At 55.5% G+C, this 139,778-nt stretch overlaps 7 protein-coding genes and 1 long non-coding RNA gene across 10 annotated transcripts in view; 5 read left to right on the top strand and 3 right to left on the bottom strand.

Moving 5' to 3' along the window:
- Positions 1–12,128: 12,128 nt before the first annotated feature.
- LOC119107706 (uncharacterized) lies at positions 12,129–17,497 on the top strand. The gene is made up of 5 exons (XR_005095259.1): positions 12,129–12,295; positions 13,710–13,846; positions 15,219–15,294; positions 15,669–16,195; positions 17,090–17,497. It is a non-coding gene; the product is annotated as an uncharacterized LOC119107706 (long non-coding RNA).
- A 6,837-nt stretch (positions 17,498–24,334) lies between these two features.
- On the top strand, positions 24,335–28,543 carry mus312 (mutagen-sensitive 312). Its single transcript, XM_037232221.1, has 3 exons — positions 24,335–24,514; positions 26,940–27,112; positions 28,193–28,543. Exons 2-3 carry the CDS (start codon positions 26,966–26,968, stop codon positions 28,313–28,315), a joined length of 270 nt encoding a protein of 89 aa, XP_037088116.1. The 5' UTR covers positions 24,335–24,514; positions 26,940–26,965; the 3' UTR covers positions 28,316–28,543.
- A 1,496-nt stretch (positions 28,544–30,039) lies between these two features.
- LOC119108154 (DENN domain-containing protein 2D) lies at positions 30,040–50,549 on the top strand. The gene is made up of 14 exons (XM_037231733.1): positions 30,040–30,108; positions 31,477–32,192; positions 32,403–32,493; positions 33,189–33,308; positions 38,267–38,278; positions 38,348–38,440; positions 39,284–39,415; positions 39,993–40,244; positions 40,528–40,710; positions 41,437–41,585; positions 43,808–43,985; positions 44,630–44,881; positions 49,405–49,528; positions 50,018–50,549. The coding sequence occupies exons 2-14, from the start codon at positions 31,795–31,797 to the stop codon at positions 50,146–50,148; spliced, it is 2,115 nt and encodes a 704-aa protein (XP_037087628.1). The 5' UTR covers positions 30,040–30,108; positions 31,477–31,794; the 3' UTR covers positions 50,149–50,549.
- An 812-nt stretch (positions 50,550–51,361) lies between these two features.
- On the bottom strand, positions 51,362–55,686 carry LOC119107173 (D-arabinitol dehydrogenase 1). 2 transcript variants are annotated; one of them, XM_037230558.1, is made up of 3 exons: positions 55,417–55,686; positions 54,674–54,798; positions 51,362–52,532 (listed from the first exon to the last, which is right to left on the bottom strand). In XM_037230558.1, the coding sequence occupies exons 1-3, from the start codon at positions 55,525–55,527 to the stop codon at positions 51,737–51,739; spliced, it is 1,032 nt and encodes a 343-aa protein (XP_037086453.1). In that variant the 5' UTR covers positions 55,528–55,686; the 3' UTR covers positions 51,362–51,736. The 2 variants fall into 2 exon arrangements, with proteins under 2 accessions (XP_037086453.1, XP_037086451.1); XM_037230556.1 differs by having other exon boundaries at positions 55,268–55,511.
- A 2,837-nt stretch (positions 55,687–58,523) lies between these two features.
- Positions 58,524–66,004, bottom strand: LOC119108156 (uncharacterized). Its single transcript, XM_037231734.1, has 9 exons — positions 65,769–66,004; positions 62,313–62,603; positions 61,533–61,718; positions 60,989–61,139; positions 60,444–60,602; positions 59,710–59,946; positions 59,091–59,168; positions 58,732–58,736; positions 58,524–58,631 (listed from the first exon to the last, which is right to left on the bottom strand). The coding sequence occupies exons 2-9, from the start codon at positions 62,550–62,552 to the stop codon at positions 58,524–58,526; spliced, it is 1,164 nt and encodes a 387-aa protein (XP_037087629.1). The 5' UTR covers positions 62,553–62,603; positions 65,769–66,004.
- Positions 66,005–66,504: 500 nt separating this feature from the next.
- On the top strand, positions 66,505–103,564 carry Nadsyn (NAD synthetase). Of its 2 annotated transcripts, none has more exons than XM_037230516.1 (16): positions 66,505–66,554; positions 69,391–69,543; positions 70,169–70,339; positions 70,884–70,968; positions 76,026–76,171; positions 76,459–76,708; positions 77,384–77,551; positions 78,272–78,452; positions 78,832–79,000; positions 79,440–79,575; positions 80,260–80,448; positions 80,829–80,958; positions 81,534–81,652; positions 100,277–100,453; positions 100,852–100,996; positions 101,377–103,564. In XM_037230516.1, the coding sequence occupies exons 2-16, from the start codon at positions 69,398–69,400 to the stop codon at positions 101,508–101,510; spliced, it is 2,346 nt and encodes a 781-aa protein (XP_037086411.1). In that variant the 5' UTR covers positions 66,505–66,554; positions 69,391–69,397; the 3' UTR covers positions 101,511–103,564. The 2 variants fall into 2 exon arrangements, with proteins under 2 accessions (XP_037086411.1, XP_037086412.1); XM_037230517.1 differs by having other exon boundaries at positions 66,524–66,563.
- A 16,148-nt stretch (positions 103,565–119,712) lies between these two features.
- LOC119108572 (vitellogenin-1) lies at positions 119,713–128,126 on the top strand. The gene is made up of 3 exons (XM_037232163.1): positions 119,713–119,804; positions 122,900–126,744; positions 127,022–128,126. The coding sequence occupies exons 1-3, from the start codon at positions 119,774–119,776 to the stop codon at positions 127,952–127,954; spliced, it is 4,809 nt and encodes a 1,602-aa protein (XP_037088058.1). The 5' UTR covers positions 119,713–119,773; the 3' UTR covers positions 127,955–128,126.
- A 5,156-nt stretch (positions 128,127–133,282) lies between these two features.
- Positions 133,283–139,778, bottom strand: part of LOC119108157 (breast cancer type 2 susceptibility protein homolog) — a 14,226-nt gene continuing 7,730 nt past the window's right edge. Inside the window, exons 6-11 of the mRNA XM_037231735.1 lie at positions 138,869–139,019; positions 137,319–137,489; positions 136,264–136,471; positions 135,694–135,932; positions 135,148–135,291; positions 133,283–133,432 (exon numbers count right to left, since the gene is read on the bottom strand). Of these exons, the coding sequence (XP_037087630.1) occupies positions 133,283–133,432; positions 135,148–135,291; positions 135,694–135,932; positions 136,264–136,471; positions 137,319–137,489; positions 138,869–139,019 (1,063 nt within the window). The remainder of the gene's footprint in view (positions 133,433–135,147; positions 135,292–135,693; positions 135,933–136,263; positions 136,472–137,318; positions 137,490–138,868; positions 139,020–139,778) is intronic.

Consider the following 139,778-nt stretch of genomic DNA (forward strand, 5'->3'; position numbering starts at 1 on the left):
TAGGCGACGAAGCCCGGTAATGCGATGCCAGCTCGCGGCTTCGCTGGCGGCCGGAGCGTCCGAACACCTCCCAATGCCGGCTATCGCTCAGCAGGCGCCTGGAGCAGGCGCCAGGGAGCTCCCCAGGCCGTCAGCGACTCACCTTCGGCGTCTGGAACTGTTGGCTGCATATGGCGCACTTCAGCGCGTAAGCGTCGGGCACGTCAGCGGGCGGCAGCGCGCGCTCGTTGCTCTGGCCAGCACCCTTCTCCGCCGCTCTGTTCGGGTCGGGGACGCCGTTCCCCACTGCACTACCCCGCACTGACCCACCGACCACGGTTGACCTGTCCCTTGTCGGATAGTTACTCATCGGCGTCTCGCACAGGACGGCGTTGCTCTTCCTCGCCAGCTTGCTCGGTGCAAGGTCACACTTCAGCTCGAGTTTGTCGGGCGTCATGCTGCCGTTGCCCGCTGGCCTGTCCGGCATTCTGTCCGGCCCGGCCGCGGGCCTGTCCGGAGCCGAGTCGCCGCTGTCCGGCGCAGGCCCGGCGACGCCCCGCTGTCCGCTGTCCGGACCGGCCGGCGCTCCGTTCTCCCAGGGACGGCCGCCGCGGACGTCTCGCGTTTCTCCCGGTTCCATCTGCGGAGAAAACGCCGCTGGTGTCACGCTGGACACTCACGATGCGGCGCGGGCGGCGCGCCGTCTGGCCGGCCGGCAGGCGGCGGCGGCCGAGCGTGGCCCGCCGGTGCCGGCAGCCCGCGGTGCAGGGGTCGCAATCGACCCGTGACGTGCACTGCACCGCCGGCGCCGAGCGTCTCGCCACGCGCGCCGCGACGGCGGCTCCGCGTCACGCGGCCGTGACGTCCGGCACCGCGTCACGCGCACTGAGACACGCGGCCGGCCACTCCAGCGGGCGGCGCCGCGCGGTCCGCGCCGCGATCGATTTTCCGATCGGCTGAGACCGAGCTGGCAGCGCGGCGGGGCGGGCGGCGGCGGGGAGCGGGGAGTGGCCCTCCCGCCGCCGCCTGGACCCCGGCCCCAGGTCGCTCTGTTGCCGGCGTCGGCCGCCTCTGCGTGCAGACGTGTCGACGGCCCGTTGCACGCCACGCATGTGTCGCGGCGGCAAAAAGACGGCTAAAAAGCGTCGCGCGGGTGAGGCGTGTAATGAGCGAAAGGCGGCGGGCACAATACGGCCGCACGGCGCGTTCCCATACGTCCGTGACGCTGTGTTTCCGGTGCCGGGAAGTGGCTAGCCGCTCCGCCAGTGCCGGCATGATGCGGCCAAGTGAAACATGGCGGCGGGCTGTCGCCACCGGCCAGTGGCAAGGCGTCGCTGCTGGTGGCGAAATCGTGCATGGCGAAACGAAGAACGGCAGTGTTGTGACAGGTAAAAATGATAGCGTGGCACGGTGGCGAAAAGCTAAATGGTTGCAAAGACGGGCAGCGGAAGGGACGAAAGGGCTAACGTTTGTATCTAGCGATACGTGTGAATCAGAGCTGGCGTGATGATGGTAGCGATGATCCAAGCTTACTCCTTCGCTGTACCACAAACCAGATGGGACTGCAGACGCGAACTTTAAAGGCTGATGCATTATTATGTCACGCCTTTCTGTTCTCCATCACTGCAGTGGAGAGAGTGCAACGGTTAGTGCAATGACAGCTCATACGCCTCCAGACATCTCCAGAAAGAGAGCCACCTGACTGGGGACGCGCCCAACACGTCCCGCGGCGCCCTGACGGAATGACGACCCCATCGGCGTTGAGACAAACGGACGTCGGCCGGTCGGGTTCGTGGGCGTGGCAGACTGGCCGGTCGGGGTCGGGGGCGTGGCAGACCGACCGGCCGGCCGGCGGCGATCGCTACCTAGCACGCCCCCGACCGTCACCGGGGAAGGCGCCCCGCACGTCGACAGGGCCGCCGCTGGATACATAACGACACGCAGACACGTCGACAAAGTGGGTCTCGCTCAGAGGACGTACAGCCCGTCACGTGGCCAACACTAAACTAGGGACTGCTGGGCCGCCACTGGCTGTGAAGACCAATTAAACGGCTCTCGAATGACGGCTGGGGAGGACCCTCATGTGCAAACCAGTGTCTTCAGTACCGCTCTCAATGTGTGATTCACAATTACGTCGTGACGATCAATGCGACGAATTAACGTAGCCGACCACGCCTCGGCCGGCCGAAGAGCCCTCGGGAGGGACTACGGTCGGGAGGAGGACTGCGGCGAGGAGGACGTGTGAGGTCAGGAGGAAGACTGCGGTCAGTAGAATGGGTGAGGCCGGAAGGATGGGTGAGGTCAGTAGGAGGACTGCAGTCAGGAGGATGGGTGAGGTTTGGAGGATGGGTGAGGTCTGGAGGATGGGTGAGGTCAGGAGGAGGACTGCGGTCAGTAGGATGGGTGAGGTCGGAAGGATGGGTGAGGACAAGAAGACGAGTGAGGTCAGGAGGGCTGAACGGGTGCACCGCGGCGGATCGACACCCGGATCGAAATCACATCCGGCTTCGACCGCGGATCGAGACCGCACCGCGCCGGAGTCCTGGTACGGACCGCGCCCGGTCACAGCTCCGAAGCGGCGTAGCACGCCGACCCGGAGCCAGTGGTGCCCCCCAGCCACCGTGTCACCACCTGTCACCGCCGCCGGCCTGTCAGCTGACCCCCGTTATCCACGGAGCGCGCCGCGACCTACCGACGCACCGCGCCAGCGAGCGGCGCGCCGCAGCGGCATCTGATGCCCGGCCGGGCACGGCGCCGGATGTTTGTCGGCGCCGGGGGTCGGCGCCGACGTCTGCGTGTGACCGATGTCGTGGGGCCGCGGCGCGCGGGTCGTCCGCAGCGGTCTCTCACCTGGCGCGCCGGTCCACCCCTGCTCCCGTCCGCTCGTCACGCCGAGCCGGCGGCGCCGGCGCACGCTCTGACACTGGCGGCGCCGCGAGCGGCCGGCCGGCGACTGCCACCCATGGCCAGTCACGTGTGGTGCCGGCCGGCCGCGCGCTGGTCCGGCCAGCACCGTTAGCGCGTCGGCGTCGGCCGGCGCGCTTCCTCCTGGGACGGCACAGGACGTCCCGGGTCATCACAGGACGTCTCAGGTTACCACAGGATGTCTCAGGTCAGCACAGGACGTTCCGGGTCATCTCAGGACGTATCGGGTAAGCACAGGACGTCCTGGGTCAGTGCAAGACCTCCCAGGTAATCACAGGACGTCTCAGGTCACCACAGCACGTCCCCGGGTCAGCGCAAGACGTTTCAGGTTAGCACAGGACGTCCCGGCTCATTCCAGGACGTCTTAGGTCAGTATCGACTGTCTCAAGTCAGTACAGGACGTCCTAAGTGAACAAAGGACGTCTCAGGTCAGCATCGTTTGTCTTATTTCAGTGTCGGATGTTCAGTGTCAGCACATGACGTCCCAGGTCAGCATGCACCGTCTCAGGTCAGCATTAAACCCCCATGTCAGCATCGATTATTCCACGTAAGTAAAGGACGTCCCAGGTCAACGCAGGACGTCTCAGATCAGTGAAGGGTGTCCCAGGTCAACACAGGACGTCTTAAGTCTGCACAGACCTCCGAGGTCACCACCGTAGGTTCCAGGCAAACCTGGGCTTCTCAGGTCATTACATGGCGGCTACAGACGCGCTGGCGTGCTCCACCTTGAGCAGTGATCGCTAGCCATCACAAGACATTCAGGTCAGCTAAGCACGTTCCAGGCCAACATACGTCATCACATTTGGTCAGCACGTTGAGCAAGATCATTACAGGCGGTTCCGCTATCACTTCGTTTGGATTAGAGCATCGCAGGCCGTTCAATAGTTCCATACGACATCTCAGGAGCCGAAGGTCTGCACATATCGGGGCGTTCGCAGTCAATCGGACATGGCTGGGTGCGATACTTCCGCGCGTGATGCTTAAGGAGAGGACGCAAACGTCTTGCCCCCCCCCCCCTCCCCCCTCCCCCCCCCCCCACCTCTCACCGGGAAAGAAACGTCTCAGAAACTAGGGTGCCAAAACAATTTTGAAGAAGATTGTTTTGATACGTCGCCATGGAGATAACACGCGCTCGGGTAGGGTGGCGGCAATTTGACCTACTCTAAAGGGCTTCCAAAATAAGTTCCGAGTTATGCAGTCTAGCCGGGCTAGATTTGATCTAGAAGAGAAATTTGGGATTACGGCTAGTAATATTGAACTTGGGTCAGGTAGGAAAGGCAGATAGAGGTCAAAACCAAATCGCTGTTTTCATAGAAAACTTGTCTAATCGTCTAGTTGTTGATATTGTTTTCGCATTCTTGATCACAGGGAAGTCAATAAACATCTTGTTTGAGCTTCACAGAGGCCAGAGGATGTCACTGGCCTGGGCGATAACTACTCCCTTCCCGACCAGCTTTTTTATTTTAGAGACTTACCTCCCTTAACTGCTTAGTTAAATTCAACACCAAAACAGTTTTAAAGGTCTGTGGTAGCAGTCACCTTCTGAGGGTCGACTAAGGTAAATGACCGGAAACAAACACTAGCGACCTTTTTCTTAGAAAAGGTGATCAGGTTAAAGGTGCCTGCATGAGGAGATGTGAGCGTACTTCGATTATCGATTTCGAGTTTTAGCCTTCTTTGGCCTTATTTGACCCAAAAGTCATGAACGACAGACCTCAAATTTTGAAAAAGTAGGTTCATTTACAGGCCCGCCTCCCCTGTCAATTTCGTGTCACTATCTGTCTCGGTTTTTATATCTTGGTGGTCAAATTGACCACCTCACCCGAGTGCGTTGCATTTAACCGACAACTCGGACGCGTCGCTAATGCTCAGCGTTTTCGAAAAGTGGGGTGTCATGGCACTCAAGTGCCACCGTTCCTAGGCCTATCGTCAGCGCAGTTGTGTTATGAACTCGGTGTCCATTGAAAATATGCTTATTTTACCAGACGTTGGCGAATTCTTGCAAAAGCAACAGCATATCTAAAAACAAAGATCAACAGCTGATATCGCTGATACGCTTTTGATCATGATATCGGTGTTACCCTGCAGTACCTGCTGATGAATCCCCGGCCGTATGTTCAGTCGCGCTTACGCCGAAGACGATTCACCTAGCGTGACGTGCATCGGTGCCGTCCTTAGGCTGGTGCCTTTAAGCAGCGCATGTGGTGGCCTAAACCAGTGCATGTGGTGGCCTAAACCAGTGCATCTTGTGTACTGGCTTAAGATGCAAATTAACTGAGCTAGGTCGTTTTGAACCTAAAAGGGAAATGCCATCTGGCTGTCAGCTAAGCAGCAGGTGTCTGAACCGTGGCATGCATGCAGACATGCGTTTGCGTGGCCACAGGATTGCTTTGATAAACGGGCACTGCCACAACCCTGGAGGGTTCCAGAACGTCGCTTGTACAACTATGTGTAACCTGGCACAAAGCGGCAAGGTTATTAGCAGGTTTGCCCGTGACTAAACTATTCGTCCTCCAACCCGTCTGGCTTGAGGAACTCGGCGCAGAATGTTGTTGATATTGCAACCGCACGCTTTGGGAGGTTGAATGCTAGATGCGTGCACCAAGCTCTGGGTCCTATACAGTTAGTATGCCCTTGGAACGCCAGGCCACTCGTGCAAATCATAAAAACAACTCCACAAAATGGTTTGAATGCTCGCCACAGCCAAGACAATTGTTCTCTTTCCTGAACCGCATACCATCGACACGCGTGTCGAGTTCGCGCTAGTCTTCTGCTTCCTACCAAGTGGTAAGCTCTTCGTATTTACCATCGGTCCTATAGCGACGTCACCAACTCGTACCGCGAATCCGAACAGCTGTTTTTGGCAAACTGGTCTCGAGAACATATCTATATAAATGGCTGACTGTTTTCCTTCCCAATGTTTCTTTTAAGATGAGATAATTTGCGAATCGGCCCCGAAAGAAACCGATAAATTGGCTGACAACTCTTACATGCCACATTTTGCATGGATTATCACCGCGAAAACAAATAGCCTTGAACTGCATAACGTTTTTCGAATGCCTGTTGAACGCGCTTACGAAGCATCGTTTGCTTAACTTTTCCCCCAGTATTATTTATTTTTCTCTCCGACCTGCCCTGTGCCCACTCGGATCTGCGGAATCTAAATGACTGTGGAAATCCCTGGGCACAGTCGCACGTTCTGTCAATTGGAATTTAAATGTCCCCGCTTTGTCCTGTGCGGAGTATGAAACTCTTGACGCTAGGGGTCACACCACAACCCTCACCGCCATCAGCCCCCACGGATAAAAACATCGAATGGTTATGACAGTAAACATTTTGTTTTCTCAAAATTGCATGGAGTGGTTTTTATATGGATTTAAAGGTTTCCGTCTGTGTTATTATATTTGTGTGCATGTTTGTTAGATAACGTGAGCAATGCGTATTGTTTTGTGTTTTCACGTGTACATAGCTATGGGGACTCGCTGTCATTATTTGAATTAGACATTGTAGAAGACGCGGCGTGGTTTATGCCGAAATTCACGCCCGAAATGATCACGTTGCTTAAAGATTTATGGCCTGCGAAATGTTGTAGAAAACTCTCCGCTCTAAGGCTCTATATAAGTGAAACTAACGGAGAGGATGGAAGATCTTTCCTCAAAACACAAGTTCCAGCCCCTTGAGTTTCAAATATTTGGTGGCAACTTAAGGTTTAAATTCAAACTTTAGAGCTGACAATAGAGAGCATGAGCCCCCAGGACGTCCCGCCCTGCCATTAAGGGTTCGCTTTAGTCCCGTGTGACCGGTAGTCGCGGATCACAAGAAGCCGGCCCGTGAGGCGGCTGGCGGCTGGGGCTCGTCTTCAGACTGGCACCGGCCCTATTACCAGCACCAGTCATCAGAGGCCTCAGCTGCCCGATTACAGAGACCAAGGAGCCGAAAAGTAGCCCTAATCGCATCGGCTGACAGCCCGCTCAAAAAGGAGATTCACCGGCCGTCCGAGTGGAGGCGCCTGGGATCTGGCAGCGTAAAAAGAGCGAGAATTTTCCCACCATCTCCTGACGAGTGACAACAGCTAATTTCTAGCCGGCTTTTGCTGCACATTTCCACGCTGCAGATGGTCAGCCGGTCAGGCAGTTTGTCATCACATCTGCAGGCATCTTAAACGCGTGAGGGTGAGCTTAGCTATCGGCTATGTGCTCTAACGGAACGATGTGGTGATCATAGCATCCATATTGACATCGAACTGCAATTATATAAAAAAACCGTCTCGCTCGCGAAGCTAACATGCTTTAGCTTGAATCTCTGTCACTTTTGGAATAGCGCTTGGGTGCATTTTGTTGTTGTCGTATAACGCTTCGGATTTAGAGCACACCATTTGTGGAAGAGTGGTTTCCGAATCAGCCTGCCGTGATTTGTTTGACGTGCGGTACGACCGCGTTTGATTGGATCTGCGTTTACTTTGGCGAGAATTCTCACGTAGTCAAATCACCATTTGCCGTTGACTGGGACCGTGGATTCCTATCCGAAGTTGTGCGTGCCAGGCTGTGGGTCCGTTGTTGGCGCCAAATCACAAATCACACGGAACTAACCAAATCCTTCAGCCTAAGGTAAGCAAACGTTTGGAAGAACAAACTTTTGTCGCTTGTGTGCGACTGTAAAAGTTCGGAATTTGTAGCTTAGGGGGTATGACGTTAGTAATAGTGCATACAAAACAGAACGGCGCGAGGCGTGTAGACATTGATTAAGACTCGACTGCGTTTGGTTCTGGCGGTTTGTTCTGATTTGCTAATAGCACCATGCGTGTAGTAGTGGTCCTCATGGCTCTTCGTTCGTGCCCATGGGTCCTTAGCCCGGCATTGACTGGGGGTGGGATCAGATTTGCCCACCTGTGCAATATTCACGGTAATTTAAAAACGCTTTCAGATTTCACCGCGAAGCTTTTAATAGATGTCAATTGACAAGTTCCGCGCCTCGCGCCAGCATAACGACTATGAGACAATAATTGATTGGACGTGAGTGACGTCAGAGTGACGGCATGATCGTCGATTTTTGACAAAATTGCATATTCGTAGACAAATTGACAGCGGAGTCGAACGAAATAATATGTTTGACATCCGCGAACTGGAAATGTGAGTCGACTGATGAATGATGAATGATGAATACATCATTCATAGATTTTGTCGTTACGTTTTCTTCTCAATACAGCACATTGAAATATCTGCATGTTTCATAAAAAGTTCGCTTCACATTTTTGGACCTCAGACTCCAAATGATGTAAACATGGGAAGGGGTGTTCTAGATACGATTATGAAGGATACATGTTCCAAGTTTCAAGCAATTATCTGCAACGATGGCTGAGCTGCGTCTTGAAATGTATCGCAGCACATAATGCCCGTGTCCAGGTGAGCCCGGGCCCGTAGATCAAGGGGTCGCTGCGCGGCCTGCGTAATGGAGCCGATTGGCCAGCCCGACTGCAAGCGCTCCAACAGTCGGCCGTCAAAGAAGAAGGCATGCTGCCAGTATGCCAAGTATGTCTGTGACCGGCATAACATCGCTGCCCCCACGTGTGCCGCTTGTGCAAGCGACTGCGACCGGCTGTTAGCGCATGGCACTCGATGTGTTATTTGAGATGAGTCACGTGGCTAAAGTCACAGTTGAGTTTAGTTTGGTATGTTTTGTATATTCAGGTAATGGCGTGCAATCGTATCTACATATCTGCGTAAAAAGTGGTCAAGAGATATATTGTGATCGCTTTTATTGCAGCTGGTACGTGTACGCGTTACCAGAGCTGTCGAACGCCATTCTAGGCATTGAAATCGGTCACGACTTGAGTTATTCATCTTGATTAAGCTGACCTGACGTCGTCTCGGTCCTCCAGCCCCTTCACTTTGCCAGGTCACGCCTGCAAATGAAATTGCTTTCCATCGCACAGTTGAATGATGCGGGGCCGCCCAAGTGTATAGTCTGGCTCTTCATTACGAACCACGCTATGACCACGCATCCAACATATTATTCAGCACGGAGGTCTTCCATATGACCTTGACCTTAGAGGGTTTGTGAGTGAGTAACAGCTTTTGCTCACGTCTCTCATGTCTATAACGGCGGCTAAGCTCTCCCCCTTCGTGTTTAGGTAGTTCAAATATGACGGAAACAAATAGACCAACATAGCCCACGGTTTCAGCTGTCCTTCGCACGGCACGTGACGTTGGATCTAGGCCTGGTGCAGCGCGCGTAAAATTGAATGTTTTCCTGTGTAGCATATTTGATCAGGACTCGGTGAGGTCATCACGTGAAATGTGTTCTGAATTTGGCCCCAACGTTTTTAAGATAAGCAGGAGGTTAAATCTACCCCTCCGGTCACTGGTGTGCCCCTGAAGAGCCCAGTCATTGCCGGTTTAAGTGACTAGAGTGCCCTTGGTGGATAGGATGGGCCTACTGAACGGTAAGTGGGTCATGGTCAGACATATGCCTAGTTCTCAACGATAGAACTAGGATCCCATGGGACTCCTTGTTAATGGGATTCTGGGATCTTTTCAGGTTGCAGGCAAATGTCTACTTCGGAGTGGCAGATGTGGTATATTGGGCAGCCAGAATGATGCCATGGACTAGCATTGTCTGACATTGTATTCTGGCAAACAATGCCTTTGTTGTAACCGTCCTCATTCAGTGTGGTCCTTTCTCCGCGCTGCGCACATTAAAAACAACTATCCCATGGGCCCTTGCCCCCCCCCCCCCGTGCATCTTATATGTTTAGTTTATCGGAGCGCGGAGGGTCTGGACCTGGCCCAGAAATCCCACGGTAACTTGGGTCATGCGTAACCATGTTTTGTGTTGTGAAACAAACTCAAGCACCAAGGTACTTTTCGGTGAGATTGTTGCTAGGTGAGAAGGCAGTGAACGCTCTGACCCCGCTCCCTCACCCCCCCCCCCCCCCCTCCCGGCAGACCCAAGCCAAGAATGCCTGACGCAGTGCATTGCAAGACGCCATTACGAGCTGGTTTAAGGGAACAGTTTATTTGGGGGGGGGGGGGGGGGTACTCACTCTGACGGGCCCAGCAGCAGCTAAAGAGCCCTGCAGTTATTGGCTGGATGCGCCCTTGAATACACCATTCAGTGTGCCCTCATGACCGGAACTATGTCCAGCTCGTGTAAATTCATTTTGTCTTGAGCTATTGAGCGTTTGGAGGAATGCTGACCGGCAATATATTTTTGTTTTTGTTTCCATTCTATGGCAGATATAAATGAAAAAATCCAAGTAAGACAGGGACGCCAATTCAGGTATGTTATCTAAAACTGGACATCATGAACGAAATACAATAATCTTACATCCTTCTCTCACTTCTTTGCACCAACGAAGGCAAATATCTGAAAACTGATCCTCTGCGGAAAGACGTTTGCAAATGGGTTATCTTAACCAGAGAATAAATTTGTTTACCTGTTGTGGGAACTGCTCAACTTTTATAGTAAGAATATCATCACAACTAGAGAAGTTAGTGTCTTTGAATGTATACAACCTGGCCAAGTTGAGCCTCCTGTTCTCGGCATGCCATGCCGTCGTATGCGGGGTGCGGCGTGTGAGCGTGGATCTTTGAGGTCCTGGGAACGAGAGGGTGCCGCTGGATGATAATTTGAGCGTTGGGCGATTGAGTCCGATGAATGTTGAGACCCTGTCGTCAAGCTTGGAGGAAAAGAATGACGAGGTGAGTTCTTAGGATGACTCTGGGCCTGACAACACCACGTGGACATAACACCGGGCACCGGATAGCACCGAATAGCAAGTCACAGAGCATGCCCATGCCTGGATGGGACCGACGAGGTTGAACGGCACCGGATGTGACCGAGCGGAGCCGAACGGAACGTACGACACCTGGCGGAAAGAGACGGAATCGAACGATATTATACGGGACCGAATTTGACCTGACAGCTCTGGCCGGGATTATGCAGGACTGGGGGGGGGGGGGGGGGACCAGACGCGACCGAACGGCACCTGACAGGACCGGCCAGGGCCGGATGGAAACGAACGTAACATAACACAAACATGGCTGACCAGTCGTGACCAGAACAGGCCCGAGACTGGGACCGGGACTGAGACTGGTCTGGGCTGGGCTGGGCTAGGCTGGGTTGAGCTGGGCTAGGCTGGGCTTAGTTGTGCGGGACCGGGCCGAATACCATCTGATCCTATCCAGTCCCGCCCGGTTCCGTCCGGTTCCGACCGCTTCGTCCGGTTCCACCTCTAACTTATCCGCCCCGTCTGGCTCCTTCCGGTCACGCCTGTTGCCGTTTGGTTCCGTCCGGTACCCTCCGACCCCGTCTGATCCCGTTCCTTTATGGCTGATCCTGTATGGTCTCACCTGGTCCCGCCGGGCTCCACCGGGACCTGTCCGAACCCGTCTTGTCCCGTCCGGTCTCGTCTGGTTTGATCTCGTTCCACCCGGTCCTGTCCAGTCACATCAGGTCCCGTCCGTTAACATCCGATCTTATCTGGTCCCATTTCGGACCCGATTCCGCGCGTTTCCGTCCGGCCCCGCCTCTCCCCCCTCACACACACCCAGCCCGGATTCCGTCCGGTCCCGTCCAACCTCGTTCGGTTCCGTCCGGTTCTGTTTGGTTCTGTACGGCAGTCCAGCTTCATACCGTCCTACTCATCCCAACCGGCCTCGTCTAGTCTCGACCACAATTTAATATTTTGAAAGCTCCTTAGCGATAACTCATACAAAGTTTCTTGTCAATGCTTCGACGTCATGCAACGTCATGCAACGCCTTGCGTGGCATGATGTTGAGATGTCTCGCATGATCCAATAATGTGATAGATCTGGCCGGTTTGATGTCATTTTGCGCTTTTAAAGAAGTGTGCACGCATACACATTTTGCATTTTGTTCGTTTCGTCAATTCATTTTGTCCGATAGACTAATATTGGTACTCAAAGGTAGGTTTTTGGCCTAAAAATGTACGATCAACCCCGTTTGGTGCATGGCGGCTGGTAAGCATATGGTGATAGGCCGAAAGATTGCATTTGGAGGCAAACATTAATACAAATTAATTCTAAAATTATTAGAAAGCCCAAAACAATGTTAACTCTTTGTCTGTGCATTTATTTCCTTTGTATCGTAGTATTTCCTTTATTGTCTATACTCTGAGCTTTTCTTTAGAACATGGCTACTCCCATTGCGCCATTTCTCTGCCTGCGTCGCATTTGCTTCTACCGAATCTGCCGCCAAAAACAAGCCTAACGAAATTTTATGGTCTTGGGGCCGAGGCAGCAAGGGGCCGCTCGTGGCAGAGCCTCCAGCCTTCCCTAGGTTTGAATGCTTATGTGACGTGCATCGAGAAGCAAATAAATGATGAACAAGGTTTTCAGCGAAGTTTTCCTGCATAACAAGCACTGAAAAGGTCAAGTTCAGTTGCGTGCTGATAAGTAATGGGCGATGAGGCCGGGGCGAAATAACCTGTTATTGAGCAAATTATTAAATGAGTAGTGGGTTCAGCGCCTTGGGAGCAATATATCCTTTGTTGGAATGATGCCGAATCATTGCTCAAACCGTATTTTGTAACTTGAATAAGTTTTGTTGATGAGCAGTATAAAACAGTTGCCTTTAACTTGAGCATTTCATGGTTACCCCAATTATCTATGAAGTTCATTGTTAATGGTATGCATTGTTATGATCTAGGCAGGTTAAGGATTGTGAGCGCCAGGTGCAGCATAACCCCTTGCCATTGATGCACCTCAAAACCCAAATTATTCCATAGTGGGTGTAATACCACTAGGTGCCCAGTCTGCGAAGAATCCTATCAACTGTGCCAGACACCTATGCAGCGTGGCATGCTCAACCTCACACTCATATGCAATCAACCCAGGCTGGCCCAAATTGTTCTGATTTTCTACATAGTTTTGGGGAAGATGTTTTTTTGATATTTTGTTAGAAACTGCTTTTGCCTTATCACAATTACTGAAAATATGGGCTAAAATTGGTGCTCACACTGAACTAAGTGCCTTAATGCATGATGCAGTTGTGTGAAACTTGGAACATTTTTCAGTAAAAGCAGGCCAGCCCCACTCAAATGTTGTGCTTTCTAGAAGCCAGCTTGTGCAACCACTGATTGAAGACCCAAACAGTTTTCAGCAGCATCAACCACACTATTAAACCATGCCATGCCTGGAGTTTTTAAATATATACCTTAAAATGTTTAAATTGCTTGATTTCTGGTTACTTCTGTCTCATTTGCTGCAATGGCTTAAACGGATGGCTTTTAGCTTCAGAACACTATCTAATGGAAGCCTATGCATGCTCCCACAACCAACCACTAAAGTTATGCTGCACATCCAATTTTAACATATCTCCTCTCAGCCATTTCAACAGACAGGACTGCATGGCTATTTGTGTCACATGATGCTGAAGCATAAGCACCTTGGAGTAGATGGAACCTTCTTTGACATCTGCCAGCTTGCCTTTCCTTGGCAGTAGGGCCAAATAATATGCTGACGGTGCTATTGTCCCCATGTCTAGTGCCGCTGGGTAAGAAATCTAGCAGCTTTCCCCTAGACCATGGGTGTGGCTATGAGGATTGTGAATGCTTCATGTGGTAGCCAACTATGATGATACCACAGGGTCAACTGTGAAACTTATTGTTGCACATCCTTAACCCAGCCCTAAGGCCTAACATGTTGCATTTCTATCCTTAGTATGTGTGTGTATGTGTGTAGAAGGATACCAGTGCTCAAGTTGAATTGGCAGATCATACCAATCTAATTCAGCCTCAAAGCATACCTAAACCCTCATTTTGAATACATCTTTCCTTGTTTCAGGTAATTTGTGAATAATCTGTGGACATGCCTGAATGGAAGAGAAAGCCTAAAACTATAGCTGGAACTCCACTTGCTAGACTGTCAACCCAAGTGGCTTTTGGAGCAGTGGTATCTTCAGTATTGATGGGATTTGCTTTGTAAGTATGGACTTTTCATGTGTATTTATGCCAGTAACCCTGATAAAAGTCCTCACAGGACATATTTCCAGCTAATACAATTCCTGTGTGCTTAGCATTTCACTTGAGTCACAGTGAGATTTTACATGTGTGTATATTGTTGTACATGACCTGATTTCTAGCAGCCATGGGTGGGGATAGGCAGGCTTCTGGTTGTGAAGCCAATTTAGAGGCCAAGGCATGTAGTCAAAATTGAGATCAAAGCCAAAGCTGGAGGCTATCAAGCCTGGAAAATTGAAGCAAGCCAAGGCCAGTGGCTGGGTGTTTTAAAATGCAAAGCTGGAGGCGCAGTCAACTGCTTTGGGTTACGAAATTCGAGGTTGAGCAAAAGCTGTTGGTTTAATATCATGAAGCTGAGGTCCAAGGTAAGTGTTGCTGGTAACATTGTTTTTTGAAGCTAACACCATTTCTGTATCTGCTAAAACTATTGAATCAGAAAGCATGTTTATAGTTTTGTGGAGGGATTGAAATGAGGTGGCAGCATTACATACTGATGGTTGGGTTATTCAGACTGATATCATCAGATCTTGTGTGTTAGAGCTTACCACATTTCAGACAGGTTCTCTGGCTGTGGTCAGGTAAACTGGCTAGTGTTGGGCTTTCAGCAATGTGTGATTGGCAGTCTCAAAAACGTTTTTAGTATATTAGGACGACGGGACATGCACGAGTGTCATATCATATCACATCATATCATGGCCGACCTTTGTAAGCACTTCCCTGTTTTAGACATGTGAGTGGGGTGGCCGCCTACCAGCTATAGGAGCTTTTTGTTTGGCTATTTTGATGAAATTCATGGTGCCAATGAGCCATAGGTACTTGTCTCGCGACTCCCAGGCATTGTCAGTTTAGTGGGTTGTCTCGCAACAACCCACTGATCTCACGCTCAAGCGTATGGGACCAGAGGCAGGCCAGTGCCGATGTTTTGTTTTGTACACAAGGCCAGATGCCTGGCCTAAGGCCAAAGGCCTTGGCAAAGTTGTGACGCTTCCAACTCTCAGGGCTCAGAGGAGAAACTATAATGTTGTTTTTGACTGCGCCGAGTGTGTTTTGTGCCCGAGTGCAAGTGCCTGGTGTTTTTACGGTGTTGTCGCATGTAGCCGGAGGCGACATTGGGAGCAACGTGTTTTACATAGCGTAGTATCTTCGTCATCATATCGGGCATACCATACATGCAATGATCACATCATGCATTTGAAATATTTCACTGCATGTAGGTATCCATTGATAATTTATTGCACATTCAACAGTTGGGCATAAGATTGTCTGAGCGTGGCATTTAAGATGATCTTTTTTCAAATAAAACCGTCAATGTTAACATTGTACACATTTGCAGTTATCAGGCATATGGAACAAGAGCAACTGAAAAATTTCATCTAAACGAACCTGGTCTTACTGACGAGGAAAGACAGGTATGGACAACAGGTAGTGCTTTTGTCAAGCACTCACACAGTTTGAATTTACTTCTTGTGACAATAGAGCATCGTCATTGCAGTGGTAGCTATGTTTTATGGTTAGGATTAAACTATGATTATTGTGAATGTATTTGTTGTTGCTGTTTGTACAGGACACAGAACAGCAACATCACTTCGATGGCAAGAAAAGATGGCATGTCAGCTATTAGAAGTACTTGCAGTATTCTCAGCATTTTGTGTAAATTCCATTGCGTGTTTATATCAGATGTGTGCTTCAAAGCCAGTCGGTGTTTTTTTTTTGTCGTACAAAGTTATTCATGTTGTGTGTTGTCCAGTTTTTTACAACCAGTACTGTATGTGATTCCTTTCAGGTATACCAAGACATCAAGCTGAAGAAAATGATTCCATACCTGACCCGGAAAGAGGTGGAAGAGCGCGAACAAAAGTACCGCGAAACGAGAACAAATATGTAATGGAAACCACGAGGAAGTCCCTTCAAAATTACCATAATTGTTTTGCCGTGTGTGCTTGGAACAGTCGAGACGACTCAGTTCGGATGAGGCAGGCCGTGCCGTGCGACGATTGGTCGTGAGCCGTGACGACAGTGTCGGGCGATGCGGGTGCCGCTCGACCCACACGCGGGACGACGGTGCAATGCAGCGCGGTGATACGGTGGCTGACCACAGCGGCAGAAGCAGCCACCGCGCGACCGGTGCCTGGGAGACCGAGTGACGGTGCTCCAGGCGAGTCGGACTCGAGTCATGTCGCAAAGTCAGCGCGCCAACAAGCTGAGTCGGCGGGCGGGCGGCGGCGCCCGGCGCGACGCCGGCCCGCCGCCGCCCGCCCGCCCGGACTTGGACAACAGCGACGACTTCACGGACAGCGTCTGCTTTACCAGGTACAGGTGGACAAGAGTGCCGCGAGAGGTACGGGTGTCAGGGGTCGGCGCTGCCCTGCTTAAGCGGGCCCGGTTGTAGCTGCACTAGGTGGTGAAGTCGCTGGTTTTGCCATTTTGGTTTGATCTAGTAAGTGAAGATCTGATTTTGGTCGCAAAGTGAACCAAGCAGTAGGCGCGCCCTTCAGCGTAAAGGAATAACAAACTAAGACCTAATGGCGCCAGGTATTGCCGCTCAGCACGTAGATTAGTGGTGTGGCGACTACGCGACATTTGTTGGCGTTAATACGGAGCAGTTCTTAGTGGGTGCCAGTTGGCAGTAGAAGTTGGTTGTTGTTGGTGGTTACAGGATTATGTCCACCAATTTTTTATGTTGTGCAGAATGGTGTGAGCTCTTCTCCCGACTTGTACGCTGTAATTCTTTCTGCCGGCGCTTGGCACGTTGGTCTGCAATCATCTTGCAAAGGTTTGGTGTTAACGGGCCCTATGGGAGACCGTTGTGCTAATTGGGCCAACATGTGAAGGCCATATGGGCCATTAGATGCTTTGTGCAGAAACAGAAGCGTGGAAATGACAGCATACGTTGCTGTCTGGTGATGGCGACTCAATTTTGCGTGAAATCCGCATTTTGGAGCTAGAGTTCCCAAATTATGTATGGAAGTTGCGTTTTGGAAAAACAACACCATAGCCATCGAAGAACAACCATATTGGACAACTTTCTTGGCATCAGTCCCTGTAGTAATTACTGTACGGAACAACTTCTTCGGTATGTCTAATCTCATCAGCAATTGCTGCACGGGTTGTTCCGCGTGCTGGTGGACGCAGCATGTGTTCAATGTCCGCTCCGTGGGCAGGAGTGAAAGAGACGCCGCCTCACACTGAGGCCTTGTGTCACAGGTCTCGGACGAGGGTATGCCTGTCACAATCCTCCAGCAGTGTGCCTTCGACCACCATCGGGCAGTCGCGGTCCTCCGTCAACGTGACCGAGGCGGTCCGGCAGCAGTCACAGTCCTTCGCGGCGGCCGGCGCAGCGCGACCGTCTTCGCCCGCCCGTCGGACGCGGTCTACCAAACTGCACGCTCCATCGGGCGCGCCTAAACCCAACCCTCCGCCATACCCCCCAAAAGCCAGCGCCTCGTCGGGCGTATCGGGATCCGTCCCTTCGTCAAAGTCCTCAAAAGCTACCCCTCCGCCAAAGCTGTCCACGTCTGTCCATCCGTCCCCGTGCCCAGACGCCGCGCTGCCGTCCGACTCCTCAGCCGCCAGCGGGGCGTCGGAGCTCGCGAGGTGTCGGCCGCCGCCGGACCCGGCCAGGGTCGAGCCGGCATCAGCGTCGCCGGCCGCGGGGCCCGACTCGCCGGCCAGCGACGCCATGGTGCCGGACTGCCCTGTGTGCCTGCAGCCGCTGCGCTCGGCAGCGGCGCGCGCCGCCCACCTCAGGCTGTGCAGCGAGCGGCGCGGGCTCAGCGCCGCCCAGCTGCTGGCTGCCGTGCAGCTGCAGGAGCGACAGGCGGGTGAGCGCGCCGCCGCCGGCCTGCCGGCCACGAGGACCGCCCGGCCGGCCCGCACCGCCACCACCGTCGCCGCTGGGGTATGCACCGGCGCCTCTCTGCCAGGGAGGAGTAGCTAGGTCAAACGCTGCAGGCAGGTCGCGGCACGGTGGAGGCACCGTGGTGCCGAGAAGGGATCCAGGATCTCGTGGAGTTCTAGGGTAGTGGATATTTTTGGGAGTGAGGGTCTTGGGGGGGGGGGGGGGGCTTTAGACATCTGCAGTTAGTTTACGCTAGCCTTGGGCTGTTTTGTAGCGGCCTCCTCACCGGCCTGTTCTCTACGTGGCGCCAGTCTCGCTGATGCAGATATTTTGAAAGTAAAAGGTTTGTGTGTTCACATTGTAGCAGAAGTGGGTCGTAAAACCTAACACTTAATCAGCGACGATCGCAAATCAGTGTCATGATAAGTCAGTTCTAAAAGTCGGTATCGTTTAATCGGGCTGACGCAAATCCAGGTAATCGATGCTAATTTTGTTTGGAATGGTGTGGAGAGGTTTCATATTTTCTCCTGGTGGAAGGCTTCTTCCTACTCCCCGCGTCTGGTTGGCTGGCACTCCTCACCTCTGACGTCTGATCGCCTGCTATAGACCGTGATTCACGTCATCACCGGTGATTGGCCGTTGTCTGCCGTAGTTCTCCCGCTCCGTCTCTGATTGGCTGCTGCTGCCGGCAGGGCCGGCGGCGGGCGGCCGCGCCCGCTGTGACTGCCGACGCCGAGCTGCAGCTGGCGCTGGCCGTGTCGGCCTCGCTGCGGGACGAGGAGGAGCGGCGCCGCCGGCTGGCCGAGACCCAGCTGCTTGAGCTCGGGCTCGGACACGAGGTGGAGGCGCAGCGCGACACGACGGTCCTGCCGCCCGAGCCCGCGCCACTGCTGCCGCCCACCGCCGCCCGTGAGCGCGGGGTCCCGGGCATGTCGTGAGGCGCGGCCTGCGGGAGCCGGGTGGTGTGCGGGGAGGAGGAGAGGGCATTGGTCCCAGCTGCCGCCCGTGAGCGCGGGGTTCCCAGGCACGTTGCGAGGCGCGGCCTGTGGCAGGCGGGTGGTGTGCAGGGAGGATATGGCAGTGGTCAGGTGGAGGACGTTGGTGGGGTAATGAGTTGACATGAGTTCATGCCGTTGCAGTTAATCACCATTAGATGAGCGCTGTTGTGTTTCTGATGACGCCGTGACCGCCGTGTCCGGCCGACAGCCCTACGTTTGATGCGGACACCCTCTGTACACCGACTATTACGTGACTAATTACGCCGTCCCGCTGCAGCGGAGCAAGCGGCCGGCCGGCGGAGGCGGGCCGGCCGGAGGGGACCGGCAGCGCCCCCCGCCCTCACCCTGGTGTCGGCCGAGGAGCGCGACCGCCGGCTCTGTGAGAAGGTAGCGGAGCTGCTCGCCTGGGTTAGTGCGGACCACCGCCGTCTCGTTCACTTGCCGTGTGAGAGGCGGCACGGTGCTCCCAAGTTCGTCACTCAAACAGCCATTCTTCAAGTACACGTCATCCATCGACCGGGCACAACGTGAATGTCGCGCTTTGCAACCGAGTATCTACGAGACTGAGCTTTCGGTGTGGTATCGGACACCGCGAGGCTTCTTGTTGGTCACCATCAGGAAAACAATGTACCACTGACTGAAGCAGTAGCGGTAGTGGATGTGGTACCACGCCCGGGCGGTGGATGGGTGGCCTCGCCCGGTGTGAATCGACGCCTCCGTCCACAGGCGGTCACTCTGTTGATATCTGTCAGTGGAATGCGCTGGTTAATCTTACAGCTAACGTAAGTTACCATGCATGCAGGACGCGTCCATTGCGTAAGATCCATGTGTGCGCGTGCGTGCGGGCGTGCGCGCGTGCGTGGCTCAGTCCTCTAGTCCGTCTTCACCCGACCCCGTGCTGCAGGAGGAGGAGGTGCCGACGGACAGGCGGCTACCGAGGCGCCGTCAGCGAACAGCCGACGCCACCCCCCTCTGGGACAAGGCAGCCCAGCTGGACCAGGGCAAGGTCAGCGGTCAGGGGCGCCACCGGCGGGGGGGGGAGGGGGCTGAATCGAGCCAGGCAGTGGGTGGGTGTCGGCACCGCGTGGATTTCGCCGGGCGGCCGAGCTTGTTGACGCATTGTTATCTTGGTGCTGGTCATTCGCTCAGTCTGCGATGGAATCTTGTCCTCCCTGCGATGTGAAATTCTGACCCTTGGTGCTCTGGGTCATGGCTATCTGTGAGAAGTATAAGTTCAACCTTTGTGTGCTATCATAAAGCGACAAAACATGGTTAAGTAATATACGCTGGGCGTGGTGATGTTGTTTGCTTTGTCCAACGTCCTCGAAGTGTCGTAATTTCGTGAAGGGAACAGTTGTACCATACTGCGCTTGGCGTCGCGTCCAACCAGTCACATGGGAAGCGGTGGCTGGGTGGGCGCATTGGGTCACCAGCCGGGGGCCTGATGCCGCTCAGGCTCTGGAACTAGGCCGTTTTATACCTTAGTAAGGCTCTGATTGCGGCAATCTTATGGAGTGCAATTTAAATGCTTCGGTTCGGATTCGCACGCACAAACGCTGTGGCCAAATTCCGAGTGCTGACCGCAGGTAAGCTCACAGTCGCACTCCAGCCTTAGCACATGGCGCCACACCCACAGGGAGACTACTACGTGCCGGAGCTGGTGGGCCTGGTGGAGCCGTGCTCTGCGCCGATCACCAGCCTGCTGCGGGACGTGGCGCTCGTGCCGGGCCGGCTCAGCCTGACGCAGGTGAGCCGGGTTCAGCGCCGATCACCAGCCTGCTGCGGGACGTGGCGCTCGTGCCGGGCCAGCTCAGTCTGACGCAGGTGAGCCGGGCTCAGCGCCGATCACCAGCCTGCTGCGAGACGTGGCGCTCGTGCCGGGCCAGCTCAGTCTGACGCAGGTGAGCCGAGCTCAGCGCCGATCACCAGCCTGCTGCGGGACGTGGCGCTCGTGCCGGGCCAGCTCAGTCTGCCGCAGGTGAGCCGAGCTCAGCGCCGATCACCAGCCTGCTGCGGGACGTGGCGCTCGTGCCGGGCCAGCTCAGTCTGACGCAGGTGAGCCGGGCTCAGCGCCGATCACCAGCCTGCTGCGGGACGTGGCGCTCGTGCCGGGCCAGCTCAGTCTGACGCAGGTGAGCCGAGCTCAGCGTTGAGCCATCCCACGCGTGGCTGTGCTTGAGTCGCAGGTGAGCCAGGCTCGGCGCCCAGCCCCCACGCGCGGGTTGGGTGGTGTCGTAGGTGAGCCAGGCTCGGCGCCCAGCCCCCACGCGCGGCTTGGGTGGAGTCGGCGGCGATGAGTTGGTAGTCGACGTCGGCGCTTAAGGGGATTTGGTACTCTTCTGAGTATTACTCGCGTGTGTGAGTGATAGCCCCCCCCCCCCTTTATCATTCACACGGTGCGATTGCAGTTTCCGTCCTCTGCCCTGTGCTGGCATCAGGGTGCTGATCTGAGACGAAAACAATTGCTACTTCAGGAATGAGTTTTTGGAGGATTATGTAACCAGCGTGTGGCAGTGTTCACCCGAACTCGGCATGGCGTTTCGTACAGTTGTATTTAAGTTTTCCCGCCCTGCTCTCACAGCGAGGTGGCGTCGCCGGATCGGCGGAGTCGGAAGAGGAGGAGGACGAGGACCCTGCGTCGTCCACGCAGGCAGCCCTGCTGCTGCTGGCGGCCGGCGCGGCCGACACCACGGCAGACGCCGGCCGACCGCAGACGCCCGGGAGAGGCGCGACGCCGCTGCCGGGACCGGCGGGGAGGGAGGAACCGGTCCCAACCAGGGCCGGCTGGCTCGCGACGGGAGATACACCGAAGACGGAGTCGCCAGGAAAACCGGGAATTGGGTCTCAGCAAGGCGATGTAACAGTGGAAGCGGAAGGCCTTTCGTTTACTGGAACAGTGGAGATAAATTTAACCCCGAACTCGTCGCCTATGAGGCTTTCATCAGAAGCAGGCTGTAGTCGAGAAATGTGTAAGTTATCATTGAATAGTCCCCCGGGAGGTGCCTTGTCGCCCCCGGATGAGTTCCGTGAAGAGGAGAACGAGACAACCATGCACCGCTCACAAACAACCCCGAAGAGGATTGCTGCGCCTACCTCAAACTCTCCGCGAGACGTCGACGTTTCTCGGCAGAGCCACGTTCCACCCGCCGTTCCACTGGCTGTCCCTGCATCAGACTCTGAGGACGAGGACGGCGCCGCAACGTCCGAGCCAGTGGATGGCGGCTCAGTGTCCGTCAGCGACGTCGCCCCGCCCCTCATGTGGGGAGTTCTCCCCTGAGGACACCACCTCCGCCCCTCCCAGCACCACGTCCGCCCCTCCCAACACCACGTCCGCCCCTCCCAGCACCACCTCCGCCCCTCCCAGCACCACGTCCGCCCCTCCCGACACCACGTCCGCCTCTCCCAACACCACCTCCGCCCCTCCCGACGAGTGCCGCCTGGCTCGCGCCGCTCCGCCGCCCCACTCCACGCGGAGCCCCGCTGACGACTCTGACGGCTCGCCGTGCTTCCGCGGCCGGGCCGGCGACCTGGGCGCCGAACTGCTGGCGCTGCTGCGGTCGGGCGACGGGCCGCCGGTGGTGGTGCTGCTCTGCGCCGACGGCGAGGTGTCCGCGCACGCCGCCGTGCTGGCTGTCCGCTGCCCGGCGCTGTACCGCGCGGCGACGGCCGCCGGCGGCCGGCTGCAGCTGCCGGGCGTGAGCCGCCGCGCCGCCACCGTCCTCGTCCGGCTGCTGTACTTGGGCGAGGCGGACTGCGGCGCCGGCGCCAAGCCTCTGCCGCAGCTGCTGCTGCTGGCGCGCCGCTACGGGCTGCGAGAGCTGGCGCGGCACATCGAGGACCGGCACGGCGTCAGCGAGGCAGCGGAGGAGACCGTGCGGTCGTCCCCGCCGCCGCCGCCACGCAGTCCCGAGCTGTTCGACCTGACCGCCTCTGACGACGACGGTGATCCCGGCGCCGGCGCCAGCTCGCCGACCGCGGCTGACGAGATGGTCCCCGTCCAGGCAAGCCCAGAACGCCACACGGTTCCGGCTCCTAACGGCGCACCTGGCCTGACCTGGGATGTTGACGGAGTTCTGGCTATTGACCGCTCTCCTGTCGGCCAGCGGAAACGGCCCAGTGTCGCCCTGCGCGGCGAATCGGCCGATGCTTGCGAGGCGGCGGCGGCGGCGCCGGCGTCTAAGCGGCCCCGCACTGGATCGAGCCCGGGTGATGGCAGGGAGGACGGCACGGCCAACGGTCCGGTTGGCGGTGTGCCTCGCGGCGGTTCGCTGACTCCGGATTGCTGGCCGGCGGCCGGCATGTCCCCGGCGGCCAGCACGACGCCGCGGCCGGCCTCGGCCGACTCGGACGTGCAGATCCTGGAGTCGCCGCCGTCGGCGCCCTCCCAGCGAGCGGCGGGCTTGCGGTCTCCCAGCCCGCGGCGGCGCACCGCGCAGGACAGCGTCCCGTCGTCGCCGGTGGAGGCCGCGTCGCAGCCGCCCGACGCACCTGGCTCGCCGTCCGAAGCCCCTCTGGGCGACGTCTGGGAGGGGTTCGACGACGGCGGCTACATCGAGCTCATGGAACCGCCACCGCCGCTGCCGCCGGTCACGCCGGTCCGCGCGCCGCCAGCGGCCGCTCGCTCGTCCCCTGCCGACACCGGCCCCGACGCCTGCTCAGGCAGCGGCCGGCGGGACAGCTCCGACTTGTGGCGAGACGACAGCCTTCTGGCCGGTGCGGTGACGCCGGCCGCTGCGCAGCCCGCGGCCACCCCGGCCCGGCGGCGCGCCCCAGCCGCCGCCGAGCCGCCGGTCACGCCGGCCGCCGCGCAGCCCGCGGCCACCCCGGCCCGGCGGTGCGCCCCGGCCGCCGCCGAGCCGCCGGACACGCCGGCTGCCGGGCACGACAGAGCCGGCCCGCCGCTGCGTACGCCAGTCAACCCGTACCGCGTAGTGCTGCGCGACTCTACCACGCCGATGCCCAACTATGTGCTCATGCTCACGCCGGACCTCAAGGTCAGCACGGGCGTCTGGAAGCGAGAGTAGTCCCCGGCCCGCTTTGTTGAGGAGGCAGACATAAATTTGATCCGTCTTAATGGTATGGGAGCCGTGAAGTTTTGTGCCATTTGACAACTTAATGTCCTTCTGTGTTTTTACCTGATATTGGTTGTTCCGTTTTGAAGTATCCCTGACCTAGTTTGGCTGGGCACTTTAGTGACACACGATTGATTGTGTGATCGTTGCCGAGACGTGACACGTTGTGCTTGCACATGACGTCACCCGTTCCCGGCGATCGTCTCACCTGCGTCCGTCCCGTTCTCGCAGCGGGAGCTGGCCAGGATCGGTGTTAAGCCGATCGCCCGCCGCAAGGCCGTGGCGCTGCTGTCGCACATCTACGAGGAGACTCACCCGCCGGCCCGCGGTATCCCATCGGTCGGGGACGACCCACCGACCGGTGGCGGCTCCTGCAGGGACCCACCGGTCGGGGACGGCCCCCGCGGGGACGGCCCCCGCGGGGACACACCGGTCGGGGACGACCCTGCCGGCCTGCTGCCGCCGGCACGGAGCCGGGACCGTGCTGCGTTGTCGTCCCGGGACGGCGGCGGTGCCGTCCCGCTGGCTGCCGACCGGGACAGCTCGGCGCCGTCCTCCCAGGAGCGGGGCAGTCCCGTGTCGGCCGTGTCGGGCCCGGCTCGGCGCCGCTCCCGCTCGGGCTCGGAGTCGTCCGGCTCGGAGGGCGCCGCCGCCCGGCTGGCGCAGGCGTTTGGCCTGCTGGACGACGATGAGGACGAGGACATCACGCCATCGCAGGCCGGTGAGGCGCGCCTCCTCCCGGCAGAGCGGCCGGCGGAGATCGGGTGGTCTCTAGGGTCACCTTCTTGCGTTATACCCGTGCGCAGCCGTCCAAAGGCAAAATGCGTTTTTCGAAGCTCACGATTTGGTTAAATGAGTGCATCCTGCCGTCGGACGGTAGATTAAGTGGCAACAGTGGAGTTGATAGGTCAGCGTTCAAGCACTAGAACAAACTTACCGGGCTGGGAACCTGATGCCAGCCCTGTCCACGTAATGGATCCATTCATTTATGCAATGTATGTATGCATGGAGATTGGGCGTCTATATTGTTCGGACATATATATATATATATATATATATATATATATATATATATATATATATACATATATTGATGGACGTTGGAATAACTTTAAACAAGTGAAAACATATTTGCAGCGATGTATTGGTTTTCAAGAACAATCTTATCACATTGAGATTGAATTAACTCAAAAATACGCCGATTAGTGTCATGATAATTTGCTAAATCCAGCGTTTTAACTGATTTAGCCGCTGTTCGATACATTGCAGAAATTTAACCACCTTGGTGGACAACCAGCAGCGCTCTTAGCCTGGGGGAACACGCTTGTGTCGTTTCCGCGATACTTTTGTTACCCAGAGTATCCCACCTTTTGTGGCATATTTCAGAAGCATACTCAAGTGAAACCTCAGTTCTAAGTACGTTTGGTGAGAGCACTGGCTACGGCCATTGCAGCACCGTCAATGCGTAATAAATATATTTAATTTTTTAAGTTTTAATTATTTTCGAATCCAAATTACGCTGTCAACGCTTCTTAACAGCACTACGCTTCTTTTCCACAGTCGTGACGACCATCGTTATGACAACGACCGTGCGCACATCTTCTGGTGCGAATAAAACAACGTTTGTGATTGCCCCAGCGGACAAGGGTCTGTTAGCGAGAAGTTGGTGGGTTGAAGTTTGAACCAGTGTGTCACACGGGTGATGTGATACTCCCGTTCCCAAAACCAAAGTGCACCTCGATAAGGCCCGCTGTGGCGAACGCCGTAGGCGAGAAATCAAAACGATCGTATAACGTTTTGTTGAATTCGCGAGATGATAGCTTCATGTTTGCATACATTTTTGTCTAAGCGGAGTGTTTCAAGCTTTCGTAGCATTTGCTATAATTCCATTAAGAGCAATTTTGACACATAAGTGTGTTGCAAACATTACAGACCACAAACGTTGGAAAAAGCAAGACAAATAAGTGTGTTACTTTCATAGCGATCAGCTAGGAGTCAAATAAGATTTCTCCCACGGAGTCGGCCACCCCAAATAAAAATTCTGAGCTTTTCAGAAGAATTTCGAGGAAGCCGGTACTACTGATAAAATCGTCTGCGTCTAATGTAACGATAAGTGAAGAGTACAGAAAAGATGGGATGCTCCCTGTAAGCACTGTTTACTTTAAACAAGCAGGCTGTCTGACGTTCTAGTCCCACAAAATTTCACTTTTGTATGAAAGTTATTATTACGATATGTGTACAGTATGAAAACTTTTTTGATCTTTTACCACAACAATGTATCGCCCCTGTCTTGTGTTACTGAAAGCCTGGTAACAGTGGCTTATGTTTCAAATCGCCGTTGAAAAGGCATCACTTATCTTCCCGAGAGCATGTAAATGTTTCTTGAAACATTTAAAACCTTCTTCCTTATCAGAAGGTTCCGCTCTGCCCATGTCCACCGTGAATGCAGGCCGGACGGGCAGAAGGAGGGGGGGGGGGGGAGGGGGAGGGGGATCTCCCGTTGTTTGGCGGTCAGCCGGGCGTCGGCCGTGACTGCCGACAGCTGCGGTATGCCCGACGCCAGGGGCAGGCGGCGACAGGTGGGCTGCAGAGGGCGGCAGGTGGGCGGCGGCCGCCAGCCGGCCGGGCAGCCCGCAGGGAGGCGACCCTGCTGCAGCGGCAGCACGCCTGTTGCAGCCTGCTGTGGTTCTGGAGTGGGCTAGCGTGGGCGGATGGGCCGCGTGACATGATGCGGGCTATAGCTGAATCCACGAGGAAAGGATTCTCGGAGATATGTTCGGTATTGCTTTTTCGGACTGCTTGAATCATTTCGATTAGCGTTTGCAACGTGAGAGTCCATGACATTACGCCCGGCCTTGCCACGCGATGTCCGAAGCACTGTCGGGCCTTGTTTCAGGACCTTTATCATCACATTGCGGCGTGTGCTTGAGTGGCTATCGGCACACGTTGCCGATGCCTCCACATGATGCATAACATAGCCCCACGGGTGCGCTCATACTCCACAACATCCGGAGGGTCATACTTGTCTGGCACTATCCTTGACGTCACACCGCGTCCAGCGGTACAGTATTCATCGCGTCACACATTGTCGTTGGCGTCACGTGACGCCGCCCATAACGCCAAGCGCTCGTCGCCCTGCGCCGCAGTGTCGGGCCCGGACGTGCCGGCCGTCATGCTGTCGTTCTTCCGCTCCCGGCCGGAGCTGCACCGCCAGATCCTCACGTATGAGCCCGTCTGGCTGGAGAAGCTGCACCAGCAGCTGAAGGCAGCCGGCGTCAAACTCAAGCTCGCACAGCTGATGGACTACCTGGACGAGCAGGTGGGACCGGCGCTCAGGGTGCCGGGCCGGGCAGACACGCTGTGTTTGGATGGAGGCAGGTGGTGTCATGGGGTGGTCAGTGGATCAGAAATAATAGAGCCTCATGGTACATGACCTAGTGGTGTACTGACGTGGCATTAGCCAGAAGGAGAGAGGGTAGGGGGTGGGGCTGAGGGCAGGGATCCAGTCTCGTGAGTCTCAGATCATATTCGGTGACGGCATGACTGCCTTGAGAAGGCTCGAACAAGTGTGGTTTGTTTAATGAGCTAGACAAAAGTTAAGACAGGTACGGCTTGTCACACAAGGTTCAAAGGCATATGGCGAATCTAAAATAATGCTGTAGTCTAACAAAGCAAAGCCAATAAACGAAAAATGGGACAATTTGTCGAAAGTTGAGGTGTATGCGAATTGATCTGGTGCCTTTGTTTTTGCCGCGACTTCAGTCTTCGCGCGGCAACAATTCTGCAAAATTGTGGTGTGCGCACGTTTGCATGGAAAGCAAGCACTTGACATTGATTCAGTCATGGCAGTGCTATTTGCTAGTGTTACAGTCAGATGAAAACAAGTCGAAAACAATAACAGTCGAAGACAAACGTTTTTGGCACATTCGCGTTGTCCGGCGTCTTTTAATGCCTCAAAAGCTGGTTTTCTGTATTAATGTATTTCTGCTCGTTCCATGAAAAGACACTTTTACCGCCCGTACGGCAGGCCAAATCCTTTCAATTGCGGTAATCAGCGTTGGGCGCCGTTCTTTTGAGCGTGTCTTACCGGTTGGCTGATTGCCATGCTGTCAATCTCACGACCTAGTTATCAAACTTCCGGTGGCTTGAACACCGGAAGCCGGCCAATCCCTAAGCGTTATCTATGATTGATATCATGCGGCATGTGTGCTACGGCCGGTGTTGTCTGTTTATCGGGGCGAGGCTGGTTTGAATGGTGACGAATTGTGATTGCCACGTGCGGGTATATGTAGGTATGCAAATCTGCTGCGTGTTGTAGACGGTCTAGCTACCTTTTGTTGTTGCTTGTCATAGCCAGTGACTGGGGTTTCAATTATGAACGATGTTCTTATTGTTTCAGTGCGTGACATTTCGAACAGAGAGCAGCGGTGCCCGACGGAAGAGGAGATCCCCGAAGAAAGCGTCGCCTAAAAAGCGGGCGCCCACTCAGAAGAAAAAATCACCAAAGAAAACGGCCAATTAGATCGAGAAACTGCCGTTTTCGTAACAGTGATACCTTACAGAGTCAGTAGTTTGTAGAGGAAGTCACGGTTGTCGCTTGAGCTGTCACCATGACCGTGTGCGGTGTCTCCTGCTTCCTCTCGTATGCATATGTCACGTTGTCCCCTGCCTTGGTGTGTGCGGGCGTGTGTGTGAGCGTGCGTGTGTGCTCAAGTGACTTAATTGACGATAATACAGAGCGTGAACCGCCTGTGGTGTTTGCTGCTCGTGCATCACGTGAGCCTGGCCGGATGGTGCACGTGTCTGGGGGGGGGGGGGGGGGGGGACCTGCTGACCGAGCGCCGCGGCGGGCCGGGCCGCAGTGCCGCAGTGAGCCGGCCGCGGTGCGGAGCGGGGCCGCACGCCACCGGGGTAACCTGAGTGCCCGCGACCACCGCGCTTCCAGGTGACTGGCCGCCATGGCTCGCCCATAAGTCGAGATCGCGTGCTACACCGATGCGCGATGGTGTTTGGGTGATTAGGTGTGAGTATGGGGGCGTGCGTATGCCGGTGTGCCGCAACTTCTAAACTGCCAATGAGACCGTTCTTGTGGTTTGGATTGCTGCCAGGTGCGCGTTGAGGTAGTATCATCCGCTCTAGCCGTGACTACGAGTCGACCGCTTAGAGCGTTGCAAGCGCGAAGAAGCCACATCGCCGACGTTCTCATTGATGTGCGTTGGGCTGTGTGTTGTCTGCATGGTGCTGGAATGTGGTTAATGCTATGGGCTGAATTCAGGAGACGTCTACTGTTGTACCACTTCTAACGGTCTGGACCAGCGGAGTAGTGCTGGGTCGTCGCCGTCACGTTTGACGTGTGATATATTATATTCGATTGTTGTGTGTGTCGTGTTTCCGCAGTTGCAAACTAAACCCCGGGCTTCATGTGGGCGTTACCCCGGGAAGAATGTCCTCGTCACTGTAACCTTAAATCTTGTCTTGGGGGCAAAAGGCGGTGGCCTGTGCTCCACAGGCTTGTCCAATGTATGCTTGCAGAGACAAAATCGAGGTGTCAAGGCACGGGAGGGCCAAAAAATTTGTTCTGTCACTATCCCCCTATGTTTGTTTCAATATTTTAATGTCAATGTGATGCTCGAATAGCCCTTAAAGTCGCTTGTAAAGGACCAAGAATAACAAAAGGCTTTTGCTCATGCGTTGCAAGAAAATCTCGTCGCCAAAACGAATTTGGTAGAACTTTGAGTTTTCGTGCCACGGTAACTAACCACCAACGTACTGCAGCGAAACTGAACCGGGGGGATATGATGGCGTCCGCGCTCCCCACTGCAAAACGCCATCCACAAGTTGCAACCTATGACGTCACAGGTATGTGCGTCACAACAGTTCTGCCGTCCAAAGGTACAACTCAGTATGTTAATTTTTGGCCGTTTTGCGCTTTTTATGTCATCTGATTCGTCTACTCATGCCGACGTTGTGATTAAAGCCAACAGTTCAAGGTTTCACAGGCTCTTAGCCCGTTCTCTTAGCCAAAAACTTGTACAAATTTCAACTATTGGTTTACATGTCTGAATTCATGCATAAGACGAATCAGATGGCATAAAAAGCGCAATGACCAGAAATAAACATATGGGGTTTTACCTTTGGAAGGCAGAATTTCTACGCTGCAGTCGCTGATGTGACGTAGGCTTTTATGACGTCATAGCAGTCGTTTGTTTACGACCCTGCGCAATTAACTCGTTTACAGACGGCGCGGCGGAATCTTGTGTTGTGTGCGGGGGCGCGGTGCTTCGCGGGGGAGGGGCAAAACCACAGGAGTTGGAGGTAGGGGTGTGTTTTGGTCCTAGATTGGAGGCTATATACAGCAATTAAAAATTATTGTGATGTTCATACTTTCAGAGGTTAGCAGAAACATAAGGACTGAAGAAAAGTAGGAGTGGGGAGTCTCGTTATCTTCTATTTCACTCCAGAGTAAAATGTTTTCGACTCTGTCCCTGGCATAAACATTAAACAATGGAACTATGCATGTAGCTGTGTTATGGTAATTGGATCGCTGATTTTGAGTGTGAGGTCATTTTTGGCCTGGTATTGATACAACATGTGGGACTATAAAAGGCTCTTACTTTTGAATTTATTTCAAGATAAATTGGGTTGTAGAAGGATGAAGCATTGACTGCCATTATTGCTATATGAATACAATACAAAATTGCTCTGTCACAGTTTGTGTGGATCAGGACGCTTTTCCATGTCATCACGTCTGTCCCAGGTGAAGTTGATAAACCTTGGGAGATCAGCCTGAGTGATTTGTTCAGGCCCATCATGTGTGTACCATTAACTATACATTCCCATAACAAACCCACCTACTTTAAATTGAATATCTTAACCTTCCTGCACTTTTTACTATTAAACTATTTCTGCCCAAGTAATTGTGGAAGTTTTGTTTTGCTTGTGAAAGCATTATCCTTAGTTGTGGTCCATAGGCTCTGCCTGCTGTTAATAATCAAACCCATTTTCAGCTTCTGTCTGTCCATTGCATGGTGTTAGGCCCATTTGGATAGTGTTTGCCTGATGTTGCATAAGTTAAGTCATCTCTGACTCCACCTGCAGTGCTCCAGGCTGATTTTGATGCTTGCTTCAAACAACAAAGAACCATTTTAAACTGGCTGATGCACACCCAAGCAGATCTGAACCAGTTCCAAACTTGGTTCTGAGGAAGGTGTTGCGAGTGGGGATAGTTTGATAGATAAATGTTCTTGTCATTTCATGAAAGCATAGCATGATGTAGGGTTTTGACAGTAAGACAAAGGCATATGTGGAGTCACACATGTGGAACATATAACAATTGTCAGGATATGGATAGCTTTAATGTACTGCACTTCCAACTGAAAAACCGATGGTTTATTTGAGCCCATCTGGTTGGCCAAGCTCTCAAGCTTGTAGACATTCTAGAAAAAAATATTACACCTTCACTAATTTACATTATTTTCTATGCTGCACTCATTTCCAATTTCACCAGAAGTGAAGTGTAAGTCTGACATGTATGGTGCATCCCCGGAGTTACCTTGATATTGAGCATTATGCTTGTGCATTGTTTTGTTTTGAACTGGCTTAAAAATCTTATTTTCCCATTTGTCTTTACTGTCCTTGGCCCTATCTGGTCAATTGAGGACTCACATTCACCTTTTGTTCTAGCTCCAGATGTCTCAAGAGCACTATGGGTGGCTGAGCATCACAAAAGCATGACGAGCGTGCAGGAGATGACAAAACGGTTCGAGGAGACGAGTCTGGCGGCGGCGGCGGTCCGGCCCCGTGCTCAGGTGGCACGTCGCACTGCCAGCTTCCGAACCAGCGCGCCACTCAAGCTGCGCCACCACAGCAGCGAGAGGTCGCATCGGGCTGCGCCGCTCGCGCCCCGTCAGCGCCCACGTCAGCCCGCTGCTGCGCGAGCGACCGGCTGTGCTCAAGCGCAACGCCGCGCTCAAGGCACGCGTCAGCGACCGCGTCAGCGGCATGGAGCGACGCGCGCCAGCCGACGGCGCCGAAGAAGTGACCGTTGTGGAGGAGACGGCCGCCGAGCCGGCGCGCGCGGGCGGCGAGGCATCGCCGCCGGGGTCGAGGCAGGCGGCGGCCGGGCCGCCCCACCGACCGCTGGTGCGCGAGATGGCCGCCGTCCACGACAACAACAACGAGCCGTCGAAGCCGGTCGTGCCGCGGCGGCCGGAGGTAGCGGCGCTGCCGCTGCCGGCCGGACCGCCGCCGCGCAAGCCGCCGCGCACCTTCGAGCACGATGCGTACGTGGTGGCGCGAGAGGCGCGCGCCACCACCGTGGCGATCCGGCGCGGCGGCTCCGGGCCGCGGCCAGCACTGGCGCGCAAGCCCAGCGACCTCGACACGCGCCGCCGTGGCTGGCTGGAGTCGTTCCAGCCGCGCCCCGCCGCCGCCGCCGCTGGCGGCCCGGCCGGCCCGACCGAGCACGTGTACGAGGTGCCGTCGCTGTGCGCGCGTGAGCTGCCGCCGCCTCCAGCGCTGCCGCCGCCGCCGCCGGCGGGCCGGCGCACGGCTGCGGCCGGTCCGGTGGCGCCGTACGCTGTGTCTCGGCCCCTGCGTCGCTCGGCCAGCGACGAGACCCTCTACGGCACGCTCAGCCGCGAGCACGTGTACGAGCGTCTGCCGGACGCCAAGCGGCCCGTCTCGGTCACCAGCTCGGCGGTGAGTTGGTTGGACTGTGCAGGGCAGGGGACAGGGCACGCTCCTGTCCTCGGCTGGCACGGAAGACGACTGGGAAGCGGTGACGGAGCGGTGGTTTGACGCTTAGTGTGTTGATGTGAATTGTAAGGCTTATCGGCCGCTCGCTTATCTGCGCCTGGGGCGTCTCCTTCGAAGATGGGCGTCAAGCATTGTGTGACATGTATGTGTTTTAATTTTAAGAACTGTTATAATTGGATATTTGGTTTAGGGGGAAGCCAAAACAGGCCCTGCTCCTTGGATTCTAGCTCCTATCACCCTATGAGCGCTTTCCTGTATTCGGGGAGTCTGCAATGGTAGCAGATACTGTGATAAAGAATGAAGACGATTGGCTACGGCCACCCCCGTTCAGGTGCCTTCGAGGGTGTGCTAGAAATATATAGATGCTGGTATGACTGGAAAGTGGAAAGTGCCTCGGAGGATGCAAGGAGTGCATTGGCCTGAGTTGTTTCGCTCCAGGTTTGTGCTGGATGTGCACTGGCAGGGACTGTCCTCGAGTCAGGGCTGTATGTCGGGCTGCAAGATATGCGGATGTGCGGCTTACACGAACAATTTTCTGATACGCATTTTCCCCGTCTGTTTTTTTTTTTTGTCTTTCTCGCTGGGGTGCGCACGTCGCGTGCTGTGATTCCAGCGGTGCCCTCTCTCTCTCACTCCAGGGCTCGCCGCCGGGTCTGCGTCGCAACGGCGCCTTCAAGCGGCTGGAACGGCCGTCGCTGCGGTGCTGGGACGCCTCCAGCCGGGCTCCGCCGCCGCCGGCACCCCGCAGCCGTCACCAGGTGAGCCCCCGCCGCGTGGCACGGTGCCGGAGGCCCCACGGTCAGAGCGTACTCTAGCCGTGGTCTGGACCGACCTCGCCTCAGGGTTTTATGTCGGTTTGTGAGAGGTACACAAAAATGCTACCGATACCTTTATTCCCCGTCTCGTATTCTCCCGATCCGACGGTGCGTGCATCGCGTACTGACTGGTTTTCTGGGCGGCTGACGCTGCACCGCGCTAGATAGCGCCCCCCCCCCCCCCCCCTCCGCCGCCTCCGCCTTCGCCCCCGCTCCCGTCCCCGCTGAGTCCACCACCCCCGGTGGAAGTAAAGCCTGCCGGTAATGAACGCATGTGCGATATTCTTGTTTGCTTCGGCGAGTGGGGCTGCGGTAGCTGGGAGGTCCTGGAATTATAGTGCTTTAACCATTCAAAAAAGATGCTACGAGAAGCCCGCGGAAATGTAGGCTGTGTTTCCTTAACATGGCATCTTTTTTGTCAGCGCGTTGCTCTATTTATGCGACATTTTAGCTTAGCATGACATTTTATCATGCTGTGTAGTTTTCATAGCGGCCTTGAGCCAAATAATTCGTTGACTGTTGACAGTAAAAGTTTTGTGTTGGTCTGTGGGTATTGGAGCAGAGGTTGTTCTGCAAGCTTGTCCTCTTTCTGGAACCCATGTTGGCTGGAAACGTTTGTTACCATATCACTCCCTTTGTATATTTCGTTTATACAAATCAGCAGCCTTAACTTTTCAATGGTCCGTTGGCCATACTATCGCGCGTAAAATGACCCGGGGGCAGTTTTATATCGGGTCTCGAAAATGAACGTGGTCTAGCTTGATACACATTCACGGCCTACTGTGTGACTGGAACCCTTGTGTGCCACTATTCCTCTTTACTTCCTCTGTGCGAGAGGCTCTGCCTCGTGGCGGGCTGGGCCCTGACCACCCGGACGACCGTCCAGAGGAGGGCATCCCGCCACATCCGACCACCGCTCAGTGTTTGCCTCCGACCGACGCAAAATTGCAGTAGGCCATGATGGCCTTTTCCGAGATAGCCTGCCGGAACGAGGCGGTATTTTCCCGAGGTAGTCCGCAGGAACGAGGCGGTGGAAGCCGGGCACCTGTGTGTGCAGTTGGCGCTCTGTGGCCGTGTTGTCCACAGTGAAGCGGCCGCGTTCTGCGGTCGCTCCGGTGATGTCACGGCCCACGGTAAGCTGAGAGCCCGCCTGACCGGTCTCCGTCCACTCATCTCCGCTCCGTGGCGCGTAACTGCACCGCCGCAACCTGGCGTGGACCCCTGAGCGTCCCCTCCTCCCCTCCAGTGACCCCTGGGCGACGAGCACTCTGCGGCCGGCGCCGTGCGGCCGCGGAGCCCGCCCGGGTCACCGCAGTCACTGCTGAGGCGGCGGTGAGCGGGCCGCGCTCTGGGAGCCGGCCCACCTGGTACCCTTGCGTCGCGTGGCCGCCGCTGAGCGGCCCCCGCATTCCACCCGCCTGCAGCTCCGCTTACCGGGTCGGCGCAGTCAGGTGCCCGCGCCGCCCGTGTCCGCTGGTTCTATCGTGGCCTGCTGGCGTTTGAGTTGTGGTCTAACTGGGCGTCTGTTTCAAGCGGCATGGAGGCATCAGAATCAGTAAGTACGCGCTGGCAGGAGAGGAGAGGACTTATGCCTCGTTAACCCGCACTGAATACCTTGTCCCGTGCCGGCCTGCGGCGGGCCTTCGCCTGGCCTGGGACTGTAAACCTTTGTCGTGCCGGCCCGGGACCAGCACTTCCGCACATGCCGAGATGAGCGCGCCGCATGTTGCGAGCCCGACATTCCGTGCACCCGCTGCGCCACGTGGCCGGACGCGGACGTGGCGCGCGGCCGCACGCGGCGTCCGGCCGGCCGGTACGCGACGCGGGACTGGGCGGTCGGCGGGATCTGGCGACGCCGACTGCCGGCCGGTTCCGCGAGCGGGCCCGGCGCCGGCGTCCGCTCTTCGGGGTGGCCGCGGCGGTCCAACGCGCACAGGAGGACGACAGGCAGGGTTCGCGTTATCTCGCTGAGGACTGCAGTCAGCAGTAGCAGCGCATCTTACGGCGGATGATAGCTGTGTGGGTGACAAGGATCAGGATGTAGACCAGGCGACGGGCGAAATATTGCGACACATATTTACCAACGTGTACGTATTGGGCAGCTTGTATGAATGTATGCATGCGAGTTGTATCTCATGCACGTCCATCTAGAAAGTAGGAATGCTTGATGGATCCATGTCAAGGGACAGGGCGAGTCTGCAAATAACCGGTCGTGGTCGGGTCACGTCTGAGCAGTAGGGATGGTGACAAGGTAGTGCATTTCTGAAGAGTATAAGCGCGTAGTGCGTGCGTTTGCGAGCTTAGCGGCGCGTGCACGCACGCACGTGCAGCGACGTTCATTGGCCGAAACGCCAGCCCGTTAAACGTCGGGCGTCAGCGGCTATCGCCGGAAGCGTCCCTGCCTGAGATGTTGACGTGTAACAGTGACGTGTGGCGGTGACGTGTGACCGGTGGCGAGCGACGGTGACGAGTGACCGGTGGCGAGTAACGGTGACGTGTGGCGGTGACGTGTGACGTGTGACAGTGACGTGTGACGGTGACGTGTGACCGGTGGCGAGCGACGGAGACGAGTGGCCGGTGGCGAGTAACGGTGACGTGTGACGTGTGACAGTGACGTGTGACGATGGCGTGTGTCGGTGGCGAGCGACGGAGACGAGTGGCCGGTGGCGAGTAATGGTGACGTGTGACGTGTGACCGGTGGCGAGCGACGGAGACGAGTGGCCGGTGGCGAGTAATGGTGACGTGTGACGTGTGGCGGTGACGTGTGACAGTGACGTGTGACGATGATGTATGTCGGTGTCGGTCGACCGCGGCGTGTCGCGGTTTCTGACGGTGTGCAAGGCCGGGAGATCGCTTCCTGCTTTTGGCGCAGTTCTCCGTCCGAATTTTGCAGCACGGTAAAGTGGGTGAGCAAGCCACTAACTCCGCATTGTTCTAGCGGCGCAAAGCTCTGGGAAGGGTTTCATCTTAGTGAGGAGCAGCCGAAGTCTGTGTTGAGCGTGCGAAGAAGACGTCATCTGTTTGTCTCTCCGTGGACGTGAGCACCGCTAAGAGCGACAGACTCCGCTCTTGGCAGACACGGAGCGAACGCCTTTTTGCTGTTGGCTCGGCTGCGGTTTTGTGTAGATACCCCATAAGTAGGGCGCCTGGTGTTGAGGTAACCCAGCCACCTCTGCGTTTTGCTTACATGACGCAAACGTACCGCGCGCTGTTCTGGTTTTCCCGGAATGGATGCCTTTGTTTGCGCCCCCTTCAATCGCTGTCAGCGCCGTGCCGCTGGCTGTCAAGCGGGCGCTTCCGTCGCTCACCTATGGGGACGTGAGCCGCCCCGCGCGAACCGACTTACGCTCGCTATGAGTCAGCTTTCCCAGTTTTAGCGAGGCCAGGTCCCGTCCTGCCCTCGCCGTTCGTTCACCGACGTAACGGTGGGAGCGCATCCTTTGTTCGGCGTCTGCGGCCGGCTGCCGCCTGCCGTCGCTGGTCCGGTCAGACCGATGGCGTTGTCTTCGTCACGATGCCGTGACGGCGGCCTTGGACTGGCTCTGGTTGAAGGACGGCGACGGAGTCACGGCCCGGCCCGGCTCAACGCTCAGTGCACTTGGCTGGACCGTGGGGTGCACCTGGCTGGACCGTGGGGTGGGCCAGACCGGACCGCGAAGTGCACCAGACCGGACAGCGGGGTATACGGACGGGGTCGCGTGGTCACTGGACCCCAGGCGTCCTGACCAGGACGGCCGCACACACGTCACGGACCGCCCGTCCGTCACGTGCTGTATGTTCTGAATGGTGTGCCGCGGCGATAGCTGCGACGTGTGTCGCTGTCAATAGGCGCTCGTGGCGTCACAGCGGGCCGGTGAGTGGCGCCGACTGGGGTTTGGGCGATGCCGGGGGGGGGGGGGGGCTGCTGGCACGCGCTTTCGGTATCGTCGCTAGTGCGGAACATCCCTGGTGTCCCGTTGTCACAGTGACCGGTTTGGGCGGTTGGGAAAGAGGTGCAGCTGCTTTCGTTACGTAGTGTGCAGTCCGCCTTCTTGTACGTCATTGTTATCATTTCTGGACTGAAATGTTCTCCTGGATTGTGAGTGGTTCGCTGGAACATCGACATCCGGACTGTGCATGGCTTGTTTAGGTATTGGCCCGCCGCAGGAGTGCTTTTAGATGGACATGGCCGTTTTGCAACAGACACTGGGCCGTACAACGCCGCGAACTGTTTAATGTGTGGTCCCACGATATTGTGGGCCTTGGTAGAGGGTTCTCCTCGTCAGAAAAACACAAAAAGTTGGGATGGACTTTGAACCCACGCAGGTTCAGTGAACCCGTAGCGCACCATGCGTGCCCCACGCTGTGTGAACGAGCCCGACACTTGAAACACCGTACCACCCATACTGTTAGTGCTGCGCATATTGTTTGTTCGTATGGACGCCATATGACCTCGGCAGCCAGCGCGCTTAAGCCCAACTCACAATCGCCATCATTGTTTGTGCTTGCGGCCGTTAGTTGTCCAGGCTCACGATACGCGTCGCTCGCTGGGACTATTTCTGTATGGTGAGGGGATGTCATGGCTTTGCTTAGTAATGTGGTTATGCCCCACGGAGTCGACGACGTGATGCGAACTGGAGGGAGTACGTAGACTGTCATGTGATGGTCAGCCGACCGTCCTTGTCTTCCGTTACAGGCTGGGCGTGAGGTGCCAAATGACTCCGCTGCACACCAAAGGTTTGAACGGGGTAGAACCTGCTGTCTGTATGCCATTTCTGTTCAAGATTACGGGCTGAGCAGGAGATAGATCATCAGCTGACTGACCCCGTCCCGCCCGCAGGCCGTGCAGGGGATGGGTTCTCAGCTGGCTCTGTCCGACCGTTGATGGACCATCAGCTGACTGCCCCCGTCCCGCCCCGCAGGTCGTGCAGGCGGTGGGCCTCAGCTTGCTCTGTCCGGCCGTTGATGGACCATCAGCTGACTGACCCCGTCCCGCCCCGCAGGTCGTGCAGGCGATGGGCCTCGGCTGGCTCTGTCCGGCCGTTGACGGATCATCAGCTGACTATCCCCGTCCCTCTCCGCAGGTCGTGCAGGCGGTGGGCTCTCAGCTGGCTCTGTCCGACCGTTGATGGACCATCAGCTGACTATCCCCGTCCCTCCCCGCAGGCCGTGCAGGCGATGGGCTCTCAGCTGGCGTCGGCGTCCGGTGACCCCGCCGCCGAGGCCGGCGGCTGCCAGCTGCGTAAGCGCGCCAGCGCGCTGGTGCTGCGTCGGCGCCACTACCTGCGCCGGGTCAGCAGCCAGGTGAGGGACCGGCCCATGGCCGCCGGGCGTCGCGGGCGCTGCAGGGCTGGAAAGCCCGCCGGGTGCCCCTTGGGGAGGGGGGGGGGGGGCGTCTGTGAGCGAACCGGTCGGGCGGAGCGGGCCGTGGCATGTTCCTCAGGTAACGTGCCGAGTGAGGATGTTGGTCGCTCCTCCCATATCCGGCGGGTGAACATTGACATCCTCCTCCGATGACGTGCTGGAGGAGGATGTCGGTAACTCCTCCCATATCCGGCGGGCGGGCGGTGACATCCTCCTCCGATGACGTGCTGCAGGAGGATGTCGGTAACTCCTCCATTACGCGGCGGAAGAGCCCGCCAGCTGCGTCTGGCCCGCGCTGGTGTGGTATTGGTACAATCTCTCTCTGGTGTCGGGCCATTCGGCCGTTGCGGGGCGCGCTTGGATGTTGTCCATCCGTGTGCGTCATCCGAGAGTATCCACACACGCGACGGACTCTGTGACGGCCTCCCGCTGCTGAAGCCCGCTATTGGACGGTGATCGTGCCGCACCGATGCTGTGTGCTGTCTGGCGCCATCGTGCGTGGTCTGGTCTGGTGGGACCGGTGCAAGCTGTCGTCGTCCGTCGTCGCCCCACCTGACCGGCGTGACCTGCTCCAGATGGGCGGCGCCCGTCCGCGGCCCGGCGTCGGTCCGGCCGACCGGCTGTTCGACGCCCTGCTGGTGGTGGCGCTCTCGGCCGAAGCCGACGGCAGTCTGGAGCCCTGCATCATCAGCAGATACCCGCCCGATGTGAGGCTGCCGCACACCGCGCGCGCGCGCACGCCCGGGACACCGCCGCACGCCGCGCGTGCGCGCACGCCCGGGGCGCCGCCGCACACCGCGCGCTCGCGTACGCCCGGAGCGCCGCCGCACACCGCGCACGCGCGCACGCCCGGGGCGCAGCTGCCTCGTTGTTGGGAAGCCTTGTCGTGTGGGGGCAGTACGCAGTGTCGGCCGTCAGCAGAAACACGACAGATGCAGGCCGCGGAGTCTTGCAGTGTTTTTCACGGAGTAGACATCGGCTGAAGGAGCGCGCGAGAGGCGAGGCGGTCTTGTCTCCTGGTTTGACTGTGGAGTAGGGGCATCGAGACCGCGCTATCGGCCCCAATTTTGCTGCACGCCATGGCCGTTCGCATGACAAATTGGCCGACTGTTTAGTCTCTTTTGAGAAAAAGTGTGAAACTGGAGGTTCCTGCCGTTACCCTTCTTGCAGTGGCCCGCTGTTTTCGTTCCGTCCCCTCGGCTGCCCTGACCCGTCGTCCTCACAGTGACCTGCGGAAGGCCCACTTCTCCCCTCCCCTGACCCGGCCGCCGGACGCGCTGGCAGGTGGCGCCAGAGGCGGACGTGGCGCCTTTCTGTTTCCCGGACGCCGACCGGTGGCAGCGCGCGCCGGATGAGTGGGGCCGCTCGGCGGCCGACGGTGGCGCCGCCTACACGCTGGTGGTGACGGACGAGCGCGGCGGCCGCTCGTACGGCTACTGCCGCCGGCTGACGGCCGACACCGGCGGCGAGCCCGTCACGCTGCCGATCGCCTACTGCCTGCTGTCGCGACACGACGCCGGCGCCTTCTACTCGCAGGTGCGCCGGTCGGCGGGGCCGCTCTTGAGCGGGCGTCGGCGCAGGGGCGGCGCGGTGCCCATCCCGGTCAGAGGGGGTGATGCATTGCAGCTTGAACACGTTGTTCTTGTGGCGAATGCTCGCTTCAAGGCTAGCCTAGCCGTGTGGAGCACTCTGCAGCCGACTGACTGATGGAGCAGACATTGGCTTAAGCATGCGGCGTGCGTCAGGTTGTGGCACACCAGCCTTGTTTGGCTTCCGTCGCGTCGCCGGGCATTGCTGACGTGCTGTCCCCGCCGTGCAGCTGCTCTCTGCCATTCTGGAACACCACGGCACGTCAGAGCAGCACCGACTCTCCGTGCTGGAGGAGCTGTATAACCAGCCGTTCCCGGCGCCGGGCGGCTCGGTCTCCGTGCTGCCCGTGCCCGCCGCCTGTCCCGCGGGCGAGGCGATGGAGCCAGCCAGTGCCGGTCCGGTGACGCTGGAGGTACGGCTGTGTACTCCCCCTCTCTGGCGGGGGTATGTTCACTGGGCCGCTCATGGGGCTATGTATGTAATGCCCCCAGATCGAACCGAGGCTGCTTATGTGGCCTTCTCTCGATCGCTGCTTGATGTTCACCGAGTCGCCCCGTTAGGCCGTTGTGTGCGGTGACCGCAGGGTTCACGTCCATTCTCTCGGGTGTCGGAATTCGCGGCTCTCCCCTCGGTCACCGCTGGCCTCACTGTTGCCCTTCACTGGTCTCCTTTATGTGTGCCCAGCCAATCAATAGCGACTGTCATTGATTGGCTGTGCTCCAAAATTCATCCAGTTGGCTGTCCAGGACGTAAATATAACTTCTCGCCACCGGTACGGTGGGCCCCTGCGGCCCTCACTGACCTGCCAGGCCGATCGACTGTGCCTGCGGCGTCTACATGCTGGGTTGACCGTCGTCCGGCTCGCCGCTGATTGGCCGATGTTGAGCGTGGGGAGCAACAAAGGGCAGCGAACCCCTGGCGCGGCCGTGATAGCATGACAAAACATTGGCATCTCCGCCGCCCAAGTGTCTGAATGCCACCACGCTGCTCTCAGAGCGCCGGGTGGCTGCCCCGCCCCGCGCGCTAGCGGTCCGTTGCCGCCCGTATCGCCGCCTTCCCAGTAGCGTGCCGGTCAGTCGCTGACCCGGCCGTGACCCGACCCTACCCAACCGTGACGGCCTGGGTGTGCCGCCGACAGCCGTCGTTGGTGCGCCGTCCGCTGGACCCGCGGCTGGATGACGGCGGCCTGTACCAGCTGGTGCGGCGGCTCGGGGTCGACCTGTTCATCAAGCTGTTCAGCTCGGCGCTGCTCGAGCGCAAGCTGGTGCTCTGCAGCTCCCACCTCGGGTCAGTGCGGCGGCTGGACGCGCGCCGGCCGGGGAGACGCCGTCCTGGGGCGTGGCGTCCTCCAGGTCGAGGGACAAGTGGGGGGGGGGGGGGGTCGAACTTGGACTGGTCTCTGGCCGGACCGGGACGCTGTTCCCGGCCCTGCTTTGACCTGTATGGCTGCTCTGTCTGGGCAGATACTGTTACCATGGGGCCGGGCAGTGGTATGCTACCTTTAACGTTGCTTATCGAGCTCGCCGTGTCACGGCTTGGCCCGTTGGGAAGCCTCGTTTTTCACTGTCAACGATTGTTTTGGCGAGGGACATTCTATGGGACAGCGTGAAAGGTATCTGCCTAGTTCATCATGCTAGTAGAGGATTCTGGACAGGTATGATAGCTATGATGCGATTGGGAATTGTACAACTGATTTACCAAAGATGTGGTGAACTTTCATGGCGTCACCGAACTGCCTCAATGTCCCTTTGCAATCGCACGTTAGACGAGTGTTCTGTGGCGAGGAGACGCGAGATCATTGAGCACTGACCACTGGTGAGGACGGCATTCACTGACCACTCACCGATCGTTCCGATTGAGACCGCGGGACGCGTACGGTCACGCGGCGCTCTGCCGGCGCTCGCGGTGGAAATAGCCGGGAGCGGGACGGTCCTGCTTGGCTTGGCACGGCCCGTCCGCACCACCAGAGGCGCTGTCGTCACGCTTCGTGACCCGTGCAGGAAGTGAACGAGGTCCCGGGGACGAGAGAGAGAGAGAGAGAGAGAGAGAGAGAGAGAGAGAGAGAGAGAGAGGGGAGAGGAGAGGGAGAGGGAGAGGAGAGGGAGAGGGAGAGGGAGAGGGAGAGGGAGGAGAGAGAGAGAGGAGGGAGAGGGAGAAGAGGGAGAGGGGGAGAGAGGGAGAGGGAGAGGGAGAGGGAGAGGGAGAAGGAGAGGGAGAGGGAGAGGGAGAGGGAGAGGGAGAAGGGGAGAGGGAGGAGGGAGAGGGAGAGAGAGAGAGGAGAGAGAGAGAGAGAGAGAGAGACGCACGGTAGGCAGCTGTCAGAGATTCGGCGCTGTCAGCTGTCAGAGAAACGGACGAGCTGACTGGAGGGGGGGGGGGGGGGGAAAGACGCATCAGTCTCACACGTCCTGGCGCTTGGTTAGCTGAGCCGATCCGGAGAGGGTAGGGTAGCGCGGGAGAGTGGGCACGTGCTCCCCGTGCCGCCACGTGCCACGTTACTGGTTAAGCGGACTCGGGTCGACCTCCATAGGCACAGCTTGCTAGATCTCTTGGCGAACGGTCGATAGTTTACTGGTATAATAGCTGTGGTGACCCCTATTTTACAGACATTATAGGAAGCGGCGTACTCGTAACCCACTGACCTTGCCGAACAGACAACATAGTACAGGAGCCTGCCTACCTTGGTATGCAGCGGTTTACGGTAGCGCGAGCAGCTGCAGGCGGTGGCTTCAAAGACCTTGACGTGGCTATCCGAAACCACGTCGAGTGGCGACACGTGGGTGCTGATGTGCTATCTTGTCCTTCAACAGTCCCTTATCTGTGACGCCCGGTGCACGCTGCGCATTGGCCGAGTTGGAACAGCTTTTGGTGTTCCCGATTTTCTGAAACGTCGGCGTGAATGTTTGGTTCAAGTCCGTGAGCGGCGGTTGACGAATAGCTGTCTGTGGGACGGCCGTTACGGCTGATGTGGATAGCAGACGTGAAGTGATGGAACATGAAGGAGTGACCGAGTGTTCAGCATCTTCGGCTCCCACTTGTGGGTCCGGGCTCGAATACCGGTAGAGTTATGTTCCCAGAGCGCGAATATGAGCCCTGTAGACGCTCCATGAAAGGATGTGCAATGAATTCAGTCGCGTTCCCTTCCCAAAAATAAGACAACAAAGCCACCTGCACGCTGCGTGTGCACTGGCGGGGCACTTCCGATATGCGTTGAAGTGTGCTGTATGATTGTGGCGGTGTTCTCTGCACGTGCTTTGCAAATGACCTCCATGCCGGGCGACCTCGGCACGTTACGCCGTTACTGGGTCCACTGGGGTTGCTCTGTTTGTTTGATTTGTTGCGACCGCAAGTGTTACACCCGTCCCGGTGGCGTCTTGGCCTGCTCCTGATCCCCTCGCCCCGGTGCCCGCCAGCGGAGAACTAACCCACACCAGCTCCCACGACGGCTCTCTGTGGCGGCAATATCCCGCAACGGGTCCTTTCTGACGGCGCGCCCGCCGTGCCCGCAGCGTGCTTTCCTCGAGCGTGGCGGCGGTGCAGGCGGCGCTGTGCCCGTTCGTCTGGCAGCACTGCCTGGTGCCGGTGGTGCCCAGCCAGCTGGCCGAGCTGCTGGCCGTGCCGAGCCCGCTCATCATGGGCGCGCTGCCGGAGGCGCGGCCCCTCGACCACCTCGCCGGTCAGGAGGATGTGAGTCAGCGCCGCTGCCGCGCGCCGACGCTGACGCTGTGTCGGTGGACGCTGTGTGGACCGGGCGTCGTTCACGGGATGCGCTGGCGTGTACCGAATACTGTATGCTGTATACGCTAGCGTACGCCGAACAGTGGGGTGCGTACATTGGCGTGCCCCGACGCCGCGCACCGCGTACACAGCCGTATACCGAGCACGGATCACCGCGTGCACCGCTTACACTTGAGTAAACCGGTGATCGTAGAGGCTGCATACACTGCTGCGAACCGAACACTGCACCGCATGCTTTTGGACATAGGTTTACATGCTTCGGACACTGCTGCGAACCGAACACTACACCGCGTGCACTTGGACATAGGGTTATATGCTTCGGACACTGCGCGTTGTCGGCCTGCGTGGTAGTGCGTGCCACAACTCCGGCAACGGATAGGATGGGCACCGACGGAACGCAATGGCAGAACTCTCGCAGGTCGAGTCTGTCTGGATTTGGGGGCTCCGTCTGCTGTGGTAAACGCCAGGTGTCGGATGGTGCGCGCTGAGCACAGTCGCAGGATATCCGCGGGTGACGTGTGTGGGCCTGGGGCACCACCGCCGGACCGTCGGGTCAGCGACGGTCGCCGACCCACCCCTCTGGTCCCTCCCAGGTGATCTGCGTGGACCTGGACACGGCGTCGCTGGTGCAGTGCGTCGGCGACGAGTCGACGATCCTGCCGCGCCGGCTGGGCCGGGCGCTGGTCGAGGCGCTGCGGCTGGCCGCTTGGCTGCCCGGCCCCGAGCCCGACTCGGCCAGCGCCGCCGTGCTGCTGGCGGAGACGCTGCTGCGCCTTTTCGTCGAGGTGTGCGGACACTACCGCGCCCACTTCGTCACGCAGCAGGACGGACAGCGGCTCTTGCAGGTAACGGCGGCGGGCGGCCGCGCGCGCGCTCAGTGTTGGTGCGGACACTGTGGACGACCAGCTCCGTGGTCGATACAGGGGCCGCCCACCGCTTGGGGCCCTGGGCGCGACTTGTAGCCACGTGGCGTATGTTAACTGTTCTGGAACCCCATGCCTGTGACACGTCTGTCACCCTGCATGGGAGGGTCTCGACAGCCTGGGGAGAAGCGCTGCGTTTACTAAACACGCCGACGCCCACGCCACCCGCTTTAATATGGTTTCCCCTGTTGATAAACGAACTTCACGTCATCGGCCTCTGGCCGCCGAGTGATATGACACAGACGTCAACGCGTGTCCTCGGTAAATCACGCATGACGGCTGGACGTGGTCCCGGCCCCGGCTGGTGACGTCAGACCGTCGCACTGGCCGGCCAGGCCGACACGGGGCCGGCGCGGTCCCGCCGCTCCGCCATGTTGCCAGCGACGGCCCAGCCCGGGCCATGAGCAGCTGTGCAAGCCGGCAGCCGGCGGCGACGGCGGCCGGTCGATATGGCGGCTGGTCACGGACAGAGAGCGTGGTCTCCACCGCTCCGTCGGTGGCTGGCAGCGCTGGTTCTTGCGTCATCGTGCATGAGCCGGAGCTGGTAAAGACGGGAGTGTCTCCTCCGGTGGAAATCCGGACTCGTGGCTCTGGCGCTATGTACAGCTCTGGTCGGGGGGCATATGATCCGGTACGCCGGTACGGAGAAAACTTCCGCGAGGTAAAGGCTCGGAAGATTTGCGTATTGTTAGCTCTCCGGGCTTGGAACATCCCAGAGTACTTCGTGGCTCCGTCTCGACTCCGGAGCGGGCCCCTACCTCCTCCCCTCCGGAGTCCCCGCCTAGAGAGCCCGCGCCCGGGGCGGCGTGTTGACAGCGCCGGCGGACGTCCCGCGGTTGCGGTCGTAATGGCCATCGCAGTCACGTCTGCTGACGTAACTTCGGCCGGCGTCCGGTCCCGTTCGTGGGGGACGGGGCCTCACGGGCTGGGGTGACGAATGCGTTTGGAGCGAGCAGCCAGTTTCATTACTGCACGGCGTCGCTGTCATGTACGGGCGGATCCAGGTGATGGGATTTGGGTCAATATGCCCTTCAAAACGAAAACCAAACATGTGCGAAAAGCTATGTATTTACGCCCTCCCCCCCCCCCTAAAAAAGGTTCATGTACGAGTGGAATAATAGAAAGCCCGGGGTGAAATAATAGAAAGCTTGATGCACGGGGTGTCCCAAAAGTAACTCAACACCTTTGACGCCGCATTATACACACTTCATATACGATGCGTGTTGTAATTGTGCATGCCATTGTGTCCACCACCCAATTCTACATTTTTAAACCTGGGATGGTACGCTTGCCGCGAGATGTCGCATAGTGTTTACTGAAATACGACGGGCGCCACGCGCTCAGCTCAACCCCGACTCAAGTACAGCCGGGGCCGGGCGGCTGTCCCGTTGATTTAGCGGCTGATGTGCCAGAGCGGATGTGCCAGAGCTGCCGATTCAGCGGCTGGTGTGACAGAGCACCGGTTGAGAAGCGGTTTTACAGCCCCCCCCCCCCCCCCCCATGGTTTGCGGCCTGGTCAGTGCAGCTCACGCTGCCGCACAAGTCGTCTGCTGGGACAGGTCAAACGAGGTCGAGCCAGCTTCCCTGCCGTTTCTACGAAGTTTTTGCGTGTGCCCGCAGAGTGAAGCCAGTGGATGTCAGTGGGCCTCCGTTTCCTTACAGCGGGTAATGCGAGGTCATCTGAGCGCCTGCCACGAATGTTGCGCTGCGCGGTCTTGTACTTACGATCTCCATGTGCGAAGGTTTGGTGCGCTGTGATGGGCCTGCCAACAATCCCACGAGCGGCCTTCAGTGCCTGACATGACATTGCATTTGCGTGGGACGACCGGTGTTATAACTGACTCATCTCAGTCATTCTGGTCCATCATGTGCCGCTTTTCGAGCTAACTGACGCCATTTTTACTTTTTTACTTTATGTGAGCCTGGCCGTGGACAATCCCAGCAAAGATCACGAGCATCGAATTTGGGACTGTGACCACTTTTCACCTTTAGAAGGTTTCAGTAGTGCGATTTGGTGCTCGCAGAAGGAATCGCAGAACGCTGATGTTTATTTGCTCGGTACTAGGTCAGAAAGGCGAAAATGCCACCCGGCGAATGCCTTTTTATCTACTGATGAATGGCAATTGCGGAATGGCGACATGTAAAAACTCGTCGCGGCAAAAGGTTGAAACGGCCAATTGGCAAACTGCAAAAAGGTGAAATATAAAAAGGTGACATAACAAAATGACGGAAAGCTTAAAGGTGAACTGCACAATGTCGAAATTTAGAACGTCGCCATGCCAAATTGGCGAACGATTAAATGGCGAATTGCAGAAAAGCGACCCAGCAAAACATCGATATGTCCTTTTGGCGAGTGGTTAAGTTGTGAAATACAATGTGGTCATGTTAAAATTTATAATTTTGCAAATAGTGACATGGAAAGCGTGGACATGTCGAAGTGCTGGCTGGCTGGCTGGCTGGACGTCTTGTGGCAGGTATGGCACGGTGTTAGTGGCAAGGTTTCAAGCGCGCGTCAGCTGCAGCGGCTATTTGCACGGCGCGGTGTGCCCTGGTGTCATGTTGGCATGTCGTCATTTGGACACGTAATTTATTCATACAAGACACTGAAATGCTTTGGTCCTCATTCATATGGGGTTTTCAACTGAGATAGTCATTTTTTGTGATCAGTATGTGCAGTTCACAGTTATGCTAGTCGTAAGACTTGAAATTAATTCGTTTCTGAGCTAGGCGCACGCGAACTTATGCAAACCATTTCGCGCCGCCCCTTTTGAAATCATCCATGTATGCATGACGCGATGGAAACGCCACGCAAATTTCGGCTCCTCCATGGCCAAATTGTGTTCAAGATGAAGAAAAGCGCGACTGTTGAATTTGTTCGTGCCTAAAGTACGTCAGCACGAATCGCCGCATCAATGGACAGCGGTTAACTTTCAAAGTGCGCAGTGCAAGTTCGAACACGAATCGCGTTTTGCGATTAATAATTTCTACATTTCAGCAGCTCTACCTGTTGTATGTGACCTGTTACCCGCCAGCTCTCGTGTCAGCTCTAGGCTAGCATATTGTACCTGGCACCTACGACCCAGGCTCTCAGACTCAGACTCAGACCAGACGACTCAGACTCAGGCTCATTAGTTATATAGCATCCAATGTGGACGAGCCTGTGCTAAACCTGGCGGTTGGCAGTCTGCACCTGCCAAGCGCCAGCCAAGCGCGTTCACACGTAGGTAAGCACATGTCCACGAACCAGTGTCAGCCATGCCGTCGGCGATGACATGTCAGCAATCCAGTATCTGATTGCGGTTCTTGCAATAGCGATTAGCTAGCATGAGTTACAAAGATATGATGAAATGACCTCACTTAAGTAAGAAATGTTACGAATTACGATGCCCAGCCTCTTCAGTACGGGCGAGGGTTAAGCCAGTACGCTTCCCGGCAGGTTACAAGGATTCGCTAGAAACCAAGCGTCACGTGACATCCCAGCTGATGACATGTTTTGGGGAACCCAGCGCTAAACACCTGCAATTTCCTTCCTTTCTTATTGACACATGAGGCCAGAACTGTATGTCTAAGGCTGTTTCGCTGGGTCGCACGGGTTTGTGATCGGCAAACCGCGCAGGGGGAGTGTTCGCTTCGTGACGAGGCGTGACATGCTGTGGCCGAGCATGCTTACAACACGAACATACATACGTAGGAACGTACGTACCTCCTGAACGTTTTCTCCGTACCAGAGGATATGCTCCCCTGCCAACTCAACGCCCGCAGACGCATAAAGTCGGCGTAAGATATCACCCCATAAGTAAGCAAAAGCGTCATCCCAGTGAAATGCACAGTGGAGCAATTAGTGCTAGGAATCTGAATATATTCGGATAAATTAGTCTTTTAGGGTCGAAGTCTTGAAGTGACTCAATGTATTTAGAACGACGTACTGGCTACCCAGTCCGATAGGGAGCCGACATGTGTGCATCTTACAGGTGATTGAAAATACTGTGGGCCTGGACAAAATTTAATCGATTTATTTGTGTATTTTAAATCATGGCTTTCATAATTCGATGCTGCTTTTGAGACTTGATTCCTAATTTTCATGGTCGGGGTCCTTGTTTTTGGTATTTGGAGTTTCGCAAAATCCTGCTGTATTCGAATCTACTCGAATGTTGTTCATCCAATTCCTCGTCGCTGAAAAAGAAAAGCTGATTTATTGCATGACGCATACGAAGAATATGTTGAACAGCTAGAATGCACCCCCCCCCCCCCTTCCCCCCTGAACCCGTGAATCATGAACTATGCAATCATGACGATTTCCCGGTATGATGACATCACCGAGGCCACGTGCCGCAACTGTTGTTGCTTATCCGCGCCCTTGCATCGGACACGGCCGGGGCCTCGTGTCGGTGACGTCACTGAGCCGGGCGTGGTCCGACGGTGACGGGGCCGGCGCGTGTCGACAGCGGGACGCGTTCGTGGAGGCGGCCCCAACCGACGACGTGCGCGAGTTTCTCGAGTGGTTCACCGAGACAGCCATGTTCAACGCCTTCATCGAGTCGTGCGAGCGCCACGTCGAGACCCCGGCAGGTGAGACGGCGCTTGGACCGTCGTGTCTGGAGCAGGCTCGCGCGAGAGCGGGGCGGCCCACAGCTTGGTGGGCGGCGCGGTGTGGAGGTCGTTGCTTTACAGCAAACCGTAAGGAGGCAACGTCGCCAAAGTGCGATCTTGACTGAGGCAGTCACCAACGGCCAACATAATGGTTTGTCGCTTGGAAAGTTGCTCAATCTAGGTGCGCAGCTGTCTGATGACGCAACTCGCTGATGCAGCCCTCAGGCTCAGGCTCGGTCATTGAACGAGGCGTTGCTATCGCTCTGTTTCGGACAACGGCCCCGTCGCCTACGTCGTGCCGACTTGCTCCCTGCAGCAGCTTATGTATATTGTGCTTGCTCCCCATGCTGTGCTGTGTAATCGCTGTGCGGCAGCAGTGGCCGGCGGCGCGCGGGTGTTCTGGCCGGAGGTTGGCCTGACGGGGCCGGTGAGCGGGCATTCCCACCCTGACACCTAACAATGCCGCAGTGAGCCTGTTCAACCGGCGCGTGCTGGAGCAGCACGACGAACTGGAGACGAGCGCGCACGGCCTGCGTAAGGGCACGCGACAGCTCAGTAAGGCGCTGAGCGGCCGGCTGAAGAGACACCTCCACACCTGAGCTGGTTCCGGGGCCGCAGGAGCCGCTCCTGGGGCCCAGGAGCCGCTCCTGAGGCGCAGAAGCCGCTCCCGAGGCTCGGTAGCCCCTCCCAAGGCCGCAAGGCGCCGCCGAGGTCCGGCCTGCTTGCCCTGGCCTCTTCTCTATTTGTGGGTCTGGTATGACTCCCGGTTGTGATAAGATTGGTCTGGCGCTCGCCCGAGGACGCTGCGATTGGCCCGGGTCGAGCGGGCTTCGATGCTAGGCATGGTTTGTCGCCAGGCCAGCGCGTACGTGCGCGCGGCAAAACGTACTCCTCGTTCTGTGGCATGCCTCTTACAGCTGTTACCTGTTTAAAACAGTGTGATTCCGTGATCTGTAGTCATGTGAGCGCTGATGAACAAAATACATGATCTGACCCACGATGGCGCGGTTCTTCTACGTGTCGAACGGTTTTCGGTGCGACAATCCGTGGGATCATGCGACTGCGTGGTACGGACCCGGCCACGGACTTTCTTTAGCATATTTGAACCTGCCATTGAGGATAACGTAAAACGCAAATCATGAAACCAGAGCTACGGTCGCGACACGACCATCGCAGCCAATACATTAGCAAGTCAAGCGAACTAATCGACACGCACACCAACGGGACACGTCCCGCCTGCTAGCTCCGCACATATGGCAGGTGCGGGGCGCGGCCCGGTACGGCGGGCTGCTACATGCTGACTCGCGGCCGCGCTGATCTGGCCCGTGTGTTCCGACAGCCGACCCGACCACCTGTTGCCCCAAGCTCAGTCACCCCAGTCGCCGCGTCTGCTGTGACAGCAGGCGGCGGGCACTACTGCGGAAGGGTCTATGAGTCGGTGCGAGTCAGGCTAGTGTAGCGTGACAGCACGAAGGACACGTTCGCGCCCTGTTCGGGATTATCACTGACAGTGCAGGCTCTGATAGTGCGTAGTACACGCGAGCATTAGCGACGCGGCTACTTGTGTCGATCCTGACAGACACAAGAAAACATGCCGCTCGCTGGATTTGAACTTCCCTAGTTTTCCGTCCATATGCGCCGCCGACTTCATTGTCCGTGGGGGGGGGGGGGGGGGCGCACTGGGACGGACAGACGTGCTAGGTGACCGTACGGCGCATTCCGCATATCAAGCCGTACACACATCGCCTATCTCGGCAGGCCTGAAACGGCCCCGGAGCCGGAACAATCGCAGGTGCTGATAAGACAGGCACAGAGTATTTCGTATCGGTATATTCCTTGCATACTTGTGGATTGCAATTGCAAACTGCGTGACTGGCAAATCAGGTGGCGCCCATGATCGGATCGGATCGTACCACCGCGATCACTCAACATCTAGCGCAGGAGATCAGCACGATCTGTAAAGCTCAACAGGTCTTTGGTAATAATAAGGTTCAAAAATGACTTGAGTACGGGCAACAATAAGGTTCAAAAGTGGCTCGATACAGGGCAAAGCTACAAGAGCGTACGCTAACGAGAAAAAACGCCAGTATCAAATGATCCTGCAGGTGACACAGCACAATTACAACATTCATATAAATACATTTGACTAGGGGCTGCCTCATCGGTCGCCGCTTCACCAAACCTCCCCTACTCGGGAAACTTGAAGACGGCCTTGGAGATGACGCCGCTGGCCAGTCGACTGAGCGCAGTCTCATATTGGTCCAACTCGAACGTCTCGATGGCCAGTTTCTCATAGGACAGGTAGCGCTGCCCGAGCGCGGCCGTCAGCGCCGTCGCCTTGGGGTAGCAGAAGGGGTTGGTGAGCGTGCCGAGCACCGTCAGCTCCTTGTGGAACATCTGATTGGGCGAGATGCTGATCTTGGCGGTGGGCGGCGCCACGCCGAAGATGCACAGATGGCCGCCCTTGCGCAGCCACTGGAACGCCTCTTCCACGGCCGGCGCGTAGCCGGAGCAGTCGATGACGTAGTCAAGGCCGTCGTGGTCGAGGTCGCGCGCCGCCTCGGTCATCACCTCGCGCGTCTGGTCGGGCGTCAGCGCCCGGTAGCCCAGCTCCAGCACCTCGATGCGCGCGCGCCGCTCGGCCGACGGCTCCGATACGACCAGCGACTTGTGGCCGTGCAGGTGGAAGATGCAGGCGTACAGGATGCCGATGATGCCGGCGCCGATAATGAGCACGTTGGCGTCGTGCGGCACCACGCCGATGCGGTCGATGCCGTGCTGGATGGTGGAGAGCGTCTCAACCAGGCAGGCCAGGTCCAGGCCCAGGTTGAGCGACGCCGAGATCCTGTGCACCTGCTGCGCCGGCGCCACACAGTACTCGGCCCAGCCGCCGTCCAGGAAGAAGCCCAGCGCGTTCCGCGGGCCCTCGTGCATGCAGAACTGCGGGTTGCCGCCGGCGCAGTATCGGCACTTGTAGCATCCTCTGCCGGACAGAGAGATCGTGGCAGCACAACCTACCCCGTTGGGTGGCCGAGGAACGCCGTGTACTTGGAGGTGAGGTGGACTTACAATGGCATTCACAAGCAGCGTAAACGAGGGGAAGACAGCAACAGGTTATTGCGGGGAAAAACACATGCCGACCTAACTAAACGTTCGGAGCAGATTTTATGGTGTAGGCTGCATGTCGCACGAGCAAAACAGAACAGCAACGCTCTATTCATCCTATATAGTGGCATCTCGCTTTGACACGCCTTCTCATGTTCTGGAGGCAACAACGGATCGAACCATGAACAATGGACCGATCTGGGCCACACAATAAAGGAAAATGCATAGCTTCATAATCTGGGGTCTGAAATACCGAATGCATCACAGGAATGACCCAAGTCATTGCAAGTACTAGGACTCATCCACCAAGCTAATGGCGTGAGATGGGTGGTGCCATCTGGCACCGAAGGCTCCTCAATCGACAATCCCGATCATCAGTCATACTGTGGCGTTGGCTGCCCACTGACCAGTCCAGCTTTCTGATCTGTTGTGAGCTCCATAACCCAAAACCGAAGGATGAGCCCGCTCTAATATGCGCGGTATGAAACACAAAACGGGCCAACGAGTGTCAAGTTCCTCATCGAATCCTTCCACTCGCCAATGCAGGACATCAGAGCATCAACAGGTTGCGTCTGGCATTCGTAAACAGCGCATCGTCACAGTGACGCGACGTGGTTACGCCGCATGTCATTGGCCGTCGGGACGGCCCTGAACGCTGCGCTGCCCGCGCGCCTCGTCGCACGTCCCAGGGTGACCTGGGGGGGGGGGGGGGGGTCTGTTTACCGACCGGCCGGCCCGATGGCGAGAAAGCCACGGCGGTGGGCCGACTTCGCCGGGCACAAGTGGATGGTCGTCTTGCCTAATTTGCAACCTCAGTTTTGCTTGCACGAAACGTTGTAACTGTTGCTTTGTGAGGCATGCACAGGTGTGGGGAAAATGTGATTGGACAGGTCCCGATCCATCCGAAGTTCGTGAAACTGTGACGTTAATTCTAGTGGCGTTTGGAGAGAACCGACTTCGAAACGGGGTACAACACGAGCACATTTGTGTTCTCTCAGTAGGCCAAACAACTCCCAGCGAATGTGCATAAACATGTCCTCTGTGATTATAACCTGCGTTGGGTCTGGATGGGGAGCAGATCAGCCAGTCCTGAGTGAAATCCTAACATTACACAAGACGCTGCGGAGACGTGTTTTTGCACCACTACTGGGGTGCTGATGTGATCCAGAGACAGGGCATGGCTCACAGAGTGTGCAATCGCCTGATGATAGGAGCCAAGCAGACAAGGTGCATTAAACCACACACTAGACTGAAGCAAAGCTGACTGATGACTGAATGGAAGTTTGAAGTATGTCTTGAACAAGTTGTGGATAGACAATTGTGCTGAATATATGCAGACTTGAAAACCAGTCAGCTGTGTGGCATATGAACAGGCTGAAAGCTATATTACACATTATTTGTTGCACTCTGAGCATTGACATGGTCTGCAGGTGTCTAGTATCAGCAGTTGACAGTTCAACATTGACTCACACAATCTCTGATACTGGCCTGCCCCCAGGGTTATCCTACTTGAATCTAAAGGCATCATGCCACAAATGATCATGAACCAAAAATCCCTGCTGCAGGTAGAAAGGGAAATAATCATGAATAGAAAATCCCTGCTGCAGGTAGGAAGGGAAAAGGTGAAGCTGTGCCTCATTCCATTCTTACAAGACACCCAGTTATTAACACATGACCATGACCCTGGAAAATGGAAGAAACCCTGCCTTAGTCAGACAGCATGATCCATGATGATTAATCAGCATCCTTGCTGTGATCATCCATATACACCCACACCCACACATTCCACCCTAAACATAGTGCATGCCTTGACACACACATTCCAAACCAGACCATCAGCCTCAGACCACATATATCCTAATCCCATGGATGACAGATATCCTCAACCCTGGCAGCCTGAGTAGCATGGAATGCAGTTACAACAGGGCACTGATGTCACAGGAACACCAGATTTTCTACATCATTGACACAGGAGAACACAGCCCCACCCCATTCCCTGCACCTGCCATGCTATCTCACCTGTAGGGGTCAACAGTCACCTTGTTGCCAACCTTCAGGGTCTTGACATCAGCACCAATCTCAACCACCAGACCACAGAACTCATGACCTAGGGTCACATCATGTTCTGCTGTTGGATAGTTGCCCTGCAACAACCTGCATCAGTGAGGCTGGGTACTGATGGGTGAGATGGAGAACTCTACAGGAGACAGTGACCCATTGTCAGGTCCCACAACAGCTCCTCTGCCCACTTTTTGGACCAGTAGGAAAAAATATTATGGACATGACAAAAATGCCACCCCAACACACCCTGCTCAAACATTCTCAAGGCTATGATACATGGATACCCAAATGTAAAATGAGCACCCTGCATTCTGTCATCAACATATTCACTAATGGCCTAAATTCCAATGCCACCTGAAATTGAGATGCACCAACCCTAAAACCAATTCTGTGCACACATGTCTGTCTTTGTGAGCATATTCATTCACAAATCAAATCTCAACAACACCTGCAAATGAGGTATACCAAACACTGCACCTGCCTCAATGCACACAAATTCCAGTAGGCAAGACCTTGCACATCTACACCGCCCGTCACATGAAACCGACCTACCTTAATAGCATGCAAGTCCGTTCCACAAATTCCGGAGTAAACAACCTTCACCAGCACGTCATCCCCATGCTGGATTTGTGGCACCGGTATTTCAGTCAGCTTCAAGGCTTTTGTTGGTCTGTTGAACTGCAATGCCTTCATAGTCTTACCCATTGCTCAGACCCTGGTTTAACCTTCCGACCACCTTTGCCGCAGACGTGCAACCGCAACCCCCTCGCACCAGCGCACGACGGGACCTGCCGGCAGATGCCCTGCAACATCGCTTTTAAAGCGCGCACTGGCACGTCCTCTGCGTGACCTTGGCGGCGCACTGACGGAACACCGGTCGTCCCCGGCTGGCTATTCCCAGTAGACGACCTTGCTGACGCAATACCTCTGTACTGAAAGAAGTGACGTAGGCCGATTGGAACTCGCACATTTCATGCACAGATATTGCCTTGAAAGTAAGAGCCAGGGCTGAAAATGAATGAATAGATGAATGGACAGTGACTGGGTGGATGAATGAATACCTCCACGTCTTAATAAATGCAGCGATCAGAGGCGGATCCTTGAAGGGGGGGGGGGGGGGCACGGGGGCGATGCCTTCCTGTGCTCCGAAGGGGCCCACAGCCGGTCGAACCGACCCAGTTTTTGAACATAAGACGCAACAAAATTGGGCGTCTTTGGGCTTACAGGCAACCAGGTACAGTCGCAAGCGAAACTGACAGGCCCATGATCAGGCAAAAATAATTAGTCGACGATTGAGGGGGTGGTGATTGAGAGAATAGAGGGCCCATTACGCTGTCCAAAGGCTGTTCCCGAGAGACCTATATGCTCACTTGAAGGGTAAATTTGATCTCTAAGGAGCCTTCAATGTTGCCTCCGATTTCTTAATATTTGCTCGGAGGACCGCGCAGTGTTGTCGGGACCCTTTCTGCTGTCATCCGGGGCACTTCTGTCGAACATGGGCCTTCCACATATTCTTCTAATTCGCCCGAAAGGGTCTATACGCTATGGCCGGGGACCCCATATCTTAAACTGACGGGGCATTCCAGGTTATTCAGGGGCCCTTCACGTCGGTTTCGGTTAACCTACTGCACCCACACACACACGATATGCTCATGGGCCTCCTGCATTGCTCCAGGGCCCTTCTAATCTCCTGTCACCTGCGGAGGGCTCTACGCTCTTCCCGGGGCTCCATCTCTTAACGTACTCGCACTGATTGTTCGGAGGCCCTGCACATCGGGTCGTAGGTACTTCCTAGGCGAATATAGTGTTCCACCATAGTAGGGTCCTACTATATGCTAACATGCCTGGGCACTCTTAATCAATCAAGAGCCCTCCACGAATTCTTCATATTCGCCCGAGAGGCTCTTTGCGTTATTACCAGGGTCCCATATGCCGGGTGCACTCGGTTGCCTAGTAGCCCTTTGGTATCAGATTCTTTCCACTTGCTTGGAGCACAGGGCACAAGACACCGGGCACTCTTGATCGCACAGGGGCATTAGTTTATATACGCTGGTGATGGGTTATCGTCCCTTTCTCTGAGTTCCGTGCTCCGGCCGGGTCCAACATGCCGTTAGTTGGCCGGTGTACTCTCGATCGTTCAGGGCACCGTTGACAGGAGTCCCTTTGTTGGCCTGCCGCGGCATCCTCGCTTGTTCAGGTGCCGTCCCTTCTGGCTTTAGGCTTCCCCATATTGTAAGACGGCCTACGCCGTTGACGGGCATCTAGGCCTTAATGGTTTGGGATATTCGTCACACCAACCGCCAGGGATATTTCAAGACCTATGCCTTTATTAGAGATCATGTGGGATGCTGCGGTGGCGTGGCCGGGGCCCGAAACCCAGACCGATAGGTCCAGAGTCGAGACCCTAACCATTATACCATCACCGCCCTGGGCCTAGATGGCATTCGGCCGGGGCACTCTTGATCGTTCCGGGGCCCTCCACGTTGGTCGCGAGCTTTTCCAATGAAGTTAGAAGGGCTTTATGCTGTTGCCGAAAGCCCCACGTGTGCTCGCGAGCGCCAGGACGTCCCGCCTGTTCGTGTGTGCGGGCCTGGCTTAATTACCTGATGTACACAAGCCCGAGATCACACGCTGACGATTTCCCTTGGCGCCAATCAACCTTAGAGCAGCAGTCGGACATGCGCCGATGAGTTTGGACGAGTACTCGTCGAACATAATTTTACCCACCGCCGACGTCGTGCACGTCATTTCAGTTGGCTATTGAAATTGACATTTATTACACTTGTGCGTCACTTCAGCACAGTTTGAATGCTAGGACATTTTGTACCCCCTCATACGTCAAAGGAAACATGCCACATTACCCATCAGCAATCAGCTGACCGCGTCATCTAGTCCACTGACCGTAAATAAGCTAGATATCAGGTTCACATGTGATCTTGAATTTATTTCAGCAGTTGGCCTTAGTGCATTTTGCCATGTTTTTTTTTCGGAAACGTATTTCCTCAACATGCCAGAATGCAACATGAACCGGAGAAAATGATCAAGCTCGATGCATTTGCGCACGTAGCTTGCTTAGTTTTCTCGGGTCTCGGGACGGTAAGATGGGTACCGTATTAATATAGTATAAAGAAAAACCTTACAATTTAATGACCCGAATGCGAGGATTTTGGAGAACGAGTGCCCCAAAAGACCGTGGGCCCATAATGGTGCGTACCCCCCCCCCCCTTGACAAAATTTCGGATCCGCCTCTGGCAGGGATAGCATCAATTCGTAATAAAATCACTCCCAGCGTTATAGAATGGAGTGAGCGGACACGTCAGGTATTTTGTAAAGTGGGCGCAACCTATAGAGCAAGTATTGCCAGCTCTTACGTCTGAGAAAATATGTCATCATCCATTCGTTCTTTCTTTATTAAACCAAGCTCACTCCCCTTAAAGTAAGCTCACTCTCTTCAACATGATTACGATGCATCTAAAGATGTCTAAAACGTTTCGACCTCCTTCACCATCTGTGATGATAGAACTCATAGATGAAAGCTTTACAACCCGTGATAAAATGCATGCACAGGCAATAGATCTGTCAACCGGCAGCTCATAATCTGCAGGCTACCAGCAGCCTGCGTCAGTCTCTCCATGACGAACATACCCCTGGCACTGTACAAATGTGCGATATCCTGGCCGGCCAGGAGCCACATTCCCTGAAAAGCCGCGCCGCACTGCGCCTGGGCCCCACGGCGGTCGACATCGGAGCGCGTAAGCGTCCCTACACCCCGCGTCAGCGCGGTCCTCAGCAGCCCCGCGCCACCGCCTCACTCGGTCGCCAGCTGCCAGTCGTACAGGTCGCCGCCACCGCCGCCAGCCGCCGAGGCCACCAGGTGTACGTCGCCGTCGTACTCCGGCACGCCGAGCGGCACGGTCTGGGAGCCGGTGGCGCCGCCCGGCGGCGGCTCGCCGAACGGCGCGGCGGCGGCCGCCGCCACCGAGAACACCGTGTGCGTGTGATGCAGGTTGAGCGGCTGGGCCTGCAAGTTCAGCGGCTGCACGCAGTTGATCGGCAGGCACAGCTGGAGCGGCTGGGCGTCGCCGGCCGGGCCGCCGCGCGCCGCCTGGAACACCAGCTGCTGGTAGCCAGTCTCCATCTGCTCCATGGCCAGGTTCATCAGGTCCGTGTGTGGCTCCGGCAGCACGTGGTGCACCACCATCGGCTGCTGCTGCTGTGGCTGTGGCTGTGGCTGTTGCTGCTGCTGCTGCTGTTGAGGCTGCTGCTGCTGTTGGGGCTGCTGCTGTTGTTGCTGTTGAGGCTGCTGCTGCTGTTGAGGCTGCTGTTGCTGCTGCGGCTGCTGGTGCTGCGGCTGCTGCGGCTGCTGCGGCTGCTGCGGCTGCTGCGGCTGTTGGGACGGCTCCGGCTGCGGCAGCCCGCCGACCGTCGGGCAGGGGGCCAGCGGGCGTAGCCTCTGAAGGGCCAGTGGCGAGCCATCACACGGACGGAGTGGGGCAGGCCAGGCGGCGACGGGACAGCCAGACGGCCGCCGCCCAAGTACACAATTGTTGTACCAGGTGGCCACGCCAAAGACACACTGGATGCGGCCAAACACGACCCTGATTCTGCATGGTTGGCTATCACCTCTGCATTAGCGAGAGCCGCGGCAAAGAGCCGATGGTATGCTGTCAGTATCAAGGGAGACGACGCATGGCTAAAATTTCGGGCACGCACATCACTCATGTGTTCTAATGCGTGTTAAAGTATGCTGTTCCCTATCTTAACGCTCTTGTACCAAATCATACACTCAACTTCATGCTATTTATTCGGCAGCAAAAGAGCGAATGAAACACACTGCAGGCAATCTGATCTGCACGTAATGAGTTATGAAAGGAAACGGATGCGCCAAAAATCGTTTAGTCGTTTAGTAAAAAATAATTTAGCTTAGTAAAAAATCCTTCAGCGCACACTATGCAGAGTGCGGTAAGTGAGCCGGCCAACACGAGCGGGCTCACCTTGAGCGAGCGGGTCGGCCGGCGGGACGCGGCCCGCGCGGCCGGCGCTGGCTCCGCCGCAGACACCGACTCGGCCGCCGTCGGTAACGGCACCGACGGCGGCACCGGCGACAGTCCGCCGGTCCGGTTGCTGCGCCGTCCGCAGCGCCTCCAGGTTGGCGAAGCGGAACTCGGTGTGGTAGATGTTGCTGTACAGCCAGATCTTCAGCTGCGGCTGGTAGCCGAGCCGCAGTTTCTCTGGGAATGGGCAACGCGGTCTGGTCGGCACATGCTCGAAACGCGCCCTGGATGGGTTGCTGAAACACAACCTTTGCAGTGATATTCGCATCGTGTTTGTTGCTCGTGCGCATTAACTTTAGATACGTGTTTTGCTTCTCATTTTTCTTTACAGACCAGCACCGTAATTTCGCCTCATACCAAAGTGTCGTTAGCCGCAATGCTAGATCAGCATGCCGTTTTCCTTGAACTACATTGAAAGAAAGAGGCAAAATGATTGTTGGTGCGTTAATATTTTGTGCACGTTTAGAGCGTTTTACCAGGGTAAAACAACGACGTTTTCCGAGCGTTCTTAGGCTGTACACAAAATATTACGGCGTTTACAACTGCTTTGACGATTGCCTTTAATAGCGTTTCGGGGAAGTAAGTGAAAGTAATAACTACCACACGACTAACCAACTGCTTCTCAAACACATATACTAACAATTACCAGTGGATCACTTGTACAACACACTTACCCTGAAGATGATCTTGGAACGCCATCGGTTCAAAACGCTTCAGGTAATCCTTATGCATCTTCGCCAAGTTCAGATCTAGGCCAAAAACTTTATCCTCTTTCAAAAATCTCCGGAGCTCTGACGACTTGAGTATTTCTGCTATGTGTTTCCGAGCTTGGTCTGGAACAGCAGACATCCCTCGTCTATGGTATAACGGAAGCTTAGCAGTTCAGTGGAAGGAGCGAACGTTTTACAATGCACATCCGAAATTGTATATGCGCCCTCTCTGTCCCTGACGGCCCTCCCGGGGCCTGCGATTACGGACGTACTTTTGTTCCCACTCTTCATAACATGCCACCACCACTTAAGCGCCAGCACTACGTCACGGCAAATGAGGCTGTGACATCACAACATGGGTGTAATATAAGCAATGCACTAGCCCAAACCATGCCGATCACTGCGATCATACGTGCGACCCTATGCTGACAAAATGGGGAAGGTACTGCTGTTAACACACCTCCCTCGCCACGTCCACCACGGACAGCGTCCACAGCAGCGCCCTCTACCTTTGACCTCCTCCGATATCTTGGAGGGCCGGTTCATGTGCTTTCCCCGCTGGTCACGAGGGTACATCACGTTCTGATCCAGCTTCTCCGAAAGCATTCGGATCTTCTTGAACGTGATGGCGTGGATGTTGGCAAAGGCCAGCTTGCACACCTGTCAGCGCGGCAGTGCGGGTCACACGCTCTTCCAGGCGGGGATCGCGCGTGTTCCGCTCCGACAGTGCGGTATCAGCAGGCTGTCAGATACACCAGTAGCTACACCGCATCACATGCACATCCCATAAACGCCCATTATGGCAACACTGGAATCATGGCGAGGGAGGACTACCGAAGTGAACATTCCTAACGCAACATCGTGCACGGAAGGGCAAATCATGCCTCGCGGCAGTCGGACGACGCAATTGTCTGTACACATCTCGAAAAACCTCAATCCACCCTTCTAGACAGTATTGGTGAGTACCGTCCACCGCTCCAGGTCTACACACAAAGACAACTTCACACTGAAACAGCAGTACCCCTGCCCTCAGATCCATCTCCCCGCTCTCACCAATATCTCGCGACCCTTGCAGCGTACAAAGTACTGGTAGCTGCAGGTGCGCCGCTCGGAGGACGAGTCCGAGATGCGCGCGATTTCCTTCTTCCGGATCAGTCCGAAAAGGTAAGCGTTCTGCTCGTCATAGCTCTTCAGCGAGTAGAAGCCATTGAAAATACCCTCGCGGGTCGCCTGGTCCACCTGGAAGACGAAAGGTCACAGTTGAGTGCTACACAGGCCCAGCATATAGCTAAGACAGCCGAAACGCGGCGATGTCACCGATACGACGAATGGTGACGCTGTTTGGGAGATTTAGGGCGCCGAGACCAGGCCGGGTTGTGCGATGCCTTCTTTCGACTAGAATACTGGTGTAGCGACCAAAGAAGAGGAAAGATGGGATCGAGATTGGCAGAATTCCTCCCCATTAAAATTGCAGTTAGGCCCATTGTGATGTGTTTTTTCACATACAAGAATCATGCGACTCCTTCAAATAGACTATAGATTGGCTCAAAGCGCTAGAGGGGCAACCCGCAGATAACAAGTGTCGAGGCAGGTGTGGGAGAAGGCTGCAGTTCTCTTTTCTGTGACCCGACGCTACTTGGTGGCTTGATGTTTGATACCCTGCCACAGTAGTCCAAAAGTTCACGAAAGATATACACAATATGCACGCATAGAAACTGCGAGGCCCCAATGAAATCCACACATGGGGTCTTAATCCCGCCCCCGGTCCTGACGAAACCACCGCACCATAACAGGATATCATACGCGCTGTCCTCGGCAGGCCATCAGACTGACCCTGTTGAAGCACTTCATGCGGCAGTTGCAAGCGTCGCCCATCTGTTTCGGTTGCACCAGCTCGCCTTTGGTGTTGACGTACTCCTTGCCGGCGATGCGGCGGTTCTTGCGCTGGTGGCGCTTCCACTCCTCGGGTCGCTTCTCGCGACGGCGCGAGCGCAGCAGCGCCTTCACCTGGTCAGACGTGGCGGCCGGGCCAGCCGGCTGCGACGCCGGCTCCGGCGCCGGCAGCGACTCCATGACGGGGGCCCTGTGCGGCTCGACAGCACGGCACCGCCCACTGTCAGCACGCTGTGGGGAGGGCAGGAGAGTCACACTGCTGAGAAGTGGGTGCGACAGCACGGCACCGCCCCACCGTCAGCATGCTGTGGGGAAAGTAGGGGTGTCACACTGCTGACGAGTGGGTCCGACAGCACGGCACCGCCCACTGTCAGCACGCTGTGGGGAAGGCAGGGGTGTCACACTGCTGAGGAGTGAGCCCGACAGCATGGCACCACCCACTGTCAGCACGCTGTGGGGAATGTAGGGGTGTCACACTGCTGACGAGTGGGTCCGACAGCATGGCACCACCCACTGTCAGCATGCTGTGGGGAAGGTAGGGGTGTCACACTGCTGACGAGTGGGTCCGACAGCATGGCACCACCCACTGTCAGCACGCTGTGGGGAAGGTAGGGGTGTCACACTGCTGAGGAGTGAGCCCGACAGCATGGCACCACCACTGTCAGCATGCTGTGGGGAAGGTAGGGGTGTCACCACTGTGAGGAGGAGCCCGACAGCACGGCAGCCCACTGTCAGCACGCTGTGGGGAAGGTAGGGGTTGTCACACTGCTGAGGAGTGAGCCCGACAGCATGGCACCACCCACTGTCAGCACGCTGTGGGGAAGGTAGGGTGTCACACTGCTGAGAAGTGGGTGCGACAGCATGGCATCGCCCACTGTCAGCACGCTGTGGGGAAGGTAGGGGTGTCACACTGCTGAGGAGTGAGCCCGACAGCACGGCACCGCCCACTGTCAGCACGCTGTGGGGAAGGTAGGGGTGTCACACTGCTGAGGAGTGGGTCCGACAGCATGGCAGCGCCCACTGTCAGCACGCTGTGGGGAAGGTAGGGGTGTCACACTGCTGAGGAGTGAGCCCGACAGCACGGCATCGCCCACTGTCAGCATGCTGTGGGGAAGGTAGGGGTGTCACACTGCTGAGGAGTGGGTCCGACAGCATGGCAGCGCCCACTGTCAGCACGCTGTGGGGAGGGCACACTGTGGGGAGGGTGGAGTGTCACACTGCTGATAGGTGAGCCTGACAGTGTGGCACCACCCCACTGTCAGCATGCTGTGGGGAAGGTAGGGGTGTCACACTGCTGAGGAGTGAGCCCGACAGCATGGCACCACCCACTGTCAGCACGCTGTGGGGAAGGTAGGGGTGTCACACTGCTGAGGAGTGAGCCCGACAGCACGGCACCACCCACTGTCAGCACGCTGTGGGGAAGGTAGGGGTGTCACACTGCTGAGGAGTGAGCCCAACAGCAAGGCACCGCCCACTGTCAGCACACTATGGGGAGGGCACACTGTGGGGAGGGTGGAGTGTCACACTGCTGATAGGTGAGCCTGACAGTGTGGCACCACCCCACTGTCAGCATGCTGTGGGGAGGGCAGGAGAGTCACACTGCTGAAAAATGGGTGTGACCGTGCGGCACTGACCACTGTCAGCACAATGTGGGGAGGGTGGGGGATTCATACTGCTGAGAGGTGAGAGGAGACAACAGAGTCCCTGTTATTAGTAGATGGAGGGGTCAAGGTGCTGGGAACGGACTGCTGCCTCAATAAAGTAGGGTCAAACAATGAAGGAACACATGTTGCCCATCCTCATAGCTAAGTTGCCTAAGGCACCCATCTGCCAATTCCCTCACTCAGGGCTGGGTGGTTTGAGTTGCTTAACAATTCACAATTTTCTGTCTACCCCTGAACTGGAATGGCCTGGTGCCATTGCCAACACCAAAGCTAAAAGTCAGGTAATGTCAGGGGTCAAGTTTGCTGCATGATTGTATGATATGTTCAGTATTCATGCAGCAAGCACTGTCTATTGCAAGCACTGATGCCATAAATCTACTTCATCAATCATTTTGGACTTAATCTGATGAAGTAATAAGAAAAAAGACATTTTAATGGGAGCTAAGTGGTTCAAGTGGCTTAGTTTTCAGACAAGGTCATCAAACAGTCAACAGGTATACTGGAAACTGGAAACCAATACCATTGGAAAAGCAGGCCATCCTAATAAATACCACTATTCAAATGTTTAAACATATCAGTAAACTTGTGGTAATCTACCTATAGGGACTTGCTCTTGACTCTGGATGGACTCATAGTTGACTACAGAATTGATCAAATATGGGTTGGGCTGGGAGGAATTCTTTTCATTACAATTTTATTTTGAATCAGATTCAGCACCCAGTCAGCCAATCTGCTAGTCAGTTGGCTTAAAAATGTCTGTAACAAGACATACTCATTGACAGCTTAGATGTACACTCAATGCACATAGCTTACTGCACAGTCATAAGAACAGGACTGTATTGCTTTAAAGCAGAATGTTCTACTCAGCTTATATGAATCCAGCCTTCAAAAATATAGCCAATGCACAGGCTGCTAAGGCAGAGTGAAGCTGAACTGAACATTCAAGTTATTTTAGCATAAAACATACTTTTGCAGGATGTTTGCATAAAATTACCTTTGTCATATCATAATTCCTTAAATCATCACATTTGTATGCACTGACAAATTAGTGCCAGCTATGCCCCAAAATCTGAGGCACAAAGTATATGGCATGCATGCTCTAAAATTGTTTCCAAAATGCTACTGCTAAGCCAGCAGCACTCCAAAATCCATCCAATAGGGTGTACAGGACAAGAATATCAACATTCCTGACATTCATGTGGCCAAATGTTTGAGCACTGTAGGCCAGACACATTCAGCAGTCTACATTTTTGCAGTTCAGACATGCTGGCCATAGAATGGGTGGCATTCTAAACTACTATCACTGTCAATGGAATCAACCCCACTTAAATCAAATTTTGAGTTCAACCAACTGCCCTAATCTGATAAAAAAACAACTGTGCTGTGTAATAAATTGAAAACAAGGGTTTGCTGATTACCTGGTTTCAAGAAATAATGGGGGGATTCTCAACTGAGAAAGATGACTAAGCCAGCACAAAAACAGTCAAAAACTGAGTTTGCCATGAAGTAAACCCACTTCCATGTAGCTACAATTTGACACTGGGCACATGTTGCCCTATTTTTATACACAATGACATTTGTCCACTCTAATTTTGACCTCAAAGCACATTGCCATGTTTCACATTGTGGGACATATTTTTTGATCAGGTTAACCTTCCAGATTCCAATTTTACACTTCCAGCCATTTCTCCTTCCCCAACTCAGAGACGAGGTTACATCCAAGCCCACTCACCTCGAATTGCCTTTTCCCCACGGCCCCAACCTAGCAGGAGCAGGAGCTAAACCAAAGTTCAGAAGGAATGCTTCGAGTTATATTTTCTCTTAACAATAGCAAAACCACAACTTTCAATTCCTTACTTATTTTGGATATATGACACCGCTCCTACGCTGCTTCCAAACGAAACATAAGCAAATTGAAACTACACAAAACCGAAAAACGACAGGATAACGTATTCGGCAGCACATAGGGCAACCCTTGACGATATGCGGTAATGCAGTAACCTTAAAACACTGCAAACAGATAATCCACGCAAGCAAGTGTAGAGTTTCCAGCTTTGTGGCGCTAATATCGGATAAAAACCGATGCAAAGTGTCTGAAATTTAACAAGATCTCTTTTATCATGTTGACTGTACGTATTCCCGAAATATGACCCAAATTAATGTACCAAACAACGGTCACACGCATAATCATTCAAATAGCTCACGTAGGTTTCTTGATGGTCATTTCATCCACACAAAGAAGATCAATTCATTGAGCCCAATACATCTTTTGTTGTTTGAGTAGTGAAAAATGATGTTTCAATCTAGCGATATGGTGCTCGTACATTTCGCAGCATTAGTAGCTCGTATTTATTTATTTCGTATTTTTCCGCATTAGTTTTAGTTTTCTTTTGGCTCCCAGCAACTGATTAGTCAGCTGACTGTAGTACCATTTTGTTTACAATTCATATATCTGCGCAAAGCGGAACGCGCGGAACGCGTCTTGAAACGCGTGGGTTTCGGCGCGGGGAGGTGCTGGGTATGAAAGGTTTGAGGTTATAGCATTTGGAGTCGGACATATGTCGAATTTATATGCTTGTTAACTTGTTATCGTGCGCTAAAAGCAGGTAAACGAGTACTTTAAAGTTGTGCCAAAAGTACTCAGCCTAGAGATTCGAACAAAATATTTGCTTCCGATTCCCGACGTATTCGGAACGTTCAGCCAGTTGCTCGCTCCGAACTGCGGAACGCAACTAGCAAGTTAAACTGTGGTTAAAATGCTGTCATTGGACAGTGAAACATTCCATATATATTAAATGTGATGTGTCGGAGCTAGAAACAGTATCTGCTTATACGAGATGACTACTTATATGTCGACCCAGACACTCAGGCGTGTTGTCATGGAAACGGTAGTGTGTGATCGTTACCCGAAACGGGGTAGAACCTTCAGAGCTCTGGCAGTGGGGCACAGTGGTTAAGAGTTAACAAGCTGTGGTGTCAATTTTTCTAATTTTTCAATCTTGCTCTCATCTTTATATGAAAGTTAGCTGTATTTGGTCTTGGCTGGGTTTGGCACACAAATGCAATGTTCAGGATACTGATGTATAAGCACCCCTCACATTAAATGAATTTTTGCAGATGTATTTTTGGCAGGGATGTACTTTGGCCCCCGGGATTCAGTACTAAGTGGGGAATCCAAGTACTTTTGGCAGTTTAAGTTGCCATAAGTCTTCTCAAACATAGAAACAGGCCTGGCTCAAAGGGTGACCAAGTGTAACCTACAGGGCAATGCTCTAGTTGTGACAATGTCCACAGCTACCACAGCCAATCCTCAATATATGGTACATTGGCCACATAGAAAATTGTCTCATGATAAAAGTCCAGTGAATTACACTAGCACTGAACCTGTTGGGGCAACCCACATAAGTAGATCATAAATTTACACTGAGCCTGGATGTCACCTTGGCATGGGCCTCTTGTGTTGCCTGGCTAACATGCCCAATGTCTGGTTTTCCCATGTTAGATCAGCAACATGGGCCAGGACATCACCAACAAGTAGCTTTTAGTAGGCCCAGGGGACTTTTTTGAGCTCCTTTTCCCCCTCCTCAAAGGTGTCTGAAAAATACTCAAATTGACATTGTTAGGTTGTTTACCTCTCTTGAAAAACTGAATGTGAGGATAGTGGCTAAACTTTTACATGATTTCTAGTAGCATCTAGGACCTCTGGATCAAACAAGAAGGCCTTGATATGCTGAAATGGGGCTCTTGTGTGCAGAAGAGTGGGCCAAAATCTGGTACACAAATAAATCTTGGCTGCATTGAGGAGAACTGAAGGACATTCTTGGGTCACATGTCCCCATTGGCAAGCTTTTCCTTCCTCTAGCTCCATGTGGAAATTATTAATGCTGGCCATATGTCATGACTAAAGAAAAGGTGAAACTAGTCATATATGCATGCTAACACACTTGATGAGGATCACAATTCAAGCAATTGTTTCATCCAGCTCCCCAGCTGTCAAACTCTGAATGCCTCTGCACCAAACTGCCATAGCACCTGTGTTCCAATATGTAGCCACTAAGGTAGCAAGAATGTCAATGTTTGTTGATGATGTTACACCCTTGGCTTGGGGCTTACTGCCTTGCTGCCCCTCCCCCTTCCTCCAAATTGGTCATTCAGCACCAAGCTGGTTGGTGGTGGACACAGCATTTTAAATGTCTCAGGCTTGGCATATGGGTTGGACAGGTCAGATGTTTGGTTTGGGGTCAAAGGACAACAGATTAGTGCCAACAAATTGTATGCAGAGGCTGCTGGGGAACCAGGGTTTTGGTGACATGCATTAATATTTGCATCCTTGATACCCTACAGGATGAATTTTGTGATGCTGCTCACTACCCCTGTAACAAAGCACATCAATGCTTTGCACCAAAGTGCTTCATCATCTGGCTGCTCACTGGGTATAATTATGTTGGCAGGAATGCAAGCTTTCCTGTTTATCATTGTCACCATATTTACACAATATCATTGGAGTCAAGCCACACCTTGAGTTACAATCTCATTCACTCAAAATTTCCCATTGCTCTCACTCAGAACTGAGTTGATGTGTGTAGGGACTGTTAATAAGCATATAGATAAATAAGTGTGCTGTAAACCAGAGTCAATTGATAGAATGCTGCCATTTCTAAGCATGAAACAAGGATTACATGTCAATGGGATCCTGGGATCTTTTTTGTAACTCTCAGCTCATATCTGCTGATGATCTGGGTGGCATCAAACATGAATTATATTTGGATGACAAGGCTTTTAATGCACTACAAAACCACTCTGTGATGATTTTTTTAAGACAGCCTCATGTTAATGGGGTATTGATTGACTTTAAGTTACCATTGACACTCAGTTATCAGGGTTTTGTCCTCTACATTGCACTGTGATGATGCAGCTACTTGTGTCATGCAGGATATACTCTTAAGTATCAAAGTTACATTATGGAGCTATGTTAATGAGTTATCACCTTGGCTGACCATTGGAAAGGTCATAGACATTTATAAAATCCATGATAGAGCCTATTAAACCTTGAGAGCTATGAGACAAAAATAACTATGGCATGCACCAGCCATGCTTATTCCAAAGGTGTTGGGTGTGAACATTTGACACAGTGTTAGGTCAGTGATCAAATGTGGCCAGGATTTCAAAGTGGCCAGTCAGCTGCTAAGGATTCCAAAACTAGTTTTCCAACTTCGTATCATTCACGAAACATGTCGAGAGGCGTTGCGGAATTTAGAAGGGCTAGTAATGCTAGCCCTTCTAGCCCCCCGCGACGCGAGCGAAAGTCAGACTTTCAGGTTGCATCGCTACCATTTTTATATTGCCTTTTTCAGCTCAGCCATGGGCCGAAAAGCTACATTGGCCTGTTGCTCCTTAAACCAATGGGCTCTGGACTTTGAAGGTAACTTGTGTAGAATAATAACAAGCATAAAAGAAGCCAAGAAGAAGGGAGCGGCGTATCGCACTGGTCCAGAGCTGGAAGTCACGTATGTTATCAGATTTGGCCCGTGCCACCGCATTTAATAAATATAAAAATGTCCCATTTTTATATTTAAGTGCATCCAACACTGCCTCCTCACATTTGCAGTTAGCTTAGATTGTACTTAACAAAACAAGTGCTGCATTCTGTATAAGAATTTGGGAGTGCTTTATATTCGTGTTGGTCTGCTATTTTTGAACCCCTTATGATATGGTGCAGTAGTTTGGGTATGCTTAATGGGCTGATCCCGAAAAGAGCCCACTCCAACTATGAATTCTTTTAGCTTTCTTTGCATATGACCACAAGGAGCCTGCTTAATACCATGACCCAATGTGGGCCAGGATGATATGCCAGCTCGCCGCGGTGCGCGGTCACCTGCCGGCGCCGACTGCCACTGAGTGCCCCGCCCCTCTCGTGTGCGGTGGATAGCCCAGTGTGGGCAGGGGGTGATGTGCCAGCTCGCCGCGGTGCGCGGTCACCTGCCGGCGCCGACTGCCACTGACGTGTCCTGCCCCTGTCGTGTGCGGTGGATAGCCCAGTGTGGGCAGGGGGTGATGTGCCAACTCGCCGCGGTGCGCGGTCACCTGCCGGCGCTGACTGCCACTGACGTGTCCTGTCTCTGTCGTGTGCAGCGGATACAGCTGCCAGGACCACTTCCACGAGAGTGACACGCTGCTGCACTCATGGGAGGTGTTGGCCGAGCTGCTGCTGCACCCCGTCTGCCGCGACATCATCATCGATGTCGGCATGCCCGTCATGCACCGCAACGTCACCTACAACTGCCGGGTCGTGTTCCTCAACAGGTGAGGCGCGGCGCCGGCCGCGGCGTCGCAGTCGGTGCGGGATGCGGCCCCTGGGGACGTCAGAGGCGGCAAGAGTGCCGGGAACGCTAATTGGTGGGTGACCGGTGTGGTGGTCGGTGACGAAACGAGATCAACTCACGGCTAGGTGTCAGGCAAGTGTTAAGTGTTTTGAGGACCGCGGACAATCTGACTTTAAAATGTTGATGTGGTCAATAGGTTCAGAAGAGGCTGCCATCTGGACACGTGTACAATGTGCTAGACCAGGATGCAACCGGCCATGACGATTCCTGCGCGGAATCCCTGCGTCAATTCCTGATTCCTGCTTGGCAAGCGTTAGACTGCGATGTCAAAGAGTACGGATTGTGCCGTTGTTCTGTAATGTACGCATAGTGTCGCCCGCAGCTGATGTTCGTTTTAGAACTCCGTAGCTGATCTCTGAGCTGTGTTAGTGTCTTGTGATGGGATCGTCCGACGTCAACCACAGGCTCAATGTGCCCTTCGCCTGAGCGAGTGTCCACTGGTGTGATGGGTGTAATGGTTGCAGTGTCATTCTCCTGATCCGCCCTAAGAAGACGCTGTGCGACACAGGCAACTACCGCGAGACCCGGTGGTTCACCGCTTGGACGAAGGTAAGTGGTGTCATGGGTCTCGGGGCAGGTGAGGTCCTGTTGGACCCAAGACATCGTTTCCAAGATGGAACGATGGACTCATATGACAACTAGGATCGGCTCTGGTTCATTGAGAGCCTAAGGTATCTAAGGCAATAAGGCGCCTCTGATAATCAATGTCCCATTTTTATATTTACACCTTACGTTTATGCTAATTTCAATATGGGACCATTACAAATTGCAAAGGCTGTTTTTGCTGAACGTGGGCTCTGTAATATACACATTTTTTTGGCAAGCATCTATCTTGCGGGTTTAGGATTGTTCGAAATGTATAACCATAGCCAACACTCATACATTGTCACTTGCACACATTACGTGTACTGATTACACAACAAAACGTATGCTGCAAAGACATAAATCCGTCACCACTGCGGCAGTAATGACTTATAGCCATTAATTATACGTGACATTACTTCAGCTTCAATCAGGTACAGGTGGTATTAGTGCTTCACAACGCGACTTGAAAAGCAATGAACATTATCTATTTAGAAAAGCACACGTCCGTCAATATGTCCACTGTGAAAACCTATGCAGTCTTGATTTTGGGTTAAAAAAATCCCAATGATGGATATAGATTTTTGAGTGGAAGTAATATCTCGCGTTCCAAACAACTATTTTCGTCCTTGAAATGTGTTGACTTTTAAGTCATTTTCACACGATACTAATTAAGTAAAAGCATCGTTATGGGCGCAAAATGACCAGTGTAGTCCACGCGCCCGAAAACACCAACAAACAACAAAAGTAATGTCGCGCTTCGGTGAACACCAGGCTAGGAGTGTAGTTTCATATTCGGTCGGGAATACTAGCCGCGCCTCATCTGTGATGGGAAGGGCTGTCACATTCCGTGCAAACGCCGTGTTTTATGTAAATTGCGCCAGGTTTGGCGGTTTTCCTGCATAGCCCCCAAACTTGTTTTGCAGCGCTACGACAGCGCACCACACGTTTTTGGTAGACAAAATGGCGCGCAGAGCTATTGTCGTCGTGGATCTGTCGATCACAATATTTATAGCAGCACTAACGTATCAACACCATAGAGCGGCCACCTGCAGTCTGAATTCGCCAAGCCAAGTGCTCCCATATGTCCTTTCCATCCAGGATTTTATTGAGGCCTAAGCAATGGGCTGGAGTACTGACGGTTATAAGTTGTGAATTATGGCCTGTATAGTATTGCACGAATATCGCATATAACTGTTGACCGCGGAAGGAGAAGAAAGTCTTTGCAGTAGAAGTAATGTCACGCATAAGTGAAATCCGCGTAAGTTTGTGCAGCAGAAGTAATGTGGCGTACAAATGATGTAGTACTCTTGTCGGCGTCAGTTTCTGCCGTAGCAGTAATGTTGTGATACCATTCTCTGGTGGTTCTTTGCCCCCCTGCGGCGTGACGCGTGAGCGGCACGGGAGACGCTGCTTCGTGTGATCCCCGCTCAAAGGTTTTCTCAGGAATTCTCGTCGCTAACAGTCCTGTTTTGGGCATGCTGTTAGCACTTGGATGTGACGTGTAGGTTCGCCGGGCCACCTGCTGCACTTCCGCCCAGACGCCTTGCCCCCCAACGATCTTGTTTCTGACCGTGCCCTGAGCCGCCCTTCGGCACGGCTTGTGCCCGCAGACGCCGTGCCCCCTAACGGTCTTGTTTCCGACTGTGCCCTGAGCCGCCCTTCGGCACGGCTTGTGCCCGCAGACGCCTTGCCCCCTAACGGTCTTGTTTCCGACTGTGCCCTGAGCTGTCCTTCCGGCACGGCTTGTGCCCACAGACGCCTTGCCCCGTAACGATCTTGTTTCTGACCGTGCCCTGAGCCGCCCTTCGGCACGGCTTGTGCCCGCAGACGCCGTGCCCCCTAACGGTCTTGTTTCCGACTGTGCCCTGAACTGTCCTTCCGGCACGGCTTGCGCCCACAGACGCCTTGCCCCGTAACGATCTTGTTTCCGACCGTGCCCTGAGCCGCCCTTCCGGCACGGCTTGTGCCCACGGACGCCTTGCCCCGTAACGATCTTGTTTCCGACTGTGCCCTGAGCCGCCCTTCGGCACGGCTTGTGCCCGCAGACGCCTTGCCCCCTAACGGTCTTGTTTCCGACTGTGCCCTGAGCTGTCCTTCCGGCACGGCTTGTGCCCACAGACGCCTTGCCCCGTAACGATCTTGTTTCCGACTGTGCCCTGAACTGTCCTTCCGGCACGGCTTGTGCCCACAGACGCCTTGCCCCGTAACGATCTTGTTTCCGACTGTGCCCTGAACTGTCCTTCCGGCACGGCTTGCGCCCACAGACGCCTTGCCCCGTAACGATCTTGTTTCCGACCGTGCCCTGAGCCGCCCTTCCGGCACGGCTTGTGCCCACGGACGCCTTGCCCCGTAACGATCTTGTTTCCGACCGTGCCCTGAGCCGCCCTTCCGGCACGGCTTGTGCCCACGGACGCCTTGCCCCGTAACGGTCTTGTTTCCGACTGTGCCCTGAGCCGCCCTTCCGGCACGGCTTGTGCCCACAGACGCCGTGCCCCCTAACGGTCTTGTTTCCGACTGTGCCCTGAGCTGTCCTTCCGGCACGGCTTGTGCCCACAGACGCCTTGCCCCCTAACGATCTTGTTTCCGACTGTGCCCTGAACTGTCCTTCCGGCCCGGCTTGCGCCCACAGACGCCTTGCCCGGTGCGTTGACCCATCGCTGGGTGTCGGATTTCCAGACAGCGTTCCAGTTGCTGTGGCGGGTAGGAATGGTAAATAAGAGGGGAGGGGGGGGGGGGGGTTGCAGTAGGAACGATACTAACAAAAGAATATAGACACACGCGGTATGAGTCAACAATACCGCGGCAGGATTTACAACGCGGACCGATATGGCGTCTCAGCGCGAACAGATGTGGCGTCGTCGGCATGACAACGAAAGGTGACAAGTTGTTCTTTTCCACTCGTAGAGCATCAAATGACGCTTTTCTACCAGCGTTGCCGGGGTAATATCGTTAGTTCCCGTCTGCTGAAGAAGGCCTCTAAATCCCGGCATATCAGTTGACGTAAAAGGCGCGGCAGGGCGTTTGTTGCAGTATGCAACACTTTGTAGCGTAGAGCATCGTGACGAATTGCATATTTTCCTTGCCATTAGTTGTCCTAACACGAGCCGTTGTCCACAAATGCCGTATGATTGGTAGTATGAGATGCCCGCCATTTTTCGTTTTGACTTACTCGATGACTGAGTTGATGGCTGAGTTTTCAGCTGCATAGGATAGCAGTGGCAATTGTTGTCTTACCAACTGCGGGCGATGCTGAAATGAAGTGAACATGCGTTAAAGATATTTGGCCGAATTTGGCAACACCTGCTTTTTTGTTGGGGGGGGGGGGGGGAGACGGGGAGGCGGCACATCGTAATGCCTGCCTGTTATGCATGGAATCAACTTGTTAACGGATGCAGATTCAAGTTATTAACAATGTTGATACCTAAATATAATCGGGTGAAATGAAAGTTGTTTCCCCATGCTACGTCCAGATTATCACATCCTATTTGGTTGTTTTCCCCATGCCGCGTCCAGATTATCGCATGCTATTAAATCAAATAATAAGGTGTTCATCCGTGATAGTGTGTGGGCGGCGACGGTATTATCAACCATCTGAGTCAGACGAAGCACGTGAGGCCACCGTGCAAAGTCCCGCCCGTTGCCATCCCGTCGGCGCCGTCGTCGGGCCACTGCGATTGCTCCGGTCCTGTCTCTCATGGTGCCACTTCACCCGAGCCGAGCGCGTCGGTCGGGCCGGTCCCTCCCTACGCCCTCAGCGTCCCCCCCCCCCCCCGCTTCGTGTGGCGGTCGGGGTCACGACAGACCGGACCGGGATGATGCTGTAACGGCCGACCAGGCCCAACACATGGCGACTACGGCGGGCTTCTCGACCATACACTCGGTCACCGCCACGGGTGATGGTCGGGGAAAAGTGCACGGAATGCACACTCGACATGATGGCTATCATTTGGTGGTTCAGCACGCGAGGAGTCCGAACATGTAGCCGTTCACATAACCTGGGGGTACCCTTGGCTCGGTGGTCTATACGACTTGACCACCTGTTTGCTTGTAATGGCTTTGATTCTGCGGGCATCAAAGCTGTTCGCCGTGTGCCATGAGAGAACGACTGATGTTCTGGGTAACTCCATTCGTCCTTCTCATTTTCTTTGGTGTCGTTATTTGTTTTGTTATTTAGTTGTAAGCAGTCATCACTGTCCCCGTCCCCTTTCTCGCCTTGTGAGGTACCGATGCCGGCGGCACGCACCGTGTTCCGTCTCCCTGTCCCACACCCGATCAACTCGTACCGCCTAGTTGATGCACGGCCCCGGAAGCCGGCACGATACACGCTCACTGTCTCAGTACGCCACCATCACGTGCAGGCCCGCGGGAGCTGGGCTGGCACATGAGAAGTTCACGGGAGGGAGCGCCGCGGTCCTTGCAATAAGGCTGCATGATTGCACGCGTAGTGGTTCGAATCTTCGTTCTCTCTTGCAATGTTGACGATATAATCATGGTTTGAATCAAGTTCAAATTTTAAAAATTTGGCTAGCTTATCCGCAGAGCCTGGTGGCTAAAAGTAAGCGTAATATTTACGTGCCATGCGAGGATTGGGTTTACTAAGACATGAACCCAATGGCCATCATAATAAAGACACCGCCATCTCGTATTGGACTTTAATTTTCTCAACGCAAAGGGAAAAAAACGGCAGAATTGTTTGAAGAAACTCCTTGGCAAAAGAATGATTCAAGCTGAGGGAAGAGGGTTTACCGTAACATTTTACGTGTTCAACTCAAAAACGGTGTTTTTGTGATCCCTATTCCTTTAAATAAACCACAAATATATGCGTTGCTTGTGCAAACGTATTACCAATTACGGTGCAAGGTGTACCTCGATTTGCACTTTTCCACCGTTTATTTCAACGCAAGAAAACTTTCCCTGTAAGACATCAGTGAGTGTTGTGTCACCACTGGCGCCGCAGTTGTGGCCCGCCTGCGCCCGCGTCCGCCGAGTGACGTGAGTCGCCGCCGTGCCGTGCGCCGCAGGACCGCGAGACGGAGCCGCTCCACCTGCCGCGCATGATCTCGGCCATCACCGACCAGCGGACGGTGCCGTTCGGTGACGCACTTCTCAGCACGCGCGACACCTGCATCGGCTACGAGATCTGCGAGGAGCTCTGGAGCCCGCAGAGGTGGGTGCTGACCGGGGCGCGGCCGGGGTGCTGGCGGTTTCGCGGTCCTTTCACGTTTCCGACGTGTTCGTCGGCGATTGTCTCTGTGCGCCGCCCGTGGTTGGTCTAACGTCGACAACTGTGTCGCCCCGGCTCTGGAGGTGGGGCCGTGTTTTGCGTGCGGTGCTCACATCGGACCGCAGACTGCCCACGTCGGCCGCACTGTCCGTCTCGCAGGCGTCCCATGTCGTTTGTGTATGCCTCAAGCCTCACGGGCGTGTCGTGCCCTGACCCGGCCCGGACGCCAGCTCGCACGTGCCGCAGACCCTGGACGGCGCCGAGATCCTGCTGAACGGCAGTGGCTCCCACTTCGAGCTGCGCAAGGCGTACGTGGCGTTCGAGCTGGTGCGCTCGGCCTCGGCCAAGTGCGGCGGCTGCTACCTCTTCAGCAACATGCGCGGCGGCGACGGCGACCGGCTCTACTTCAACGGCTGCGCCAGCATCTGCGTCAACGGCCAGTTCGCCGCCGTGGGCCGCCAGTTCGCGCTGGAGGAGGTGGTGAGTGCTGGCGAGACGGCACCGGCTCGACACGGCCTGAACGGACGGGGTGACGCTTCGGAAGCTGAAAATTTGGTCGAAGTGCACTGTTTTGTGTGTGTGTGTGTGTGTGTGTGTGTTGCAGGATAGAAACGCGCGTAAACCTGATAACGGTTGGACAGTTGTCTTCTTTGCCGGCAGCCGAGTCATTTCTTTCGAACTCATCGTGAGCTGCTGCGCTATTGCTGCGAATGAATGCACCATTCCACCAGCTACCCGAAATTCAAATCGCGCCAGGGTGTCAGAGCTGACAGTCCCAGTTAAAAAGGCATTGTTGTGGAAAGTGAAAGCTGAGAGGTGGAAATAAGCATATCTATAACTGCAATTGCATTTCCTTCCCAATACTGCGCATAATTATATTATTAAAAAACGTGCTAAACGCGTGTCGGTGCAACAGAACTCAGCATTTGTGAGTCGTAAAATTAGGACACGAGACAGGGAGGCGAGGACAGAAAACTAGTCCTGCCTGGGGGTGCCATTTTCAACACAAATTCGAAGGATCTGGGACGCTGCATCCCGGGACTCCCAGCTCTCATGGTCCCACCGTGCCTACCGCGTGAGCCGGGGCACCATTGCGTCGCCCCGGCCGCCTCGCTCCTCGCGACGAGAGGGTAACCTCCCATTCCGACCCGGCAGGAGGTGGTGACGGCCACCGTCGACCTGGAGGAGATCCGCACCTACCGCAACCAGGTCCGCTCGCGGCAGCGGCAGGCGGCGTCGGCACCCTCGTACCCGCGCGTCACGACCGACTTCAGCCTCTCGCGGGACGGGGACCTGGCGCTGCCCTCCTGGACGGCCGTGCAGGCAGGTGGCGCCACCGGCACCGACGAGCGGGCGCCGGCAGCAGCCGCTGGTCAGGAGGTGGTGCTGGCAGAAAGGCGTTGAGAGTTTGTTGGCCGATGGTGGAGGGAAGTGGTTGATCGGAAACGCTGCCCGGGCGCGCCGCCAATCTCTGGCGCTGGTAGACTAAAAATTTAGCCTGAAATGTTTTGAGTGGATGGATTTCTGGGATCAGATCTCACCCTAAGCAGTGCCTGTTGTGTGAGCCCTGAACCCTACCATCCGATCGCGCACATTGTCCGCCCTGCCCTCTGCCGTCACCTGATCTTTAGCCCGGCCGCTACCACCGACCGCAGGTCATACCTGTCAACGACAAATAGCGAGCGCCGAAATCGACTCCAACCTACCCTGCCACGGCTGGGTGGATCGGAAGGCCGTCGCTCCAAGCAACTGAGCCACCAGGACGGGCTATGCGATAAGGCTGATACTTTTACTGGGATGATATAAGCTGCGCAAGACGCACCATATGCATCGACTGTCATGTCTGCAGTTACGGCCTCCATTGGCGGTGGGTCTGTGGTCTGGTCCCTGTCCAGCCACGTGTGCTGCCTTAACGGCCTCCGTCGGCGGTGGGTCTGCGGTCGGCCCCCTAGCCAGCCACGTGTGCTGCCCTAACGGCCTCTGTCGGCGGTGGGTCTGCGGTCTGCACTCTGCCCTAACGGCCGGCCCGCTGCCCGCGTCCAGCCGGTCTACCACACGCCGGAGGAGGAGATCGCGCTGGGCCCGGCGTGCTGGCTCTGGGACTACCTGCGCCGCAGCGGCCAGGGCGGCTTCTTCCTGCCCCTCAGCGGCGGCGTCGACTCGTCCAGCACCGCCTGCCTCGTCGCCTCCATGTGCCGGCTGGTCGTCGCCAGCGTGAAGAAAGGTGAGGTGGCCTCGAACTCGTCGGAGCATCCGCGTCGGCCCGGACTGGATGCCTGCTCTCAGATTACGCTATAATTGCACGGCGTGATGAGGGCGTTTGTTGTACTCTTGTGCGCCCGTGGCGCATTCGCTGGTACTCTGATACCTGCGTTGTGCTGTGGGCTCAGAGCTGTTTAGAGCGTCGCATGACGTGCTGCCATGAGATAATGGCGGCCGGAGCGTGGAATGGATGCGTCCAGCGGCTCATGCAGCCATACGTTGGAGTGACATCACCGGGAGCGCCCTCTGCATGGTTGACTACAGCCGGGCTCGGCCAGCCTGACTACAGCCAGCCTGCCGGCCGCCACTGGTGGCGAGGCATGACCGGCGGCCGTCCCCAGACTCGCGCGTGCTGGAGACGGTGCGCCGCATCACGGGCGACGCCGAGTACACGCCGACCGAGCCGCGCGAGCTGTGCGGCCGGCTCTTCACCACCTGCTACATGGGCTCGGAGAACTCGTCGGCCGAGACGCGCGCCCGAGCCGCCCAGCTGGCCGCCGAGGTCGGAAGGTGACGGCCCGGGGTCCGCCGCCGGCGCGCTGGCAGCCGCTTCTTCTCTGGTCGCCGCGGATGCGCGCCGTCGCTGGGTGTCACGTCCCCACGACGCGTTCACACGCACTGCTGTTTGAATGGATAGTGACTGTGACATGTGTCGTGTGTGCTATCCCCGGCTTACTGCAGACCAGTGACATATTGACGTCAGCGCTATCCGATCGCGTATGTCATACCCAGTGATGATCCAGGAAGAACCTCGACCTTCAAGTATGTCGCGGTGCCCAGCCACGTGTGCTGCCTTAACGGCCTCCGTCAGCGGTGGGTCCGCGGTCTGGTCCCCGTCCAGCCACAGGGCCGTTGTGCCTTCCGAGGTCCAGCGCTGGGGAGTGGCAGTGCACGGCGGCCCGCTAGCCGGCGTGGTGTCTGACGTCCCGTATGCGCTCGCCCTGTCCAGCTACCACCTCAGCATCGCCATCGACGTGGCCGTGTCCGCTGTGCTGGGCATCTTCACCACCGCCACCGGCCTGGTACCCAAGTTCCGCGCCAAGGGCGGCACGCCTCGTGAGAACCTCGCCCTCCAGAACGTCCAGGTCAGTGGCGGCCGGGCGCTGGCCGGGCCGGCGCCGCTCAGAGCCGGCCCGCTGCTGTCATCTGGCGGAGCGCGGCCGACGACGGCGCCGCTCAGAGCCGGCCCGCTGCTGTCATCTGGCGGGGCGCGGCCGACGACGGCGCCGCTCAGAGCCGGCCCGGTGCTGTCATCTGGCGGGGCGCGGCCGACGACGGCGCCGCTCAGAGCCGGCCCGCTGCTGTCATCTGGCGGGGCGCGGCCGACGACGGCGCGCGGGCGTAGCCGGCGATGTCCGCGCGTGTGTTTTTTTTTTGCGTTGTGATGTGGCGGTGGACGACGGCCGCTGCCAGTGTGACTGATAGCCGGCGATGTGATGTGACGAGATGACTAAAATGAGATGAGATGCCGGTGTGAGAGCGGGCACTTGTGTGACGTGGCCGATGTCGTTATGAGAAGCGATCTGCGTCGCACATGCGCCCGATGGTTGCAGCTTGTGTTGCAGAGACGGCTGACGATAGCGGTTACTGTCCTGGACGTGGCTGAAGATGGTGGTTTGTGTGGCAGGTGCACCAGAGGACGGTGGTTCATGTCGCAGCCGAGGCTGGGCAGTACATCTGTGTACAGGCTTGGATGAAATGGCGACTCGTGTGGCCGACCCACCAGCTTTGTGTTGCAGCCGAGTCAGAGCAGTGCGTCCGTGTTGCAGGCGCGGCTGCGGATGGTGCTGGCCTACCTGTTCGCCCAGCTGACGCTGTGGGTGCGCTCGAAGCCGGGCGGCCTGCTGGTGCTGGGCTCGGCCAACGTGGACGAGTCGCTGCGCGGTTACATGACAAAGTACGACTGCAGCAGCGCCGACATCAACCCCATCGGCGGCATCTCCAAGACCGATCTCAAGGTGAGTGCCGTTGCGCCGTGTCTGCCGCACGGCGAGTGCCGCCGCGCCTCGTCTGCCGCCGGGGTCTTCTCGCTTGGACTCCACTCGGCTGTCTCCGCTGATGGGCGCCGGGAGGGATGGGCTCTGGCTGAGCGCTGCGAGAGGTCTTCCCACATTAGCCCGCCTCGTGTCTCAGCCCATCTCAGCCCAATGCAGCACATTAGCCCGCTTGTCTGCCAGGGTTGCAAAGCGCGTAGTGTTCCACACTGCGGATTGGAAAACCCCGCTGTTCATGCCGTGCTACGAGATATCACGTCTGGTCATTGCTGGTTACCGCACTCTTGCTGTATTGACGTCTATGCATCTGCCCGCGTTCCGCTGACCAGACCTGTCGTCGCCAGTCGTTTTTGCGGTACGCACGGCGCAAGTTCGGTTTCGCCTCACTGGACGGCATCATGGAGGCGCCGCCGACCGCCGAGCTGGAGCCGCTGGCGGACGGCCGGCTGGCGCAGACCGACGAGGAGGACATGGGTGAGGCATCTGCCACGGCACACGCGCACATAACACCGGACACGGCAGCACACGGCACAAGCCGGGACGGGAAAACGGGGTGTGGAGAAGGATCGGAAGTCAGAGCGTTGTCCACTGGGACTTGGGTAAGGTTTGGTCGGCGGGACGTGGGGAAGGTGCGGTTGGCGGGACGTGGGGGAAGGTTAGGTCGGCGGGGCGTGGGTAAGGTTCGGTCGGCGGGACGTGGAGAAGGTTCGGTCGGCGGGATGTGGATAAGGTTCGGTCAGCGGGACGTAGGTAAGTTTGGTCGACCGGACGTTGCGCAGGCTGGACAACAAGGTCTGGAAGGGTCGGTTGACACGACTTTCTTGGAGGTGAGACGGTCAGTGCCTGTGAAGCGAGAGGTCAACATAAAAGGCCACACCGCCGCTGTTGACCGAGGCCCGCTGAGTGTAGCCACATGTGATCGTGAAATCCGTTCCTTGCGGAGCTCATCAAGCTCTCGGAAGTCGGAAAGTGCGGTTGTGTAGCGAATGGCTGTGAGCCATCGGTATCAGCGTGAGTGGCAGCGGTAACGCCGCGGCTGCCGGCGGCAGGCATGACGTACGCCGAGCTCTCTGTCTACGGCAAGCTGAGGAAGGAGCAGTGCTGCGGGCCGTACTCCATGTTCTGCAAGCTGATCCAGACCTGGTCCGACAGCTGCACCCCGGAGCAGGTGAGATGCGCCCACCGACAGGTCCGGGGCCACACAAAAAGTGACGCGGTGGGGCACAAGAAACCAGCTGCGATCAGGTGGGCTTTGCCAGGGATGACTGACATGAACTGCCTCTGCCTGGCGGGCATGGTAGCTCCGCCTGGTGGTGGTTCGGTCTGACCGGCCCTCCTGCCGGCAGAGCTCTGACGCGCCCGCCGTTTGAACGTTCCTCTGGCGGGCTGACCGTGCGACCCCCCGCCGACCGGTGGACCTTTTGACCCCCTCCTGTCAACGGTCCGGTTCAGGGCCGCGCCAGCGAGGGGTCTGTGATCGAATGCTCTGGGGGGTGGGGGTGGGGGTGGGGGGCCGCGGCTAGCACAAACACAAACACCAGCGAAAGGTGGCCGCGACCAGCGCGGACCCCCTGAGGTCAGGGGTCGGGGACTCTGTACCCCGGCAGGTTCGGGTTCACGACGCAGCTGTGCGAGGCCCTGGTGCTGGCGGATAGGGTCCGCCTGCACGTAAGCCTGCCCCCCCCCCCATTTGATCTAGTTCGAGTTATTTGGACTATATCGTCGCCATGTTGTCACCGCCCCGTCAGCCAACGTTGCCGGAGAGGAGCTGTAGGCGCCGTTTCCAGAAGGCCTGGTTTGGCAGCTCGGTCAATGGCTGGCAGCTTCAAACGTAAGCCTCCTATTGTCTCAAGGTGGGTTGCGAGGACAGAGGTAGGATGATACGTACGACATGTAATGATAAGGTTCATACGTTATTTGTAATGCTACTATCATTCTAGCCTCATCATTCGCGATTTATTTTCATCCTGCCTTTATGGCAATGTCGTCGTCAGAAGTAAAGCCTGCATACCGACAGAAGGTCGTAGGCGGCGGGGAACAGGTGAGGCCTGAACAAGTGGTGAGAAGTATTCGCTGTGATAAGGTAGATTATGCCAAAAGATAACGCAATGGAGCCAGAGACCGTAGGCAATCGATACCAATTAGGGTTTAACCGATGCGTTGGAGATACCGCTCATGAACATTTAGCTTACCGAGGTCGACTGATAAACGCAGGAGAGTTCTGAAGGTCCTGGTCTTTCGGCATTTTCAGTTCTGACGCCGAAAATTTTGAAATTTGCACCTTATTTCACGAAATGCCTTGCTTAAGAGCGAATCGGCTCCGAATCTAGTTCGGATTGGCAATTGTAGTCGATGAGCTGATTGATTTGCTATCAACTGTGGTTGGGCTTGCAGAGTGATTCGTGTAGGTAGGACTGCAACACGGGTTTGAGAACAAGCGAAAGATCAACACGAACCAAACAGGAGTCTGCCGGGACGATCGACCGTCGGTCGAATAAGGAAAATCACAGCCTCATTCTCGACGCATTCCGCGCAAAAGAGCGCGACTGAGCGGTATTGGTCTTTCCCGACTTCATCTGCGCCTGTGATCTCGTGTATGGTGCGTGGCCCTCTTCGCCCAGCATGGCCTCGGGATACCAGGATAAGTCGCCTGCTGGGTGAAGGCCTTCGTCACCGACCGCTGGGCCAGAGTCGTGTGGCGCGCGACCTTCTCTGTCCCCCGCCCCTCTGCCCCCTACTCTCGCTGATCTACGCCAGTGACATCGGCGACGGCATGTTCTTCGAACACCAGAATATGCCTTTATACAGATGTCGTTGCCCTGCTGGCCCCCGGCCGCATCATCGACGGCAGCAGCCGACGGCGCTAGGGCTGCCTCGGTCAAGCTGAGGCGCTGGGAAGTGTCACCATGCATCAACAAATGTGCTATCAATTTCTCTCTTGACCCAAAGGAGAGCGTTGACAGGGTTAAACCGACGATGGATCTTCGTAGTCACACCCTCGAGATCTGCACCACCCCGACCTTCTTGAGAGTCGAGGTTGACGGCCAGTTTACATTCGCGAACCAGGTCACCGACCTGGAAAAAGATATCCCCAGGGCGGCAGCGTCTGCCGGCGCCCACCGCCGCGTGGGTTGGGCCCGCGTGACTGATCTACGATCACGACGCTGCGCCACCTGCCCTCTGTGCTGTTGGGGCGAGAACTATTAGAGGCAGAGCAAATAGCCGCGCCAGGGTCGTAACCGGATGCGGCGTGCTCACCAGGAAAGGCCCCGCCCCCCGTGACGCGCAAAACATTTGGTTATCGTCCGGTACCGGCGTCTGATCCGGCTGCCACCGACAAACATGACGAGGAGACGAGATTCTCCGGATGTGTCTGTCGCGCGTGAGGTATAGGGCTTACGAAGCGTGGGTGGGTGGGAGCGGCGAAGCGGTGTGACTGAACACCGCCTGCCACCTGAAACGCGGGAGGAGGACGCCGTCCTTCAGTATGAACCGCGCCTGGGACTGATCGGTTGATGTCTGGCCAATGGTGGGGCGGCCGACCTGCCCGCGAAGCCGGCGGCCCGTGGCGTGTCAGCGCACCGTGGTCCGAGGTCGGTGGGACGGTACAGCTTCTGGTGGACCTCCTCACGCCCGCTAAGTGAACCGATCACTTTGATAAACGAAGGGAGTCTGCCCTGAGGGTCATCGAAGCGCCACTACTTGCCGACGTGGCCAGCCGGTCGGACGGCTTGGCGAGGGGGACGACACTTAAGATGGGGGGGGAGGGGTGTGTCGTTTTAACTCCGTTAAGCCGCGTTCAGTTTTCAGTGAAAGCCGTGACGCCGATGTGGGTGGCCCCGCTGGAGCCGTCCTCAGCAGCCTGTGAGGTGAGCAGAGCTAACGGCGGCACAGGGGGCGTTCGCTGTGCCCCTCCCCTTGCCCCAACACACAACACAGATGGCGACTTTGCGTCTCTCCGGTCGGGTTTCTCACGGACTTCCGGTTAGGCCTCCAGCTGCCGCAGTGAGGAGCTGACACCCATTAATTGCCCGTTAATATTAAAAAACAGCCACAAATACTTCATCTACAAAATACTAATAGTAACAAAACGCTGAGTTGAGTGTTGCAATCTGTCCATGTCGTCGCCTAATCCACTGCATAACCAGAATGGAAACAAGATGGCTCCGCCACATTGCAAAGGGCTGCGGTTGAGAAAGGGTACCAAGGTGTGAATCAAGCTTCAGAAGGCTTCCTTTTCGTCGAAAGAGATCAACAACAAACACAAAAACAGAACATAATGTGCCCAGCAAAACTGGAATGCGCCAGAAAAGATCCCTAGTAGGCCGGATAACGTCGCGTGCATTTTTTGTACATATCTTTCCTGGATCACCAGCAGTTATCGTGCTGGCGACCGGTTAAAGGGGCTGCGGATCAATGGACTGACATTTTTTTAGTGAAATGTGTGAAAAGTTGTAGCACACTAGCAGTCGTACTCCAAACGAGCACAGCCCGAGATATTGGGTACCGCCAGCATCATTGTTATTTATCATTATAACGTTGTTTGATCATTGCCTCCTAGTACATTGGAGGTCGTTAACTCAACATGAGAACTTCCAACCCCGATCGAGCACGCATAAGGGCACTCGGAACATGGCGTTTTAGCTGGTGAAGTAACGATCGAAGACAGTGAGATCGCGAGCATGACCATGTTTCACTCCCACGAAAGTTGTTTGGTTTTTAACAGGTGCGTTTGGGAATCAATTCCACGCTGATAGGTTTAGTTTTTGGCAGACCCAATGGCTTCGGCGAAACCAGCGTAATTTGGGGCGAAGGGTCACGCGAGTTTTAGCAGGCCCAATGCCTTCGGCGAAACCAGCGTAATGTGGGGTGAAGGGTCACGCGATCCCATCCCCGCTGCTGTGAACTCGCTGCCCCCGGTGGGCCTGCTGGACCAGGCGCCGTCACGGCACACCGCTGACTGGGCAGCTGCGTCCGTTTACCACGTACATATTTGTGCGGACGTCTGGCAAGCGCTCAAAGCCAGTGGAGTGTGCTGGGCCCATGTGCATGGCAGGGCAGGAGGAACGCCAGGGGGCATGCAGGACACCGCCGGTGTGGCAACGGACAGAGGGCCCCTGTGGCCTGCGTCCTGCGTCGTGAGAGGAAAAAGCACGGTTGATAATGCTAAAAAATGGTTGCTAGCTCGTGGACGAATATTTGGCAACGGCGCCATGCACGTATGTTTGTCGTGCTGACATAGCTCTGTGGCAATGTTATTCGTTGTAAAATGTGGACATTTCCCGCGTGAACCTGCGGTTGCTGAGGACCGCTCGTTTGACAAGTTTGCTAGCGAGCAGCACCCCCACGCAGGCGTTTCCCAGCGGCATGCCTCGGCTGTGCTGCCGCGCTGTTTACCGGAGCGATGGCTGCGCTATCGACGTCGTCCTGTTTGTCTCTCGTGTCCCGCGTGCCCTGCTCTGCACATGTGGCCCTGAGCATATCTGCCGAGTGGCTGCCGCCGCTCTGGGGCCGGTGTCGTAGGGAGCGCGGCGGTCGGAGCTGCGGTCACGCGGTGCGTGGATGTGTGTATGCCTACCGCAGCGGTGAGGCTGCCGGTAAAGCCGCCGTCCGCCACAGCAGATGATCAGCATCGGTATTGTAGAGCGGCTCGCCGGCTAGAGTCATTTTGCGCTTGCTTGATGTTTTGCTCATGCAATGATTTAATGACATCATTGATGTGATTACATTGCGTGGAGACTAGCAGTATGTCAGGTCATTACATCATGGAACTCAGTCTTTGGGTGTTTACCAATTAGTGAAGTCACTGTTACCACTCGTATGAAGCATTGACGTCTCTGTGCCGAGAAATATGCAGTCCATTAGGTGGCACATGTCAGTCGGCATTTCGCCTAGTCTATCGCGTATAGGAGCTTCTGCTGCGCTGCCCAGGCGGGAGTGGTGTGTTCCGATTGCGTGGCCGGTGTGTATGCCTGCCTGTATTGGTTCTTCCTCGCGGGATTTACGGGGGGAAGATGACCAGCGACCCATGCCCGGTTCAGTGGCTTGAGGCTCGTTCTGAGTTCTCTCCAGTCCACCTCCTCCGTCATTCGGTTAGAACGATTGACGGAGGTTAGAACGATTGACGCTCTGCTTGGTTGACGCGTACAGATTGCTAGCAGAGACTCGCACTGCGTCGACAGGCGACGTGAGAGTGGCTGCTTTCGCAGCGTGGCCAGCCAAGTCATTGTCAGCCAGACGAACGTGATGGGGGTCCAGACCGGCACTACGCGTTGCCCACTGTGTCCCAGGATGGCGAGTTTCCTCGCGATTACCCTGTTTGTCTGGGATCAGAGTTCACGCTAAGAAGTGCCTGTCGCGTGAGACCTGACCCTACCATCCGGTCGCGTAATTCCAGGTCAACGGCGGAGGTTCGTGACACAGTTGAACGGACGGCAATGCTCGGCACGGTCTGTCCTGCTCTCTTACGTCAACTGGTCTTAATTGCGGTCTCTGCCACCGGCCGCAGGCTATACCTGTCAAGGACGAATAGGAAGCGCCGTAAGCGACTTGAACCCACCCTAACACCTGTGCAAGAAGTATCTGCGGTGCGTGTCTTCTGGGTGCATGAAATGGAGCTTAACGAGTCGGGAAATGTTGTGGGCAGCGTCAAATCAAAACAAAAATGTAGTCCAACCGGTTCAGAGTGACAGGATCTCGTCAGTAAAAACCTGGCTGATGGCTGATGGCACTGTACGCCTTAAGCTTCGCCACGATACTTATCCGCATCCGTTGCCCAGCGTCGTTTTGGATCCATTCGTACATCCATACGTCTGCAGAACATTCGAATGTCAAAAATCAAGGCTCAGGGTGTTTCAAGCTTTGCTCATGGTCACGAATGGCTTGTTCAGCTTTGGTCATGGTTGCATTCTTGATCATGAGTACCGCATGAAGCGTCGAGTTTCGTCAATATAGCCAATGCTTGCTTTAACGTCTGAACCAACACCTCCTGGCAACTTGGAGATCCATTATGATCAGAACGAGGTCTCACGATTCACGGTGCCGAAAGAGCTGTTGACTTCGTGCGTCAGCTGTGCAGCTTGTGCTGATCCCTTGGAAAGCCTGGCTGGTGAAGTGCAGCACATGGCGGTGCCGTCAGTGACGGCTACGCAGATGAATGAGATCGAGTCTGTGTTCGACGCATGCCATCACCGGTGTCGCAGAGTCACGCATTCACACGTGCCGACAGCGGCTGTGCTTAACCCAGTCCTCCCCGGGAGAAGGGACGGCTTCAGACCTGTCAGGAGAAGCCGTCGTGCGTGGGGGGGGGGGGGGGAGGAGCAGGGTATGTCCCCGTGGATGGATGCTGCCCAGCATCTGCCTGCTTGATTTTTGGGCCGAGAAGTGCAGTTTAGACACACGCAATGAATGACGCAGCGCGGTTATTGCCTTGTGATCCCTACCATACGCCATACATGACACTGTTTTCGGAGCGCCTTGTATTTGAGACCCATTGTACGACGATGCTCAATTGGCTCACGCAAAAAACGTCTGAAGTTATATACTATATATATGTATATATATATATATATATATATATATATATATATATATATTTCGAGTATCTACTATGGATAACCTTGTCTGATCTACCATGCCGACCACTACAAAGAGATGTTTTACGACCATCTATGTTATCCAAATGAAAGTAATACAATTGGTACAAATACAAAAATACAATACAATACAAAAACGGCGGCGGCAGCCATCTTGGATTATGAGACATGATCGAGGTTGCGCAGATAGCAACCAACCATTTACCCGTAGTAAGTAAATAATGCAGCAATTGACCTGATATTTACGGGCATTAACCTATAAATACCAGGCCAATTGCATTGTATTTTGTAATTTTCCGTGATCTTGGACATAGACATAGAATGTACATAAAACGCAATGCCAGCATAATCAAATGCACAACATTGTTAGAATAGCACCAATGATGTTGCTTAGACAGCGACAGCAGTGATCAAAGTATCTAGACCGCGGAATAACTATTGTATCAGAGTAAATCTTTGATCTCAAATACCGTACATCAACTGATGATTTTTCACACGCAGCGACTTTTCTATTGACTGAGTAAAAAATGCTCGATTTTCAAGATGTAGGAAGCCCCCTCAGTTCATTCCCACTGTACATCAGCACAAACACCATTCAAATGCGTCACAATCGACGCATTGTGATTACGCTCATCCAAAAACCAAACGCCGTCCCTTATGTGATGTTTGTTTACCTCGAGTGGAAACAACATGTGACAACACGGAATAAATACCAGATGGCAGCTTTGAAGTCATCCACATTTCCTTCTGACCACTATCCACGCCCCACACCATGACCATCGCCGTGCCGTTCGGGTGATACTGCATACAAGCTAGGATAGCAATATCACATTGTTCAATAATTTTTGTCACTCAAGTAAGATCAAAGAAATTTAGTTCTGCACAACACACTCGCTAGGTATTGTTGAATTGAAGCAAAAGGCATGCAAGGTGAAATTGAGAAAATAATGTATGTGACCTCAGTCCACCTTTTACATAGCCTAGTAGCCGCATTTTTTGTTCTACATCGAATGTTTGATTGACGTACATTGAACTGGAATTTTGACACACCATACAGACACATGTATCGGAGGATATGGGAAGAGCAAATAGAACGGAGCCCGTAATGAAACAAATGTGGTGAAAGCTAATGACAAAGCAAGCGTGAAACGTATCATAGGTAAGAGCCATTATTATCTCGGTTGCAAACTGTATGCTTCTCAGGCATGAATAGGCGACGTCCGTCAATATCCTTTCCATTAGGTTGAATGTTACCTCCAGGCGTGTTTTTATTTCGACTTCTGTTGCCATTTTACACGCCAGTAACTTCTGACTGTATTCACAAATGAGCGAGGTTTGGGCAATGAAAGGCACACGGGTTCCCTTGATCTAATTGATCGTGGATATTGCTTGCAAGGTATGGTTTGTGTGTAAAACAAGAATTTTTAGGTGCACCTTTCTTCACTGCTTCATCTTCACTGCTGGGAGATTTCAACATCCTAGGTTGGAGCATAGATTTTGGCCAAGTGTCGAATAGTCATACAAATATTTTTGCATGCTTTGAAGAAAATTTTCTTCAGTAATTGGTGTGCGAATCTGCTAGGGGAGATTTAGCTAGGAAGTTTTTGATCTTGTTATGACCAATGAGGGAGGGTTGATAGATATGTTGACAGTAGGTGAGACACAAGGAAATAGTGACCATGATTTTGTTGCGTTCACATGCCATCCAGGGTATTTAGGTGAACTTAGTCATACTCTTATGCCATATTTTACTAGCTGTAAATTTGAAGAATTTATGGCCTCTCTTGCTGGCTTTCAGTGGGAAAATTCTCAACTGGGCTCACTGGGCATGTGTGGGAAGAGTTCAAGGATATTTTAATAGAATGACAGGGAAGGTACATTCCCTTTAGGAAAATGCGAGAAAATAGCTCAAGGAAGCCCCTATGGCTGACGGAGACAGTGCGCAATTTGATGGCAAGGCGAAGGCGGCATATGATGGGCAAAAAGTGCATGGCGCAGAACGCAGCAAGGCAGTGTGTAGGATTGCTACAAAAAAAAGCTTGAGAAGGAAATCAGGATGGCGAAAATATATGAGAAATAAGGCAAACAGGCACCTGCAGTGGCGATATTAATAATTTTTAGCTACTAGTAATTTTAAATCCAGCGGACTCTCTGTCGGCGCCCTTGAGGAAGATGGAAGATCATTAGTGAGCGCAGGGATATTGTAGATGCTTTTCTTAGGCAGTTTTCCTCAGTTTTGCAAAGAAGTCCATGTGTGATCTCCCTGGTAGTAGGCAAAATCTGGCAGAAAACAGTCTTGTAGATTTGTCTTTGACCTGGGGTATGGAAGCGGATAGATGGAAGGAAATCAACATGAATGAGGCGGCCGGACCCAACCAGATGGGCTAGTGCTTTAGCTTATCCTACTGTGCTAGTATTCGAAAGGTCATTGAGCTTTCAGAAGTACCCGAGTACTGGTGCAGTGCCAATGTGATACCTTTATTTGAGACAGGGACAAAAAAGAGCGTCAGCAGCTACAGTAGAGATGTTCATTAAGGCTAGCATTCAGTTACACTTTGAATAGTAGTCAGCATGGTTTTCCTTCTGGTAGGCACTATTTGACAAGTTATTAGTCAGGTAGATGAAGGCAATAGTTTGGATGTTGTTCATCTAGATTTTAGTAAGACGTTTGATGAGGTGCCACACCAGCGTCTCTTATAACTCTCAAATGTGCATGGTATTGAGAGAAAATTCTTGGCTGGGTAGGGGATTGGCTGCAAAGATAGAAAACAAAATGTATCGCTCAATGATACTAAATATCAGTGGGAAGTAACAGAGAGTGGGGTTTCACAGGGGTGGGTGTTGGTCCTTTTGCTCTTTATTATTTTTGCGAATAATATTGAAGCAGGGCTAGAAAATAAGTTGCTTAAACTTGCGACGATGTTTAATTGATAGGGGCGTCGAAAAATGTAGACCAGAAGAAACTTGGCGTAGAGAAAATTAGTGAACTGGGCTGCTCTGTGGCAGATGCCATTTGAGTATAAGTATAAGGTGATGCATATAGGTAGTTCTGGCAGAGGGGGTATTATCTAGAAAATGGGAAGCCGAGAGTTGGTCCATATCGAGGAAGAAAAGGACTTAGGAGTTATAATTTTCGGGATTTAAGGGCTGAAAAGCGTTGAGGATCTGGTTGGAGCGAGACACTTCGGATGCTGGGACATATTAACGGGAATGTCCATCATGGGAGTAGGAATGTTGTCGAAAAGTTGTACTCAGCTTATGTCAGACTACGCCGAGAGTATTGTGTACAGGCTTGGTCTCCATACTTCCAAAAAATATATGGATGGACTGGAGAGAATGCAGCGAAAAACAACTGGAACGATGAGCGTGATGGACGACATAGATTGTCGGGATATCCTTAAGGGTGTGGATTTGTATTCACTGGAATATCGTAGACTTTGAGGGGATCTGATCGAGGTATTCAATATAACGAAAGGGATAGACAAGGTAGACCTACAAGAAGCTCTGGGATTAGGCCAAGACGTAGGGGTAACCAGTTTTAATTAGCAAAAGGCAGGAGCAGAACTATGAAGAGACAAGTATCATTTAGTCAAAAAATAGTGGATCATCGGAATGAGCTGTCAATCGAAGCTATAGGAAGTTTATCTCTAGCAGCATTCAATAATCGTTTGGACATGCTTTATCGGTCAAGAATTTCATTTATAGCCAAATTCAGGCAGTTCAGATGGTAAGATTAGTATCAAAGATGGGTGCGGAACCTGGGGTAGGTCGTCCTCGATGGGCCCTTGTGGCTCTGTTGGCCTGATATCTGTATGTCTTTACAATAGGAGCCAAGCATGGCATGTAGTTGTATTATATAAATGGCTTGTTCAGCTTCTCGATGTCATCATGGCAAGCTTTGAAAACTTGGGTTGTTATTCATATTTGTTTAGTGAGATGTTTTGGTTAAAGTTGTCCTTTTTGTGCAACCTGGTATACTGCTGCACCATGTCTCCCATGAGTTTTCTGACGCTGGGCTTCTTGCCATAAAAATAATGGTATGTTTTTCCTAATTTTATTGTGTTTATCAGCACTCTCAAATTTTTGCAAGGGTTAAAACTTCAGTATCCTGTTTAGGAAAAAGTTTTCGTAGTCCGGGAGAAAGGTGCTGAACTCGTGATCCAATGGCACTGGGTAGGATTCCAGAGTAGGCGCATGGTTTGACGGACTAAAATGGAAAGGTCAGCTGGTAACTGGCCAACGAGAGTCAACGGAGGGCCGGGGCGGCCGTGCTACAGCGTTTTGCGGCACGTAAAACCCTTCGCATTCCTGTCCGGCGAAAGGGCGGAGGCAAAATTATCCGTTGAACTGGACTGCACGGCTTGGGTGAGGGTTCAGAGTACACGCAGCGAGCTAGGCTTAGCGGGCACAGGTGCACAGGCGCAAAGTCCCGCCGGTTTGGCTCACAACCCCAGCCAAGCGTCTGCGGTTTCTTGCGGGTCAGAAGGATGCGGGGTGACAGAAAAATTACGTGTCTATTATGGACAGCATGCGGAGCAACCCCAGTTTCGTGCAGACTTGCCACGGCCGGTGCCCTGGAGTCACCGTCCCGTACCAGGCCGGTAAACTGTCTTTAGACCCTCTCGAGTCCCAATGTATAATGGCGGCTCGTGTCATGGAGCTGCCAGAGATCAAGTCTAGGATGAAAGCAACGAATAGAGAAACACCATCGTAGAAGTGGGGCTAGTCTGCCGTCTTAAAGCCCGCGGGGCTGGCCCTTACAATGCACGGTCTCGGCGGACGCTGACCGCACTCAGAGGCGAGAGCCAGGACTTCCCCATTCGTGTGCAACATAGCTTTCGGTCAGGCGCGCTGCGCGCCACGACCTGTCGGGGGGGGGGGGGGCGAAGGACCCATCGCCCCGGCGTGCGATGCGGGGTCGCTAGGCGTGATGAGTTGAGCGGGTCCGCGGGCTAGCCTCGCCACGCGCTCCAGTGCCCCGAGTTCCAGTCCCTTGGGCCGACATCTGTCGCGGCCGCGAGCGGCGCCGCCACAAGAAATGGCGACCACCCAGCGCGAACTTCCCGGCGTGCGGGACACTGCCGCCACTCGTCGGTTTGAAGGCTTGAAAGTTTTGAAGGGAAGAATATGTCCTGATTGCCGTTTGCCGGAATATGTCAAGCGACACATTTCAATTGGCATGGGTCGTGCTCAAATACTGCGGGTGTGACACCAGAGACATCCAATTGTTGTCAAAACGGTTTTATTTTGAACGCATCATCCATCTGCCAACACGCGGATATATCACACGCGCTCGCAGCTCGCGCTTGATAAGCGCCTCTGATCGAGCGAAGCGACAGCTCCGTTGTTCTCAGGACGGCTTGGACGACTCTGCCGCACGACTCGGCGCTGATCTGCGCTGTCGTGTTAGACCCTCTGGACTGTGGGATGTCTTTCAGGCCATTGCAATACGTTAGCGCCTTCAGGTGTCGCCATGACAGAAGTCCGGCGATGTCGGGTCACGTGGGCACAAAATGACTGCGGATGACGACGCGCCCTTAAGCCCAAATAATAACGATCTCGGGTCAGGAGAGTGGGCCGGCCACACTTGGATAGTCTACAGCAGGGTCGCATTGCACGGACCGTTTACGTGTGTGGGGGGAGGGGGCGTGGGGAGGGCATCGCCCCGCTGTGACCACTGATTGTGAGCTGGTTGACGCAGTATCGGATAAAGCGAAGTCCGAAATGTTTGCTGGACGTTCTCGTATTTTCGAGCGGGTCATATTTAACATGTTAACTGGGCACAGGGGCGGAATGCCTCCCCTATCTTGTAGTTTCGTCTCGCAAATGATAATGATGTGGAAACTTAGAAGTACTCTAAGGAGACTGGGTAGTCAGCCGAATGGTATGGATTAGTCGAACATACGAAATTCTGCTCGCAGGCATTTTGCTTCTATCCAAAGGTTTACTACGTTAATGATGGCCGAAGTCGCCACGTCCACTCTGCTCTGCCCCCCCCCCCCCCCCCCCAGCCACCGGCTTGCCTCCCCTGTGACAATTTCTTACAATACACGTCGCCTCAGAGCTGATGGTGATGGTCGTCCTTACGCCACAGTGGTCCCGATGATCCCAAGCGGCTAATTGCGTACCAAGCTGGGACAGTAGCACTACCGGCGGCTTCCCCTGCGCCAGGTCGGGGGGTTCGGTTGCCTGGAATCGGTTGTTTGGGTTGTTGACCCGACCGCCCGGGTAAAAGTGGGTCTCGTCCGAGAACCAGATTCTCTCTAGGAAATCATTTGATTCCTGACACCGCTCTGTCGGTCAGGGACATAATTTTTACCGACCCTCCGTGCCTGCGGCTGATGAGCTCGTCCCGTAGTGGTACACTCCGGTCTCCGACATAGTGTTTCAACCATCAGTTGGCAGTGCTGACGCTACAACCCATCCGTTGCGAGGGGCGGCGGGATGACTTCTGGGGATCTCGCCTGCTTTGTCGGGCCGCTCTTTGAATCGTCTCGGATTCGTTGTTAAAAACGTCGTTGTTTACGCCATAGTGGGTCGAACGTCATTGTTACAAAACGGCGTTTGAAGTGGTACTTGGTTGGAGCGACGAATTTTGTTGCAAAGTAGAACAACAGTGTTTTAGTTTTGTGATACGGGCATGGCATGGCATACCCTGGCAATAACTGAACTATTTGGGATGAGATGAAATATCGATGACGTTTTGCATTCCATGCTTGAGGATTAGTTATCATGGGGGCCACTACGGGACGACAGGATGTGTCAGTTTTTTTGGTAGCATCCCTGTAAACCTGCAGTTTCTTTCTCTCCTAGCGCACGATTTTGTCTATGCGATCCATCCACACTGTTCGGCTAGCAGGCTACCCAGTTCCCTCAAGTTCATGTATCTCATGACTGTTTCCAATGCTGTGGCGAACTTCACCGACAGCGGACGCATTTTGGACAACTGGGGAGAGACGCCAGCAACATGTTGAAATATGGCCTGCAAACAGCGATGCCTTGTGCAGTGCATCAAACTAGTATCGCCAAATGGAACAACAACGAACAGCATCAGTAACGAACGTTGCGGAAGTTCGTCGTTGGGGGGAACAGTTGACAGATCTAAACTCCCAGTTGCAAACCTGAATTTCAGCATTGGGCACCATCCGTCGCTCAGTTTCCGCCGCTGGCTGCTGCTGAACGAAACGGAATGAGCGGTTTGTTAAGTTGGTGGCAAAACCAGCAAAAAATTATTTTTTCAGCTTAATGCGTAATCAACACATGTCTGGACGGGGTAAGAGGGGGGGGGGGGGGGGGGGACAGGGTGGCAAAGACATAGTTTGCTCGCATCATTTTCCGTGGGTAAGTCATTGCCCATTTTGCCGTCTCCCCTCCCCCCCCCCCCCCTCCCCTCCACCTGCCTTGGATCCGACTGTGTTGCCCTCACTTTATGACGGTTTCTACAGCAGGCAAAGCCGCGACGTGTCCCAAGTGCATCTCGACGCCATGCACTTTTGCAAAGCATAAGCATTATTGTTTTGCATACGCGACGTGTAAAACACATTTGGTCATGGTTTAAATGGACTGACGAGCCGTACCGTGCGCTTACATTTTGAAACCGTGACGTGTCCCAAGTGCATCTCGACGCCATGCACTTTTACGAAGCATAACCATTGTTTAAATGGACTGACGAGCCGTAGCGTGTAATTACATTTCCCCCTATCTAAGCAACAATGTCATTATCAGCAAATGAAGGTCACCGTGTTGCCTGCGTCTCAACTGCGTATCACTTTTTTAGTATCACGGTATGCCGCATCGGGGTGTTTGAACTCAGCCGGGGCAAGTGCGGGGCTATGTCGACGCTACTGGCACATAACTGATGACTGTACACGCTGCATTATCAACACCAACGACATCGGCCTTTGCCCAATCGATAGCCGTCTCCCGACAATGACGCCGTGGGCATTATCAAGACCAACGACATCGGCCACTGCCCGATCCATGGTCATCTCCTGACAATGACGCCGTGGGCATTGGCAGACAGCATCGCCAGCGAGTACGCGGCCGCTGCGCGACGCATGGGGTCTGAGGCCGGCAGCGCAGCCCCTGCCGCCCGCTGTGTTCGGACGTCTGGTGACCTGCCCTTGGCAAACATGCCGCTCCATCGGTCAGCGAGATAGAGCAAGAACGCAGCGCTGTAGTCCCGCACTCGTCTGATCCGGTCCGAGCAAAGCGATGACAGATGTGAGCGTTCTTTTTAATGGAGATGATGCGAAAAACTAAGCTGGTGGGGCCGGCCACTTGTCACCTGAGGCCATTGCGTCTGGTCGTCGCTTTGGAAAGTACCTTTCATGGAAATGTAGCAGGCGGAGGTCCACTGGTGGTCGCAGGACCACGGGTTCCACATTCGGTCGCACCAAGTCGCAAATAGCACGCTTGAAAATTGGCTGGCACTGGAGTCCTACGGCCGCTAACAACACCTAGTTCTTTTTCTGTTTCGATCACAGTCTCTTCTTGACCACCCATAGCAGATGACTCTTTCACATGCTCTACATAAATGCACGGTCTTATTCTTGCATGATCGCACAGGCGTGATCTTTACGGACTATTTTCATTCGTCATGTTTCATGCTACTCAACAAGGTTGTCTACATCAGTCCGTGGTGGGGCTTAGGCGGTTTTGCTTTTGGTTGCCCGAACGCTTTTAAAATTATCTGCTAACTTAAAAATGATGTCTTGCTCATGGTCGATGTTGCTTACAAATTTATTAAACTTCAAACGTCTGAGAACCAAATCCTGTGGAACCGTACTAAGGGCAACTTACCTTCAGCAGCGAGTGTTGGGGAAGGATGCCGCACGCATGGTCCAACATTAGCGAGTCAATACTCCAGCCACTGTCGGCAAGTAAGGAAGCTAGGTACTTTAGGTAAGTGGTTCAGTGCATTTGTGAGGAACATTATTCGAATAGATAGATAGAAGACAGACAGATAAATATTAGACAGAGTTATAGCCTTATTCCTCGGAGACAAATCATGAAGATTGAGATAAGGATGGGTTGATATTTCGGCAACATGCCTTTATCGAAATACAAAATGACGCTAATGCAAGGAACCTTACGGGTATTGGTAGTTTTTTAACATTAAGCGCAAGGTGCTTATTATAGCGAATTAAGTTTTCAAGAAGTACTGTTCGCATCGGTTAAGAGTATTCACCTTATTAGATTTGATCCAAGATACAGGAAACCAGCAATAATGAAGCAGAGGCCAACGCAGTTCAGTGAGGTGTCTCGTGAGCTGCCGGGATTACATTCAACTCAAGACATCTAGATGCTCATGTTGTAAATTTCTCACAACATTCAGTCCACCAGAGAAAAGGCGAAACATTGTAGAGACCTCACCTTGCCGACCAATGATGTTCGGTGTATCATAATTTGCACGGGACAGCTGATAACATTTCTACGTCGGCTACAAGTTAAAATGTTACGCCGGATTGCTTCCTGCAATTTGCGTCCACAGTTTTTCGAAGTATCGCAGTCAGACAAGTGCCTGTATTGTTCCTTAAAATCAGGGGCATATCTCACCTATTTAGGTCATGTCGTGTAACCTAGTGATGCCGAAGCGACCTGAGCCATGTTTTCCACACACTTGCGGCGGTAGAGAACCCGTAACCACACCACCACCACCAGGGCGGTGGCGGTGCAGCCGTTACGGCGCTCGGCCCCGAACATGTCGGTTCTGGGTTGGAGTCCCTGCACGCTGTTTCCGCCTCCCACACGATAGCTAATCAACATTCCCGCTTCGAAGTGCCTCTGGCAGTCGGTGAAACGTAAAGCCCCATTTACAACATGGGAATTAAAGTCAGCGTCATCTCAAATGCGTGCGAAAGAACAGAAGGCATGGTGAAGCAGCGGATAAAACTATTGAAAATGCCAGCAAAGCCCACATTTGGCTGTGCAAAAAATGCTCAATGCACCCAGATACCCAGAGTATCGTTGATATATTAGTAGCCGCACACAAAGTAGATCGGTACATCAGTGGGATTAGGGAGAGCACGGCTAAATGGGACGCCTTACGGACACCAATAGTTAATCCACCGAGAGTCTTATAGAAAGGCAAGGTGACGCGTCTGCCGGCGCCGACTGAACGGGGAGGTGCTGCATTCATATACTAACTTGGGAACTACGTCTCTAGGGTCGTGCCTGTCACAATATGTAATTGATTGTCAGAATGCTGTACCGGAAACGTGATGGTGCGCAAGCTTTGACGGAACGATGTCACAACGTGGGCGAAATGTTAAAAACGAGAAATGAAAAAAGACGCATTAGAAATGCAAAGACACGGATGAGAAATGTCAATTAAAGAGGACAAGTTGTCATGCAAATTTTGGGCCATTTATCTATTTGCGGTCGCCTTGAAAGCCGCAGTTCTGTCATTTGATGAGACCTTTAGAAATACGATGGCACGTAAGTTGAATCAATGGTCTTTTGTGATAATTCTTATCAAACACCTTGCAAAAATCATTAAATTTTGTCAATTGCGGGTCTGTTGTCAAAATGGCATGTTGTGAAGCTCAAAAAGTCCAACGATGTGGTCAAACTAAGCGCAATATTTTTTTTTTCATTTCATGGAACTACCAGAGATGCGATGGCCCTTGAGTGGAATCAAAAGCCTTTTGTGGGGAACCGTGTTAAAGCTGTGCGAAAATCCATATATGTTGCAAATTGCGCGGTTGTCGAAATGATGTGTTGTACAGTCCGTGTTAAGCTAAAAAGTGCAACAATTTACGCAGACATAAACGCCCTTGTTTGAAGCCATGTGGCCAGTCTTAAGCAAACTCGTTTCCTTTCAAGAACTCCTCCGTCCTTGTTTTTGATAATTGATTCTAGGGACATAACAAATGGTGACACGGAGCTTAGGCTCGTAAAGTATTACACTAGATGGTGGGCGATTTCGCAGAAGTTTGGTTTAAATTCACAAGAGTTCGGATAAAATTTGGCATTGTCCCTCCCCCCTTCCCCCCGTCGAGGAATATTATGGCCACATGCCCACTTAATCCTAGTGTGTTCCAGCACAGAGAGGTTTTGTTTGCACGGTTCTTGTCTGAACGTCTCCGTCAGCGGTCGGGGCTTGGGTATTCCGGCCGTCAGCACTCTACGACGGCCAGAGACTGACTGCGGAACGGGTCGGCGACCGATCAGCAACGCCAGCGACGATGACCGTAGTCCGAAGACTCGCGTCAATTTGTTATGCTTCTCTCCCTGAGTGCTAAAGACGCGAACGCTGACAAACCCGTTTGAATAGACTGAAGCTTGCATCAGACCCCTTGAACGCAGCCAGACTGGCAGTTGCGTTCAGTGGTGCTTCGCCTGCCGATGGCTCACTAGTAACTGTCGTGAAGTGTAAATGTGCCCGACACTGCGCACTGCCCTCCGCTGTCCCCACGTCTCACGCCTAGGGCCAGGCAGGCCCGAGCGGTCCTGCTCCTCGACCCCGGGGCGACCCCAGGGAGCGTCCGTCCGACGGGACAGCGGCGCTCCTGACCCGAGCTCCGGGGCGTGACCCCGTGGCGGACGCGCCAGCCGCGGGCCGGCCGGAGCTCCGGCGCGCCGTGTTTGGAGCCGGCGGCCCCGGCGCCCGCGGCTGGCCCGGTGCGCCGGGGTCCGAGGCGCGCTCCCGAGAGGCTGGGTCCATTCGGCGGCCGCGGAGGGGTCACTGGGAAGATTGGGGTCGCCGGGGACTGTCAGGCCAGCCACTGGGTTCAGGTCATGGGGGTTGGCCAGGATGGGCCAGATAAGCTTGATCTGGATTGAGTCATTGCTGACCGGTTCGGTGAGTACGTGAAAATAGCTGTCATGCTGTAGCGGGGCCTCATCGGTCGCGTAACTTTGCAATGCGATGTGCGCTAATGAGCCCGATGTTCCATCTGTATATTTGTCTTGCGGAGACTTGGTGCAGGCCCATGAGTGAGTATAGCGCTTCGGCACAAACGGACCGCAGAGAAAACAGATGGGCGTGGGATAGGGGTACTGGCACTCCGGCATCGCATGGCACATGTCAAGTCGACCGTGTCGTCTGGTGCAACAGAGGCCGCCGGCGGGTCGTTGAGCACATCCAATTTTATTGTTTGAATCGCCTTGGTATGTGCGTAGCGGCGTCACGCGGCGTGACGGCGGCGTGTGCGGATGTGTGGCGTCACTCGGCTGGTCTGTGGCCGCGGCAGGTGGCGGACAAGGTGCGTCACTTCTACCGCTGTTACGCCGTGAATCGGCACAAGATGACGGTGCTGACGCCGGCCGTGCACGCCGAGGCGTACGGGCCCGACGACAACCGGCACGACCATCGACCCTTCCTCTACAACGCCGCGTGGACCTGGCAGTTCCGCGCCATCGACGTGGCCGTGAGTGGCGGCCGGCGCCGGGCGCCCCCGCCCCGCCACGCCAGGCGTCGCGTCCGGGCGGGCCTTCCTGCCGTGCCCATGCGGCGCTGCTTTGCTGCCGAGCTGTGTGTTGGGAAGCGCTGTGAAGTCGTTGCGATCCATGGCCGTTGCGTTGTTTGGCGTTATGCTCGGCGCCTGTGAGCGCGCTGCTGCGTGCGGGTGGTGGACTTTCGCGGAATTTACGCATTGTCCCCGGCCGAGTGCAGCATTACTCAGTAGTTTAATCCAAGACGAACATAAGTACTGTTGCCGGGCGTGGGCAGTGCGTACGATGACTTACTTGCATGCGTGCGTGCGTGTGTGCGATCTTTGCGCCCACGCCGCCACTGGATGCACCGTCGCGCCCGTGTGTTCACCAGCTGAAGCAGCTGCAGGCGCAGGAAGGACGCGGTAAGGAGCGCAACGACCGCAGTCAGCTGACGGAGCGGCAGCGAGCCGAACTCAACGACTTCTCGCGCGCCGGCGGCGCTGGCTACAGCAAGCTGAACACCCAGCCCAAGTCAGGTGCGGATCCGCTGTCTGTCGCGTGTTAGCCAGGTGTAGTGCGGTGTGCTCCAGTCCAGACCACTGGGCCGCAAAGTTGTGACGTCCGGCGCGAGGCGCGAGGCGCGCGTTATGTAATTCACGGCTGGAGGCGTAGACCGTGTAGTCTGACCCGCCGTACACCAGAGCAATGTGGCACAGTCTATGTCGAACTCTCGAAATGGCGATCCATTGTCACCAGGCGTGCTATGCTTGCCGAGTGGTTGATGTGAGCTGGCCCGCGCGGACCGGTGGCCGACCGCCGTCTCGCTGCGCGTGGAGCTGCCAATAGCGGGATGTCGCTGCGGTATGCGGCACTGCAGCTGCGCTTCTGTCCGACGGCCACGACCCGCTGTCCGCAGGCGGCGGAGGCGGCGGTGTGGGCGTCAGCGTCACGTACAACATTGAGCAGGGCGACGCGGCCAAGCGCTGCATCTCGCCCAGCAACCAGCAGCAAGCGCTCAAAGTCAGCCGGCACACCTTCCACATGGTGTAGCGCACGCCCGAGCGCTGCCGGCTGCGCCCGGCCCCTGAAGCCGGAGGGACGGAGAAGCCGCCAGACCGGTGTGGTTATCGCGATGGAGTGGGGTCGCGTCCGACGCAGTGCTTACAGCGGTGTGGTGGGCCTGGGCGAGGTTGCAACAACGGGCAACGGCGAGTGAGTCCTTGTGCAGGCTCTCTTTCGCCGCCCCAGGGTTTTGTGCACTGGTGACCTGTAACCAACGCCGCTGACAAGTCGAATGCTGGTGGATTTTCCAGCCATTCTCCCTCTATCAGCCTCAAACCGTGACAACCGTTATTATCCCCAGCCAGTATCGTCTGCGGTCCTGAACCCCAAAGAAGTCGCACGTATTGCGATTAGCCGGCCGCACCGCGTCCGCGTGGGTCGTTGTTCGGGGAGGGGAGTCCTAGGCCTGGTGGTCACCAGACGAGTCCTTTGTCCCAGGGTTGGCAGACCATGCACTGGGCACAGGCCATAGCTATGATATTACACGGCGGGGCAGAGGGGGCTGAACAAATCAAGGTTTAAATGGCGAGTCTTTCGGTGGATCCTCGGGTTTGTTATTTGTCTTTATCCAGAGCAGGACTGCTACACCAAGTGACCCCTTTAGCAGTGGTTCGGAGGTTCCTTGGCAGATGCCTTGTTCTCCACAACTAAGACCGCTGTTTAGTTTGGTCTTGTTACATGTGACGTTGAATCACCCGTTGTTGCTTGGTAGTCTCAAGTTAGTGCCATCCGCTAGTTAAACAGAATGTGTAGTCGTTAGGGCGTATTTGGCATTAGTATTTAGATCATGAACATTAGTTTATAGTTAAGTATGATCCGGTTGTGATCTTTACATACTACTCCGCTGTCTGCAGTGTCAGCCTCTTGGTTCACGCTGTATTAGCGCTGTTGCCGATCACCAGCCGGCCAGATCATGTTGCTTGTCCCGCTGTCGGCGCACACAGCCTGTGACTGTGTGCCTGTGATTGTGTGACAGCCTGTGACTGTGTGCCTACCTGTGACTGAGCGGGGCACGGCTGCGGCAGCAACACAGCCAATAGTGCCAGTATGTAGGTCGCGCACTGCCATATCGTCTGCTTCCCGCGTAGACGCGTAGTTGGGAGCGCCGCCTTCCTGTACCGACGGGCCGGCCATTGGTTGCCCCCGCGCCCGTCCTGCCTGCTGTGAAGGTCCTGCGCTCGCGCGCCGGTGATCTCGCGGCAAACGCAGCGTCCCGTGCCTGAGCGCCGCCCCTCCGTGCGCCCCCCGCCCTCAGATGTGGTGGCGACGCTGCTCGGGCGGCGCGGTCGAGCCTCGCGCTGCGCCGCCTCCCAGGGCAGACCCGCCGGTACCTCGCCGCGCCGGCGGTCAGGCGCTCCGTCCCGGCGAGGTGCCGTGAGAGCGAGTGTGGCCGGCGGCGGCAGCGCCCGTGAACGCTCCCGTGCAAGTATGTCAATGCTCCTACGTTAGAGTGCTTCACGTGGTCCCGAATACTCGTGTTGTGGACGTAGTGCTGTGCCTGCGTGCACCCCGTGGGGTTTCCTCTGATTCCGTTAAGTAGGCTGCCATACTGTAGGTTAACGCTGAACTGTAGATGCCGTCCGCGCTGGATGGCTGCAGAACAACTTTGCGCCATGCGATTTCGCACAATGCCGTGTCCGTAACACAGTGTATTTTCCAGGGCTATCACAGACAATCTGATAATGTTGGCACCTGTTATCACCCAGCGCCACGAACAAACGGATTAAACAACAATAAAGCGAAAAATACGCCATCTGAACATGAAAAACATGTGTTCCCGTACCCGAGCACGGCGCAGTCCTTCGTTGGTCTTCGCTGGGGACGCGGCGCTGTCAGTGTACACCGTGCACGAGCGCACGGACACGTGCTGACCGGGCGGCGACGAGCGCCTCCCGAGGTCGCGTCTGCCCGCCGCTGGCCGTGGCATTCTTGGCGGCCGGTGCTGCGGGACGCCTCCGGCGCGCGGACCCGAGTCAGGTCGTCTGCGACTCGGGCTCGATGGGTGGGCTCTCGGTGTCGGCCGGCGCCGGCGCCGGCGCCGCCTGCCCGGCCAGCAGGATGATCTCCGAGGCCAGCTGGCGGCCAGCGCCGCTCGGCCGCGGGCTGCGGAACGGCCGGCGCGCGCTGCTCGGCAGGGGCGTCGCCAGCGGACTCAGCGACGGCGCCGGGCCGTACTGCTGCAGTGCCTGCAGCCGCCTCTGCACGGCCGTTAACGAATTCGGTGGCAGGGACGCAGCCAGCGGACCAGCGGGCGGGGACAGGCCGTGCTGCCACAGTGCTTGGAGCCGCCCCTGCGCCGGTGTACTCAGACGTTCGCTCGTAGTCGTGCGCGTACCTGCGTGGAAAATATGCTTGAAAACAGGACATGAAACAGACAGCAATTGCCTTAAACAACGAATGACACGTCGCGACAACTTTCATGCTCAACGATAATGCCTCGAGCTAAATGCGGGGACAGCAGCTTTGGTTGTCGCGTCCAGACAGATCGGTTTGCACCACGAGCCACCGCAATGCTTCATCCAGAAGCCATATGCCGCGCCCCGGCACATTTGAACTCATCCTGGTAATTGTATTCTCACCCTGGCGCGCTACCCACAGCCTGGTACATATTTCATTATACCCCGCACATTCCCCCACATATTGGTATTTCATTACACCCCGCGCACTTACACCCGACCTAGTACGCTCAGTCACACCCCGATCCATAGGCCCCGCCCTGTTACACTGACCACGGCCGGGGGCCTCACCTGGGGTCGCCGTGGCCGTGTGCCGTCGGTCATAGGGCGTGGTCGGTCGGCCAGGCGCACCTCCGCAGCTCCAGTCGCGGCCGACGGAGGTCGGGCCCGGCGTCAGGCAGCGGCCGTCAGAGGTCGGACCCGGCGTCAGGCAGCGGCCGACAGAGGTCGGGCCTGGCGCCTGGCAGCGGCCGACAGAGGCCGGGCCCGGAGTCAGGCAGCGGTTGCCTGGCGCCGAGAGCGCAGCGTCTAGCGCCGACCGCATCGAGTCGGCGAACTCGGCGCATTTCTGTGGAGCAGACGGGACGTGACGGAAACTACAAATGTGGCGCAAGCCTGCCGATGGGATGGGGCGTGACGTCAACGAATGGGGGGGGGATGCCACAACGGGATGGGTACGGCGGCGTGGATGCGGCCCGCCGAAGGGAAGTTTGAGCCGCCGGAAAGGCGAGAGGGTGGAACGAGGGGGTGGGTGGATAGCTGCAACTGACTTATGCACTGTCCACGAACATTCAGGAACCTATTCTAGAACTGTCGTGTTCAATAACAAACGGCCTTGAGCCGCATAAGGCTGTATGTTCTAGCTTCTCTGGCATTAGTGGGCCAGAATTCTCAGACCGATTTTCAGCGTGGCAATATTCTTTGACGGGTAGTGCGAGGAGCTTGTGTAAATCCACCGGAACTCAGCTGCTTGTGTGTGTAAGACTGCTGCTACTCTTAGCTACTTATCTGCTCTTTCAGCTACTTAACTTTTAGCTACTTTAGCTTCCGCACTATCTGGCGAAGAATAGTTTCAAGCTGCAAAAAGGCCACAAAATTACGGCTCAGCAGGGCTGGAGTAGCTATAAAACAGCCTTTCACAAACATCAATGTACCTAGCTCTAAAAACCATAACCTTTTAACAGGCTGCGGATGCCCCTTCCGGCGGTAGGACCGCACCTGCTGAACATGACCGGTGTCCGACTAGCAGGGGCGTAGTTTCGCTAGATGAGTTCGGGGTGAGGGTGGGGGATGTTGAACAATGAAAAGTGACGCAACCTATCCAAAAACACACCAACACATTTCTCCCGGCACTTTCTACGCGAACTTGGGGTGCTGAGCTCATGTCTGGGGTGGGGGACTGGAGCCCCCTAACTAGATAAGAAACCCCTGTCCAGTAGTGTCCGGTGGGTGTGTGGCCAAGTTACTGGAGCCTGGCTGCTGCGGCCTCAGTTCACAGGCCGGACGTCAATAAAAGCCCAACCGGGCCATCGTCCGCGTGGGTCCTGTCTGCAGTGACCACAGCGGTGCCAAGAACACCTCCAGCTCTGCTAGCCTTCGGTCCTGTCTGCAGTGGCCACAGCGGTGCCAAGAACACCTCTAGCTCTGCCAGCCTTCGGTCCTGTCTGCGGTGGCCGCAGCGGCGCCAAGTACACCTCTAGCTCTGCCAGCCTTCGGTCCTGTCTGCAGTGGCCACAGCGGCGCCTAGAACACCTCCAGCTCTGCCTGCCTTCGCACACCTTTGTTGTGACGTGCAGCACGGTGTCCGCCCAGCGTTCCCCCGGCAGCCGGCGTGCTAAGTACTGTGGACAACTGGAGGAACACTATGGATCTGGGTCTAATAGGACTGGCACATCTGTCATTACCGGCTCCCGGGGAGGGCAGCGTGGTGAGGCACCCAGTCTGGCCAACTGGGATCAATACAAGGACAGATCCTGTTTCTGATTTGTACAATCTGATGCAGTACGCAATAAATAAAATCATCACCACTTTTGTCATCAGATTGATCTACACAACTTGATAGGGTTCTGGTGTACAACACACCGTGTGTGGAATGGTCTCAAAACAAGTCCAAGCAAGGCCATTATCACATTCATCAGCAACAAGTTTCCTTTTTTGGGGGTGTTGCGGCGACGCGCGATACATCCATGCAACACGGCCCGAACTGCGCAGGTTGAAGTGGCCAGCAGTCTGTCTGTCCAGACTATGAGAAGCGCCATAACGACGCTTCGCAACGCTTATCTCGAAACTAACTCGTGAATTTCAGGTGGTCAGGAGCTGACGGTGAAAACGCAAGTATCTGTGTATAAAGTATGTTACGGCCCAGTCGGCGTGTGCATCCACAAAAACACGGTGCCAACGGGGATACGTCACCGTATCCAAAAGGCGACACTGTTATCCTCTTGCTTGTTTTGTCCCGCACCCTCGCGACGCCCCGCTTGTCCGGGGCGGGCTGCGCGCTCCAGTCACGAGTGGGCTGGGAGGTGCATGTAAACCTGCCCCATCGTCATCCATTCTCCTTCGTCCTATAGCCCTGCAATGACCATTACTGGTCGAAATCGCTCTAATCGAAACGAGCGAACCAACCCAAAGTGGTCAACCGCACCAGCCAGCTCGCGACAGGGTCCAGTCCATCCAGCCAGGCACCGCCTCTGAAGTCACCTGCGGGGGCCCGCTTCCAACCAGCTGGCAGTCGAGAGGCGCGTGGCTGCGCCGCACTGCACGCTGAGAACTGGCGCGCCATCCCGCATACGCGCGCGCCCGCCGCATGGCGCTGACGAGTCGGACAGGTGCATCTTGATCTACCCCAGCCAGCCTTTCGCGAGCCCCACGCTCAGAGTACGTGCGGATACAAGACGCGGGTGCCGGTGTTTTGATTCCTGAGTCACTGATCACGGCGGGCCCCACCGTGGGCACGTGACAGGGGTGAGGTCAGCGCCCCGGTGCCGAAAGTTGGCACGACGCTGGCTGAGACAGCGCGTTGGCTAGCGACCCTGGCGGCTACGGATCGACGCATGCGGTTGTGGCGTATGATCTGTATAGGGCACGCGTGCGTGGTAACCGGCCAGTGCTTGCAACAAGTATCCATCTGACGCTTGGCAGGAGGAGGACTGCCGTGGAGGTCATGCATAAGCAGTAAAATAAACAGTAAACCAGAGCCAACAGCACACATCTGAGCAGATCGAATGGTAAACGGCGAAGGTGACCCGTGTAGCTTGCAGCCGGTGCCCCCCGTGTAACCCAGGCGACGTGCCGGACCAGCTGGTCAGGTCGCGGCCAATGTCAGCCGTGTTTGCGATGCTCGCGGTCAGCAACGCCTCCGCAGCCTTGGCAACTTGGGTAACAGGCACGGCCTCCTGGACAGGCCAAAGCCAATGACAGAAGTGTTGAAGAAGGCATACCGCGGGCAATGATACAACATGCACATCAGGCCCAATTGTCTTGCAGGAGCCCTCGTGGTTTCCACAAAGCCACTATCAATGTCCAGCAATTGTTTGAATTCAAGGCTGAGTCGAAGAGAGCGTTGTTCAGAGTGGAGGGGCCATACTGGCAGAGCAGTTAACGTTTTCGGCTCCCGCGTGGGGGGGGGTCCCGGTTCTTATCGGCTACGCCCTGGCCCCCGAGCGGTAACATAGTCGGCGCAGTCGCCGTCACTTCATGAAAGGGTGCGTGACGGCCTGCGTCGCGCTTTCTTTTTTATGAAAAAAATCTAAGCTAACACGCATGGACCGTCGGCATGGCCGCCGACTCGTCCGGCTCTCGGCTCGACATGACAACCTGGCCTGTGCGAGCCGCCGGCCGGAGCCTACCGACGGCGCGGGACGGAGCCAGGGCTCGCCAACTGCCAGCGGAGCTCCCGGCCGTCGGACGGAGCCTACCGACGGCGCGGGACGGAGCCAGGGCTCGCCAACTGCCAGCGGAGCTCCCGGCCGCCGGCCGGAGCCTACCGACGGCGCGGGACGGAGCCAGGGCTGCCAACTGCCAGCGGAGCTCCCGGCTGTCGGACGGAGCCAGAGCTCGCCAACTGCCAGCGGAGCTCCGGTCAAGCGACCTATCGCCGCCGGCGTCGAGCTCGACAGGGTCCGTCTCTAGCGGCTGTCGGACGGAGCCAGAGCTCGCCAACTGCCAGCGGAGCTCCGGTCAAGCGACCTATCGCCGCCGGCGTCGAGCTCGACAGGGTCCGTCTCTAGCGGCTGTCGGACGGAGCCAGAGCTCGCCAACTGCCAGCGGAGCTCCCGGCTGTCGGACGGAGCCAGAGCTCGCCAACTGCCAGCGGAGCTCCGGTCAAGCGACCTATCGCCGCCGGCGTCGAGCTCGACAGGGCCCGTCTCCAGCGGCTGTCGGACGGAGCCAGAGCTCGCCAACTGCCAGCGGAGCTCCCGGCTGTCGGACGGAGCCAGAGCTCGCCAACTGCCAGTGGAGCTCCGGTCAAGCGACCTATCGCCGCCGGCGTCGAGCTCGACAGGGCCCGTCTCCAGCGGCTGTCGGACGCGTCACGGCACTGGTTCGGGCTCATCACCTGCACTGATCAGAGAGATGTCGCATCAGGGAGCACCTGTTGTGACCCGACGTCATGTCACGTGAGTCAGGACTCCACTGACGTGGTTCAGTGGAGCAACGGCGTGAAATCAACGGCAAAATTACGGAGGAGCAAAGCAGAATGGAGCGGACCATTTGTTCTCCCTTTCTCATTTCTAAGTGAACATGCTCCAAAAGCCATGCATGTATGGAAGATCCCGAATAGTAGGCAGGAACACAAGTTTGATGGCTAGGACAGCAGTTGCTATCACTTATGTACCTGGCATTGGATCAACGATTCGGTACGTTCAGCTATCATCAACGGGACAGAACATCAAATACATTATTACACATTATCCATCGTTGCGGCAAATTGCAGATTTCGTTCATGGTACGACGTTCGCACAATTAAGCACAACACTTATCTGTAGGCATACATGTCGGCTGGAAAATTGATGCTGAGGATCGATGCATCGCCCTTATACGGAAGACTTGTCAACTTCAAAGAGGCATCACAAACAAATGAATAATCCCGGACGGGTGAAGCGTCCGGGCTGGGAAGAATGTTTCCGGTATGGTCAGACCTTCCATGTGTTGCTGTACGCTGCAGTGCACGCTCCGCAGGGTTGAACGCACGTGCGATGCTCCACGCGAAGCACAACAATGTTTCTAAACGACTGCAGACGCAGAACGTTTGGAAAACTTGTCTTTCAGCTTGAAACAAGATCTAACGCTTAAAGAATTCACTGATACCATTCTTAAGTATATAAAAAAGAAGGCTTGTGGGAGGCATACAATTTCTTTTTTCATTCGTATCTCGCCCGCTTTCCAAAATAGCGCGACACAAAACGCTTACTTACTACACATTGAAATGCTCACCAAATACCGAAAATACTTTACTCAGTGGCTTCATGAACAGCGGGGATTTTATATATTTTCCATCCCGGAACTCTTAAACCCCAAATCAAGTTTGGAACAAGAGAGTTTACAGTTGGAAAAACCGAAAGCTCCGCGAACAGCCGTTTTCACGCTGCATGACTTACAAGCATTGGAAATGAAGAAAAGACTCTAATCCGAGACCAGTGGGTTCCCTTTGTCTATGGACAGAGGTTTCAAATTCCATCCTAATTTTCGGACCCACGCATCAGGGAAAGGAAAGGCACGGAGCCCCCCCTTCCATCCTTCTCCACCTCTGTGAATTTCATGTTAAGACTGGTGGCTCCACTCCCTTAGTCACACACGAACGGCTCACGAAAACCGTTGGTGTGCCGAGGGCGTCCGACAGCTGTTGCCCGCACAGCCAGGTCAGACGAACACCGTCCCGTCACTGATGGTAGTTGTATACTATGTTTGACTGGCTGGCGCGCCTTTTGCAATGTCTCATGTGAGTGAAATGAGCATGATCCAGTAAAGGAAACCAAAACTGGGAGCTGGAACATGTCTAAATGGGAAGCCGGCGATGCAGCCGTCTGAACCAGGCGGAACTCGGGACGACCGGACCGCTCATTAACGCTACCGTGCTTAATCATAGATAGGATATGAGCGCTGGGTCCACATGGGAGCGTCCCATGACCGAATCGCGCTTGGCGACGGCATGTACAGTCATGCTTCGCGCGAGAAGGCTGAGCAATCTGTTGCTTTGGAAGCGGCCGCTATAGAAGCGTCCCGAGTTCGCCGAAGCCTGGCGGTGACGGCCGGCTGGCCTTATCTGCGCGCGCACGGACCGGCCTGCGGGGCTGCCGCCGCGGACTGGCTGTCTCCGGGCGGTGCTCAGGAGCCCTGCCCTGTAGGCGGCGGCCGTGACAGCGTCCAGGCGCAGGCCTCGGAGACAGCCACCGGGGCTCTGGCCGCGGTCGGGCCGCGTCGGCACACCCACTGCCCAGTCACCGGGCCAGCCCGGCCGACGCGCCGACGGCGCACCGTCAGATACATAGAGGACTCTTCACAGCTGGCAACGGCCGCATCGGCAGGCAAAAAACGCGTAGTGTACGCCATGATGGCTGAACGCACGCACACAACACACCGCTCACGGCGACAAGACACCGCGCTTGCTTTGATAATCTTAGTCTTGCTACATTAACAAAAACCCCAAATGTCACTGCTCCCAACGAGCAAAAATCGGAAAAAGAGGCGAGTCAAACTGTCCAGATATACATTTTATACGAGCCCGCACCTCCTACACCCGCCTAAATTGATAAAGGGTAGTAGCATACGCTTGCCATGACGAGCGTTTCGCATCCTGACGACGGGCCGAGCAAATATTCTCGCCTTCCTAAAAGCGGCCAGATTCGCCGAGCTGCCTCACCGATCAAAAACACGAAGGGCTCGTTTTCGGGCGCGGATGACGGAGTGCGGGGTGGAGCACCAGACGTACAGAGAATGCTTTCTTCCGAACGTGACCCAACACGCATTTTCTTCCGAACGCGACCCAACACGCACTTTCTTCTGAACGCGGCCCAGCGCGTGCTCCTTAAATCCCACCGTTGTGGCCTGGTGCAAAGGGCTACTCTGGTTTGGTACGTCAGCCCAACGGGGAAGTGGTCGATCCCATGCGCGTCATCGTCCGCGGACCATTGAAGTGCCGGTTGAAACATGGACTCGAAACATTTATGTCAATGGCCAAGATGTGTCTTAGGAGTAAACTGCTTGCTCCGTCTCTTGTTGATAAGGCAAACGGACTCGTAGTGTACAAAAGAATCGCATAACCTGCCCCGGCGGGTTGTCAGAGACACAACCCCACGCGATGCGATGAACATTAAAATCTCCTAAAAGAGCATAAGCGGCGGAGACCGACGGAACACCAAACCTCAAGCCCTAAAGATAGAGAAAAAGATTCCGGGTGGAAAGTAGAATGAACACACTGAGAGGCGCAGGCGTGCCGTCAGGGCCTGACGCGTGGTCCGCAGCTCCACCTTTGTGGTCAGTACGCTGTGGTGAACGGCTAACACAACGCTGCCGTGTGCGATCGTGCTGGCCAGCATGTTCTTGCGGAACAGCACGTGCCCCTTTAACGAAAAACTGCGAGGGTGGCTCCAACTTCGTCCCTTGTAGCGCTATGGCGGCAGGGCAGTGCTTGTCCACAAAGACCTGAGGCTGCTGTGCGTTCGCCCTTAAGCTTGCACAGTTCCATGGTAAAAGCGACCGTAAAGGAGCGTATCAAAAGTGAGACACAAGGTCAAATCACCACAACTAACAAAGACGATAAAAACTGAGCTACTGCAGTCGCAGGGCCAGTGACTGCTGCAGCCGCAGGATTCACTGGCCCACCGCTAGCTGCACCGCTGGCGGGGTCCGACCCTGCTGAGTCTAACCGAGTGCTAAGCCGAACCCACCGGTTTCCTTTTCCGGGCAAGATGTGCCACGGTGGACCACGCTCCTCCGGTCGTCCCGTGTTTCTCGGGGACGATACCGACGAGGGGATGACCCTTGGCGGTGGCAGCGGCGACGGAGAGTCCATCGGAAATGGCCTCTGCAGCCTGCAGGGGCCAGTGGGGCCGCTCCACTCGCCTCCTGAGCGGTGAGACAGTTTCCCTCACGGGAGCGGGCTCCTGGCCCGCTCCTGACAGTCGGTTGACTGCCTTGGCCCTCTCCTGCTTGGCCAGGCGAGCCCGCTTAGCTTCGTGGGCGTGCCTGTCGGCCTCTTAACGCTTAACAATGATCCTACACATCGACTGAAAACCCGAATGTCGTACGGAGCGTCGCGAACTGTTGTTCTGCGAACTGCTGTGTTGGCGACCATCGGCTCGGTCGTGCTGTCGCTTGGTAGCCATGTCATTATTTTTGAGGCATACGATACTCTGGGGTCCACTTCGTTGTAGAGCCCACGAAACGGTATTTTAGGAGGCTTTAGTCGATATGATTCGACGTTTTCTTTCTTTCTTTTCCTTGACGTAGGCCGGGTATGTGCGGGCATACGCCGTCCGAGGGATCTGGTCCTTGCCGCAGTTAACGCAGTGAGGCTGGTCGGCGCTGCAGACATCACTCGTGTGCTCCAAATACGCGAGCGGCAGTCAACCCAAACTCCCAGACCTCCTCGGCCATCTCGCACTCACTGACGCCGCCCACGTGAAAATAGCCACGTCACCCTGGCAGAGTTCCCTGTCCTGTGCGGCGCTGCAGACGTGCAAACAGTTCCCTCACGCTCGGCAGCCACGTTGTGCGCAGTGTAAGTAAACTCCCTCGATACCATGGCCCGCCTCACCTCTGAACCACTAGCGAACTCCACTTCGCTGTTGCCATCCCGAAGCTCGTCACATCCGACGATCGTGCCAAACCTGCCGCAGCCGGTCGACCGTTGGAACGGTGACAGCGAGGACAGCCGGACTTCTTCGCCGCCAAAAACGAGGATTCGTTGACTGCAGAGAGCATGCTCGCCTCTGCAGAGTGGAGTCAACAAGGTCCGATCGCCTCCCGGAGGAAGGGTGGGCGCGGCTGCCCCTTGGCCTCAAGCTGCCGCGTGCGGTCAGGCGCCCTACGCGGAGATCCATGAACAGCACCGGAGTCCGATTAACCTGGAACGCGCGCGAGGGGGCACGGCGACTCCGATAAAGCGAGGATGACGAGTGGTGAGAGGGCGGGATGCAGGAATGCGGGTGATGGGAGGGAGCGGACGGGACAAGGAGCTGGTGCCCACGCACAGACAGGGTCGCTTGGCCCCGAGATGGGCAGCTTGCGCTGCACACCCGCTACCGGAGCTGGGACCTGAGCTGGCACCAGCCCTCCTACACCGGCCGAAGCCGGCGCCCCCCGCCCCTCTCCCCCGGGACGTGTAACCACCGCTTGTCAACCAGCTGGTCAAGCAGCTTGACGCCTAGCGCCTCTTTGTGATGTAAACAGGGCTAATGCTCTCGTTGGCCTGGATTGGTCGCTTTGGGAAAGATCTTCATTGAAGCACGACAAGCATGCTTCTTCGCGATTTAGCAGCTGGAAGCTGCTTGCTGAACTGGAAGCCTGGTTTTGCGGGGCTCAATCCCCTCAATAGTTTCTTCCTATCCATGTCTGGCTCTGACGGGGTAGAACATGCATGTGTAGCCTTTTGCACCGACGACTGACTCACCCCCTCACTCGTGCTCTCCCTCGCCCGCCCAGCCAGTCCGAACCCTGCACTTTCCCGACATCGAGGTGGTCTCTGTCGATTGCTCACCGCTTCCTGTTTCTTGCTGCAGACGTGTATCATTCCATGGGGAAGGTATATTTCTTCTCTTGATCTCGGACTTCCAACAATCTCCGCACAGCAAATATAGAGCAGTCGATGAGCGGGGGGGGGGGGGGGGGATTTTCGCTGGGAGTAACGCGGTCTGCAGGATGGTGCATTTCGGCCAGTAACGAGGTGCAGGGAAGGTCATAGTATGGACAGCATGGGCACTCCCGGCGAGACACCGACAGCTGCGATACACAGCCCGTTCAGCTGCTGCTGTAGCTGGGCCAGGTGGAGGCAGTTGTGTGGCGTGTGCTCGACCGCTCCAACCCTACAAGCGACGACGTGAGTAGAGCACAGCGTCCTCCGTAAGACAGCAGCACCATTGGGCATGCTGGAAGCATGCTAGATTATCATGCTACCCGTTCAAGGGATTTTAATGTCAGCTCCTCAAATTCTTTACGACCAATCCCAAAAATCGTCGAACCATGATAAGCCGTTAGCGACGACCGTCCTTTAAAGAAGAGAATAAAACGTGTTCGTCGAGCGGCCAAGGATTTGGATGCCATGGAGTACAGTCAAAGGCGGGTCTAGCGTCCAACAGTGGGGAAACGAGTACACCGAGTGGACTGATGTACTGCCCGCACACTGCTTCTAAAAGGGAGTGCTCCACATTTATGTGGGGTTTTGAACTGAAAAAGTCATCTCGAAGACCTTTCGGTGCTGTTCGCAATCATCGCCTTCATAGTACCTACGCCCCCTTGGCTTCCGCGCTACACGCCAGCGAAAATGGGAAAGGTATATCGAGGAGAGTGTTTCCAAGTCATCTTGGCATTCATGACGCTATAATAACGCTATTCAAATCCTGCCATTCCATAAGCCATGCGACGATCAAGGTCAGGAAAAATAGTCATCGAGGCGTCCGTATGTGGCATTCGTGAGAGCGATTCCCAGCCAACGGCCGTCAACTGGCTCTCAATCGATGTTGTGCAAGGTACAATGACGTAATCAAATCATCACGCATTGAGGCGCATAGTTACTAAAATAAAACGGATAAAATAAAATAAAACTAAAATAAAAATAAAAACGGAATTATGCTTAAACTACAGTGAACCCAGAATTGAACATATTTACTAAACTAGAGTAGTCTTTTCCGCTTAAAAAGTATACCAACATAAGTGAGCTTGTTTTATCATACCTCATACTTCCTTTAATATCTTAAAATGGGAATAATTCCCTTTAAACACATTTCTGAGAGGTCAGACTAGATGGAAAAGGGTGAATGATCTTAAGCCCACATAGATCGCCATGCTTGTGTATTGCAGAGATCGTGACTACATTCCAGGTTCACGCAGACATGCGTGAAGACGGAGTGGGACTATGAGATGGATCAGATGGGTACAAGGGGCAAGGAAGCAAATCTTCCAGAGCAGGGCAAGGACTTCCTAATTCCCGACAGCCTTGTATGGTCAGATGCACATCAATCTTCAAAACTGTCACGTGCCACCAATAGATGTCTACACCGAAATCGACACCCCACGCAGGGCTGGGGCCAGCGGCGCCGATCCTGGACGTCGTCGCGCGCCATCTGTCTACCACCCAGATTGTGACGCTCCCCGACACGCCTCGCTCCACGAGACGGCTCAGGAAGCAGCGCATGCCCCGCTACCGTTCAAAGGGAGGAACAGTGTTCTGCCCAGGACTCCACGTCACGTCCATAGGAAGACCAGTGTTCTGCCCAGGACTCCACGTCACGTCCATGGGAAGACCAGTGTTCTGCCCAGGATGCTGACCACGCCCATGGGAGGACCAGTGTTCTGCCCAGGATGCTGACCACGTCCATGGGAGGACCAGTGTTCTGCCCAGGATGCTGACCACGTCCATGGGAGGACTAGTGTTCTGCCCAGGACGCTGACCACGTCCATGGGAGAACCAGTGTTCTGCCCAGGATGCTGACCACGTCCATGGGAGGACTAGTGTTCTGTGCAAGACCCAGACCACGTCCATGGGAGGACTAGTGTTCTGTGCAGGACCCAGACCACGTCCATGTCTGGAGCCGCATCCCGCAAACGCTCACAGCGACATAGTTTCGACGCTGAAGTCAGCGAGTGGCGCAAACGTCGGGCGTCTTCGATCGCTAATACATGATTCGCGAGCACGCAGCTGCATCGGCCGCCCGAACGGAAAGCCAGTGGCGGTTGACCTCAGCTGCGGCGTCGGTTGTCAGTGGTTCGGAGGTCCAGGCGAGGAGCCCTCCAGTCCACGCGGTCCAGCCTCCCCTCCACCGCTCCGGTGGGTTGGCCGTGGTCCCAGCGGCCATCCAAGGAGCAGCGGTGGCACGCGGCGTGCCGTCGTGCCCGGCACGCGGCTCCATCTGGCGGCTCGGTTGGGCGGCGCATCAGGTCCCCAGACCGGCGAAGCGTCACCACAGATGGCGCCACCCTCCGGCTTGCAGAGCTCTTGCCGGTGTCAGCGACGCCGACAGAGGGAGCACGGTCAAGGGTGAAAGAAGTGAAGCACGTAGCGGACCGACCGAGGGTCGGTAAAATTCCGTGGATAGTTTCTGGCGCCAGCTCATCGTGGTCTGGACCTTCGTGGGCAACAAACCAGAAAACCAACGCCAGCAAACCAGCCGCAATCCAAACAGAGCGTGCTTAAGACTCACAAGGCGGAAAACATGCCCGCTCGGCCATCGCCTGGCTGGTGGGCGATAAAATCCCGCAAATGACGCTGCGCGCAAATAGGCCAAACCGTGAAACGATGCTAAGGCATGGAGTGGAGCGTTCCTCTCCAACCAGTGGGGTTATTAGTGGTGAGAGGTGCGAAGAGTCTGCCTCGCCGACCTCTGGCGTGACCTCTGGCGTGACCTCTGGCGACCCTACGTACTGCTGGGCTCGCGATTCGACGATTTTTGTTTCGTGTACATTGTTGTCACCTGGTCTGGTAACCTTACGGCACGTGACCCAGCTAGACACATTTTGACGGGCAGTGAAAAACATCTCTTGCCATAAAATTAGCCCTGGTAAGTAGTTTTTATCCTGCAAATATATGACCAACGAAAATTTCTACAATTTGCTTTATGAAATCTATACAGACAAGGGGGAGGGTAGCCCGCAAAAATACGCCGTTGATGTGGAGTATCCATTCTGATGACGTGCCATTTTCGTCTGGGGCTGTGCAGCGCTAGGGTGGCGCAACGAATGTGGAATTTGGTACTATGTCTCACGCTCATAGGTTCATTGCTTCTACCCGACTATCCGGGTCAGCTCAAGATCATCATGCCTGGATATATCCCCAATCTTGGATTGCGTATCTTCAAAACGTTGTACGTGAGGCTTCGGCAACTTGCCATTGTATGCAAACACTTTTGGCTATCGTACTATCCAACCCTAACCGCGCAGTTAATAGCACCCTACAGGCACTGACAAGTCTGCCATCAAAGCACTCTCTGAGCAATACGACCCACGGGGAAGGAGTTGAGGGAGGGGACTCGCATCATCGCCCGGTCCCAGGGGTTCTCTCACTGGCCGTTGTGTGTTCGTTCGGTGTGGCGCGTGGTTGACTCGTTTGACCCTGCGAAAGCCATCCTACCGAAACGCCGAGTCAATTGCGTAGTCTCATCCTGGAGCCATCGCATGTGCCTCATGAGCCTGAGAACAGAGAGCCGCAACAGGAGCCGGAGATCAGGGGCGCAGCAGGAGCCGGAGATCAGGGGCGCAGCAGGAGCCGCAGATCAGAGAGACGTCAGATGAACCTCCGGAGACAACAGTCAGCTCACCCAGACGCTGGCGACAATGCTGACCGTGAATGGAAATCTGAGACGGCCGATACCGAGATGTTCTCGGGATGTCTGAAAAACTCCGATCCAATGTAGACGCATCTGTCAAGGCTTTTATGGGGACAGGGCACCGCAATAGGCCGTGCCGTCAGCTTTGCATATCGTTTGCAGAAACGTCTCAAGGCTAACGTTCTCTTACTGAATTTTAAAGAGCATGTGGCTGCTTCTCCGATAACTCTAACACGATGACGTGAGGTCGGTATATATCGGTAATATATATCTAAAGATAAATCCGCGTCCCTCACACATGAAGAGCGTGACGTACGAGCTGAACATCGGGTTTGATCGTGGCGTAGATCATCGGTGGCGACTGCCGATCGCGGTACTCCCACCGCTTCAGGTCGAGCGTGCGGTTGCGTTCTCTGAAACCAGTATCTGAACGGCTAAACAAGAATAATATAATAAGGAGAGATCGGGATTTTTCCAAATTTAGACAAAATGCAGGCATGCAAACGTTTAGATATAGACGAGCACGTTAAGAATAGGGTGCCAAATTATGTGAGCCGAAGTAGGGTGAGCCGAACGTGTTACGGTTCAAAAGCCACGAGCGTTTGTAATGAAAAGCGTTCCATCATTGGTTCAGAACGTAATGGTTCGAAACGCAGGCGACGTTCGGAACGTGCTGGTTCAAAACGCAGGCGACGTTCGGAACGTGCTCGTTCAAAACGCAGATGACGTTAAGCAAGAGGCGTAGAAGCGGTTGACTAGTAAATCCCACAGGATTTGCCCGTACCTGCAAGCACGGCTCAAATAATCCTCTGGATGGGTTTTTACCTGCTTTACGTGTCCTAATGCTTTAAAAAGATAACAAGCTTAGCTCCTGCCACCAAACCCAAGACGCCAAAAATCACATGTGCCAAAACCCTTTTGTTTTATCGTATCAGCTGGTCCATGCCCAGCGAGGATCCACATGTGCCAAAGCCCTTTTGTTTTATCGTATCAGCTGGTCCATGCCCAGCGAGGATCCACATGTGCCAAAGCCCTTGTGTTTTATCGTATCAGCTGGTCGATGCCCAGCGAGGATCCACATGCGCCAAACCCCTTTTGTTTTATCGTATCAGCTGGTCGATGCCCAGCGAGGATCCACATGTGCCAAAGTCCTTTTGTTTTATCGCATCAGCTGGTCCATGCCCAGCGAGGATCCACATGTGCCAAAGCCCTTTTGTTTTATCGTATCAGCTGGTCCATGCCCAGCGAGGATCCACATGCGCCAAACCCCTTTTGTTTTATCGTATCAGCAGGTCCATGCCCAGCGAGGATCCACATGTGCCAAACCCCTTTTGTTTTATCGTATCAGCTGGTCCATGCCCAGCGAGGATCCACATGTGCCAAACCCCTTTTGTTTTATCGTATCAGCTGGTCCATGCCCAGCGAGGATCCACATGCGCCAAACCCCTTTTGTTTTATCGTATCAGCTGGTCCATGCCCAGCGAGGATCCACATGCGCCAAACCCCTTTTGTTTTATCGTATCAGCTGGTCCATGCCCAGCGAGGATCCACATGTGCCAAACCCCTTTTGTTTTATCGTATCAGCTGGTCCATGCCCAGCGAGGATCCACATGTGCCAAAGCCCTTTTGTTTTATCGTATCAGCTGGTCCATGCCCAGCGAGGATTCACATGGCCGCACATGGTGCCCAGCGAGGATTCACATGGCCGCACATGGTGCCCAGCGAGGATCCACATGGCCGCACGGGGCGGCCAAGAAAGGGTATCGCAGGTGATGCGAAGGATGCGTTCGTGGTCACATCTGGTCACAGTGAGGACAACACACCTTGAACTTAATTATGCGGGCCACCCGTATGTACGTCAGCCATTCTTAAACATGTCATCTTTTACACGCCAATATACCTAGCCTAACCCCACCTTCCATTATGCAAACATTTACACGGGCGTCTTTCAGAGCTGTATTATTGTAGGCAAAAGTAAGCAATTATGAAAGAGCGTTTCTCCTCTCTACAAATGGCAACACAAAGTGATCCTAGCCAAAGAAGAAAACGGCATGACTATGTCGTCCCCCGCCCCCGCGCCTCCCCCGGAGCCCCTGTACCAGCACCAGGCCACCGCTGCGGAGCACGGCGCCTGCCGGCGAGTTGGCAACAACTGCCAGAGGAGGGGGTTCACAACCCCACTGACAAACACGTCGCACCGGCTAGCGGCATAAACAGGCGCCGGTCACGTGGCATAAACAGGCGCGCGGATCACATAAAAGAGAAGCTAGACGGCAGCTCGTGGTCAGAGGTCGTGGGATCTTCCGTTGCCACGATGGCCTCCAAACTCCTGCTTCTGCTCCTCGGTAAGTCGGCCGGTCTGCTCGCTCGCGGCGCGGCTCTGCAGCCCCCCGCGGCACGCTGGCGTCACCGGCACCGTACCCCTGTCTGCGGGTCTATTCTTTGTCCATGGGCATCGTTCACTGGTTTATGTTGTCTTCACGTATGGCGACTGCTGTCGAAGTGCCCGCATGGGCTCCACTGCGGTACATGGCTGTTGTAGCACATAATTAGTCTGTTGGTCGTTGAAAGAGCTTTTCGCCACCTGCTATGGCTGGTCGGCTCGCTGTTACCAAAACTGCACGGCCTTCAGCAACGGCATTCAGCATGGGGGAGATACGCTGTTACCAAAACTGCACGACCTTCAGCAACGGCCTCCAGCATGGGGGAGATACGTCTGTAAGGGAAGTATTGCTATTGTGGTGCTATAACACAAGGATCAGCGCCAATATCATCAAATATTCAGCGGTCAGTTTGTTTTTCTCCGGCGGTAGGTACTAGCCTCATGCCGCTGCACACCTAGCCGCTGAGATCTGGACTTGCATTAAAGCCAGCATTCTTCAGCTTTGTCATTATTTTCAAACGCTACGTTTCCCATGTTAATAAAACAGACGGTAGGATAGTGATCAAGAGCAACGTCACAAAAATATGCCATCTGGCCGCACACCTTGTATTTCAAAGTCCTAAAATATTCCAGCACAGCTTGTAAAAGGTACACTGACTGTGGTGGAAATATCACGGTGGTAAGACTGGTAGTCGCAATGATATATGCCAGCGAAAGTCTTTCTGACTGTGACAGACCGCTGGCGTTTCCTCGGTGAACACTGAGGGTCGCTCCGTCTATCACCCCGACCGCCACCAGGATCTGTTTGTCCCGGGTCAATACAGCTGGGCAGAATCGAATAATGTTGGGAAACGCAGCAGGTCGTCACGTTTGAATGACTGTTCCCGAGCCGGTGGCGCCCACACCAGCAAATTGTATCCCGCATAAGATGCTTTGAAAGAAGTTGCCAACGTTTAACTCAGAGCATACACGAGTGTAATACATCATGGCTACCACGCCCAATCTAATTCTAAAACATTTAACGTGAATTGATCTTCAGCTGCTTGAGGTATTGAGCGGAGTAAGCCATCGTGTTATGTCATTGGAATATCACAGCAGTTAAAGATGAGCACAAGGCACAGATGGGCGCAACAAACTACCGAATAAATATGATAACATTAACGTTAAACAACATTTAGATGTCGCATCTTGCCACCACCTTTATGTTCTGTTGTTCCTGGGTCAGATTTTGAGACGCTCACGTTTCGTTGCCCGGTTTGCGTGGCCCGCTGCCAGCGTCTCCGGTGCCAATGGTTGTAATGGAGGTTTGCTTTTTGAATGACAGCGGGTGTGTGAATCACGGGTATGGCGGTAAGTCTAATACCCACAGCTCTCAAGGTTTTCTTTTCGTTTTATCAGCCGGTCTCTGGATTAGTTCAATCGATTACATCAGTGAGTTTCAGATCAAGTATGTCGATCAGTTCACCGGTTTCAACTCGACGCTGGATAGTGACCGGTAGCCTTGCGGTGGCACAAACGCCGAACTCACGTCCAAAACCACCGCCACGCCAGTGTAGTGTATGCCGGTCTTCGGGTTCCGTTGAGATATCTTTACCCAAGCGGCAACTTGTTCGTTTTCTTTTTTAAACTCCTGGACCCTGCGCACTTTTCTGAACCTTTTTTTATCGCCTGCAACTTAAAAGGCTATTTAAGGCAAAGATTTACAGGGCGAGTTTAGGGAAACGTGGTCGAAGAACTTGACGTATTTTCGTATCAGGGCGACATGAATCACATGGTAAAGGGTGATATCACATTTGTATAGGGAGGTTCATACCGGTGACATTTGGTAAAGCACACGAATGGCATCCGGACACACGAGTGGCATTTGAAAACAAAAGATGGTGATGCTGTCCTGTTCTACCGCGTGAGATCGGCTACACTACAGACATAGGTCGCCTCTTTGCATATGTGTATGCTCAAAACGTTGTGAACTGCTTTTCAGGGGGTTACAAATGAATGCCCCAGATGACAATACTTATGAATGGGAAAACCTCGACCCTCTCAAATTGTAACTTGACCGTTCATTTCTAAAAAAAAAAATGTTTGCCTCAGTAACATGACGTAACGCAACGAGCATTTTGTGCATTCTATCTGAAGCAACAAGATAAGTAAGACACCGCGTTGAGTTCGCGTAAGGCTCATTTGTGGCTGTCCACAGCGCCTTTCTGTACGCATTTGTCTCATGGAAGTGTAGACTAGATCACACGAACCCGTGTAAGACCGCTTGCGACATGACCTGTCCGCCGGGTTCTGAGTTTAATGGGAGGCGGCGGAAATGCACCCTCGCCTCCACACTCGCAACTTCCAGGGCCCCGAGAGGCAGTCCTGACCTCGGGTTTCCCAATTAAAAATCGGTTAAGAGAAAGACAGAAATCGCTTAACCTGATTTCCAAATAAATCGGGTTAAACACACTTTTTGGCCCTTGCGTCCGATTCCCGATCACTGCATATCCACTAATTCGATGAACCATAAACCTGGCAGCATGCATTCGGAATCCTCTCCCCAGTTCCAGTTTACCTACATTTCTGAATCATTACCTCGGCGTCCCTTGACGCCTCGGTTTGTCTCCTTCTGAATCATTACCTCGGCGTCCCTTGACGCCTCGGTCTGTCTCCTTCTGAATCATTACCTCGGCGTCCCTTGACGCCTCGGTCTGTCTCCTGAATCATTACCTCGGCGTCCCATGACGCATCGGTCTGTCTCCTTCTGAATCATAACCTCGGCGTCCCTTGACACCTCGGTCTGTCTTCTTCTGAATCATTACCTCGGCTCCCTTGACACCTCGGTCTGTCTCCTTCCGGATCATTACCTCGGCGTCCCTTGACGCCTCGGTCCGTCTCCTTCTGAATCATTACCTCGGCGTCCCCTGACGCCTCGGCCTGTCTCCTTCAGCCTCACAGACACTCGTTCCGACCGGCTTCGTCCAACCTCGCGCCTTCCTGTCACCGCGACCCCGCGGCGCTTTCGCCACGCTCCTCCGCTGACATCCAGTGACCGCTGCCCCTACCTGCCCGCAGTGTCGGTGTGTGCCGCCGAGTTGGGCTTCAAGCCCAAGCAGCAGTGCACTTACCACTACGAGGCGAAGCAAGCCAGCGGCATTCCGGGCCTCCGGACGCAATGGTCGGCCATCGGCCTGAAGATGGACATCGACATCCAGGCGACGACGCCGGATAGCCTGTACGTCCAGCTGAAGAACATCAAGCACGGTGAGCTGCACAACGAGCTGGTGCAGCAGCCGTGGCGCGAGGGCCTGCCCATGCCGTGGTCGGCCGTCCCGCAATTCCAGGGTCCGCTCAGTGAGAAGTTCAAGGTGGAGATGAACAACGGCCAGGTGCGCACCATCGTCACGTCGCAGGGCGAGCCCACGTGGGTGGTCAACATCAAGAAGTCGATCGCCCAGCTGTTCCAGATGGACCTGAAGCAGCAAAACTCCATCGAGCTGCCGCATCTCTCGCAGCCCGACACCTACACGGCCGGCAAGGTGGGCGAGAGGGAGCGCTTCTTCCGCGTCATGGAGGACAGCATCGGCGGCGAGTGCGAGACCATGTACGAGGTGACGCCACAGCTGGCCGACAACCTACGCGCCGACGCCGGCGAGGAGCTGCGCCGGCGCGGCGTCAGCGTGCCCGAGTGGGACGCGTTCCATCCGTTCACCGTGACCAAGACGAAGAACTACCAGAACTGCCGGACGAGGCCCATCTGGCAGCACCTGACGCCGCCGGCCGTCTCGTGCCGCGCCGACGACTGCCACCTGACCGCGTCCAACCGCAGTGCCACCGCCTACTACGTGCTCAACGGCGAGTCGACCGACTTCACCATCCAGTCGGTGGTGGCCGAGAGCGAGGCGCTCATGTTTCCCTACGGCCACGAGACGGAGCAAATCTGGACCGTCACCAACCAGACCCTGTTCCTGGACAAGTGCCAGTCGATGACGGCCGGCAGCGGAGTGACCTTTATGGGGGAGCTGCGGCAGCCCAAGTCCGACTCGTCGCTCCAGTTCCGCTACCCGACCGTCGACGAGCAGCCGCTGCGTCTGCCCGACCTCAAGTCGGCGCCGCAGATGAGCACACTGATGCCGGGCGTGCCGGCCGAGCTGGTGCTGAAGCAGCTGCCGCCCACTGAAATCGTGCAGCGCGCCGTGCAGCTGATCCAGAAGGTGGACAACTTCTTGAGCCAGGTGCCCGACCCGGTCACGCAGGACGTCGCCGGCTACGTCATCGAGATCGAGCACGCCCTCAGCTGGCTGGGCTACGAACAGCTCAAGCAGGTGCAGCAGCACATGCAGACGCCCGGTCAGAAGGACACCTTCTACGACATGCTGGCCGCCGTCGGCACCAACCCGGCCGTCTCGCTGCTCCTGGACAGCATGCAGCAGTCGCTCATCACCGACGCGCGCGCCGCCACCGTCATCGCCACACTTCCGATGAACATCAAGACCCCGACCGTCGAGCTCATCAACCAGGTGTTCCACTTGCTCACGTCGAGCAGAGTGCAGACCAAGCAGTCGCTGCGCATGACGCTGTCGCTGTCGCTCGCCAATGTCTTCCACCAGGTGTGCGTGCGCAACGTAAGCGTCAACTTCAGCTACGCCAGCCGGCTGTACGGCAAACCGTTCTGTTCTGACGCCATGAAGTCGCTGATGATCCAGCAGATGATCCCCTTCCTGACGCAGCAGGCGCACCAGCGCCAGGAGCCGGAGAAGCTTGCGTACATCCAGGCGCTGGGCAACATCGGCCACAAGGAAGTCATTCCCGTTCTGCAGAGCTTCTTCACCGTGGCCAACAGCCCACTGGCGGCCAGCAAGGCCATCTACGCGCTGTACAACGTCAACGAGAAGTACCCGGAGACGATCCGCGAGCTGGTGATGCCCGTGTTCAACGATCTGTCGCGGCCGACTGAGGTGCGGCTGGCGGCCGTCACCACGGTGCTCGCTTCCAACCCGCCCATCGCCTACTGGCAGAAGGTGGCCACCAGCACCTGGTTCGAGCCGCGCATCGCCGTCGTTGCCTTCATCCACAGCGCCTACAGCAGCTTCGCCAACAACACCATGGCGCAGGTGTACCCGCTGTTCGAGATGAGCCGGCGCGCGCGCATCACGCTGCCGCTCATCCGGCCGCCGCCGCAGGGCATCCGCTACAGCAACAGCTTCGGGTTCGCAGCGCGCCTTATCTCCAAATACCAGGTGGCCTACATCTCGCGCACCAGCTTCATCAGCACGCAGGACTCGGTCGTGCCCAGTGTGTTCTACGGCGAGTTCCAGAACTACATCAACAGCGTCGTCTACAGCTCCAGCAAGTACGCCATCAACCTCCTCAACGTGCAGAGCGTGGTGGACAGTCTGCTGTTCGGGTCGAAAACGCGCCAGTCGCCGCGCGACATCGGCCTGAGTTCGCCGGCGCTCCGCACCATTGAACGCGAGCTGAACATCAAAAAGCCAGAGAGCACCGGAGACTTCCAGTACACCATGTACATGCGCCTGATGGGCACCATGGACACCTTCTTCTCGGTGGACGCCAACAAGTACCAGGAGCTGCTGCAGAAGGCGCGCAACGGCGGCTCATACAGCGCCAAGCAGGCGCAGAAGATAGCCTACCTCGAGGACAAGACGGTGACGTTCCCGTCGGAGATCGGCCTGCCCGTGATCTACATGAAGAAGGTGCCGCTGGTGTCGTCCGTGCGCGGCGATATGCAGGCGGAGTGGAACTACCAGGACGGCACGTACACGGCGCACGTGAAGCGCGCTCAGCCGTTCGTCGCCTCCAAGAGCCAGGTGATGGTGTACACGCTGAGTCCGTTCACTCTGCGAATGCTCGGCTCGGGCGTGGAGAACAAGGTGCAGGTGTCGCTGCCCATCACGTTCCAGGTCAAGCTGGACCAGCAGGCCGCGCAGCTGCAGATGTCGGCGTCGCTGCTGAGCCAGCCGTCGCCGGTGAAGGTGGCGCACATCAAGACCATGCCGTTCACCACGGCTGTCAAGGTCAATGACTACACGCAACTCACCACGGCGCCCGACACGAAGGAGATCATCGTCAGGAAGCACACCGTGCTCGAAGTGCCCTTCGGCAAGCCGTTCGGCATCAAGGGCTCGCTGCGGCTGGTCTCCGAGACGCCCGTGATCAGCTTCGGCACGTTCTACAACGAGTTCCTGCAGCGCAACAGCTACCCCCACTTCTGGTACCTGCCCAGCTCGACGCGGTCGCGCCACTACGACCTGATCGTGGACACCGCCAACTCCGAGTCACAGAAGTTCGAGGCCACATGGACGTACATGAACCAGACACAGGTGTCTGCGCCCGGCGGCCCCATCACCACCATGCGCAACCCGATCATCGAGAGCCAGCAGCACCAGCAGAAGGTCTCGGAAGCCATCCGCAACGTCATGCAGATGATGCAGCAGAGCGGCGAGGAGACCCAGGTGGGCGCCACTATGACGTCCACCATCACGCAGCGCGGCGGCCGGCAGCTCCACTACAAGAGCATGTTCTCGTGGGCCTCGGACGCCGACTGGTACACGCAGAAGCTGCAGTTCCGCGGTGAGACTCCTTCCAACAAGGTGTGCCTCAGCACCAGCCTGGCCTTCCCGGTGTTGAGCGAGGCACGCCGCGATCTGCTCAACGGCGAGGTCAGCATGCCGCTGTCCGGACAGCTGGGCTTCGGCTCCAGCTGCCAGGAGTCCACCGTCACCATGACGGGCAGAGTGCAGCGCGACAGCGTGGCGCGCCAGTACGCGCAGCAGTGCTCCGAGGCGCAGCGCTGCACGCAGCACGAGCGCAGCGGCCATCCTAACTCGGCCGACTGCCGCATCGCCAAGGACCACGCCGCGCTCGCCAACAACTGGGAGTTCGACTTCACCATGCACAATGTGAGTGGTCGGGGTTTCGGGCGGGTCGGGGCGGGGCGAGACCGGGGCCGGGGCCGGTAGCGTCGATCACACCACCAGCCTCACATAAAGCCCCTTCTGACGAGTGGTTTGCATGTGTTATTCCCGCCGCCGTTTCGGAACTGCCATGTGTGCGTGAAGAACAAATAAAACGCGAGTGTGTGTGTCTTGAATCAGCATGCCGCAGGAGTGCTGAACGCTGTCACCCAGCGTCGCTAAACTCTTCGCGGCCTCTGACCAGCTGCATCTGTTGTTCCAGCTGCCGGCCGGCTTCCGCAACGCGTCGTACGCGCTGGACTACTTCGCCAAGTACATGTGGTGGCCGTATATGACCAACGACCCGTACAAGACGAACGCCCAGAACAAGATCGTGATGAAGGTGCAAATCGACCCGCGCATCAACACCGCCACCGCCCACATCATGAAGCCGTTCGAGACCACCAAGTTCGAGCAGGTGCTGATGCCCTTCGACATCCGTTACGAGCCATACCTTGTCACCATGCGCAAGTCCTTCGGCACGAAGGTGGTCGACTCGCTGTTTGGCGTCGACAAGTCGGTTTGCATCGCTGATGCCCAGGAGCTGAAGACGTACAACAACGTGACCATCCCCGGCAAGCCATCCACCGAGTGCTGGTCCCTGCTCACCAAGGACGCGAGCGGCGCGCAGCAGATCGCCATCCTCCACAAGAAGATCGACAACTACCCGGCGGTGCGCATCCTGGTCAACACCAGGGACATTGAGATCTCGCGCGGCTCCAGCATCCAGCTGAAGGTGGACGGCCGCCCGCAGCAGATCAGCACGGTGCGACCGCTCGTGCTGCTCTCCGACAGCCACGAGACGCTGGTGCGCCTCTCAGTTCGGCCCGACGGCACCGTCAAGGTCAGCCTGCCCCAGCACATGGTGCAGCTCAAGCTGACCACGGAGGCCGTCCTCATCCAGGCGTCGCACCTGGCTCACCGCGGCAAGCTGACCGGCCTGTGCGGTAACTTCGACGGCGAACGCCAGGACGAGATGATCGGGCCGCAGGGCTGCAAGTTCACCAAGGCCGAGCCGTTCTTCAAGACCTATACGGTGCCGCTCGACGGCGGCTCGCAGCAGTGTCGGCCGCAGCTGGTCGACCCGCGGCGCTGCGTGCGCCCGCCCACGCCGTACAACTGGAGCATCACCTCCAGCGGTTACCGCTCTCACTAGCTCTGACCCCCCCCCCCCCCCTCACACGGACCACCGACCCCCGCATGAATGCGAACACGCCAAGGGCATCCATCACCCACCGGTATTATGTATCGGTAGTATTAGTTAAGGGAAGAGGCATTGCGATGTAACCACAAAGTATGCGTGGACAATAAACAGTGCGTAAACAGAAGCGTGTGTTGGGAGCCGAGACGGGAAGCGGCCGAGCGAGGGACGGAGAAGCGACCGAGTAAGATCAGGTGTGTAGCATCCACAGCGAGCGCTTCAAGGATCACGAGAGGCTTGCACTGAGGCCAAGATTTCCAGTCTTCTGGCGATTGCTGACCCAGAGATCGTTCGCAAACACTTAAGACTCCGCTGAAATTAAATGCAGAGTCCAGCTGAGACAAAGTAAAGGAATGATGGCGCTTCGTGCACGACATTAAAGCATTTAGTGCAAAAGAACAACTCATCCTGTTGTCTACAGTTATTTTCGTGTTTATGAGTCAACGAGGGAAACGAGGTCAGTGCGTAACATGTTGGCAATTTCATGAGGCTTTCTGCAGCTAGTTAAATTCCACTTGTCTTCTTACATGCATTATCTCCTCGAATTCGCGGAAAGAGAACCGATCAATCTTAACACGCGCCCGGGTGGCCGGTTGGACACCTTTCACTTCAGTGGGGACCAATTTGGCCCGACTGAGATCACAGAAACTAAGGCAACTAGCGACACCCAATTCACATCGTGTGTTGACCTGTACGTGAACTCACGTAGGTCAAAGTTTGAGGTTTCTATCACGACCTTCGGGTCAAATAAGGTCAAACAAGGTCAAATCTCAGGATGGTTTTGAAAGGGCTCCGAGAATCTAGATTACTGTTCTGAGCAAAAGCTCACGTGCTCATTTAAGGCTGGTGACCATTTAAGACCTTTGACCTTTGAAGACATTTAAAGACATGACCTCTGAAGGTCATGGTGACCAAAATCATACAAGATTGTTTTAAGTTTTGCATTTGAGTAAGCGACTAAGATAATGATTTGCAACATATTTCTAAAATCAAAATATTGACCTGGATCATTTTAGGTTAGTGACCTATTTTGATCCTTTAAGAAGTGGAAGGCGTATAATGCGGTTTCTGTTATCAATAAATTCGAAATAAGCACCAAAAACTACCCCATACATCAAGCCTTAGAGAAATAAAACAGGTTGACTTTTACCTTGGTCTGACCTTTGCACCTGACCCTAGGTCACTGTAACTTGTTAATTCAATTGTTGTGTTGCCTAAAAAAGTATCCCAGAGATGTACGGCCTCGTCTAACACTCCGTTGTTGGATCAGCTTGAACGATTCCCTAGAAATTGCCTTCGCTGAAAGCATGGCCTGTATTTGACCTGCCATAGCTCGATGACCTCACAAGGTACATCTAAATGCCGGACAATCTAGTATTCAATTGTCTACAGCTATGCTTGTTTCCGAACGGCGAGGCTACGCCGCGCCGTTCGGAAACAATTCCGGAAAAACTTCGGAGGGGTCAATTTGACCCCCTACCAGAGCGCGTGTTTAAGCTAAACCCAAAATCACCAAAAAAGCCAACACTCAGTGATAATGCGAACGAGGTCGACGTCGAAATGCAGCGAAAGGAACGAAAAAGCCGAATAAAATAACAGGAAACAGATGCTGTTATGATAAGACCTTTCCCTATAGTCACTAATTAAGCAACCTTACATATAAAATTGTCAAAATGCTATCGCGTCGGTGCAAAGTGACTTCCAAGTGTCGGCTGTCACACCAACCAAAAGTATCGAATGGGGACGTACGATCTAGGCACCATGGACCACCGCACGCTGGCAGAATCTCAAGCAGTCACCCAGGCGACGTGACACCTTTGCGCCGTACATTTTAGACACACACTACATCGATGGCATCCAGAGTGACAGGGAGTGCTTCGTCTCCGCAACTGATGGCTTTGGTTAAGGATGGTGTGGTGCAGAATAAGCCAAGCCGTCATCATGCTTGGAAGAGACAGGGTTCGGGGCTCCTAATGTACAAGGGTTCTACAGGGGTCCTTCCAGTTCTTCCTGTAGTAGTAGGGAACCCCTGTCTACTCAAGACAGGAATTCCCTAATACTACAAAGAGGACAAAGGATTGGTAACAAAACACGGCGCAGCGATTGTTAAGAGACGGTTCGGACCGAAATCCGATCGAAAATCCGGAAATCCGTGGGCTACCGTCATGGAAATCCCAACGACATCGAGCGTGTCTCCAACGTTAACGGGCAGGATGTAAGTTGAAAGGATGGTTTTATATTTGTATTAAAGCCAGATAGCCCATTTGCAGGAATGCCTGTAAGGATGCATTTGGTCAAGTTATGCTCTCTTAATTCTAGTTGCGAAAGCAAAGAACGAGTAAAATGCCCCGGTATTTTCACCTCGACAAAACGCATTAGCGCGTACATACACGTATATATTATATTTCTGTACATTATACATAGATGTAGACACAGGTGTCGGAGTTCAAGTGGCCTCGTTTGCGTCTGCCTTTAACCATCTTACAAATTTTCGCGTTTTGCTTAGTGTTTATCCTCTCCTCGCGGGAACAAGCAACGTATTAATACGTGGCCCAAGTAAATCGCCAACCCCAGTTTCTACAGTAAACTGTGAATCACTTGGGATTTCGTTAAAAACATAAATAGTTGCATTCCCCGTGTGGTGTTACATTTCATTAAAGAACTGTGTCATATGCCATTCAGGTAACACACTATGCCAATAGCATACCATTCAGGTAATACACTAGACCAATCACATGCTTTAAATCACTTTTGCGTCGTAAGTATGTGCCTTGCGTGCGCCTGAATCTGCTGGCGACATCTTACCGTGACGGTGGCAGTCAGCAGTTCGAGTTCTTCCGCCAGATGTCGGGCCGTTGGCCGGCGACAGACCTCGGACCGCTCCGTGATCGTGCAGAGCGACAGCCGGCCGGTGACCGACGCCAGCTGCAGGTTCGCCAGCGACAGCAGGGCGCCCGTCACCACCAGATCGTCCAGGCCCAGCGACTGCGCACAGGTCAGCACCAGTCAGCAGGTCAGCAGGTCAGCAGGTCACGAGCCCAGCCAGGCCGAGCCGAGCGCTGATGTGCACGGCGACGGTCCACATGCCGCGCCGCTGCTTCCTGTTCGTTGGGGTGGACACGTTGGACGTGATTCTGAACGGCAGCTTGGCGAGAGGACGGCAACCTGACGGATTCAGAGGTCTCATCGAGGCTGTTTTGGTCATAGAAATGGCGCATGATAGCGCATCAAACTGGGACAGACTCCATCCATGTCGCCTAAGGACACGATGATAGCATCATCAGGCAAGAGACCTCGTCAAGAACGGACTAAATGACCCACCCCAAAGATCAACACTGCATTTTAGGCCAACGACTGTAATTTGACCACGATAAATCACAATACCTACTTGACCGGGCAACTGAAAACTCTCACGTAACTCATCTCTACCACGACCATACCACACCAAGCAGCACGCAACAAAGCACCTCTGCAGCCACCCCGCCCGATCGGCCCGCTCCACCCGGAGCACGCCAGCCGCTCCTGGCCATGGTCAGGCCGCTCACCTGCAGGCCCGTCCAGCAGGTGGCGGCCAGCAAGCGGCCGGTCCGGTCGGCCAGGTGCGCCGTCTGGCGGCCGCCGGGGCCTGGCTCGGAGACGCGCACCACCAGCGCCGCCGCGTCCAGCTCGCCGTACGGCGGCCGGTCGGCGCACGGCGACGACGACAGCTGACGCGCCGGCAGTTCCAGCGCGGCCGCGCACGGCTGCAGCCGCCACTGCGGACCAGCGCTCAGCTGCAGCACGCCGCCCCTGCCGGACGCAGGTGAAGGTGTAATTTCAGCAGTCGCCGGTAGGTGGCGGGTGGGGCGATAACTTCGCGCGGCAGTGAGATGAAAGTTTGGTCAGTTTTGGCAATTTCGCGAGACAAGGATGAATGGATAGTACAGCGTGGGACAATAATACCATAAAAACGGGCTTATCTACACCAGAAGCTGAAACGCGCTTGAGTGTGGGGTTAATTTGACCCCCTCCCTAAAGCATTGTGCGGCACCATTTCCGAAAGGCGCGACGTGGCCGCACTAAACTTTGTACAGCTGTGGGCGACTGAAGAGCAATTATTTTGCTATGCAAAATCAGATGTACTTTGCAAGGTCGCTGGCCTGTGGCAGGTCAAAGTCAGGCAGTGGCCATCAGCGAAGGCAATTTCTAGGGAATTGTCCAATCTGATAAGATAACGGAGTGCTAAACGAAGGCATACATATCTGAGATAGTTCCATAGTAGGTAAGTAAGTAGATAGTTTCTCAGCAATGAAGTTATTAAATTTGATTTTTTGTAAAATCCGTTAACCTTAGGACAGATATGCATAATAGCCGGAGATAAAAAGCCTACTTTTTGCTATAAATTTTGCTATAAACTTCATGGGGTAGTTTTTATCCATATTTCAAGAGAGGTCACCAACCTCAATGACCCTGGTCAATATTTTGTTTTTAGGAACGCATCACCTAGCGTAAACCTGATGCTTATTCACGTGCAAAAGTGAAAACCTTGCAGCATTCTGGTCACTTTGACATTAAGTTCAAACAAGGTCGTTTACCTTCGATGAACACCAGTGACTTTTATGACATAGGTATCTAGGTCTACGGCAATTGCATGAGGAGGTATGGGTGACTCTAGACAACAATTTTGAGTTTTACACTGTTTGACCTCACTTGACCTGAACGTCATGACTATGGACCTCAAATCTGGCACAAGTGAGTTCACATAGGCCACCCCATAATGTGAATGTGGTGTCTCTAGCTCTCTTCATTTTTGAGACTTGCGGAGGGGGCTACCCAAGCGAAAGGCGTTAAATCGGTCAACTGACAACTAAGCAAAGATGGTAGATGGTGCATGGCTGTCATTGACTGGGCATTACGGAGACCCTAAACAGTTTTTGACAGTGGCTGGTGAGGGACAGGCGACAATGCTTCAGATTCTGCGAGCTAGCAGGGATGCAGGCAGGATAGCGCGAGTTGCGAATCCACGACAGATAATACAAACGTCACTGCTAGCTGACACAGGCTGATTGACGACAAGGCTTCCTATCAATGGACCCACCATTCCAACGCGTAAAAATGCCGCCAGGGTCCGTCAACATTAACCAACACGACTAGTTCAGCAGTGGGCACTGCCACTGTGACCCTTCGTTTACTTCCCGACGTCCGTAGCTAGCCACTGCTGCGGCGGGGACGATGCGGCCGAGTCTAGCGGGGAAAACGAGCCGCAGTCAGTTGTGCGTCTCGAACTGAACGCCCTTCACCTGCTCAGCCCACCCACCGTTTGCCAGCGGCGGTGACGCCGCACAGTGAGACGGCGCGGCCCTCGGACAGGAAGGCGCGCAGCTCCTCCGTCGGCCGCCACAGGGTGAAGATGGCGCCACTCGCCGGCTCGCCGTCCATGCCGGCCACACGGATCTGGCGGAGCCGAGGACGGAGGTCACCTCAGGGCAGGGCAGAACACGGTACGACGACGCCGGCCGAGACGGTCGTGGCATCGACCTGGATCGCGGGCGCCCAAGCGTGCTTGTGTGTCCAAACGGAATATCGATAAGATAAAGGTTAGACTTTAACTAATCAGCCTGTAAATAAATGTGCCTTTAGCGGACCAGAGCTCTCACGGTTGAAGAACCCAAGAAAACGCGCCGACATAAATCATAAATAACGTCCTTTGAGCATTCACGTAGTCCGCCATGTGTCACACCTCCAGCTACGTCCTTTTGGCCTCTTAGTCCGAGCCTCACGTCACGCAGCCCACGTCTCACATTTCACGTCACTCACCCCGCGTCTCCCGTCACCCAGCGCACGTCTCACGTCACCCAGCTCACATTTCACGTCACTCACCCCGCGTCTCCCGTCACCCAGCCCACGTGTCACGTCACCCAGCTCACATTTCACGTCACTCACCCCGCGTCTCCCGTCACCCAGCCCACGTCTCACGTCACCCAGCTCACATTTCACGTCACTCACCCCGCGTCTCCCGTCACCCAGCCCACGTCTCACGTCACCCAGCTCACATTTCACGTCACTCACCCCGCGTCTCCCGTCACCCAGCCCACGTCTCACGTCACCCAGCTCACATTTCACGTCACTCACCCCGCGTCTCCCGTCACCCAGCGCACGTCTTACGTCACCCAGCTCACATTTCACGTCACTCACCCCGCGTCTCCCGTCACCCAGCCCACGTCTCACGTCACCCAGCTCACATTTCACGTCACTCACCCCGCGTCTCCCGTCACCCAGCCCACATCTCACGTCACCCAGCTCACATTTCACGTCACTCACCCCGCGTCTCCCGTCACCCAGCCCACGTCTCACGTCACCCAGCTCACATTTCACGTCACTCACCCCGCGTCTCCCGTCACCCAGCCCACGTCTCACGTCACCCAGCTCACATTTCACGTCACTCACCCCGCGTCTCCCGTCACCCAGCCCACGTCTCACGTCACCCAGCTCACATTTCACGTCACTCACCCCGCGTCTCCCGTCACCCAGCGCACGTCTTACGTCACCCAGCTCACATTTCACGTCACTCACCCCGCGTCTCCCGTCACCCAGCCCACGTCTCACGTCACCCAGCTCACATTTCACGTCACTCACCCCGCGTCTCCCGTCACCCAGCCCACGTCTCACGTCACCCAGCTCACATTTCACGTCACTCACCCCGCGTCTCCCGTCACCCAGCGCACGTCTCACGTCACCCAGCTCACATTTCACGTCACTCACCCCGCGTCTCCCGTCACCCAGCGCACGTCTTACGTCACCCAGCTCACATTTCACGTCACTCACCCCGCGTCTCCCGTCACCCAGCCCACGTCTCACGTCACCCAGCTCACATTTCACGTCACTCACCCCGCGTCTCCCGTCACCCAGCGCACGTCTCACGTCACCCAGCTCACATTTCACGTCACTCACCCCGCGTCTCCCGTCACCCAGCGCACGTCTCACGTCACCCAGCTCACATTTCACGTCACTCACCCCGCGTCTCCCGTCACCCAGCGCACGTCTTACGTCACTCAGCTCACGTACCACGTCACCCAGCTCACATCACACACACCGCCACGTCACAGTCACGCCGTCGTTCCAGACGAGCTGGCTGCGCCGCGGCGCCGTCGGCGCGTGTGACGCCTCACCTTGAGCAGCGGAGCGGCCGGCCGATCGTCGGGTTGCTGCGCCAGCCTCGCGCGGAATTCGGCCTCCACCCTCTGGCGCTGCTCGTCCCGGCGCTGGCGCTGGTGCTCGGCCGCCAGCAGTTTCTGATGGTCCGTCAGCAATGACTGGCGGCGACGCGATGGCGTCAGTCCAGCGGAGGGTGGCAAGACACGCACGGCGTGGCGGGGATTTGTGTCCGAGCTTCACCGAATATTAACAGGCAGACTACAACGCGTAACGAAGAGCTGAGCGAAAAAGACCACCGACGTCGAAACCTAATGACACACACCGCAATATCATGCACGATACACGTCTCTTCAAAGAGCGGGCTGTAGATTGCAGTTTATCATGACAATTTAGTGTTGTGCAGGTAACATTGCCCAACCAGTTCCTGACACCAACGGCAAGTACAGGTCCGTAAGCTGGCAGCCCCCCCCCCCCCCCCCCCCCGCCAGTGGGATGGCCCAACTGGTGCCGCCTGCCACCAGCTGCCGCCGTATCATGGGCCTGCCGACCCCAGCAGTCACCTCGACGCTGCCAGGGTCGGCGGCGGCGCTGATGCACTGGTAGATCTCCTGACCGCTGGTGAGCTGGCCCACCATGGCGCGGCTGAAGGTGCGCCGCGCCCGCTTCGGACCGGCGTCGTCGCCAGCGCCGGCTGCGCCCAGGTCGCGCTCCACTTCGGCGTACAGCCGCTCCAGCCGAGCCTGGCGGCGCGCCTCGGCGCCGGCCGCGCGTCGCCGCTCGAGCCGCGCCGCCCGGAACACTGTCGGAGAGGAGGCGGCTCTGTCAGAGGTCGGGCTCAACGACCCCCTCGCCACTTCCTCCCCGGAACACCGTCGAGATGGGAGACGGCACTGTCGGGGAAGGTCGTGCCTCCCCAGCTTGTACCTTCCCCTCAATGCCTACACCCGGAACGCGACAGATGACTCCCGCATTGTCAAGGAAGGCCACACGAGGATTCACCCCGCACATGACGAAGCCTCCATCCTCTTCAGCAAGACATACTTCAAAAGACAACTCCCAAAAGGTATGTCAAAACTGTGCCTAAACGGGCCCGATCATCCGTTTACCGGCGCACGACGCGTCTGCCTCACCCGTTTTGCCCTCCTCTTTGTCGAAGTAGAGCAGCGGATACACCCGAGCAATGGCCACATCCAGTCTGGCAACGGAGCCGCCGTCTGGCAGCACGGCACGCAGACAGCTGGCAAACGGCACCGGGTTGCTATGGTAACCGAGCCGGGCGTCCCAGCGTGCGCGACGGCACGAGTTCGTGGAGAAGCGCAGACATAGCTCCGCACTGGCCTGAAAACGGAACCAGCTGTGCTTAATGGCATGCATACACCTAACGCTAGTGCATAAAGATACGACAGTAGTAATAGCCTTATTCCTCGTAGAAAACCGAGAACAAAAGCCTATAAGAGCAACCAGGAGCAGAAACCAGGAGCAGAAGTCTGTGGATGGCAGAAGTCTTCTGCTATTCCTTTAGATGAAGGCATGTTGCCGAAATATCAATGCATCTGTACCTCCATTCTCCTGTTTATTTTTCTACGAGCCACAAGGCTATTACTATTGTCTTTTCTATGTGCATAATGTTCCTCGCAAATGCCCTTAACAACTTAGTGTATAAATAGCTAGGGGATCCCTGTATAGTACTTTTTCAGGGTAAATTGATAACAAAGGAACCTGTCCTGTTACCCTGGTATACAGGGAAACAGACTGACGCAAAAACAAAACCCAACAAAACATCTGGAACACACTGAACATGTTGATCGGTTTCGAATCGATAAAAGACATGATCTCGATACTAAATGGGGCTACTGGGATACTGGGTTAGCGCGTTTGTCTACATTATGTCATGTCCAAGTTACTCAGTTTCATGAAATTGAAGACGTGTAATTTACTTCATCCCAAAACGGATCCGTGCAAGCATAGTAGTCGCCATTAATGAACTGCGCCACCTTCTTCATCGCGCTTTAATGATGAAAAGCACGATAATTGTCATGCCCCTACGCCGATGGCTAGCAATCTATCAGTTGTAAAAGCATGGACTGAGCCTCAACAGTCATGGACCACAGCTCTCGCATCCATGTGTGCCAGAGACCATGCCAGAGGCCGGCGTGCCTGGTCCCCCGGCTGATGGTGAGCTCACCTCGAGCGGTGAGCAGGCCCGCTGCTGGCCGACCAGCTCAGCGCCGTGGACAGCCAGCTTCATACCCGGCCGGACGAGGCCGAGCCGCGCCAGCCGCTGCAGGGCGGCGTCAGGCTGGGCGCGCACACTGTACCAGCCGTCCGTCACCACCAGGGACACCGACTCAGGGCTCTGCCACATCGGTGACCACGTCACATACTGTACCAGCCGTCCGTCACCACCAGGGACGGGGTCACATACTGTACAGCCGTCCGTCACCACCAGGGACACCGACTCAGGGCTCTGCCACATCGGTGACCACGTCACATACTGTACCAGCCGTCCGTCACCCACCAGGGACGGGGTCCACATACTGTACAGCCGTCCGTCACCACCAGGGACACCGACTCAGGGCTCTGCCACATCGGTGACCACGTCACATTACTGTACCAGCCGTCCGTCACCACCAGGGACGGGGTCACATACTGTACCAGCCGTCCGTCACCACCAGGGACACCGACTCAGGGCTCTGCCACATCGGTGACCACGTCACATACTGTACCAGCCGTCCGTCACCACCAGGGACGGGGTCACATACTGTACCAGCCGTCCGTCACCACCAGGGACACCGACTCAGGGCTCTGCCACATCGGTGACCACGTCACATACTGTACCAGCCGTCCGTCACCACCAGGGACGGGGTCACATACTGTACCAGCCGTCCGTCACCACCAGGGACACCGACTCAGGGCTCTGCCACATCGGTGACCACGTCACATACTGTACCAGCCGTCCGTCACCACCAGGGACGGGGTCACATACTGTACCAGCCGTCCGTCACCACCAGGGACACCGACTCAGGGCTCTGCCACATCGGTGACCACGTCACATACTGTACCAGCCGTCCGTCACCACCGGGGACACCGACTCCAGGCTCTACCGCACCAGGGACGGGGTCACATACTGTACCAGCCGTCCGTCACCACCAGGGACACCGACTCAGGGCTCTACCGCACCAGGGACGGGGTCACACACAGGGACGCCGACTCAGGGACGGGTTCACACACTGTTCCAGCCGTCCGTCACCACCAGGGACGGGTTCACACACTGTTCCAGCCGTCCGTCACCACCACAGACACCGACTCCGGAAAGCGGGGAGCAAATGGAGGCGCAATTGGCCAAATAGATGCATCAGTGAGCAACGAAAAAAAGCTTTTTCCACATGAAAACTGAGAAGTTCCAAATGCTGACTCTTTGGTTGAAGAACGAAAAAGCCAGCATGAACACATACGAATTAATGAAACATGAAAAAGGCGGTATCCCACTTCAAACGCATACAAAAACAGACAGCATTGTCATCGACACCCGCTCAGGCAATTCCAGCCACAGAACAAAACAAACAGCAGCTGATCTCGTACAAAACAAACAGCAGCTGATTTCCGTGAGAACGATCACACAGCGCGGAAAACCAGTGGTCACCTGCCCAAAACATCAGGCCGGGCACGGCTGAGATGTCGGGCAGTCCGCAGCCCTCGCGCGAGCTCACGCCTCTCAACTGAATCCACACCCACCGTGGTGACCTCGGCCAGGCACAGCACGAGCGTCTTGGCGGCCGAGTCGTCCGCCTCGGTGATCCTGCGCAACGCCGGCCGCTGGCAGCCGTCCAGCTCGCGGTCGTAGCGGTAGCGCAGCTGCCGCACCAGCTGCTCCGCCGTCAGGCAGCTGTGCACACGGTCCAGGGGGAGGGTCACGGTCCGGGGTGACGGTCGGGGGTGACGGTCGGGGGTGACGGTCGGAGGTGACGGTCGGGGGTGACGGTCAGGGGCAACAGGGGTGACGGTCGGGGGTGGGGGGTGACGGTTGGGGGTACCAAGGGTGACAGTCGGGGGTGACGGTCGGGGGTTACGGTCGGGGGTGACGGTCGGGGGTGACGGTCGGGGTGACGGTCGGGGGTGACGGTCAGGGGGTGACGGTCGGGGGGTGACGGTCGGGGTCACGGTCAGGAGTAACAAGGTTGACGGTCGGAATGACGGTCGGGGTGACGGTCGGGGGTCACGGTCGGGGGTCACGGTCGGGGTCACTGACGACAACACGCCACGCCCGCGTGTACAGGGACAGGGTGCGGTAGCGAGGTGTCGTTGCATGCACCACACTAATCGGGCAACGAAGCGTCACGATACCTGAGCAGCTTGGCCACACAGACGTGGTAAATCACTACACCGCTACAGACTATCAGCAGAGACAGATGCCGAGACACGTGTCGTAACACAACAAGTACATGAGCAAACGGGCAAAGGTTGCTGCCGGGGCAATAAAGGCCAACAGCGGCTGCTTCGCGGCTGAGTTTTTGCCGCGGTTATATAATGTGGGCGTGCCGCCAACATCCGCCATCTGCATTTACCAACCAGTTCCACGCCTAATGCGGTCATCGGTCACACGGCACACATCCCCGATCCCCCCCCCCCCCCCCCCTCCCCACCT

Source organism: Pollicipes pollicipes, unplaced genomic scaffold (assembly GCF_011947565.3).
Source record: "Pollicipes pollicipes isolate AB1234 unplaced genomic scaffold, Ppol_2.1 Scaffold_6686;HRSCAF=7923_pilon_pilon_pilon, whole genome shotgun sequence".
Taxonomy (NCBI): Eukaryota; Metazoa; Arthropoda; class Thecostraca; order Pollicipedomorpha; family Pollicipedidae; genus Pollicipes; species Pollicipes pollicipes.

Coding starts and splice junctions, on each gene's coding strand:
- mus312 (XM_037232221.1), top strand. CDS start 26,966: ATGCTGTCGTTCTTCCGCTCCCGGCCGGAGCTGCACCGCCAGATCCTC. Junction 27,113..28,192: donor TGGACTACCTGGACGAGCAG/GTGGGACCGGCG, acceptor TTATTGTTTCAG/TGCGTGACATTTCGAACAGA.
- Nadsyn (XM_037230516.1), top strand. CDS start 69,398: ATGGGCCGAAAAGCTACATTGGCCTGTTGCTCCTTAAACCAATGGGCT. Junction 69,544..70,168: donor GGTCCAGAGCTGGAAGTCAC/GTATGTTATCAG, acceptor TGTCGTGTGCAG/CGGATACAGCTGCCAGGACC. Junction 77,552..78,271: donor CCTCCTGGACGGCCGTGCAG/GCAGGTGGCGCC, acceptor GCCCGCGTCCAG/CCGGTCTACCACACGCCGGA.
- LOC119107173 (XM_037230556.1), bottom strand. CDS start 55,420: ATGGGTAAGACTATGAAGGCATTGCAGTTCAACAGACCAACAAAAGCC. Junction 54,799..55,267: donor CGGACTTGCATGCTATTAAG/GTAGGTCGGTTT, acceptor AGGTTGTTGCAG/GGCAACTATCCAACAGCAGA. Junction 52,533..54,673: donor GTGACTGTTGACCCCTACAG/GTGAGATAGCAT, acceptor TCTGTCCGGCAG/AGGATGCTACAAGTGCCGAT.
- LOC119108154 (XM_037231733.1), top strand. CDS start 31,795: ATGGAGCGACGCGCGCCAGCCGACGGCGCCGAAGAAGTGACCGTTGTG. Junction 38,441..39,283: donor CTCCGCAGGTCGTGCAGGCG/GTGGGCTCTCAG, acceptor GACCTGCTCCAG/ATGGGCGGCGCCCGTCCGCG. Junction 43,986..44,629: donor ACCTCGCCGGTCAGGAGGAT/GTGAGTCAGCGC, acceptor GGTCCCTCCCAG/GTGATCTGCGTGGACCTGGA.
- LOC119108156 (XM_037231734.1), bottom strand. CDS start 62,552: ATGGAGTCGCTGCCGGCGCCGGAGCCGGCGTCGCAGCCGGCTGGCCCG. Junction 61,140..61,532: donor GCAAGGGTCGCGAGATATTG/GTGAGAGCGGGG, acceptor CCGCGCTGACAG/GTGTGCAAGCTGGCCTTTGC. Junction 59,947..60,443: donor GTTCCAAGATCATCTTCAGG/GTAAGTGTGTTG, acceptor GCCCATTCCCAG/AGAAACTGCGGCTCGGCTAC.
- LOC119108572 (XM_037232163.1), top strand. CDS start 119,774: ATGGCCTCCAAACTCCTGCTTCTGCTCCTCG. Junction 119,805..122,899: donor ACTCCTGCTTCTGCTCCTCG/GTAAGTCGGCCG, acceptor ACCTGCCCGCAG/TGTCGGTGTGTGCCGCCGAG. Junction 126,745..127,021: donor TCGACTTCACCATGCACAAT/GTGAGTGGTCGG, acceptor CTGTTGTTCCAG/CTGCCGGCCGGCTTCCGCAA.